Consider the following 118,893-nt stretch of genomic DNA (forward strand, 5'->3'; position numbering starts at 1 on the left):
ATAGTCAGTCGCGCATCACATAGTAGTCTGTCCCTGAATTCATGAACTGTCTGACAGTGCAGTGATAGAAAATACTCTTCAACTTCACAACATAGGGACATCTGACGGTGTGAGTTAGGCACGTTTCTTTTCTAGCCGTGGTAAGTTCCAAAGTATTACTACTTTCTAGAGATTAAGGGCACTGTGAATTTAATTGTTTTGTAGAAGAACGTACCAAGCAGAAGCTGGAAAGACCAAGTAGGTATCGCTCTAACGGGACAGCGTTGATGTCAAAGCCGACGAGCTCGGGTCTGAAATTCACCGGTAACGCGGTAGTCGTCGGGATCGGGCGATCCAACGGCACTGAGTCAGTGAGTGTGAGCCAACGTAGACCAAAAGCTTCGGTCTCTGTTATGTTGGTTGTTCAGCTGAACTCCGTTGGCTTCACTCACCAAATACAGAGACCGAAGTTCTAGCGCGATCTGTACAGGGGACTCAATGGCCATATGTTTATGTGTATTAAGTTCGGATAAAACAGGGCAGTGAAGTTGCGCGACAGCCGAGGTAAGCCACTGTTTTTGTTCCTTTTAACTTGATTTTCCCCGTTTTTTGGCAATTGATGCCAAGAGGGAATATTAATTTGCATTTCGGTTGCGTTAATTTTCAAAAGTTTGATTCATTAAAGACAAAAATTGAAGAGCCCCGACGGGGGGATTTTGCATTGTAAGTCCCCTAATGGTGGCTGCACGATAGCGAGCCGTCTGTGTATGAGGAGAAATTAAAAAAAAAAAAAAATGTTAAAAAACTCCTCGAAACAGACGGCTGCCAGCTGTCTAGAGCTGTGAGCACTCACACAACATGCGAGGTTAGTCTCGCACAACGCATGTCATTTCATAATGAATTTTGACGTTTTCATTCATCACACGAATGTGAGAATATGAAACACGCCTAAATCTTCACAATAATACTAAATTTACTATTTAGTAATCTTAATCTTATAATGTAGGCCCTAATCTAATTTTAAAAATCAGCATGAACTTATCTATAGTATAAAAAATGATTTTAAACGCTTACCTCCAAATCTCAGCCAGTTACTCCGTCCGATCCTTAATACTGCGGTGGAAATTACGCAAACAACAATCGAAATGCGAATTTTTCCTATCGAACAGTCTAGATTCAAGTCGCCGGCGCATTAATAGGAAATTGTACCAAAAATCAACAGGTTGCATGTCACGTATAATCGCTGATGGCGCTACATCATAAAATAACGCTGAACAGCGAAAAAAATGCGGAGCGCCTAGAACGCAGCCAGCAGTACAGCTGATCTGACGTAAACGACGTAAACAAGCAAGTTTATTAAATAATATCGTGCGCCCTCCCTGTGCGTATAGAGAGAACCAGCTAATCGGGGGCCATGCCTGCTTCGACATCAAGAAAACTCATCGATATAAAGTACCAAAAAGACAGAGAGGAATTGAAATTGGCTTCATATCGTTCGGTAAGTTTCATATCCAAAGCTTACTTCATGTAAAATGTAGATAAATTTCAAATTTTAAAATAAGAATAAAAAACTTATTCAAAGTTATTGCAAGTGCCGTGCCAGCGGTTATCCTGTGCACGGCGGCGGTAATGTACCCATAGGTGGAGTGTGAGTGACGGGGGGGCGTCACTCACACGTATTGCAAGGTTAGTATTAGTATACTAACCTCGCACCATGAACCGCGTTTGGCAGTGGATTTCTAACTAGTGGGTCGCGCGTGCTGGGATCCCACTTCTGAAGTTCTGGTGTCCACAACCCACGACTTCAATGGCTTGATTTTTCTGTGCGCGGCGGCATGTAATGAACCCTTGGGTGGGGGGGCGTCTGACATCTGCGAGCTGCGCCACTCATTCATTGACCGAGATTACATGACCTTGCTCTCTGTTGTAATGTTATACCCAGTTGTTGTGTGTCCGGACGATCAATTTTAGAAAGTCATTTGGAAAAAAATTGCAAGCGAAGTTTCATAAATTTTTAGTACCACTACCAGTACGAAATGTTAGGAAATATTATAGATCTAGAGAACAAAATAGAAGATCTATGATTACTTATTGAACTCATATTTTTAGTGTAATCCAAAGACAAAAAAGAAGGCTTCAAAAATATAATTATAAAGTGTCCGGACACCCGACCCCCCATCCTACTACATGTAACTCCCTGTGTGTGTGGGGAAATAAGCTTGGCAATGTTTGGCCTATTTTCTCTTGAGTTTTGTTCTTGGGGTCAAATGTCATCAAATGCTTGATTTTTTTATACTGTCAGTTTCCACAAAAAACTATTCATCATTATAATGATAAGACAGTTGGCAGCCATCTGTTTTAAGGAGTTTTTTAACATTAAAAAAAAAATTATTTCTCCTTGTAAACAGATGGCTCCGGCTTGCGATCGTGCACCCGCCATTAGGATTTAGGGGGTTAATGATACAAAAAACCCAGACGGGGCTCTTTGATTTTTGTCTTTATGCCATAAAAATACATAAAAAGAACTGGATCAAAATAAAGATTATTTCGTTGTGGCACCTTAATGCACCAAAATGGGAAAAAATAAACTTAAAAGGAAAAAAATAGTGACTTTCTTCGGCTTTCGCGCAACTTCCGCTTCCCTGGTTTATCCAAACTTATATTATGGCCTATGAGTCCCTGTATGGATCAAGTTAGAACTTCGGTCTCTGTAATTGATGAGTGGAGCCAACAGAGTTCAGCATAACAACCATTAAAACAGAGAGCAAAGATTTTTATGACTTTTTGGCTCTAAGTTAGACTTGTCTTTAAGAAAATTGAATTCTTTTAAAATTATCTTTTCTAAATTAGAAATAGACTCTAACTTTAGGCTCTTACGTTAGACCAGAGATTGGAAAATGATTTTTTTTTTACATTTTTCTTTCCACCAATAGAAGGCCTACCCAAAAATATGCCCCAAAATAGAAATTCAAGTTATTTAGTGCTCTGGTGAATGCAAATACATGTATGATCGTCAATTTACTGATGAGAAAAATAAATTGCAATTGTATGGAAATGTGTATTTTTGGTACAAAGTAGTATTTTAATGAATTTCTCAAATGTGTGTCTTATACTGCCTAGATCTACAGTACATGTATCTCATACAGTAGTCGAAAGCCCATATCTGTAAACAGCTTCATTTCCAATTTGTTGAAATATTGGAACCCCAGAAAAGAGAGATTTGACCCTAATGAAAGTTTTTCCTGTCCATGTTAAAATGCTGTTCAGCGACGTTAAATGTGTCTGGAATATTCTTCACGAGAACTCATCGAGAGGAAAATATGTAATAACTTTAAATGCCTACATCAAAGGTATTATACATGTAGATTACCCACAGGCAGTGTGGTTGCAGCGAATACGTGTGAGCTGCGCAGCTATAAATCGTAATCATGTTCTAAATTTGAACAATAGATTTATTAAACATGAGTTTGTTTTAAATTCCACCCAAGGTTTAGTTGTAAAATTTTGTTCCTCATATCCTCAAGAATAGGTGTGCCCTAAAACTTGTCAAATAATTGGAAATTATTTTGGCGCTAGCCTAGCTAGGCCTACCATGAAAATGTGCCTGTCATTCACATTGCCAAATACTATGCCAAAACATTGGGTTTCAAACTATTTAAAGTCAAATTTTTTTTGGAAAAGAAGAAAGAAACGGTTGTGTCTCTTGTCTTAGCATCCATGCATTCTAGAATTTAGGTCTACTGTAAATTGACACACATTTCTTGGATTTTGATGAGGGAGAATGCATTTTGAGGCTGTTAATGAAATGCACTAGGTCTACATGTACTGCATTTATTTATTCATGCATGTTCACAATATCACAACATGAATAAGTTTACATGAAAAGTACATGTATAAATGTGTAACAGGAAAAAAATTAATTATTTTTTTTCGGGGGCTCCATTTTCAATTTTTTGTAAAATTTCGGGGCTCCATTTCTACCTTTCGGAGGCTACTTTTTGCATTTCGGGGGCTCGTTTCAAATGCTACTTTTTTGTATTTTGAGGAATACAATGTACCTGTTCACTTATTGTTTAATATTGTATGATTTTTTAAGTTATTTTTTTCATGCTTAGAATCTTGGATGTGGGTGTGTGTGTGTGGGTGTGACTGTGAGTTGAACTTGGATATAAATGAATTCAATATCTAATTTCTACTCCATCTATTCCAGTACAATAACCTGTACTTGGCCATGTTATAAAAGGCCCACATACCCTAACTTTTCTTTAAGTTCTTTGAAAACGCAGATTTCCATGAAAATTGCATTTCTCTATGGGGGAGTCTAAATTTGGTGAGAATTAACTCATTAATAACTTAAATATACATGACAATGAAGAAATCATCAAACTTTATTGGCAGTTTTTAATAATATACCCGAAATGTAAACTCTGTCTGAAACAGAAAATCACCATCATTGAGGCCTTTACTGAGCGAATTGTCCCCCAGAGCTCTGGCAGAGAGACAGAGCTCAGACTGGCTAGCTAGTACAAGCGCCAATGATGTGTAGTTAACATACAAAGTCGGGACAACATACATGTAAGCCTGGAGTTTGATTGGTTGAACCACCTTTAGACTTACACTCCCCTCCAAAAGTTTGGGAACACCTGCATTCAGTGTGTGCTTTTATATACTTGGTAGACTTTATTGATATTGAGGCTCATAGCATAGTTGAATTTTTGTTTTAAAGTGAAGATTATACAGCAGTGTAAATTTTGTTATTGATTCAAACAAATTTATACTCTCTTAAATGTCTGGCTACCAGTCAAGATGGCATTCTTTCAAAATGCTAACTTCTTTTATTACATGCAGTTATTGCTTTTATTCAGAGCTTTTACACTAAAACATGTGCAACTTCATTCATTTTTCCTTTTCCTAGTCAGAAGTCAGACACAAAAATAAAATCAAACAATACTCAGTGTTTCACTGATATGGAAAATTCGATGGAAAACTCGATGGGATTGAGATCTGGGGACTAGGGTGGCCAATCCATGATTTCCAGGACTTGCTTCTCTTCCTTTTTCTTCAAGTAGTCTTTGCATAGTCTTGACATGTGTTTTGGGTCATTGTCCTGCTGGAAAACGAATCCTTCTCCGATCAGGCGTTTCCCTGAAGGGATGGCCTTCCGCTGTAGGATTGAATGATAGCCGTGCTGGTTGAGGATACCCTCTACTCTGTGCAAGCTGCCTACCTTTCCTGCACCAAAGCAACCCCAAACCATGACATTACCACCACCATGTTTCACAGTTGGCTTGATGCACTGGGGTATCATCTTTTCTCCCTTTCGCCGTCTCACATAGGTACGTTGCTTGCTGCCAAACACCTCGAACTTTGATTCGTCAGACCAAAGAACCTTCTGCCACTGCTCCAAAGACCAGTCTTTATGCTTCCTAACCCAAGCAAGCCTTTTCTTCCGGTTCTTTTCTTTGAGGAGTGGTTTCCTTGAAGCCACACAGCCCATCAGCCCTGCTCCACAGAGACGTCTTCTAACAGTTGAAGAACATACAGGCATCTCACGGGTGTTGTTGAGGCCAGCTGTAATTTGTGGGCAAGTCAGACAACGGTTGCGCAGACTGCTCACCCGAATGTATTTATCTTCAGCAGGAGATGTTGTTTTTGGCCTACCACTTCGTCTCCTGTTCCCATTAGACCCAGTGGCTTCTTTGCGTTTCAGGCTGTAGTGAACCGCATGGATACTGATCTTGAGTTTCCTGGCTATTTCTTGCATGGAGTAGCCTTCTTTCCTCAAAACTACAATTGACTGACGTGTTTCCAAAGAAAGCTGTCTTGTCATAGCCATTTTGATTTTGTGACTGACTTCTGACTAAGAAAACCGATTAGGCAAAATGAGTGAAGGTGCACTGGAATAAGTGTAAAGAAACTCTGAATAACTTTTGAATTCATGAATTTCAAATTGCACTGATGTCTACTCCACTTCCATGTATTTTCTTTAAACAAGGATTAGGCATTTGTCAAGTTCAGATGTTTTCCAGGATAAAGATGCAGATTTCCATAAATTAACTGTCTTATGAACAATACTGAGCAACAAATTCTGAGGACATCTGCTGTAACATTCACAAAATATTGGGAAGAATTTCAGAAAAGAACCCCAAACAGAACAATGTTAAAAGAAGTAGGCATTTTTTAGAGAATGCCATCTTGACTGGTAGCCTGCCCTCTTTGGCAGCTGCACGTCCATTAAGAGCTTTTAATTTGTTTGAATCAATGATAAAATGTACACTTGTGTATAGCCTTCACTTTAAAACAAAAATACAGCTGTACTATGAGGCTTAACTTCAGTAAAGTCTACCAAAGTTCGAAAAACACACACTGAAGGCAGGTGTTCCCAAACTTTTGGAGGGGAGTGTAATTAGTATCTTTTTAAAACAAACAAAAACAAAAGAAAACATACAATGAGAACAAAAGCCATCAAGATAGAACACAAAAAAAGAAAAAAAAAGAAATTAGGAAGAGAGGGAATAAATAGAAGAACAGGAAAGTGGAAGACTGCCTTGATATTGTACAGTTAAGTGTCAAGTTGTTATGAATATAAAATTATGGTTATAGTAAATTTAACAAAGTTCAATCTTTAATTCTTCAATTACAAAGAGGAGAAAAAGTATATAAGGTATTAACTCATGTCTTATGTGCATTTTTATTGATTCTGATATTAAAAAAAAAAAAAATGGTATTGACTAGAGCTACATATATTATTTGGTGCCAGCTAACTTGACACAAGTTGGCCCTGCCGAAAAATATGTTGGCGAGTCATCCAATAGGGTATGAATCGATATTGGAGTGATCACTATTTTGTTGTCAAATGTTTGTATAGAAAATAATTTCTAACTACATGATTTCAATTGATTTGTCGTAATATTATAGGGTTAGGGTGATCCGATCCTATATCGTTGCATGGTCGATTCACCCCATCAAACAAATTGGCCACAAATTTTTTGACGGGGTCCGAGTTGTCTAAACTGCATTCATGGATCCTTTCTAAATTACTTGTGTAGCTGTATGATGTAGGCAGTTGCATGATTCTCTTTAATCACGCAGATACATGGATCTACCTATGTATATTTGCAGACAAAGGCTCTGTGAAGAGTTTGGGCACCTCTCCCGCTTCTTTTGAGATTCCGGGGGGGGGGGGGGGGGAGAGGGGTGTTTCACAAAGATTTGAACATGGCTTAAGAGTCGTACTACATGTATGTACACATGCGTACACAATATGAAAAACACAATCTTATTGGTCAGTATGCAGTTTTGCGCGTCCTTTTGGTGAAGGTATGTTCTTTGTGAAACAACCCCATCCCCCCCCCCCCCCCCCCCCGGAGTCTCACCACAAATGTTGAAGAGGTTTCACATTATGTCCTGAAATGAAGGACTATTGGATGGTGGAGTGATGGTTATTAGAAATGAGATTTGAAAGGACTGAGAAAGAAGAGAGTGAGATGTTAATACTTGCTTACGTTGTAGTCCTTAAAGAAGTTAACCAGATGATAATGACATGGAGCAGAAAACAGTTGAGATAACCTGGAAGCACTGAAAATATAAAAGCTAAAATCGTGAAAAAGCACCTGATGTTTCATCAAAATTTAATAGCAAATGTTTCATCAATTATTAAATCTCTGATACCTTCATTGGTCCTAATTCACTCTAATTACATGTATGTAAAGTATAAAACCTGATTGTGGGGAATATACATACTTGTACATGTATGTAGAGCGTAAAGATGGGAAAGTAACAAAATGTCATGAAATGGTGGAAAAACATGTTTTATTGTTCAATGGCAAGGAGAGCATGCTCAATTGGAAACCTTTCATACAACCCATTTATAGGATTACAAAAACTATAGCAAGTGTGACTCAGTTGCTTATTATTATTTTGATGACAAGGATGATGCTGATTATGATGATAAGTGACAGTGATTTGATATTAATGATAATGATAGATCAAGTTGCAGGAGTTCAAAGCAGCAAATAATTTTTCACATAGAAATATTTTAAATTTGATGCTCAGTTTTTATATCGACCTTTTTTTTCAGAATAAAACCATTCTTTGATTCCAGCACTTACATGTAGTAATGTACATGTACCTAGCATTTCAGGTCTGAAAATACTTCTATTCAATAGATCTTCTTCAAAAGTAGAGTTCATGGCCGATTCTCAGCAGTTTTTCAAGCAAATATGTTGCAGAGACTCTGGGGCTAATTATAACCCTCAGTAATTTCTATTTCTGGCCGGCAAGCAGGCCAAGGCCTGTTATGAATATAAAGTGTGAGCAAAATCTGTGTGATGATGGTCTGGAGTTCGTTAGGCCTTCCATACTCAACTTTAATACAGTGTATGCTGCTTGTGTCAATGGCAATATGAAAGTAATTACAACAGGATCTTACTCGTCAATTCTCATTAGATTTGAGGTTCCCATTTTAGTGATTCAACGTTATCATTTTTCATTGAAGGGGTACTCCAGGTTGAAAGTGATATGATTTGAACTATTAAAGTAAAATTAGACAAACAAAACATTGAAAATTTCATCTCAATCGGACAAGGAATAAGAAAGTTATGACATTTCAAAGTTTTTCATTATTTCAGTGAAACATTTCTGTCATGAATATGCAATTAGCCAACAGATACATGTATGTCATATACCCATGTAGACTTATGTATTTTATTATGAAATTATAATTTATTCAATTTTTGTCGAGTTTGTGACTTTAATATACAAACAGGCCGCTGATGTGATACAGATTCAATAAATCACTGTTTTCTCAGAAAATTGAGAATTATTTTAATACCAGCCGTACCTTCATTATATCAACATCATTTCATTCACGCTCAGGGTTCTACATAAGCACTTGCCCAAGGCAAGTAAAAGTTAGAGTCGGGCAAGTGTTTTGAAATAAAGACCAAAACTACTTGCCCAAATTGGGAAAGCAAAATTCTCACAGTGGAATGACCAAAAAAAGGGGTCGGTATTTTTTATATGATATCGACCCTAATTTTGGTCATAGCGGGAAAGATAAAACACTTCGGAAAAAGCCACGCAATAACAAGGTACATCAGTTCATGTCAAAAGAGAGAAAAGAAGTTCAATGGTTTATAAAACCATAATACTTTCTTTTGAATAGGTAAAACTTTTTTTCAAGGATTTTTTCAGGCAAGTGAAATAGATTTTTGGGCAAGTATATTCCAACTATTCAAAAATTTACTTGCCTAACAGGGAAAGTGCGAAAAAAGTTATGTAGCACCCTGAAGCTTCTGTGAGACCAATATTCTTCATGAACCTTTAAAATTAATGGGGATTTATTGAATTTAAATATAACATATTATGAAGCGGCTTCTTCCAATGGACATCACAAATTCAAGTCTTCAAAAATTCTTTATATAATTTTTGTCAAACCTTTGCCAACATTTTTCTTTATTTTGTCTGCTTTATGTATTTTATCATATCACATTTATTGTCAGGGTTTTTATTTTTTGATTTTGGTACAACAAAGCTGTAGGAGAAGAGCATTTGATAGTGTGATATAAATTTCCCAAAATGCAATTTTCTAAAAAAAAAATTAAAGTGATTTTATTTCTGTGATGGATATTTAATAAGACACATGATTCATATCCAACTACAGTGTACATGTACATGTAATGTACATTTAAAAAAAATGATATTTGCAGGGCTCGACATTAGCAGTGGCCTGGGGCAACCTATAAAATTGTGAGTCGGGCAACCAAATTTTTTTGGAAACCCACACTTGGTAGCCCGGTCAGGCTACCAACAAAGTTTTGACAAATTGTAATGTTTTCTATTGTTTTGAGGCCAACAAATTTGCAATGCGGGCCACCAAAATTATGAAATTTATGATATTGGTGGACTGCTCAGGTCACCAAGAAAAAAAAAGTTAATGTGGAGCCTTGTATTTGTATTCATTATATTTTGATCCATTTTAAATTAAAAAAAATTAATTTATGGAATTAATATTAAACTATATGAGGAGGTTACTTGCATATTACATCACAAATTAAAAACTTTGCATTCATTGATGGATTTTTTTTATCAAAGCTTTTAAAAATGTTTTTATCTACAGGTAATTTTCTTGCTTTAATTATTAAAACCAACTTATTTTCAGGATGAACTCCGCCTTTCAGTGTGTGGCCCTAGAACATAACAATTTTACAGCCATTCCTTTTCATTTTATTTTGTTTAATTTATTTATTTATTCATTTTTTTATCCATGTGGGCTATTCTCTCTCTAAAAGAAACAAAAACAAAAGATCACTGTACATGTAGATGATCATTGTTTTGGCAGTATTAACATTAACATTGGTCTTATTTTATTGTTCAATGATTTTTCTTTTTTTTTTAATAGAATTTTCAGTGCATTGTTAAAATGAAGACACATTTTACTACATGCACAGTGTACAAGTTTGTGAAAGTTCAGACATCTTTGGCATACACTTTTATGTAGATTATTCATGTAATATTGCACTACATTATAAATGTAAAAAAAAGGCATATGGAACTGAACATATTTTTTATAACAAACTACAACAATACAATTATGGGTCTTCAATATTTCATTTAATTCACTTTATGTGTAAAAGAACTTTGTTATCGGAAGCCCATATTACATGTATATGTGTTGGTAACCTTTGTACATATATTTTTGCTGGTAACTATTTGCTCACATTATTTGATCAGCCAGGATTAGTGCATTTGAGAATAAAAAATCATGAACTGATGATACTCAGGATGAGTTTAAAGTCCAGATAACGGATTGCATTCTGATTGTAAGTTAAACAGGTGATAATAAATAAAATTACATGCGGCATTGTAGACCCATTTTCAACCTCTAATGTATGCAAAATTAATTCATTCTCTGTTTGTGCCCATCCCTCCCTTTCTTCTGCCAACATTTTTTTTTGTATACATGTTCAATCTCCTCTCTTTATCTTTCTTCCTAGCTCTCCCCTTCATTCATCCCAACTCCCTTTCATCCCAACTCCCTTTCATTCCATCTCTCCTTCATTCATCCCAACTCTCTTTCATTCCATCCCTCCTTCTTTCATCCCAACCCACTTCATCTCAACTGTCTTTCATTCCATCTCTCCTTCTTTCATCCCAACTCTCTTTCATTCCATCTCTCCTTTCATTCCATCTCTCCTTCTTTCATACCAACTATTTTCCATCCCATCGCTCTTTTTTTCCTTCCAACTCCCTTCAATCATCCCATCTCTCTTTCACACCATCTCTCATTCTGTCATCCCTTCTCCCCCACTTTCATTCCCTAATCATTCTTTCATCCCAACCCACTTCATTCATCCTAACTCTCTTTCATCCCATCTCTCCTTCTTTCATCCCAACTCTCTTTCATTCCATCTCTCCTTTCATCCAAACTCTCCTTCTTTCATCCCAACTCTCTTTCATCCCATCTCTCCTTCTTTCATCCCATCTCTCCTTCTTTCATCCCAACTCCACTCCATTCATCCCAACTCTCTTTCATCCCATCTCTCCTTCTTTCCATCTCTCCTTCTTTCCATCTCTCCTTCTTTCATACCAACTATTTTCCATCCCATCGCTCTTTTTTTCCTTCCAACTCCCTTCAATCATCCCATCTCTCTTTCACACCATCTCTCATTCTGTCATCCCTTCTCCCCCACTTTCATTCCCTAATCATTCTTTCATCCCAACCCACTTCATTCATCCTAACTCTCTTTCATCCCATCTCTCCTTCTTTCATCCCAACTCTCTTTCATTCCATCTCTCCTTTCATCCAAACTCTCCTTCTTTCATCCCAACTCTCTTTCATCCCATCTCTCCTTCTTTCATCCCATCTCTCCTTCTTTCATCCCAACTCCACTTCATTCATCCCAACTCTCTTTCATCCCATCTCTCCTTCTTTCATCCCAACTCTCTTTCATTCCATCTCTCCTTTCATCCAAACTCTCCTTCTTTCATCCCAACTCTCTTTCATCCCATCTCTCCTTCTTTCATCCCAACTCCACTTCATTCATCCCAACTCTCTTTCATCCCATCTCTCCTTCTTTCATCCCATCTCTCCTTCTTTCATCCCAACTCCACTTCATTCATCCCAACTCCCTTTCATCCCATCTCTCCTTCTTTCATCCCAACTCTCTTTCATTCCATCTCTCCTTCTTTCATCCAAACTCTCCTTCTTTCATCCCAACTCTCTTTCATCCCATCTCTCCTTCTTTCATCCCAACTCCACTTCATTCATCCCAACTCTCTTTCATCCCATCTCTCCTTCTTTCATCCCATCTCTCCTTCTTTCATCCCAACTCCACTTCATTCATCCCAACTCCCTTTCATTCCATCTCTCCTTCTTTCATCCCAACTCCACTTCATTCATCCCAACTTTCTTTCATCCCATCTCTCCTTCTGTCATCCCTTCTCCCCCTCTCTCTTTTATTCTCTTAATCCTTGTTTCACCCTCTCTCTTCTCTCATCCCCTCTTGCCCATTCACTCCCTTCCGTACATACTCTTTCATCCGCCTCTTCTCTCTTTCATCTCCTCTCCCTCCCTTGTCACTTCCCCTATTCCTTCCCTCCGCAATCTCACCCCACCCAACCACCTTCATCCCTCGCACCCCTCTTTCATCACCTTTCTCTTTTTTATTCCCCGTTTTCCCACTCTCTTTCATCCCTCTTTCCCCTCTCCCCTCTTCCTCGTGTCGTATCCCTCATCCCTTCTACCATGCTTCTACCATCTCCCCCATCCCTTCCCATAGTTCTCCCCTCCAGGCTCACCTCTCTCTACTACCTCTCCCTCTCCCTACCATTTTTTTTCACCCTCTTGCCTCTTTCATCCTCTTTCAATCTTTATTCATATGGAACTTTAAATATGGTAGGTCCCCCAAGTCCGCGCAGCGGCTTGTCTGTGCATCGCTGCGCAATTGTAGTAAAGGAAGATACGCGATGTCCACAGATTTTCAACATGCAATACATAGAAAAATATTCATTAAAAAATCTGACTCAAAATGGTGGAAAATAACAAACTTTGGGTATTTCATGTGACCGCCTCAAAATGCAGCCTTTCTCATCAAAATCCCTGAATCTTGTGTAAAAGTGAATGGGTGCGAAAACATGGGGCACCCTTTTATTGTTCAGTCTGAAAATGACTGGCCGAGGTATTTTCCAAGAAAATCATATATATACATGTACAGTGTATTTCTATAAAATTTAATGAGATATTTGGCACATTTTATACTCATAAGAAAATAAGGAACATTAACAACTGAAAATTTTTAATTAGTGAAAAAAAAAAATCATGATTAGCTACCACTGTTTGTAGATTGTTACTAGATGCATAGACATGGAGCCCCCTTAATTAAACACTCCCAGTAGCCAGAATCAGGCTTCTGCACAATTATGAAAAAAATGTGCCAAACATGAAAATTTGTAAATATACATTATTTTATACCATTAAAGTGGGGACAGATCAGAAAATCACTGTCTTACATATTAAAATATGCTGTCCTTTCCTACATGTACAGTGTACAAATATAATACCCCCCCTTCCCAGTGCTGAAAGAGAGGGAGAGATCGAGAGCAATCAGAGCATCCTTGGTTTGGGTGTGTTCTCGATTAAAAGTGAACTTTGCCTGCTAATCAATGCTTGTGCGCATCTTTATGAAAGGCCAAGGATATTGCCACAACGATTTGATTAGAATAAATTATGAAAAATGGAATAAGCATTTTGATTAAACATTTTGTCAAATATTTAATTTTTTGTGGTGTTGGCATGTATGTGCATTCAGATAAATGTCTATCACTTGTTTTTTTTTGTTGTGACAAAATGTCAGTACTGTATAAAATGTCTCAGTGAATACAAAACAATTTTTATCACTTATACCACATAGCCGTATACAATTTGACATTAAAAAAATATTCAAAGTATGATTTGTAATTTACTGTAGGCCCCTAAACTGAAAGTTCTGTGCAATGACTCAGAAGAAGTTAATAATAAGGAAATAATGTTTGTTCTTTGATAATGCTTTCATGTGTGTGTGGGTGGAACTATTGATGTAGACCTACATGTCCATGCTACAGGAACACTGCAGACATGGTAAAATGTTTGCTCCAGAGTATAAAATGACCTTTTCGATCTGTACGAGTATCTCATTCCCTTTCACTTCTTTTGACTTCAAAAAATCTGAAATTTCTGCGAATGTGAGTCTCCAGCAGACAAAGTCAAGAACTATATCACGCAGGGCCCGGGACGAACGGCTACTTTGTTTATACTGTGAATGTCATGGACGCTCGGGAGCGTAACTCACGATTAAGATGCAGGATGGCGCTGCCATTATATTGGATTTTCACGACTCGCGTGAAGTTGCCTAGATGCAGGGGACCTTTAATGTATTCAGAGAGGAGCGCTGTGGGTATCATTACACCGTGGCAAGCTGTCAAATTTGTAACATGATGTTAAAAGCACATACTGATGTGCAGTAGGGGCATGGACATGCATGCATTAATGCAATGTACAATGGAATATGCATATTATTTTACGTCTCCTATTAAACAGGAGCCAGTCTGGTAAACCACAACATAATGCATACGTGTATTCAGTCTGCGTTTCTGGACTTTTAGGGGGAGGTCTGTTTGTTTAATTAACTTCTGTCAGCTTGGAAATAAGAAATTTCCAATTTTTCTTTCATCATTTGAATTTCTGACATTTAACGATCATTTACAAAGGATAGAAATTAAAAAAATGTAGTCTTAAATGGTAGTAATGATAATCATGATGATGACATTGACATCCTTTACATGTAGGTGTAAAGTTAATTATGTACATGTATGTATGTGTATGGACACTTTATATAGTAAAGGAAAATTAATATTAGTAAAAGTATTGAGAGATTAAAAACCTTGCATCCATCATTAACCATTGCAATAATTATTTTATGATTAGGGTACATGTACATGTAATTCAATTCCAAGTAAAATATTTGCAACTGAAACATGATACTGTACGTGCTGTGAAACTGCTAAAAATTGTTCAGAAATTAGAATCCCCTGATGCGTACATACACTGTAGATCTGTACCTTCTGACTGTGAGTGTGAATCATATAAAATAACAGGATATGGTACTGATAAAAGTGAGCAATCTAATTTTAACAATGTCCATTTGGGAATGTCCAACCAAATTAAAACCGAGACAAAGCAAAGTATGGTTCGTGGTGTGTGAGAAGTGATTATTGTTGAAGAATTTCACTGTGAAATTTGCAATAACGGTATATTTTTCAATGAAAAACATTTTACATCTGGATTATTCTACAATAAAAGCCAAATCTTCATACACATGCAATACCATAATAGACCCACATGGTGTGTATATAGTATAAATTATTTCTAGAGTACATGTATTGCCTGGTAGTTTTTTTTTTTCTAAAATGCTGCATGTTTCATGAAAAATGCCTGTCAGTGTTAAAGTTCATTTTTTCCATGTCTTTAAAGAGACAGTGAAATTCCTTTTCAAAAAATGGTCTTTTCCGTTTCTGAAAATCTGTAATTCTGTTTCAACTTGATCTAAAATTGGAAAATCCGTTTGGTCACTGAAAATGTACACATCAAAAACCTGAATTCCGTTTTGCAAAGGTGAATTCCATGAATTTTTGCATGAAAAGTATAAGAACCAACCGGAATTTCCGTTTTATTTACAGGTAAAACGTAAAATCACTGTCCCTACAGTTTTTGGCCCCAAAACGGAATACATGTACGGGTTTGTTGTTTTTTCTAATGAGTCCATTTCATTTTATGTCCCTTTCCTATTTGTTTTTGTTTTTGGTAATTTCAAACACGTAAACTGTAGGAACTGTAGGGAGTGGGAACAAATTCAATGACATACATGTAGGTTTTCAGTTCCCCTAATAACCAATAGCTGCACTAGTGCTGCAGTGTTGTCAAGAAATAATTAATTTGAAAGTGTTAATCGACTTCAAAATTCCAATTTACAATACATAATAGACACACCTACTACACATGATCGCCTGATCGAGGGCAATCTAATGAAAGAGTTCCTGGGGTTTCAAAACAAGCGTGGTTTTGCATGTGATATACCGCTAGACATCCTTAGTCATGAAACTGAATTCACGCAGCATTTCCTTCATGCGGAGAAGTATCAGGAGAACGATCAGGATATTTATAGCTTGTGTTTTTCTCTATTCACCGGCCCCCATCCCTTTTCCTTCAAATGTCTTTGCCAAGATCGGAATAGAATCCTCCCGAAATAGCTTGTACGTCGTCAGGTTGTTGCTAATATTAGCCCGATCAGGATACGGTGTCTCTGAACTGAATGATGCATGTTTTTATTGTTCCCCAGCAACATTGAAATTCACAAATCCTTCTGACCTTGGATGTACTGTAGCCATTGCTTCTCTGCTAAAAAGGCCCCTATACATGTATCTTTATCGCAAATTAATTGTATACAGCTTAGTTTGTAGGCATTTTACATGAATTTGTGGTTTGATCGTTGATGGTTCATCACAAAACAAAAAAATTGTTATGTTCCATTTGCCCAGGGTAGCCACTTCAGTTCCGAAAACTAGCTGTTCTCCTAGTGGGCCCTGCTTTGATGTCATTGTTACTCCGGCTTTAGCTGGGCTGCCTACATGTACATGTAGGTGCTCAACCATACTTTTCAAGGAAATTCTTCCTATTGGGTACCCATTACTTCACCTGGGTGGAGAGTGGCAAATGTAGATAAATGCCTTGTCAAAGGATTCCAGTGCTATCGAGCTGTTGAGTCTCTTAAATCAGCGCTTCACAACCGATGGGAGCGGCCCACTGGTGGGCCACGAGAAGCTCCAGAGGGAGACAAGAAAATAAAGGTAAAAAACTACTGTATACATGTATGTTTCACAGACCTGTTCGAACATGTTATGTCCGATCGGTCTACGTGGGTCAAACAAAACTAAAGCACGCTAATGTTGCAAAGCATGCACACTGATGGTTCGATCTAACTTTGATGTGAACCTCATGTGTATGTACTGTAGTTTAGTTGGTGCCCATTTTTCATACCGGACCTTTGCGAATGCAGATTAGTCTCAAACTGTTTTTTTTTAGCTGTGTGTTAAATTCTCGCTACCCCAAATAGGAACAAAAATCTCATAATGCGCGATACGAGATAATTTTCACTTCGTCGGGTCGTCATCACCACTTCCGGTTCAGAGTTATGCTCGTGCGAGGTTCGCGATACTGAGTTTTCCACCACGCTGAAATCGATGCCAATCAGCGTAATATGTACAGATTATAATACTTTTTATCTAATTTGGTCAGTTTTGATTCCATTTGAATTATAAATAGAAATAAAAAATATATTTCACGTGAAAATGTGAAAGAGAGGGTTGTGATCACGAACTTTCCGAGCGAAAGCGACGTTGTGTTGTTGTGCATGATGGCACTGTTGATCTGAATGGCAAAACAGTGCATTGGACTTCCATTGTAGACCTACTTTTACTGTGCCCAGTGCGTCATTGAGTTCTTTCATACAGTGAAAATAACTGCATGTATTTTGAAACTTTGATAGTGATGCAAATGTTTCTGATGGAATTCATTTTGGATTGTTGACAGTCACACAAGATACAATATATTTTTGAATATTAAAGTATAGCAGGGGTGTGAGAGTTCAGATTTTTATCTGATTTCAGATTTTTTTGTTTTGATTTTCAGCTTAATTTCAGCTTATTTTTGGCCTTCCTCTGTACAAAAAAATGGGAGCTCTTTCTATTTCAGACTTTTTCAACACTCTTCAGCTTTTTTCAGATCTTTTTATTTGTGACCACTCACACCCCTGGTATAGAGATTACAGTTTTTCTGTGTATCCTTTGAAATGTGAATGTGGCATGGCAAGTACATGAACAAATAATTGCTCCTGGAAATCTTCATACTACATGTATATGTAGTCCACATTTGGACTACATGTAGTTAATAGAAAACCTTTGGTTTTCGAATAGTGCATGGAATGCAGAGTCTGAAATAGTGAGACTATAGAACCACTCCTTTCTACCACGGACTGAGTCTAGTCTTCAGTCTATACATGGTATAATTTGTTTAAATGTCAAATCTTAGTCTGTGCTTGCAGTCTAAATGTGGGTGATATAGGTCACCTGAGTTCATTATTCCAAGAACCAAGTACCCACAATGAAGATTATAATTCAAGAGTTCACTTCTCTAGGAAACACCCGATAGCCTGTTGAATTTAATTACCTTTGCCATACATGTACTTGCATGTAGGATGGGTTCAAGCCACAATTCCTGCTTTAGAAAACCATCCATTTTGATATGTGATTCAGTGGTCCAAGATGCCAAAAATCTCATGAATATAGGGAAGTTCCTCTCATGTTTACAATGCTGTGATGTACACAAGCTATTGTGGTATTCAACAAAAAATAAAGCTAAAACTTTAAATACATAAAGGTATGTACTGTCGATGACTACATGTACATGGAGAACTTTTTTGCAAATCTCTGGACTGTACATCACAAGGTTTGGTGTCCATATCCTGCACTGCCCAGCACCTTTGGTATGGCATTAACCTACATTTCCCACACTCTACCCAGGAGAGATTTGTATAAAATGTATACTTGAAAGGAATTTACTCCTTGAGTTGCTAATGACTTTACGAACGACTGGGGATCCTTTTTAAGGAACGTCCTTGACACCAATGCAAATCTGGTGTGTATCATCACAAGAATTTGTAAAAGTCACTTGTAACTTTATACGAACCGCTTTTTGAAACACCCACCAGGGTCGCGTACACAAAGGTTAGCAATTAATCGTACGCTTGATTTTTATTATTGATTGTACCTTGTAGTCAATTGAATCAATCATAGAAAAATGTGCTACGATCATTGCTATAAAGCTTTGTGTTACGGGCCACTGGAGTGTTTACGGATATGATTCCTATTTAAGAATTTGAATACTTGATTTTATTTAAGTATTACTATACAATTGATGAATCAAAAATTCAAGTTTGTGCTATTACACTAAATTTTACAAATCAAAACAGCCCAGTTCAATCAAATCTATCATTGAGATGCACTGGAGGTGTCTTTGAATTAAACTCTCGTCTGAAAAGTCTTGTGGATGCAAACCCATCACGATTTCTCCTCTATGCGGTTGCTGCGGTGGTGCAGTTTCCTTGAAGATGCTACACGAACCAAGGCTGGGTGACCTTTAAGAGAGCAAGAATATGTGACAGGCAGGTTGCTAACAAAAAAAAGAGAAAAGTATTTGAAGAAAAAGAGTGTGGTTTGCCAACTGCATGGTATGTTTGTTTTGTTGATTATAAATTGCTAATATTTAAGGCAATACTTTCAATGAAAACAAAGAAGGCTGGGGTTAATTTCATTTGATGTCATAATGTACACTATTACCCCTTTCATAAACCCATCCTCCAATTATCCGCCTAAGAGTAATGCGGATAATTCAATAAAAATTGCATTCACAAACTCCAAAATAATCCGCACTATTTTTTACGAGCGCCCGACCTGAAAAGGCGGATAATTGTCATGGCAACTGCACACACCCCCTCCGATGGGGTTGTGTTGGAAAAGGGTGACCTTGTGACCGCACCATGGCAATTATCCGCATTACTTTGGAAATGCGTTCATAAAGTCAAAATCTGGTCCCGATGCCGCTATTATGCGGATAATTGCAGCATCGAAATAATGCGGATAACTCTGGTCCCGCTCCGATTTTACGACCAAATTATGCGGATATTATCCGCATAATTGGGTTTATGAAAGGGGTATATACTATATAGCTTTTCATGGTTGTGCAGTGATCAAGAACAAAATACAATAAAAAATGACAATGATGTAGCGTTGACATCAGGGAATTGTTAGTGTAGATTCCTGGTGCTAAAATGCTTGTTGGATGCGTGTTTGTTCTGGAGCTCCCAGAGACAAGCAGAGGACATTTTCTGTACAAAATGAAAAGTTCTCTTTTTAAAAACCTATTATTCTGCATTATATTTAGAGTACTCATACATGTGCTGTATCCCCATATACTTGAAAGAAACTACATTATTCATTCATAAAAATCACTGTTACTTACAAAAATTCAGAGCTTCCCCTATTTCAAAAATGATTGTTTTTGTACATCATGGATGGGAAAGGACTTCAATCTTCTTTTTAATCTGCATGATTGACTCAATGACAGTGTGGAGAAGTTGACACTTTGCAAGGATGAATTACTTTGATTATTACACGGGAGGCTTTTGCAAGCCTTAAATTTAAATTCATATCAAAGCAATCTGATGCATGCACAGTGCAGGCCAATTAAAATACCAAGGCCGTCTGTTTGAATTTCATCAGGAAGCGTCGATGTCTGTTCTGCGGTATCAGATTTTCCTCTAATCTATTTGCAAATTATGAGCAGCTTAGAAAGGGAAACCTTTCACCAGGGAAAGAACAGTAATCCCAGTTGACAACACTCTCACCAACCTCGAACAGGATTTATGACTTCTTCTCCCGACTGCCTCTCTGTTTTTCCTTCCGTTCCTGCGGTAGATGCAACCAACCAGTCATCTCGTATTCCTCTCCATCCTCCACCCCCCCCCCCCTTCGGACATCCTTCCACAGTTCCCTACCACGCTAACGTCATGAGTAATTTGCGTTGAACAAACACACGGCCGCTTTTTTTCCCGGGGTCTGCAGTTGGCGATGGTGGTGTTGCCGGGCATTGGACGCATGCTGACAAATTGCTGAGCCACACCGTGCTATTAGATTGGAACGAGGAGGAATGTTAAATGGGAGGTCGGGGCAGATGCGTCTCAAACTAATGATTTGCTCGATCATCATCTTAGATTGATCCATCTCTGTGGTGCAGCTAGACAGTCTTATGTGTGTATAAAAAGGTGCAGTGAAATATTCTCATACATCTCCACTGTAGGATTACATTGTACCGGTAATAGGATTTATCATCGCGCTGATTAAAGGATATGCATGCACTTACTGTATGAGAGGTAAAAGGCTCATTTCAATTTACAAGTACAGAAGGCCCTATATTATTCTCAGAATAATTTCACTGTCTGTGTCGCTCATTATCAGAATCATACATAGATGTACAGACAGGTAGGCCTACGTGTATGTAGATGCTTTCCAGGTTCATCATATCAGATTGATTATTGATTCTCTTTCTTATTATTGTGATTGTGGCATAGCAGATGTTCTTGTTTTTGTCTCAACATGATTCTTCTCATTCTGAATGAAGATATTGTACATGTATGTATAAAATGTAGGCCTATGAACGTGTATCAGGGATGAGATGAGGTTGGACCCTGAGGTCACATGCATAGTACATGTAGCATCCTTGGCCTTGGCTTCGTGCCTGACTCTCATTTGGGAGAAATTTTTATCCAGTGATCTCCACTCCATTCCTGATCATTAGGCCTACATGTATATAGTAGCATGTAGTGGTTGTATTCAGACCGCCTCGATCACCAGATTACCTGCTAAATTACAAGAAGTTGTTCAGACTAAAAATATACTCGATAATTTCTGCATTTCATACCGACCTTAAGTACACCCTTTCAGGGCAAGATTTTGAAGTTACAGGCATGCGCAGTATGGTTGGATTCGCAGGCGAGGCCATGGCGGGCGTGCCTAAATGCTCGCTGCATTGAAGAAGTTCTCATTATTTTCTTTCACACTGCTAAAATACATTTTGATCTTAGAAAAAAATCCTTTTGAAATTTCGGCAAGCACCTACTGTAGCGGGTATTTCTTTTTTTTGGGGGGGGGGGGAGGGGATATTATGAGTATTTTGCTTTCATGTTGGCAAATATACCTGGTATTTTAAATTTCTTGATAAGAAAATACCTGGAACTCACAAACTATGTGGCAGTCTGAATATGCCTTTTGACTGATATGTGGAGCATAACTGCATGTGGGATATGTATCATATACTGCAGTGCAGTACTTGTGATTATTAAACTTTATATAAAGATGCCTTGAAATGCTAGGTTGATATGTTCAAATCTACCTCTGAAAGCAACTTAAAAATGTAGGCCTACATGTAGTCTTAAGTTTTATTATACCCAGGGGAAGCACAATTTAGGGGGGGGGGCATGATGTTGAAAACCCCCATTCACCTCCCCCTCTGTGATTTTTTCAGTTATACATGTAATAATAAAAAAAAAAGGAAATGAAAGAAAAAAGGATTATATTATTAAGGGTGTGTGTTTTCTCTATTGGTGTAATACCCTATCATTTTAAGAGAGAGAGAAAAAAATATCATTTAATAGGGTATGTAGGGGGTGGCAGGGGGGGGGGGGGAGTCTAGAAGAATTTTACATTAAAGCGACGGTTTCCCTATCCTCCAGCTTTTCAATATGTCAAGAGTCTATTTTGGTTCATCATCTCTGCTCATTTCCACCTGAAGCTGTCTATGTTGTCGGCTTACTTTTCCAGCATCCTGACCTAGTTTCATTCCAGGGATGCTGCTTGGAGGGGTTTTGAAGAGATGAAAATTAGGTTAACATACATGTATGAGATAATCTTGCAAAGAAGAAGGTGATAGTCACATATAGACTATGCATTCATGTGTACATGAACGTACTTTATCTCTAGTGTATAGCACAAAAAAATATGAGAATAAAGGAATTTCAGAATGCAGAAAGTGACTCGTGTACATTATCACATGTATATATTTCTGTTCACAAAATACAGACAGTATTACAAAGTCAGATATATCACAAAGCATGTCCATGATAAAACATGTAATTCATTACAAAATAAAAAAGATTGTAAACTTGAACTTTAAAAGATAAGTCCACTCCAACAAAAAGTTAATTTGAACAGAAAGAGAAAAATCTAACAAGCATACATGTAATACTGAAAATTCATCAACATTGGATGTAAAATAGGAAAGTTTAATGACATTTTAAAGTTTTTTTCATTTCACAAAACTGTTATTCGCACATCCTGGTCTGTATACAAATGAGGGGACTGATCTTTGATGAAGTCACTCACTATTTCCTTTGTATGTTATATGAAATATTTTTATTTCTCCTCATTGGTAGGTGAAATATTAAGTTTTCTTCCTCCATAGGCCATTAACATGGGGAATTACAAAATTTGTTTTTACATTTTATAGTTTATTTTATGTCAAGCTGGTCCTTGTCAAATCTGAATAATGAACAATGTATATTATTTCTTGTTTATGCCCAACTGTAGGCTTACTGTATTACACATGTACTTGTAGGCCTACATGTATTTAAAACATTAATGTTGGTGGATTATTTGGCTCATAAGCCTTGATATTACAATGACACATTAAAAACCACTCTTGCTATAAACCTTGTAGCTGAACAGCTAGTTATTCGTATCTATCTCTTTTTCAATCAGATACATGTAGTAGTGATAATTCTCACAGAATCTTATACATGAACTGGTATTGTAACAGCCTAGAAAAGTTCTGACCTCTATGCTTCTGACCTGGCATTGCAACATCATAGCTCTCTATTAAAAGGTTTTATCAGTGATGTGGGAAGGGGGGGGGATGGTGCATGGGTATTACTTGTAGCTCTAGAGCGTGGGTAGTTCTTTAAACTCTCTTCATGCTTGTTCATAATCACTCGTAGCTGAATAATGTTTAATAGATGAAAGCTCAAACACCAAGGCCCGTATTCTTAAGTCAGGTTTAACTTAGACCATGTCTGTGCTAAAATTATGGGGAGCAAAAAATTCAAAAATTCTGTTTATATTGTATATTAATATTAAAGCTTAATATTTTGTTCCTTTTGCTTTCATAATGAAGAAAAATACTTCGGTTATCATTCCCAGACAATTATGAACAATTTGAGTGTCAAATGAGTTATTAAATTGGATGTGTACTGTTAAAGGGATGGTCCGGGCTGGAAGTATTTATAGCTTAATAAATAGAGTAGAATTCACTGAGCAAAATGCCAAAAATTTCATCAAAATCAGATAACAAATAACAAAGTTATTGAATTTTAAAGTTTAGCAATATTTTGTGAAAACAGTGGTCATGAATATTCATTAGGTGGGCTGATGATGTCACATCTCCACTTGTTCTTTTGTATTTTATTATATGAAATTAGGTTTATTCAAATTTTTTCCTCCAAGAACTAGAAAAATTGGATTGACAACTGATTTAGTGCATTAGATATTTATTGCTGCAACTTATTTCATTATATACGGGAGACATATTATTCACACAAGTATGAAATAATGAAAATTTTTTGATTTTATGTAATAATATAAGAAAATGGAAGGTGGAGATGTGACATCATCAGCCCACCTAATGAATATTCATGACGACTGTTTTCACAAAATATTGCTAAACTTTAAACTTCAATAACTTTATTATTTGTTATCTGATTTTGATGAAATTTTCGGCATTTTGCTCAGTGAATTCTACTCTATGTATTAAGATATAAATATTTTCAGCCCGGACCATCCCTTTAAGGATTTGTGCCCCAATTGGCTCTCTATACTTAAACCACAACTTTAAACCAGGGTTTAATTTAAACCTGAGTTTAGAATACGGGCCCAAGCGTAGAGCTGCTTTACATGTACGCCAGGACGAAGAAACGTGGAATGAATATTCAGAGAATAGGAGCAGAGCTTGTACATGTATAGTTACATTGTCATAGCGCTATGTACATATACTGTATAAGCTGTTATTTTCGCGATTAACACATAAAATAGTTAGTGCCAAAATCCCCAATTGCAAAGTTTTGCTATCGAAAACATCCTATGAAATGAAAAATTTAAGTTATGCATCTATATATGTACAAAAAATAAGGTTTAGAAAGAACAGTTAGTGATTAAAAAAGTTAGCTAAAATTTCACTTTTTTTTTCTCAAACAAAATCAGAGCCTAAACTATTTTCTAACATAATTCTATCAATATTTATTCACTCACTGTAATATTACAATGTATTTTCCATGAAATAATTTGATTTTATTGTCATCTGATTGACTATATACACACGTTTAGCAGCTATTTGCATACTCATTAATATTCATAAGTCACATGAACAAGGCTTTTAATAGAGGTGTAAAATTCTGTTCACAAAATTCAACATTTTTGCACTGAAACCAACTTTTTACAAAGTGAATCTAACAAAACACAACTTCAAAAGATTACTCTTACAGATCAAACCGTGACATGATGAATTTTCAGATCTAAAGGTACAAAAAAGTGAAATTTAAGCCACTTTTTTCCACACTTTGTTACAGTTTGTAACTGTTTTTTACCGGGACATATTTATGTACTGGGCGTTGTGGCGTGCGCCTGTAATCCAAGCTGTGGGGAAGTTACAAATTGATGCAGAGGTTCGAGGTTCGAGCCCTGGTCAGGTCTTTTGGATGGTGACGTTAAAGGTCGGTCCCAGACGTAAATAATCATATCTGATTGATACACGTCTGACAAAACTCAAATACACACACACACACACACTTTGAAATGCTGTGGAAGTGTTCATACATCTGCTGATCGCGAATTTAACCCCGGCGATTCACGAAAAATTCTGTATGCGAAAATAACAGTTTGTACAGTAATGTACATGTTACATATATATCATTCTACATCATGGGTTGTTCTAAGTTTTTTTTCGTAATCACTCATTGCTGAATAATGTGATGGATGGTGGAGAGATGAGAGCTGAAATACCAACGAAGGCTTGAGCCACTTAAGACCAGGTTAAAGAAACATGGAATGAATTTTCAGAGAATTGGGGCGGGGGGGGGGGGGTAGCTTGAAGAGTTACATCATCATGGCTCTCTTTTATTGCATAAATCCATGATCGGCTGTACCGTATATTAATTATGTAGGATGCAATGCATATGTCCTTCTACAACATGGGTAGTTCTAAACATGCTCTTACATGTAATCGCTCATTGCTGAATAATGTTATGCAGGATGAGAGCTCAACTACCAAGGTTTGAGTTGCTTTACACCAGGTTGAAGAAACGTGGAATGAATATTCAGAGAATAGGAACATAGCCCCAAAAAAGAATTTGGGTACACAAAGGCCTACATGAAGGTTATAATAGGCATACACTGTATCCTGAATAGGTAAAATGAGACCCTGAAAACAAAGAGAAAATTCTTTATAAAATGAGATGATAAGAAGTATAATGATATTGATAATAGTGACATTCTAATGAATATGTAATGTTTCTGAGAGCTTTACATTGTAATAATTATTACCCGAGTCATTGGAGACATGCCCGCTGATTTATTATAATAATGGTGATGATACGGTAACAATAATAATAATAATACTAATAACAGAAATGATAATAATGATAATAATAATAATGATAGTAATAATAAAATGATAATAATAATGATAGTAATAATAAAATGATAATAATAATGATAGTAATAATAAAATGATAATAATAATAATGATAGTAATAATAAAATGATAATAATAATAATGATAGTAATAATAAAATGATAATAATAATAATGATAGTAATAATAAAATGATAATAATAATAATGATAGTAATAATAAAATGATAATAATAATAATGATAGTAATAATAATGATAGTAATAATAAAATGATAATAATAATAATGATAGTAATAATAATAATGATAATAATACTAATAACAGAAATGATAATAATAATAATGATAGTAATAATAAAATGATAATAATAATAATGATAGTAATAATAATATGATAATAATAATAATGATAGTAATAATAAAATGATAATAATAATAATGATAGTAATAATAATATGATAATAATAATAATGATAGTAATAATAATATGATAATAATAATAATGATAGTAATAATAATATGATAATAATAATAATGATAGTAATAATAATATGATAATAATAATAATGATAGTAATAATATGATAATAATAATAATGCAAGGTGACATAGCAAAATATTAACAAAAAATACAATATTATGTTATAATTATAAACTATGCACTTCCTCCAATCCCTGGGGTGCAATCCATCAAGAGGTCGTATACTCAAGAAGGGATCTAGTAGTAGTAGAGAGAGAGAGGGAAGGGGGAACTATTTATGCAATCATGAAGATATTGATGGTTGCCCCTAGTATCGATGGCTCGCTATATTGGTTGGATGGTATGGTGACTGGTTCATAGGGCATCAATGTTTCTTTAATACAAGATGTTTAACCTAAAGAGTGGGCGGAAGCAAAAGATTTTCGCCATGGGACAAGGACAAACGATATAGGTCGATATTGATCGTCCAGTAACTCTCTGAATTCAATCTGGACATGTGGTAGACGTTTATCGTTTTATAGGGAGGATGTTTATGTAAAAGTTCAATATGCACCTTGACAGTATTATGGAAAGAATATTAAATTCATTTTGAAGGGATGTTGCTCCTATTCACGTACATGTCTATGAAGTGCTACATACATGTACATGTAAAAGTGAAATATTAAAATTACAGTACCGGTACTTTTAGTTTATTTATATTATTTTTTTACAAAGCTTTTTTTTTGTAAAAATGATATAAAAAACATTGTCTTGTCGTGAATATCTCAACCGTTCTTAATTACGAGCAATGGATCCTCATTGATTGTGACCACTCCTTGCTCTTGGTTCAATATGTTTTTCTATATTTTTCTTTTTTTTATCGTACATCTTTGCAAGATGCTGCTTCTTTTCCTCTCCTGGGGCAATGCCACCTCTATCTTTCTGTTCTGGAATAACGAGCTGCATACATGTATACATTTTACCATGGAATTTTTATTATGTTAACTCTTCATTATTAAAGATAAATTCCAGTTTTGGTAACGATCTAAAAATGACTTTTTACAGAATCTAATATAATGACCACCTAAGTGTCTGTTTGTATAAATAAAAAATATGTGCCAAAGGATTCTGGAAGAAATTGTGTAATTGCTGAGAAATAAGCAAAATAAGCGCGGATTCGGTCACTTCCGTCGGGTCTTTATTTTAGCAATAATAATACACTGTCCCACGTGTGCCTATCTGTGTTGGTGATCTTCAGTGTGAACATTTTTCAGCGTAGATATCAAGATTTCACAAAGTTCAGTTTATGTAACTGTACCAGATCTAGATCCTCGATGATATACTGACAATTAAGCCTTGTTTTACAGACTTTCTCATGAAATCAGCGTTTACTGCAAATACTGGAATTTCTCTTTAAATGAAGATAACTTTAGCTAGCATTACATACAACGCAAACCTACTGCAATGACTCCCTTAATGAGGTTTCTTTGCTTCATAACCTCGCCTTATTTTCATTCTATAGAGGAAGGTTTTGTATGTGGGTGGCAAACTTCAAAAGCTGACTGAAGTGAACTACATTTTCAGGCCAGACAACCTTTTCATGCGGCTCAATTTAATTCTGGTTGACGATTCAGCCATTTTCTTGTGGGTGAATAATTTCCATGGAAATAGGGCATAATGGGCTGACAAAATGACAGTTGTTGTTCGCAGTTTTTCTGCTGGCAAAGTGTTTTAAAGGGCAGAATTGTAAATGAGATGTATATCGTTGTTCAAAAGGCTAATGTTTTGATTATTGATTTGTCCTAATGGGAATATGGCAGTACTAGCTTTAATATGTGCAGTGAACTGGGTTCAATTTGACATACTGCAGCAATTACGCATTTTCTTCCAGAGCCACTTGCACATATTTTTTATTCATACAATACATGTACATGTACAATCACTTGGGTGGTAATGTTATTGGATTCTGTTCAAACTCATTATGAGATCGTTACCACAAACTGGTATTTATCTTGAAAAGAGCCCTGGAAAAATAGAACCAAGAGTCCCAGAAAATCCCCTTTCACCGCAATGTTGCAGACGTAGGCAGTACTACATATTATGTAAGTTGTGAAAAGTAGCCCCCTAAAATAATAGTAATTAAAAAAATCTTGCCTGGTATTCATGTATTGTAATCCCCATTTGATTTTTTCTCTGCCAACTTGGATGACAGTAAACTACATGTACATGTAAAACACTGGTCTGATAATCCAGAGGTCGTGGGTTGGAATCCCACCTGGTCTGCCTATGATTTTTCCAGCGCCTTGGGCACATAATCAATGTGGATTTGGCGCTTTAGAAATACTCTGTATTATTATTATTATTATTAAAACTTGTTGTAGGACCTTATTTTTAGACTGCTGTGTACAGTCAACGCTTTTTGATTTACAATTTAGATCACCACTATCATTCCATTAGACCATGGATGTTAATTCAACTTCAATTTCTAGTATTTTTGTACAAGTTATCATGTTTTCAAAAAGTTATTCCTTTAAAAAATAAATAATGAATTTTTATAAACCAATTTTCCGTCAACATATGCTCAGGTCAAGTGTAGTACACAGAAAAAGTGGGCTGATTCAGTTTATTTACTCAGCTATGAAATTGTAGATTGTAATACGGTTTTACGTCATATTCCAGTGTCATTCATACTCTGGCAAGTATCCATACTTGTGGTTAAGGCTGGTTTTGTTGTTGCTGTAATATTGACAAGCTTTATTTTCAAATCCATAGGCAAAAACTTAGTCAAATTCTCAATAATTAATGTACATACAGTACTTGGGCATGTACAATTTGTTTCATATTGAATACCTTATAACTAGAATTATCCATTTGAGTTTAATAGCTTCTAAGTGTGAATCAGTGTTATGGTCTTATCTACAGTACATGACATACATGACAGTACTCAAGTTATCTATAAAATGTTTTAAACTTTTTATTTTCATACAGACATGGCCATTGTGATGAGGTAGCGCTTGCCTCCAAGTCTGCTCAGCCCACCTCTGTATTTAATACTCTCTTCATTTCCTGTACTGAAACATCCTCCTACAGCAGTCCTACCAACCCATAGGTACACCATTTCTCAGCCATACCACTTTCTATCTTTGTCCACTGCATGGCTGGAATCTGCAGGTGAAACCAATTGTCTTTTATATGAAGTTGGGATTTTGTGGAAACAGTGAACAAAAAGGGACGAGGAAACAGCGGAACGAGGGGGAAGACGAGCGGAGATATTGAGGAAGACAGCGAGGGCTCTTAAGAGAGTGACGAGTGTTTGAACCGTCTGCAAGGAACAAGGGGTTGCTATGGCAACACAGAACGGTCATACCAGTGTCCATGTCTCAGACACACAGACGTGGGAGAGGAACAAGAAATACACGGTAAGTTCAAAGAATATGAGACATTTTCGATGGAAGATGATATTGCGATAGTAATGATGTAAAAGTTCAGAAGCTGAAACAAAAATGCAGTGCCTACGGAATACTCTGTTCAGGGATTCTTATAATTTAGAACATCTCAAAAAGATTTATAATAAAATATTGTTTTTCTATGAATTAGAATATGTTTGAAGATCATATACAAGTTGCAAACAATATTTTGGGGGTATTATATATTTTTTAAAAGATATAGTATTTCCAAGATATTTTGGTTTTGGGGCCATGTATTATTATTTCTGTTTAATACAACTTATATTTTGTATTAAACCCAATGTCAATGCACAGGCACTACCTGAGTGGCAATAATAATAATAATAATAACGGTATATGGGTAGCCACTTCAGTTCCGAAAACTGTTCTCCCAGCGGGCCCTGCTATTAATATTACCCGGCTAAATTAGGCTACCTATTCAGGTGCACACAGCTTTTTGAGGAATTACTTCAATCACTATTTATCCCCAGGTTCAGGCAATGATCAAAGAGGAGAATAACTGGGAATGCCCCTCATATACATGTAGTCTGAATTGTTTCGGACTGCTTTCCCTCCCTCCCTCTTGATTATTAGGGGGCAAAGAGACAAAATTGAAAATTTGTGGAGTAGAAAGCAAACCGGGGTGTTATAGGGTCCAGCTGTTTTTATTGAATGTGCGCATACATACATGTGCAATATAAATGAGATTCTCAGTGGAACTTTTTGTTTTTCGCATAAATTATGGAGCTGTTGGATCCAATACAGTGTACACTAATAATTTGCATATTCACTTTGTGCTTGGACACAAGACAAGTACAATTATGAACGACCAGTCATAAAAAGAACAAGATCAGAAAAATTGCCTCTTCCCTTCAGGCAACGGTCTGAACAAAGTCATGAATAAACAGTGGACATGGATTGGACACTCCATCCTCCGAAGCTTCGTTTATATATGACATTGGTGTCCTGCAGTCGTATCCCCGCTGGGCGTCCATTAGGATGAGCCTGCATCTCCGTCAGTTCGCTTGTCATATCTGTGATGTGATGCGTGGACATCCCTCGGCGATAGAGGTCTTGGGTGACACATTACAGTCGTGACTGCTGCATTCATGCCCTTATCCCAGTTTGTGCCTTGTCCATCCATCTTCACCTCCCCCCCCCATACACACTGGGCCTCACATTATTACTTGTAGCTGATGTGGTGTGATGGCTTAATTATTCATCAAGATATTTAATACATTACAGAGCTCTTTGTACATGTTCATGTTCATGTTTATGATCTGGCCAGATGAATACATGTATATTGACTGTGTTATTAAGTTCCTCAGATATATGTACAGTATAAGTACAAATACATGTGTGCGTTTTAATGCATTCCTCGGAATGCAGATCATCAGCATCCCTTTGAAAATCTGACCTTGCCTGCTTTTTTGTACATGTACATGTACAATACTGTAGATTTTCTTTTAGAGAACAATATTTCTATTGAAGAAACAGTGTGAAAATTGTGAAATTATTTTATGAAATTAATAATACACCCTGTGTATGTACCCTGTGTATGTAAATGTACATTTATGTAGGCCAAAAATGTACATGTAGGCATACATGTACATTTACACAGTGCAATAAATTTCAATATTTTTACACGGCAAGGCCAGTTTGGCCTTGAAAATAAAATGCCTTTAAATAAATGTAGCTTGATTGGGTCTGATTGAATATCTGGTCAGCATTACGTGTAGGATCATATACATGTATACTTAGAGCAATGTACAAAAGTTGTGTTGTCTAGATGTGTATGGTCCTGTGCTTTGAAAAATAATTAGATTTGCCCTGATAAAAAGGAATCTAGAAATTCGCATCCACTATACAACTTTACAAGTGGATGCATATTATGGAACTGTACATTATGTGTATTCCCAGGCATTGATTATAAAGTTTTGTGTACGTACAGCTTCTACATGTATTGACCAATTATTTCTGCTTCAAGTGCTTTAAAATTGCGTGCAAATATGCTTTGGGATAAGCAATACATTTGTAAAAAATTCACCAGCATTGATTATTAAGATACAGCTTAGCTCTAAATAACAAGGTGCCCATTTGTGCAGTGCTACATGTACATACATGTAGGGTTTTCTTTTACTTAAATGTAAACAAAGGTGTTCAAAATGTTTAACCTTCTGTAGTAGAATTCACTTTTTCACTTCAAATGTATTCAGTTGAAAAGCATCAACCTCAGACTCTTTGATTTAATTTTGCGCGAGTTAACGCCATTAAATGTTCACTGCCCGTGCAAGAACATCCCTACGGCCTTGCCTCTGTATCTCTGTCAACATGCGTAGAGAGAGAGAGAGGGGCGAGGGGGAGAGATATGTACATGTAGAGAGAGGTTGAAAGAGAGATAATAAGTGGAGGAGGTGGTGAGCAAGAGGAATAAGGGGAATGCTATTGATTTTTCAATCCCTTATTCTGAAGAAAAAATTAGATATTTCCGATAGGCAGAACACCCTTTTATCAGCGGCAGGGGGTACTTCTCACATTGGATATTATAAAGTTTTATTAAGATTGCAGTCATTGTGGATTTCTGGCGCTCTTTTGAGCATTTCATGTTGAATTTGCCCCTAGCCCTTATTATGTTTTCCCTGCCCCATATTACTTGAATAATTTACACCATTAGGCCCTATGGTTTTGTAATATTTCTCTATCTCTCTTCTTACCTTCTTTGTCCGTCTTGTCTGTCTGTCTGCCTCTTGACTATCCCCCCCTCTCTCCCTGTCTTGAGTGCTCTGGGGCCCGTTGCAGAAAGAGTTGCAATCAATCGCAACTCTAAAAATCATGCGTAAATTGATTTTCAACCAATCAACAGCACGCATTTGTGACTTGCGATTGATTTTTTGACTTACTTTTCAACGCAACTCCTTCTGCAATGGACCCCTGTTCTCTCTCATCATCCCTCCTTGTCTTCTTCCATCATTTCCCTATTCCATGTCCCTCTTTCCAAAGTGCTTCCATCCTGATATGTCTTTTTTTAAACATCTCTTTAATTTCTTCAACTACTATGTATAATGTTGCACATCCAATCCTTAACATCTCATTTTTCTTTTCCTTGCATTATCAATCCACATCCCATTATCTTGTCTTTGATGAAATACTTGATATACAAGATATCAACTCCCTGGGGCAGTCATACCCTTCATATATATTTGAATGATATAATGACGTACATTTCGGTCCAGCCAGCGTGAAATCCATACCGTGACGACGCACTCGTAGGCCGAGCAATTGCTGCTGAAAGGCCAAATCAAAGACGGGAGAGTCTATAGACTATCGTTGGCTGTAAGCTATTTTTAAAGCGAGTGAATGCTCATTATTCAATCCAATTTTATATGAAAAAAAATCAAAAGCTATTAAGCATGAGCAAGAATTAGTGTTGAGTTTAAGTCTAAGCAGCTGCTTTTTTCAAAATTTTTGTTACTTTACATGTATGTTATACAAATGTAGGCAACGAATATGAAATATCCCAACCATGTAATGTACATGTACATGCATATACGACCGCATTAAAAGTGTCATATTTGATTTCCACAAAATAACCATTAATTACCATTGATACCTAAATTACACTGCCTTGTAGTTTATTGATGTTTTGTGATCTGTTAAAAAAAAAAAAGAAACCTTCACAAAATGAAATCAGTGGAATATGGGTACATATATGTAAAATAGCTTTTTATTGTTATTCACATCTTCTTAAGATGTGAAAATAGTGTGAGGCTTTGGCTATGAACTGCAGACTCTATAGAGTACCGAAGTGATGACATCACAAACAACTATTTTTGTATTTCAGCATATTTTTATACCATACAGTACCTCGGCAGGGCATGATGAAAAACATCCACTACCATAATTTGGTGGGAATCGGTCCATGGGGCCTTACATGTATGACCTCGTGAATACATAATTAGCCCCATTGAAGTCATGTTGGCCTGGTTCTTTAAACTTTAGAACCAGGCCAATAATACTTTTTAATCAGAGCTGCTACATGTAGATGAATGTCCAGTCAGAGCATAAGCTATTAACAGAAGGAGATCTGACTCTCTCAAACGCTTTGCCCAATGCGCGGCACCGCTAATCCCCTCTCAGCAGGGTCCCTCACGGCGCATTACACAGGCCGCTCGTAAATCAGATAAGGAAAGTTGATCGACGCGGTCGACAGCTCGGGTTTGTGCTTGCGCAGTAGCGTTTTCACCCATAATGCATTTCACATCGGCTTCACGAATTTTATGCAAACATGGCGGCTCACGATTTTGAAGACGAAAATCTGGTTTTGGAACCAGCTGAATGCAGGGTGACCAGATTTCACAAAAAGAAATACGGGACAATTGACAAAGTACGCTGCATGAGCGGATCGACCGAGCCAGGTCTTTAAAAAAAAGATCAACAAAGGAGGCTACACTGTGTTCGACTTGGGAAAAAATGTACAGAATTGGAAGAGAGGGGGTGAACGAAAGAATGAAGGAGGGAATGAAAAGGCGAAAGAAAAGAGTTGAATTGAGAACGGAAAGAAATAAAAAATGAAGGGGAAAATGAAGGAAAATATTTAAAAAAAGGAATGTTAGAATAAAATGATGAAAGATAGAATAAAAGAAAAAAAAAATTTCCGTCATTCTTTGAAATGAATTAAGAAGGAAAGAAAAAGAAAAGAAGGAAGGGAAGATACATGTGTGAAAGAAAACATAAGGGAGAGAAAAGAAAAAAAGAAGCAAGAAAAAAGGAGGAGGGAAGAAAGAACGAATAAAAGAAAAATGTTTCCTTCATTCTTTGAAAGAAATAAATAAAGAAAGAAGAAAAACAGGAAGGAAGGGAGGGAGGAAAAGAAAAAAAAAAGGACACAAAGTAGAAGGAAAAAATGAAATAAAGAATAAAAGAAAGGATGAAAGAGAGGGAGGAAAAAATAAAGGGAGGAGAGAATAAATATAGAGAAAATAATGGAAGGAGAGAAAGAACGAAAAGAAAAGGGAGAAGGAAGCAAAGAAAAGTTTAAGGAAAGAAAAAATGAAGGGAAAAAATGAAATTTTAAAAAGGAAGGAGAGTAAGACAAAGAAGGAAAGAAAGAAAAATGAACAGAGAGAGAAGATCAGGAAAGAAAGATAGGGAATAAAGATAGATGGAATAAAAAAGAGGCAAAGAGGAAGGATAGAATGATGAAGAAAAAAGGATATGAAAGAAAGAAAGAAAAAAAGTACAATCTTAAAACAAACAAAAAATCCCATAATCTAACAAAAATCATAATGATATTTTGTGTTTCTAAATATATTTAGAATAGAAATAGAATGTTTTAGAAATGAGGGGGGGGGGGGGGTCGGGTGTCCGGACACTTTATATTTTGGAAGCCTTTTTTTTTTCTTTAGATTAAACTAATATGAATTCAATAGTTGTAATCATCTTTTATTTTGTTCTCTATAATATTTTTTAAATCATAATTATTTTTGTACTAAAAATTGTATAACTTCGCTTGTAAATTTTTCCAAATGACTTTTGTAACTTAAAATGAATTGTCCTGACACAGAACTGGGTATACTTCTTTGTGGTCCCAAACATGTTATTTTTAAGTTCTTTATTATGTAGAATAACAATATTTTGTACTTTGTTCTCCTTTTTACTGGTTTGTAAATTAAATTTATTCGCTCCGCGGCCCCTGCTATTTTCCAAACACGATCCAGAGACAAGAGCTGAGCGAGCACTGAGCTCCCGTCATTCATTACACTCACTTTCAACTTACACAAATAGGAGTACGGTACGTGGGGCACCGGAGGGTACTCCACGATGCGACAATCGCCAGAGAAATGCCCCGCAGAATCGTCGTTATATTATCAAGACCACTGTAAACACGCAAATGATTTTTGCATGAAAATAAAGCTCAAAGTATGCTTTTTCACCTTATTATAATTTCTAAAACATGTACGAGTAGGGAAAGATTTAACTACGTAAGAAAGACAGACATACAGTACCTAAAATGACCAATCTCCAACTTCCTCCGTTTGTAATTTTGTTGAGTCAAATCAGATTGTGACGTATTTGGTATGTATGCAAAGGGGATCATCTCAGAAGTTCAACCATACATAAAAGACGTACATCAGGAATCCGTACGAAGAGATATGGATGTTAGAAGAACAGCAAGTCGTGTTTCAATTTAAAAAAAAAACTGAGCTCGGAGAGAAGTTATGTGGGAGAACGTTGTTTACGGCGGTGCCACGCAGGGTCCTTCAAAAAATCTCTGACCTCAGATTTTACGAGGGGGCTTATCGCGTTATGTAAGCGGGCTCTAACTTTCGCCTGGCGGCTCGCCGATTGAAGTTAGATATCGTTCCTTCGCCTGAAGGAAGCGATAACAAAGGATTAACAGAGGATTTGGAAGATGGTTCTCCTTCTCTTAATAGCTCCATGGTCAGAGTACGTAGGTCCATGATTCAACGGAATGATGATTCTATATTTTGGTATTAAAAAACACCCCCAAGTTTTACAGAATTTTAAAGCAAACCATCTTTATGGCCCATATTGTTCGGTTTAATTTTATAAACTCTGGTCTAAAGTTGTGGTTTGATTATGGATAGCCAATTGTGGCATAAACCTCTATTAACAGTACATGACTACATGTAGAGGTTCATAGCATCAGCTCATTTGTCTCTCACATCATTCTTAACTGTTTGAGATGGATAAATAAGATAATTGTCTTCACCATTTTTATAAAAGAATTAGGAAATAGCACAGTACATTGTATTGATAAGAAACATGTACCATGTGAACAAATTTTGACATATTTGTCTTTCCATAATTTTATCACAGAGTTAATAGACCACTGTTTATAAAGTTAAACCAGAGTTCAGATAACAAGCCTACTGTACATGTGTTCAATCACAAGATACTACATGTAGTAGCTCAATAATACTGCTGTTCCCCTGTCATTGTCAACTTGTAAAACCCACATAGCACCTTGGTGTACAAGTGCGGTTGTTGCGGATTTGTCTAGTGCTTTCTCTCTTCTTGACCCCAGTTTATAGCTGATGTGTGGAGTCGTGGAGAAATGTTCACATCTCCCCTGTCTGGAAAATTCCTGTAAATATCAAGAACTTGTTTCAGGCCTCAAAATACTGTATGATATGGTGAGGGCCTGTTTTGTGAGCCTGATACTACAGTATGTGCTTTCTCTCTTCTTGACCCCAGTTTATGTAGTCTTTCTGCAGGAAAGGCATTCAAATTTCTATGACAAAGGGCCAGCATTCTTCTTTACACCATATTCTTGTATGAGCATGCACTTTACATATTATGTAAATCTACACTTCGTGTACCTCCAGGTTCGTGTTATTGTGGGAATTAAATACTTTCTATTTTCTTTCTGGGATATTTCTCTACTTTGGCACTGGCAAAATGTATGGAACTCTGTGTGCTGTTGGCCTGCACAAAATTCCTGATCAGAAAATTCCCGCAGGTTTGAAAACACCTACTCTAGGTGGTTTCAGACCGCCTCGAAGTTCATCAGTTCCAGGTATTCTCTGATCGGGAAATTTACCCCGATCAGAAAATACCAGGTATTTTGGTAATGTGAAAGGAAACTACGCGTAATTTCCCCGAAAGAAAATACCCGCTAAATAGTAGGTACTTGGCGAAATTACGAGAACTTTCGCGGGGATTTTTCCAAGGTCGCAGGTATTTTGGCGATGTGAAAGCAAATTACGGGAACTTTTAGCCCAGCGTGTCGTTGGGTGCGGCGCCGCGGGTGGCTGCTGGGCTAGTGATTTTGAATATCGCGCCTTGCTTGCTAATCAGACCATACTGCGCATGCTCGTAACTTCAGGAACTACTTCAGGAACTTATCCTGAAGGGTATGTTTCAGGGCGGTCTGAATGCAGGAATAATTAATGGGTATTTTTCAGCCTAAAAAAAGTTCTCGTAATTTAACGGGGATTCTTATGATCGAGGCGGTTTGAAACCACCTTTTGAGAGATTGCTAGAACAAATCATATCCATGTGCACTGTAGACACAGCTGGATCCCTCAAGACAGCTCACCGCGCTCCAAGTACGTCATCTTTAGAGATGCTTAACTTCTAAATGTCCATCAAACGCAACCGCTCAGCTACAGTAGGTCAAACTGACCTCTTCTTCGTAGATGGTTATACAGTAATCTTGTTATCTATGTGTGTTACTTCAATAAAGGAAACCTTAAAGCGGATTAATGAATAATTGAGAAACTCAACCTTGTATAGCTACACATGTATTATTGTATGTTATCAAATGCATCTAGAAGTGAAGTCAAAGACCTCGACCGTTGAAAATGCAAATGAAGTCAAAACTTGTACTACAAATCACACAATTAGGTACGTATGTATAATCACTGAAACCCCTTTCACAAATTCATTCTCAATCTTACATGCAATTTGAATGCACATGTACTACATGTACTTCTACTATGAAGACTACTACTACTACTCCTACTTTTGGATATGATTTTCCTGTTTTTATATGATTTTGCTTTGTTTCTTGAAATCCTAGTATGGGAAATATGTTTTCCCTGTTTTGAGCAAATTACAGTTACAAGAGTTGGGACGTTTCCTTTTACTCCTTTCTTTTCTACTTCTACTACTGATTGCTGAATTAATCCATCCTGAATATACATACAAAGTGTGCTTTTGTTGCCCTTATAAAGAATACTATTATTTCTGGTTGCTAATAATGCTAGGAGGCCACTAGGCCACCACCAGATGGTGCCAGTTCCACCAGTGAAAAGCGGCTGTGCAGGTGCCTAGTGGATCAAACTGCCTCCCAACTGGAGCGTGGTGGCGCGTAATGGCGCAAATTTTTTTGGAAATTTTTGTCGCGGCAAATATAATTTTTGGCGACGGGTAAAATTTACCAGTTGGGACTTGGGAGGCAGTTTGATCTAGTGCACACCACTAGGCACCTTTTGGATAACTAGGTGCCACAGCCGCGTTGCATTGGCGAGAACTGGCGCAAACTGGTGATGGCCAACTGGACTCCTAGCATAAGAAAGCTGAAAATAAAAAAAAGTTAAAAGGTTACTACAGGTACGTAGTTGCATCCCTGGAATCCATCTCTTAGGGACCCTTGGAGGATGCGTGTTCTGTCATACACGTGACTAGCATACCAGTATGTCGATTCCTTTAATATTAGGAGGTGATCTACACCCTGATAGTCTGTAAAGCCTTTACATTTAATTGCAGATCCACATATTTAAAAGGGGATTTAGGAGAGAATTAGAGATGTCAGAATCGTGATAGCTTTTGAAATGAAGTATTGGATTTAAAAAAAGCACAATTTAAATGGATTTTTGTGGAGCTTTATTATGATGGAATAGAGTTTTATCAGAGAAATTACAGTATGTAAATGTAGCCATGGGATGGAAGCTCAACATAACATATTTGTTATTGTTTTGGCTTGGCCTATATTCAAAGACTAGGTCAATGCCCAATAATATTTTTCTTTTATTTTTGGAAAGAAAATATATCAAACAAGCAAAACTATTAAAAAAATAAATTTCTTTTTTAGAACGTTTTGCTTTATTTCACAAAACCATTTTTCAATGTATGCACAATATGTAGGTGAAATTAAAAATGAAGAGTAGATGGTATCATACACTCACGAATTGTGTTGGTTTAACTTAATTATATAAAAGAAATGTCAAATATCCAATATCATTCCTTAAATAATCTCTTGATTAATATGAAGACAAGTTACATTCATGGATCATGGATCACTTAAAGGTATTGTTTAACTTTGTGAGCAGCCGATTTAAAAAATTCTCAAACCAAGATGAAACATGTGTACAAGTGCATGTATTAGAACTAATAAACCCTGAAAACAACCATTATTGAGAATGAAAAGCTAAAACTACAAGGCAAACCCCAATTTTTTAAATAGGCGTCTTATAGACGCCTAAATAGTACACATAAGTGTATGGGATGAAATTAAGATGGTGTTTTCGGTCACTTTATATTTCAATTTTTGAAGCACTAAATAATTATTTTCGAACGCAATTTTTTCTGGGCTTCATTTTTGTAACATATCACAGACACAGGCGACAAGTGTGACCTTCTAGCTCAGATTTTTTTAAAGTCAAACCAATGTTAACCAATCACTTTAAGCCATGTTTTACATACATGTACATGTAGAAAGAGGGGGAAAATTGATTTTTAATTTTCAGGTTTTTTGTAGGCCTGTGCAAGTACATGTAGGCCTATGTGTCTGGCAATATATAAGTAATAAAAAATCTGCTTCTTTCCCTCCAATCGCAAAGTTTGTTTAAAGGTCAAGTCCACTCCAGAAAAATGTTGATTTGAATAAATAGAGCAAAATGCTGAAAATTTCATCAAAATCGGATGTAAAATAAGAAAGTTATGACATTTTAAAGTTTTGCTTATTTTTCACAAAACAGTGATATGCACAACTCAAATGAGACAGATGATGATGTCCCTCACTCACTATTTCTTTTGTTTTTTATTGTTTGAATTATACAATATTTCATTTTTTATAGATTTGACGATAAGGACCAACTTGACTGAATCATATAGCATTAAACAATGCTCATTCCACATGTTCAGGGAGGAATTAATCATTGTTTCACTTGACAATGAGGAGAAAAACAGAATATTCCATATTTCATATAATAAAATACAAAAGAAATAGTGAGTGGATGACGTCATCGGTCTCCTCTTTTGCATACCCACCAGGATATAACTGTTTTGTGAAATTAAGCAAAACTTTAAAATGTCATAACTTTCTTATTTTACATCCGATTTTGATGAAATTTTCAGTGTTATGCTTGTTGGATTTTTCTCTTTTTATTTAAATCAACTTTTTGTTGGGGTGGACTTGTCCTTTAACAATGCATCAGAGTTCGGAGGAAGGATGGCCTCTGTTTTGAATATTGCACTTTTAGGGGGCACACAAAATTGGAATTGAAACTAATACTGTAGGCCTACATGAATGTATGAACAGGTATGTACATGTAAACATTTAATTGAATTTGATGAGAGAAAACATCAATGCTTATTAAAAAAATTGATAGTATTTAGTTACCCCTGCTCAAGTTTGGTTAAGTTGTGTACTTGTACATTCTGCATAAATAAAGTCTACATTTTATGTCCAAACCCACCCTTCAAAACTTTGAGTAACCTTCATGACCAGAATCATATGTCACATTTTTTTTATAGATTCAAAAGTACATGTACATTATTAATGTTGGTCTGCATGTGTTTGCTGTCCAGAACATACATTATAGGCCTACATGTTGTGGAAAGTGTCTGTCAACTCAGAAGGCAAACATAATTGCAGAGGTGTCCTAAATTATGTTGAACTTCTTGTTTTTGCTCTTAAACTTAAGAACACAAGACAGTAACATTGTTCAGGAGAATACATGTATATACCAGTAGATAGCTTTATTCTAGGAATTCAATGAACAAGTAATAATTTTGATTATTAACCGTATCAGACACCTGAGCAGGGCAAATTTATTACATTGTTGCCTGCTTAAGACTGGGATCAAGTTGTCGGTCAATAAATTTTCATTTGTTTAACCACGGACAAATTTAGTGCCCGCTCAGGAAAGTCAATGAGAAAATGCGTGGAGATGTAGCGGGCAATAAGGCAGAGCTAACATCCGGGTATTCTACGCGCTTTTTTACGCGGCCTTGGACCGCGCAGTGCTATACGTCACAATGCTAACCAAGTTGAGACAACACTGGATCCTGCGTCCCTAGGCCAGGGACACGTCATGTCAATAACGTCACAGTGGTAAAGTTCAGAGGCCCAGTCTGCTCAACATGACAAAATAGATTCCCATTCTTAAACTCTAAAATATCTAAATTTTAACGATTTTTGCTCTAGATGTCTGATTTGGTTAATAATAGCAATATCGACTGGCCTTGGGGCGAAAGGACATATATCGCCCTCACTAAATTGATATCACCCTCGTCTACGACTCGGGCGATATAAATCTAGTTTGGGCGATATATGTCGTATCGCCCCGAGGCCAGTCAATATTGCTTTATTGACATAATTTTTCAAACATTATAGCAGTTATTTGCAGCCCTCAATTTAAATTCGAACCAGTGTTGTGTACACGTCCTCAATGTGTTGAAATATATACATACATTGTATATTAGAGATAAATACCAGTTGTTGTTACGATCTCTAAATGAGTACGAACAGAATACAATAAAATTACCACCCAAGTGTTTGTATAAATGTATGAATAAAAAATATGTGCCAAATGGCTCCGGAAGAAAATGTGTAATTGCTGAGAAATGAACAAAATAAGCACGGAATTCCATCAAATGTCGGGTATTTTTCCAAGCAATGTTAATGCACTGTCCCACATATCATTTGCAGCGTTTCTGTATTAATGATCAACAGAATTATCAGTTTTGAGCTACATAAAGATTTCATGATTTCACAAAGATAAATTCCATGTACCAGTTCTAGATACATGTATATGATATATGGTGACTATTATTAACCTTGATTTAAAAGACTCTCTCGAAATAATTATTTGCTGCAATTACTTTCTTTTATACCTTTAAACAATTTTATAGTGCTACCAGCTGTAATAGGGATCTATCCAAGTGCTACACATCCCACTTGACTTGAAGACCAATATAGGCGGTGCTGCACCATCCCGAGTTTGCTCAATCTCGAGATTTTAGCCCGATCAGCCCTCTTCGCGATTAATCTCGAGATTCAAGAAACCCCGTCTGCACCATCCCACGAAGAGCGATTCCTGCTCGAGCGAGGCAACAAGCCCGATATTACGAGCATGCGCATTTTCGGATCTTGGCGTTTCAACGGCCCGCGCTTTTGAATAACTTCCCGCGATATATATGCAAGCAATGTACTCCTTTCACTAGCACTTTCGCCGAATTCAACCGGTGTTATGCAACAATCCTCTCAGCTCAGCGAGTGAAGAAGTGATGTATTCTTCGTTAAATATGATGGCGGAGTAGGAGGCAACGACAGAGAGGGAGAGAGGGAGAGAAGGAGGAAAGAAATGCTATTTGCTCACATTTTGCGAAGGAATAAGACAACACTGCTGTCAGTGTTGTTATTGAATATGACCATCGTCGATGAGCGCCTCCCCCTTCGGTCTGGTCTCTCCCAAAATCCATTCACTGGTGGGACACCATCGTTGCTTATGAACGCTATTCGCATGTATAAAGTTGACTTTCGCACGTGTTTATGTTTTGACCAAGGCGGAAGTGGAACGCGAATTGCATTATGGACTGACGTCATGAATAAATTACCCCGAGTCCAATCTCGAGTGCGTCTGCACCGACGAATTAGCGGGATAATTCGTAAAATATCGCGCTATTTTGTAAATAAACCCGAGTTGACTTGGGATTGCAATCTCGAGATTAATCCTACGAACTAGCGCGATAATTGCGTCTGCACCGCCAACTATCTCGAGATTTTTCAGATCGGGATAATTTGCCGGATCAGAAATAGCGCGCTAATTTGAAAACTCGGGATGGTGCAGACGGCCCTTATGTTACTTTCATGGTATGCAAGCTCTTGCTATCATCCAGTTCCCCATAAATATTCAGAAGTACTCCCGACTGTCAAATGCTGTCAATACACCAGTTTATAAGACCATTTTTGCCTCCATGGTATTCAGGAAATGGAGAGATAGATGTAGATGTTGGACTGATTGAGAAATGTACATGTTCATATGTATCCGTCTGCTGAAAATAATAATATTGGATTTCACAACGCTTTGTAATAACAATATGATACTTGACACTTTAACTTCTATTGTAGGCCTATAATTCAATTGAAATTCATTTGCAAATAAGCATTAACTACAGACACTTTATTCTGTAAAAATGTAGAATAGAGAATTTTTATTGAAAAATTCAATGATGATGATGATGATGATGATGTAGGAAGAAATAAGAGAAAGAAAGGTGACGTGGCCGCTTGGAATTTAATGGAGTCCAGCTAAAAGGGGTGGATGGGTGTCATTATATTTTTGTTCTAGAGTACTCATATTGAAAACTATCCAGTTTGGATTTCAAATAGTAATTCTAATTCTGAATCTACATATATAATTCAATAGGCAGGGGGAATTCCTCTGCCCCTGAGATTCTAGTGTGAACAGAGAGTCAGAAAGAGATGGGGGCTGGTTGAGATTACGCTAGTGGAGAAGAATTCTGGAGGCAGGGAAATTCCCCTCCGATTGGATGATAGTGTGAACAGATAGTCAGAAAGAGAAGGAATCAGTTTCACTATTGGAGGAGAATTCAGGAGGTAGGAAAATTCCCCTCCTCGTGGATGATGGTGTGAACAGATTATTGGAAAGAGAGGGTGATCAGTTGAGATAACACTATCGGAGGAGAATTTTTGGAGGGAAGCAGTGAAATTCCCATCCTCTCTGATGATAGTGTGAACAGAGTGTCAGAAAGAGATGGGGCAGGACTAGTTGAGATTACACTATTGGAGGAGAATTTTTGGAGGCAGGGAAATTCCCCTCTCAGATTGTAGTGTGAACAGGGAGTAATACGTCGGTCTCATTTGTTCTGCGGCGGCTGTACAGCGAGTCAAAAACAGCTATTTTAACATTTTTTGTACGAGCTACATGTACATAGGCTGTTTGAATAAAAGTAAATAAAACGGCTGTTTTCGACTCGCCGTACGGCCGCCGTAGAGCAAATGTGACTGAGGTATCAGGAAGAGAAAGGGACTGGTTGACTTTAGGCCTACATGTGCACTGCCACTATCGGAGGAGAATTCTGGAGGCAGGGAAATTCCCACCCTCTCAGATGATAGTGTGAACAGATAGATAGAGAGAGGGACAGGTTTAAATACCCTATTTGAGGAGAACTCTGGAGGCAAGGAAATTCCCCTCTTGGATGATAGTGTGAACATATACTGTAGATGGGGAAGTGGACAAGTTGGGATTCTGGAGGCAGAGTAATTCCCCTCCTCTCGAATGATAGTGTGAACAGAGAAAGAGATACATGTAGGTGAGGTAGAGAGGATGATAAGCCAATATAATAAATGGCGAGATGTTATGTTCTGAGACAATCTGTCAAGATGAGAATCTGGGGATTTATGACTTCATGAGGGAATTTGAAAACAACTATTGTTTGTTTGGGGAAAGTGGATTGAGGAAGCAATTTGAGTTCATGTCTTGAACATGACATACACTGGGTGCGTTTATGTGCCACTTTTTTACCCTAGAATCATGATTTGAATCGTGATACAAAAGATGATTATGCAGAATCATGATTGCGTTTTATAGTCAAAAGTAAAAGTAATCATGTTTCAATCACAAACATGAAACACGGAAAAAGGGGTGTTTGGAAAGACGTTTCTGCAGAATCATGTAAAAAAAAGTTTGAATGTCAAACGTAACAGTGATTTGAATCATGATTTTATGACGTCATTGTGTCGGCCTACTTCCTCGTTCGTGCTACACTGCCCGCTGCCATTGGTATTCTTCGCTTTTGCTTCACACAGTAGCCGTGCACATGTATTTGAAATCGATGTTGTGTATCATTTTCGTTTTATAAACCCAATTTGAAGTTGACCAATAATTCCTGGTACTAACTGCGCACTAGCCATAGGCCTGCTCAAGTGAGGTAGAAATGGCGTTGGAGAGGGGGTCGGCTAAACCGTGATTCTGCAGTTACCGTGATTTATTTGTGTTTTGAATCATGATTCAAAATTTTTCAAATCATAATTCTGGCTTTATGTGAGGTTGCATAAATGCCGCCAGTGTATCATAAAATGTATATAGGGGCATACCAGTATATTATGAAATATAAGGAAATCAACTCGTTCGCAACATTGCATTTTGGGGGGAGGGTGTATTCATTTTCTTGAAGTAGTATTCGCCACAAACAAAGTTTAAAGCAATAACGCATCCTTTTCCAATACCCAGTTGCAAGTTTCTTATGTAAGATCACGAAAAATACAATACTCTGTGTATGTATATATGGGGTAACAAGTTAAAATACACTGAGGTAAATAATATCCCCCCCCCCTTTACGAAGTGCTAGGGGAATGCCCTTTTTCTCCATAGATGTACAGTACAGGTAACAGTAGTTATTTTTTTAATTGTACATATTAAATACCAAATAAAAAAAAAACGCTCATAAATATCAATGGAAGAAAATATCTGCTACTTTATATTTTGAATGTCTCATTTTCTTGTTGTTACAGGTGTACAAAGTGGTGGTGGTTGCTGCGGGGAAGACTTGGTTTATCTTCAGAAGATACAATGAATTCCACAAACTCTATGAAATAGTAAGTACCCGTCCCAGAAACGGTCTTCATTTTGAATTAATAAATTTTGATTGGGATGGTGAATATATGAGGACTAATTTGATCAGCTTTTATTCTTCAATCTGCATGTACACTCTAAAAAACATAGAAGTTTGAAAGGATGGAAAAGGGCCGGGGAGTGACGGTGTTTTCAACTTTATTAAAAACTCTTTCACTCCGCGGCCCTTTTGAAGGGTGATTTACCCCTATCCACCCTCCATTTTTTCTAGAGTGTAGCAACACAATTTTTTATTGGTCCTAAATAATGAACCATCTATCAATAAATTTCAAACATGAAATTCTTAAAGGGTGGATTTTGAAAGGTGATTTTACAGATCTAACCATAGCTATCAAAAATTGATTGAACACAAGATATCTCATTTGTGATTCTATAATATCCTTTTAAGTCTGCTTCAAGTTCGGACGGTGAACACTGGAACTTGACCTAGACTTCTTTGGTCAAATGCGCTGCATGATGCACAGTGGGTGGGATTGGAATGAAGAAGAAAGTAAACTGATGAAAAATCACTTGAATGCTTCTCTTGTTGTTACCATAGACACCGTTCTCATTACAATCCTAAAATGAGTTTAGTGGAAACCGGTTCAGGAAACCAGTTTGGAAGATCCCTTTGTTAGGGTTCCCATTTGATGACCCATATTAAGTGGTTTTCAAAACTCACTTCACGTAAAGCAGTCTTGTTGCTACTGGAACGCTATCGGTGGGGTGACGCGTTTCACGCAAAATTTGAAACCGCAGTGTAAGCATTCTACATACAGTGTGTGGAGTAGGCGAGTAGCGCGCTCAAAATGTGCGAAGATCGCTTCCCAAAGAACGGTTTTATCCTCACTTACACTCAAACCAGTTTAAGAAGGCAAAGCGATCTTGAAAATTGCATGTACATCGCGAGGTGGTTTTCTGAACCGGTTTTAAAGATCGCTCCCAAGACCGCTTCGACCGTTCTCATTACACGTTATATATAGTTTCCACTAAACTAGTTTCCAGCAAACAAGTTTTAGGATGGTAATGAGAACGGGATCTTAGACTGCGTATGAAAATCTGAGCATTTCCATGACATTCAAGAGATCATGATCTGACGTATACGAAGTCCTACTGTTTGGAAATATTGAAGTTTTGAAGTGCAAATATTTTGCAAAATCTGTTGATGCATTTGATTGTGAATCAACATTGCAGATACATGTAAGATGAATTATTCAAGGAGTCCGGATGATGTACAGTACTTGTACATTTTTACGTTCATGTATTATTTTCAAACATTATTCAACATGACAGTAGAATATGTACACAATGAAAGGAGCATGTATTACCTACATGTACATAGATTCAGGGGATGTGGGGCTTTTTGGGGTTCAAAAAATCTGTGAAGTACATGTATATCCGGGGGGGGGGGGGGGGACTTCCATTGACGAGTGGATACCATGCACGACCATGGGGTCTTGAAAAGCACCCTAAACACGTATTTTCCATATTCTGAAAAATCACCCCTTAACAAGTATTGGCGTGTGAAACCCCAACCTTAACAAGTATTGGAAACAGAACGATACTCTTGGCAAGTATTCCCTGAATTGAACCCCTAAACAAGTACAGCGATATTTCAATTGTTATGTCACGGACGACGTTGTTCGTCGGTTTTACCTTTACCTACATCATTGGGTTTAGTACAGCCCCACCTCCCCACACCTCGCGCAAATTGTACTCTAAACACATAATGTTGACTCTTGGGGCAAAAAGTACATCCTTTATAAAACATTTTAGTCTTAATTTTTTATACCCTCGCAAATTTGACCCTAAACACGTAGCTTTCGTAGCGAAAATAGATACCCTTTTTTCATTATTTTTGTGTTTTTGACACCCTTATTATGGTACGTACGTAACATGCCCTATCTTGAAAAAGAAAAGACATCCTTCTACGTATTTTTGGGTCACGCATGGTATCCACTCATCAATGTAAGTGCCCCCCCCCCCTCGGGGAAGTTTACGCTTTTCCAAGTGCAGTTCATGAAAGCAAATTTTGTCCCAAGAATGGTGCTCTTCAGATAATCTGCAGTTGTCTGAAAGGTTCGATCGTGTGCACACCCATCCCAACCTTTGGTCTAAGAAAACAAATGAAGAAACTGTACCCTAAATCTTTGACCTCAATAGGCATTATTTATAGCAAGCTTATTGTGTAACACACTTAGTGTAAACTTTGAAACTATATAGGTTTAAAAAAGAATTCTGGATTAAAAGTAAATACAACACTGCTGAACTGTATGCTGTTTTTCCTACCAGATTCAATGTAATCTCATCAATTATTAAAAAACAAACATGTACGACATTATTTCACTTTTGGAGCCGTTTAACACCGAAAGCATATTAGAATATGTCTAGAGAGAGAGGGAGAGAAATTGAGGGATACATTGTCCTGTAGGACTTGTAAATAGTTTATTATGCTTTGATTTCTTTAAAAAATACATTAAAGATCAAGAAAATTTAAGAAAATTTTACGAAACTCGGAGTGTTGAATTATAGGCAGATCTGAAACTCAAAATTTTATAGGCAGATCTGATAACTCAAAATTTTCGGGTAATTTCAGTGTTGGCCATGCATGATGACATTGATGATGAAATATTTTCTGACCCATCCATGTAAAAGCATATACCCATCAATCCAACAGCATTGGTCAGCGATCACCGATAAAAAGGATTTCAAAATGCAAAATGGACAAAATTCACTATTTTGTATACCGGTATGTTTTTTTAAAGGGCTACAAGCGGCCATGAAAACGGATTAAAATACTCGTACATGTAGGTACAAAACATCATGTTGCTCACTCAAACTTTCTTATGAAACACTTTGAGGCGCCTAGCTGATACCTCTTTCCATCATGGTCAGGATTCTTTGATTCTGGCAGTCCAAAAAAATCATTTAGGCATGCCAAAATTCAAGCCTTTTCCTCTGCCTGTATTTTGGCTGGCCAAAACCTCAACGCTGTCAAAAATTGAACTGTCTGTTTAAAACTATGTTTCCCAGCAAAGTTTTATAGAATATCCCTTGTGAGATATCAAACACCTCATTGCACAGCCCATACTTTGATGCCTGATCGAGGATCCTCCTTTTTTTTCTTCTTTTTTTGCTTTTATGAACCAGCCGATATTAAAGTTAAAAACTATTCATCAAAGAGTAGGTGTTCACCCGGTGTATTGCACCTGCCGGTCCTGGCAAAATTCAGGTCCAGTCAATCTTGACGTTCATACATTATGCCATAGTGTAATAATCAATATAATGATTGTGGGCATTAACGGAAAGACAAGACAAGACAAAAAAACTTTAAATATCTGTTGTCCTATTTATTATGTTTTAAAAATTCATACATTATAATGAAGAAAGGCAAAATTTGATTTTGAAAATTCCTTGGACTTCTTTTTTGAGCTCACCAACCAAAGTTTCCTATATTCCTATGGGAATTTTAGGGGCTCTTTTTCTGTTTTTCAGGGTCATTGTGGACATTTCAGGCACGAATTAACGGAGAGATAATCATGAAGTACTGTACATAATTGAGCAGGTTACAACTGTATCTGATTATGGAGTATCTTTAATGGATATTACCAATAACTACTGTATGTGAAGCAATAAAAGATTATTCAAAATTTGTTCCTTTTTTGTGTTCTTGCACAAGCATGGGTAGTCTGCAGGCACAGACCCTGACTGAAACTTTGATCAGCAAGTGTGTCTCCACGCAAAGACTAGCACATAAAAAACTTGCGATAGGGCCTTCAGTACACAAGGCATGAATAGGCTGCACATTCAGACCCATTAGGCTGCACATTCAGACTCGAGCGAAGGGTTTGCACAGCAGACTAGGTATAACTAGTAATTGGCCAGTTCGGATGACCGTTGCCCAATAATGGTACTTGGTGAAAAATATGAAATTTCCTGAAAAGAAAACCTCAAAACTTCTCCATGTCCACTGTTAATCTGTGAGCTATATTTAATGACGGTGTACTGGGAATTTCACAAGCCAATTTAAATCACTTCTCCTATCATATTGCTTTGTCCATCCAAAATTAGACATTTTTAGTAGCTTAACTGGGATTTATCAGAGGATGTGGCTATAGTATAATGTCACATATATGTGCAAAGACCTTTTCTTAGGATTTAGAATTATATTTAGCAATTTAGTACTTCCATGAAAAATGTATCCTGATATTATTGGAGGAAAGGTCAGGCAAAGTTTGAGCAAAATACTGAATCTTTTGATCGGCTTTTCTATCATTTCCCACATTTGGAATGGCAGACAGCTCTTACATGTATGCGTGGGTCTAGTATTATAAATGTCACATGAACATAAAAGTTTACATATACATGTAGGGAACATCTTATACTTCATACATTTGATCAAAAACTTTACGATACATGATTATCCTACAATCTGTTGTCCTTTTTTTTCATATTAAAATAAATGTCATTGGACTTTCCTTTAGACCTAGATACAGCCAGTTTCAAGATAATATACCCTTCTTGCAAGTGATAATCCAACTTCAACAATTCAGAATTTCAGAAAAATTGTTTTGTGTCTGCCTTTTGTTACACTATGCACGTGTGCCACCACATGTGTGCTAAATAAAGTTTTGTAGTTCATGCTGGTACAATGAGAAAAAAAAAACATGAAAGGATATATTCCAAACTTTACTTAAACTTCTCAGGAACTAATAAATCAAGCGTTTCATAAGAACTGACAGTGGTCTATTGAGTATTTCCATACATTTGTAAGAAAAGAATCGGTTCCGCTGCCATTTCTATGGGTCTCCGCTGATTCAGCACGTTTTTATTCTAATCGGAGTGATCAAGCATTTATGGTCTATCCATAACATACTTCTTTTTCTTTTCCAAATAGAGGTTTACCTGTCTGTATTTGCATGTTAACATGAATAACCACAATTGTTTACAAATCAAAGTTTTGTTTGTTGTTTGAGGCAAGTTAGAGTTGCCAAGTCTCATTTTTGCCATAAAGACTCCTTCAGATTTAATGATTTTATTTTGGAAGTTTTTTTATACTTCTGTGTCTTCCTGAATTTTATCTTTTTCTTGTTTGAAGTCAAGTGGATTCTGTGTACAAAAAACAATTTACTTTGCATCAATTTTTGTGCGTGAATTGCTAAATCTAGTGATTTGATGCACTAGAATAGAATGCAATCTTTAGTCCATCCAAGGTGTCTTTATCTAAAAAAAAGCCAACCAACTACATTTACAACATTTTAAAGCTTCATACATAATGGAACAAAGTGTCTTACTTTAAATTATGGGAAAGACAGAAACAGAGACTACATAAAAGCCACCAAGGATAGTATATGAAATATAGAACTGCATTATTCAATTAAATATCTTCTCTTTCTTTTTGTTCTTTCCTCTTTCCCTCTCACCCCTCCCTTCCCTCCTCTGAATTTTTTCTCATCCCATTACCGGTATTCATCCAATTATACAGTTAAAGAAGAAATTCCCTGGTGCAGACCTCAAGCTGCCGGGTAAGAAACTCTTCGGGAACAACTTTGACCCAGAATTCATCCGGCAGAGAAGAGAAGGCCTCCATGACTTCATCCAGAAGATCATTAACAATCAACAGATTTTACAACAGTGAGTAAACTTTACTTTTCTGTCAACCTGAATTTCAACCTCCACTGTCTCCTTCCGTTTTTCTTCTCTCTCATTTTGCTCTCCTGGGTCCCGTAACACAAAGTTTATCAATTGATCGTGCGCTTGATTTTCATGATTAATTATACAATGTACATTGTAATCAATGCAATTAACTGTAAACGTTCCACGATGATTGCTAAAGCTTTGTGTTACAGGCCCCTGGTTTCCCCATCTCATGCATGTCTCTGAGTATTCCATCTACCTGTATACCTCTCCCTCTGTCTCCTCCTCTCCCTCTCTGTCTCCTCTTCCTCTCTGTTTCCTCTTCCTCTCTGTCTCCTCTCCCTCTCTCTCTCTCCATGCTTCCAGTGTTCCCTTTCATACAAACCTTCCCTGGCTCTTATTTAATCTCCTCCACCTCCATTTTCTCTCCCTTTTCACTCCCATCTCATCTCCCCCTCCCCCCCCCTCTTCCACTTCTGGCTCTTTCCCATCCCCGCCAACTCTTGCACCCCTCATCCCCACCTCTCCCCCTTCTCCCCCTGTTTACCCTTCACCGTCCCCTTCCCTCCCCTCAGTCTCATCTCTACGACTCTCCCCCTCTTCTTCTTCCCCTCCTTTATAAACCCTTTCCCTCTTATCACCTCTCCCTCCCCTCTCTTCTCCATCACCCTCCTCTTACCATTCTTCTTCTTTAATATTTCGTTCCTCCTCACCCTCCTTGTCCCTCATCTATCACCTGTCCTTCGCTTCCCCTCCATCTTCACATCCCTTTAGTCTCCATCTTCACATCCCTTTAGTCTCCATCTCCAATCCTTCTTCTCATTTTCCAACCTTCCATTTTTCTTACTTTTCTTTTCTGCCATTCTTCCTTCTATTCTCATCTAACTGTATACTGAAGATCTCACTCAAAAACTGAAATGGGTATTAATCCTCTTCCTCCCTTTTTCCCACTCCCTTTATCTGCGTCTCTTTCTACACCTTTCCTCCTCCTCTTCCTCATCATCCTCTTTGACACCACCTCCTTTCATCTCACATAATGTCATTATTTACATATCCAACAAACATGATCTCAGTCATTAGTATGCAGACTGGTGTTCAAAATTTTCCTGCTTCTGCCACCCCCTCTAGCTCTGTTCCCCCTCACCCCTCACACCTACACAACACACCCATTCTCAAACTCCCACACAATTGCAATTGAGAGTACGGCCGGCCCAGTGATGTGGTTTGTAAATATAGACATTGTGAAATTTGTATTTGATTTAAAGGAAGGTTTGGGGCAAGGTGACATTTGCTGAGCTTCAAGCCGCCTGCTTTCACCCCCCCCCCTCCCCCATAACTTGTAGGTAACCTTTCATTTTCTAATCTCCATCTAACTTTATTAGGACTGTACATGTATGTTGTTTAAAGGACAAGTCCACCCCAACAAAAAGTTTATTTGAATAAAAAGAGAAAAATCCAACAAGCATAACACTGAAAATTTTATCAAAATCGGATGTAAAATAAGAAAGCTATGACATTTTAAAGTTCTGCTTAATTTCTCAAAAATTAACAGTTATATCCACATCCCAGTCGGTATGCAAATGAGGGAACTGATGACATCACTCACTCACTATTTCTTTTGTATTTTATTATATGAAATATGAAATATTCTAATTTTCTCCTCATTGTCCAGTGAAACAAAGTTTTATTTCTCCCTGAACATGTTGAATTACCGTTGCTTAACATTTTATGGTTCAGTCAAGTTGGTCCTCATTGTCAAATCTGCAAAAAATTATATAATGTATAATTCGAACAATAAAAAACAAAAGAAATAGTGAGTGAGGGACATCATCGATTCTCTCATTTGCATGTAACTATATTGTGCATATAACTATTTTGTGAAAATAAGCGAAACTTTAAAATGTCATAACTTTCTTATTTTACATCCGATTTTGATGAAATTTTCAACATAATGCTTGTCTGATTTTTCTCTATTGATTCAAATCAACATTTTTCTGAGGTGGACTTGACCTTTAATTAGCTACAATTCTAATTACATACTTATTTCTAACTTTAATCAAAGATACTGTCCATTTAACCAGAACCAGACCATCATTTTTGGCCAGTCTTTCAAAAATTTGCAACAGTTTCTACAAAATCTGTATAAAAAAAAAATTCATACAGATTAATTTTGATAATCCTTGGGCAATTCATGAAAATCAAAGAAAAAAAAGAAAAAACCTTTTAAACGAATTCTCATTATGGACCTTAGGGTCCATATTTTCTAGGTCAACCCTAAGTGGCTTTTACAATGTGTCAACTTTCCATGCCATTGTTACCCCCTTTCATTTAATTAGATTACATATTCACAGGCATATTGCCAAATAATCATTAAAAAGGGATGCACGAGGCCTTTCACGTTATCGCTCTCCTCTGAGACTCAACCATGTTGAGATATGAAAAAAATCATATACTACACATAGAATGGTAGTTTTTTTATTTTTATTTGTATGCTGGGTCAAAACTATAGATCACATATTGAAACTAGGATCAAGGCAACATTTCATGATGTAACTCGATAATGAATCGCATTTGTACATGTGTGTGTGTCCGAAATATTATTGTGAGCACACTGAATGTGCTAAACTGGGTACATACGATGCGTACATGTAGCATGAGCTCACTCATTTTGAATGAGGGCCGATGGCGACCGTAACATTTGGGACAACTCAGTAATCTATACATTAGTGTCTTCCGCAGCCTGTAGTATAGGATGCTTGTACATGTATAGCATTATCATCCGCCTCTATGCTCTTGTCAGGTCGCGGAAAAGGAGGAAAGGGCCTTGGAAAGGGTGGTGCGCCAAGCATCTTCGCAAGGTTCTAGGAGACAACATCTAGGGTATCACATTTTTGCATAGCATTAGCATCTAACGTCTCTAAATGTGCTTACAAAGGAACCTTGGATATTCTTTTTTTTTTTTTACAGCACAAGCATTTCAAGGAATAAATTCCTACCAGGGCAGGTACCCAAATGCCTCACCTGGGTTGGCCGCAGCACAGTTTGGATCAATTTCTTGCTGAGGGAAATTACGCCATGGCTAGGATTTGAACACACAAGTGTTCTGTGGAAATTTAAAAAGGATGTTTCATCATTTTGGTCTTTGAACACGCTTGATTTGTTTCATGAAGCTTGTAGCAAAAACAATGATGTCTCTTCTCAAGGGCCCAATCGTTTTATAAATGAATTTTGAGTTGGCATAAAACGGCTTTTGAAAAGTGTATATTATTATCATGGACAGCAACAGGTACTTCCTTCTCTATACAGAGTGCCACATATACCTATTTCACTCTGAACATCTTGATGATTTGAGGGTGATTCAGAGGTTATCCTTTTTACATTTCACAGTGCATTTTCACCTTGCAGGCTTAGCACTTTCCCATCTACATGTAGATTCCAAATTGTGACCAGTAAAACCAGACCACGGTCCCGTAACACAAAGGTTAGCAATTGATCGTACGCTTGATTTTCATGATCGATTGTACATTGTAGTCAATGGAATCAATCGTAGAAAAACGTTCTACGATCATTGCTAAGTTTTGTGTTACAGGCCCCTGATGTATGCATTTCGTGTCATAATTGTTGCTCATTAATTCTAGGCTTTGGGCTTTAATCTTGATTTACTTATTTAATGCAGTTTACATTTTAATAGGACTGATAATATGATATGTTTTGAAACTAAGAAGTTTAAGTGCAATTTCTCAGATGTGGCAATAAAATGTCCTTTAATGTGACTGTGCACACTAGAAATCTGTATGTAGTTCTTTGTGTAAACTTAGCTGTACATTATTGTGAGATAACTACATGTACTAAGTACATGTAGATCTCTGTAGTGGGAGGAACACTGAGAAGATAAATCCTTTCTTTTCCAAAACTTAATTAGACCTTTATTGAAGAAAAATTGAAATAAATCTCTTGCTCTAATTTAATGGCTTGCTTCGGTAATATTGTGTAGGCTTGAATGCCACATTAACATAATGTTGCGAATCTTGGGAAAGGTCACAAGGGTTCTTAATAATAGAACGCATGATCTTTTTCAATCTCCTCTCTCGGTTTATACTTAAGATGTGGGCAGATTCTAAAGCATAGGTAACACCGCCCCCATAGTCAACGAATAATGTTAACCCGAAACATGAGGTGACATTGAACTAAAAAGGGGAGGTTTACCCCGACAAAAAGTTTATTGCAAAACCATAGTAAAAAATAATTGAAAAAAAATTTGGTGAAGGTTTGAGGAAAATCAATCAAAATTGTATAAAAAGTTTAATATTAGAATCTATTTTTTATTTGTGAAGCCATTTGCGAATAGCTTCCCCATTTTAGATTTATCGTGAAGTAAAAAAAAAAAATCAATGAAATGTCATTTAATGAGCCTAATATTTTTTGAAGGGGCCAAACATCACGTATTGGGCCAAACTTCTTAAAAGCTGTGAGTTGGCAAAGCAAGCAAGCAAAAATTCTGACCTCTTTATTGCAAAAGTCTAATTTTTATGCTAGATTTTGCCATAATATTCAAAAGGTGATACAAAATTATTTTACCCATTTTCATACTCATCTTCTTTTTCTCCCTTTTTTTTTTGGGAGTCCATAGCCCACAAGCTCCCCCATCTGTTCACGAGGGATTCAAGAGCAGTAATAAATTTGATTAAATGCACCCCAGACTGACTGCCTTCTAAAATTGCATTGTTGTGTTGGTGCAAGAATGCCCTTAACACCACACCTTCACATTTTACTATAAAGGGCACTCTTGCACCGACACAACAAAATTCAACTTGCAATACATAAAGTTATTTTTTAGTAACTCAACTTTGTTTTACTTGATCTGCCTTAAAGCCACACAAATCAATATTCTTCATGAAAGTACAATATACTCCTTGTCCTTTTTTCAATGATGACCATTTTATTTTGGACAATACACTGTGTGAGTGGAATATGCTTCTGTCTCAAATATCCTGGTAGTTACTTGCAGAAAATAGATTTTATTTGTGTACGTAAATATGTGTGCTCACATGTTAATGCACAAATTTGATTTTCGCTTTATATAACAAGCATCATGCAAACTTTCATTCATAATATTAAGATGTTGATAAAGAAGAATGCTTCTTTATTTTCCCTATTTTCTGTCATAACAATTGTGTAAGATTAACTTTAGAACAAGTTTCGTTGGATTCCCATTTGATAGCACTTTTTATACTAGTAGTTCACAATTTTTTTTAAAGTCTTGGCTGGGGTCGGACCCATGAACCACTGAGCCATGTCTGGTTTGTTTTTATGATTTTGATTCTTATCTTTTTTCTCTCTTTTAAAGGTCAAGTCCACCCCCAAAAAATGTTGATTTGAACAAATAGAGAAAAACTAAACTAGCTGAAAATTTCATCAAAATCGGATGTAAAATAAGAGTTATGATCTTTTAAAGTTTCGCTTATTTTCCACAAAGCAGTGATATGCACAATTCAGTGACATGCAAATGAGACAGTCCATGATGTCCTTCACTCACTATTTCTTTTGTTTTTGTTTGACTTATACATGCTAATTCCACAGGTTCAGGGAGGAATTAATTGTTGTTTCACTTGACAATGAGGAGAAAATTAGAATATTTCATATAATAAAATACAAAAGAAATAGTGAGTGGATAACATCATCAGTCTCCTCATTTGCATACTGACCAGGATGTGCATATGAATGTTTTGTGAAATTAAGCAAAACTTTAAAATGTCATAATTTTCTTATTTTCCAACCGATTTTGATGAAATTTTCAGTGTTATGCTTGTTGGATTTTTCTCTTTGTATTTGAATAAACTTGTTGTTGGGGTGGACTTGTCCTTCAACCACATGAAACATCAGGAATAGTGCTTATCTTAGGAAAGGTTTTGAACTGCCCTTTGTCAAAAAAATGTCTTAATTTCATGATCACCATGGAACTCCTTGAGCTAGTCTTGTCTCAGAACCCATCTTCTTGATTGAAGTGACAATAATGGTCGGTGCTTTACAGACTGCACACCCAGCAACTTTCGTTTAAAATTGAGTTTAATAGCTTTACTTAGAAGTCATTACCACATCTAATTTGACATTTCTGTGGTTTCCTTGGTAACCTAGCAATAAATAAGAAAAAAAAACACTACCCTAAGCTCAAGAAATCAGATTTTACTGTATTTGTTAAGCCAATTTAACCAATTTGATAAATAACACTGCTTAGTGTTTTTCTGACTCCATACATTGCACCAAGAAAAGGGATTTCCCTTTCTGTAGAGATACATGTATAGGCTTACAAGTTAAAACCTCAAAATCCATTAAAATGTCTCTTGAAATCTGCTTAATCATTTGTTTTTACCAATTTTCTTATTGTATTTTGTCTCCTGCCACATGGAGAGTATGTTTTTTTTCTTTTATTAATAAATGTATTTATCAATAGTGACTGTTTGATTATCTTGAAGATTTAGTCAGACAGAAATCTTGTTGTTTGATGATACAAAATGAAGAATACCTTTGATTGTAATACAAGTACCGGTACCTAAGCCGGCTCAAACAGCTTGGAATTATTCTGCTGAAGATTTGCCCCCTCATCCATTTCTTTATTTCTGGTGAAAGGTTTAGAACTAAATTGTCTCTCAACAAACCTAGCAATTTTTCTTTTAAGTTGAAACTTACAGTTCAAGTTCAAAATATTGTGGCCCGTATTCTGAAGTCAGTTTTAATTTAAACTTAAACACTCCATTAAAGTTGTGGTTTAACTATGGATAGTCAATAGTGGCATAAATCTCTTAACAGTATAATTTCAATGTATCAGTTCATTTTTCTCTCAATTCATTCGTAACTGTTTGCGAAGGATGAATAAGATAGCTTTCTGCAACAATCATGAGGTAGGAAAGAGCTCTGGAAACATAAAGAAACATACAATGCAAGGAAATGTTGACAATTTTGGCTTTCCATAATTTTAACACAGAGTTAAACCATGGTAACCTGACTTCAGAATATAGGCTTACACTGTATGTGTCCACCTTTCAACAGATGTGACATTGCAACAATAGGTGGTTTCGGACCACCTCAAAGTTCATCAGTTCCAGGTATTTTCTGATCGAGAAATTTACCCCGATCAGAAAATACTAGGTAATTTTGGCAGTGTGAAAGCAAATTATGTGTAATCTCCCCGAAAGAAAATACCCACTAAATAGTATGAGAACTTTCCCGGTGATTTTTCCAAGGTCGCAGGTATTTTGGCAATGTGAAAGCAATTTACAGGAACTTTTAGCCTAGCATGTAGTTGGGCGCGGGCGCGGGCGCCGTGGGTGGCTGCTTACATGTAGCTAGCGATTTTGAATCTTGCGCCTATCTGGCTTTATATCAGACCATACTGCGCATACGCGTAACTTCAGGAACTTATCCCGAAGGGTATGTTTCGGGGTGGAGTGAATGTGGGAATAATTAACAGGTATTTTTTAGCCTGAAAAAGTTCTCGTAATTTTACGGGGATTCTTGTGATTGTGGCGGTTTGAAACCACCTAATGATGTAGTTGAGACTGGAATATACATGCGAGCCACAAGGCCGCTGGAGGAACACTTCTCCCATAGAATCAGAGTCGGTCCAAGGCCAAGGCTAAGGCTGCGAAAATGTGGCCTTGAAGCTGGCCTCGATTGAACCCCTGCATTAACTTGTTGAGGTACCAGGGCCCTGTCGAACAAAAGGCGGTTTCAAACCGCCTCGATCACAAGAATCCCTGTTAAATTACGAGAACATTTTTAGGCTAAAAAATACCCATTAATTATTCCTGCATTCACACCGCCCCGAAACATACCCTTCGGGATAAATTTCTGAAGTTAGGAGCATGCGCAGTATGGTCTAATAAGCAGGCAAGGCGCGAGATTCAAAACCACTATCCCAGCAGCCACCCACGGCGCCCGCGCCCAATGACACGCTGGGCTAAAAGTTCCCGTAAATTGCTTTCACATTACCAAAATACCTGGTATTTTCTGATCGGGGTAAATTTCCCGATCAGAGAATACCTGGAACTGACGAACTTCGAGGCGGTCTGAAACTACCTAAAGAGTTACGATCGATCCAATCAAGCTAGACTGTATGGAAATCCATCTATTCCATAATTTTTTCTACAAGAAATTTCCACAATCTCCATAGTAAACAAAAAGAAGCACCCTGAATTTTCAAGAAAACAATGAATGTATGATACATCACATCTTGAAAATATTTTGAACAAACATGCATTTTAGATGTTGATGTTTATGGCTTTCCATATTTGTGGTTGATCGGGTCAATCATAACTCTTTGTAAGACGCAGGGCCCAGATATACACATGTAGTCTACCAAGGTTGTTCAAATTGCAGGCCTGCACGAAGCAGCCGTAATACAGATGGGAATAACACAAACTTGTGAATTTGTTTACTTGTTGTTTTAATAAATCTGCAGCTATAAATCTGGTTGGGTCCCAGTAAACTGATTCTTGAATTCCCCTCAGGCTCGCAGCAATCACTTTTGCCCCCTCCTTCCACATTGCGTGACTCAGTGCATCCTTCATCCTCAACACTTGACTTTGGTTATTCCCTCCATCTTGGAACATCCACCTACTCAAGAGACCTTCTTAAAACGCTCATCATCTCTCCTTAGCAGTGCTTGAGGCAAAGCATTTTTCTTCGCCAATTGGTCTACTGCTTTTCCTAACCAAAGTCTTCATCAAGTCCGCAGTCTTTTCCTTTGATCCATCAACTTGACTCTCGTCTTTCAATCTTAAAAGGGACTTGGGTTCGATTCCAAGCCATGGCTTTATTTTCCTTCAGCAAAATATTTACCCAATATGTGCTGCACTCAACCCAGGTGAGGTGAATGGGTACCGGGTAGGAAGAAATTCCTTGAATGCCCAAGCGCTTGATCAAGGTAGCCATGCAAAAGTCTGGGTAGTAATAACATTATCATGTTAAGCAGGGCCCGTTGGGAGAATAGTTTTTTGAAACCCTGGGTAAAAAAATGGCGTTATTATTATTATTAACTTCAATTTCATTAACAAATTTGCTCTTCCCATCCCTTTTTTCAGTGGCGAGGTCCAGAACTTCTTGTCGCTCGATGACCCAAGGAACAATTCTGACAACAGCGTGACAGACGAGAACAACACAGACTTCTTCAGCGATCCCAATGATCCTAACACTATCTTTCTGGGACCATCGGCCAATCCTTCGTAAGTATTAAAACTTGGTCATCGCCTTTACAGAGCTGCCAACCACCATGTTTTGCAACCAAATTACGGTCTTTTTTTTTTCCTTCATGACTTACAATTTTCAAATAAAAACAGGAAAAAAGTTTGTATTTTATTGAAAATATATTGCATACCCCCAACCCCCCATAGGACTGGATTTTCCTGTAATACAATTTTCAAATAAAAACACAGGAAAAAAGTTTGTATTTTATTGAAAATATATTGTATACCCCCAACCCCCATAGGACTGGATTTTCCTGTAAATTAGTGATATAAAATTCTTTGGTTAGTATGTGTACTCGGTTTTTAGGGGATAAAACAATATGCTGTTTCAGTCATTTGAATGAAGATGCTTTTAAATTTGCCATTTTGTTGTTGTTACAACAATTCTGTCATATCCATTATATTAATATTTATTCACATATGTTTGCGAGCATTGAAAAGGTACATGTAACTTTGCCATTACATTATGATACAAATTTCCTTCATACAATGTTTCTTTCACATTCAACAAGATATTTTATCTTTGCCTTTGTTACTACAGGGGATCCTAAGGTCTGTCTTGGCAGTCATTTAAAATGCCAAGAGGCTGCTAAGCCATACATATTACACATGACATGTCATTGACAGCAATAAGCCAGTCTCCATTAGGGTTTCACGTTAACAAGTATTTGTTTATGATAAGCTCGAGTTTTATCTCTATTTAGATTCAATTATTCAATCCCTGGATAAGGTGTGTTTTTTCTGAAGAGCAAGCTATATGGTATTTAAAAAGCAAGTCATTAAATTTTATAACATATGGTGAGAAATAAAAGTCTGCGAGCACCTGATACAGGGCTATTAAACTCAGCTTGAATGACAAAGTCTGGCCAATTTCCCATTATAAAAGCATGTCGTAACCAGCTTAATTTAGCAAGGAGCTTCCGTGGAGTTTAATTGTACTTTAAAACACATGCAGATTACCTTGCCTTTTGCAGGTTGCATTTATGCAACTGATTTTACAGACCGACCTACAGATTATACTTCATGTGTGTCAAGTTTGAATCCAAATCAATTGTCAATGTTAGACTGATGTTTTATTTGAATGCGATTATCATTCAAGTATGTAATTATTCAAATCATGATTCAACAAATATAAGTAAGAGGATCAATCTTAAAATATTAAAGTAAATGTACTTATATTGTATTTATAATAATGAATGAAGTACATACATATATTTATGGGACCCATTCTTAAACTCGCACATTCTCCAATTCTTTATTGCTGGTATAATGATCATTATACTTTATAGTCTGGTCTGTTAGCGAAATTATGTGGACACGGTGGACAAAAGCATGATTTTTTCTCCAGACCTTTGTTTATGTATAAGAATTAGAAATGGGGTATGCTCCAAAAAATCTGGCTGCAGGAACAGTGAAAAAATGGGTGAAAATGTCAGAATTTATGAGTTTAGATTGGTCTGATATATAGACTAGCGCCAGTGCAAAACTCAATAGCAGTGCATTATTTTGCATTGGTTTAGTTCTTGAATTCAGACCCTTTTTGAACAGATGTTCTGTTTGTCCTCACATCTAAATGCATCAAATATCTGAATGCAGATGCTAAACAAGCCGAAGGGTGGCGGTGGAGGGGGTTGAATGTTGGTGTGTATGTACATATTTTGGTCTTGGGGTAAAGATGTGCAAAACACATTTTTTGCATGTGTTGGAAATTGTGTTGCCATGGTAACAGTGTATTATGGCAAAAATAAGGAAAAAATCTTGCAGTTAGAACTACTTCTTCTGTTTTTAACCGATTCTCATGAAATTTGGCACACACATTGGTCTTGAGGTGAAGATGTCTAAGACACATTTTTGTGTGTCTTTCAGAAATCTCGTTGCCATGGTAACAACATATTATATGGTGAAAATTGGGAAAAAACTTACAATTCAAACTGCTTCATCAGTTTTCAATCAATTCACATGAAATTCGGCACACACATTGGTATGGAAGTAAAGATGTACAAGTCACTTTTTGTGTGTGTTTCAGAAATTGTGTTGCCATGGTAACAACATATTATATGGCAAGATTTAGGTAAAAACCTTGCAATTTGAACTACTTCATCAGTTTTGAACCAATTTTCATGAAATTTGGCTCACACATTTTCCTTGGGGTAAAGATGTGCAAAAACCATTTTTTGTGCATTTGTCAGAGAGTGCATTGCCATGGTAACCACATATGATAGCCAGAAATGCAGGAAAACTCATTGTGGATCAAACTACTTCCCCTGATTTTAGTCAGTGCTCATAAAAGTTGGAAGAAATATTCATCTTGGGGTAAAGATTCATATTAAATTCTAAATGTCTTCTCTGCATTAAAATGTTCAAGCCAGAGTGTGGGGTATTAATCACCTTCAGTAATATTTCTAGGTTTTGGAGGGAGGGGCGGGATTGGTCCTTAAAATCTGACATCAAAATAAAGAAGGTTAAAGGCGGTGGCCATTAGGAACATAAAAATGATAAACACTCTTAAAATAAGCATCCCCTCAAGGGCATAGGCTGGGGGTACACTGGGTGAATGTGAAACCTTCCGCTGAAGCAGAGGAGCTCCGACACTGGCAAGCAATACGAAATGTGTACCCCACCTCCCCAAGATGTGCACCCCTCCCCATGCCACTTTTAGTTCTACCTCCCCATGCTCAAACCAGTCTACGCCTTTGCCCCTCAGGGGTCTTTGCATTTTTAAAGCGAGACATTACTCCTTTTTTTTTTTGGGGGGGGGGGGTCTTTAGAAAATGACCTCATAAAAGTAAAAGTTAAAGGAATATGACTAGGAACTTAACCCCCCCCCCCCGAAAAAATCGGGGGCCGATATATTTTTTGAGCAGAAAAATGCCCCCCCCCCCTTAAAAGGTCAGAAGAGTCCTTTGCAATTCAGACCATTCATTTGAAGTTTAAGGCATTCTGATTTGATAAAAAATTGTTTACGTACATGTACCCAATTAATCATTGTTTATTTATATCCTCCTACTCAGTCTTTTATTCATATTCCGTTCCTACTCTTTCTTTTTAACTTTATCACATCACTCTTGATTTTGAGCTTCACCATACCATCTCCTTCTGTTTCCTCTCTCCTTTTTTTACTCTCTCTCCAAGTATATTTTTTCTGGCATATTTTAAAGTGTACCTTTAATCATGCAACTAATTAAAGAAATATAAATATATACAAACATCTCTGCACTTGTTTTAGAAATTCACTTGCAAATCCATGACTCAATAACATACCATATCAAAAATATACATATGTACGCAATAGATTTTAGCCTTCTATTTTCTTTCATTTAATTTCTTCAGTATATTTCTGTGACAGCCGCTGCTTTATACATCCTACATCTCCCATTGTCAAATATGAATATTACCTTTCAGTAGCAAAATTGTCGGATGCAAACTCTGACTGTCATGAAAAAAAAATGCAAATAATTTTCCATTGGAGTAAAGACAAACTTATTCACTGTTCATTGAGCAAAAATGTAATGATGACTTTTATTTCTCTATATATAATCATATACTAGTCATATCCCTTTCAGATGGTGGTAACTGCAGGAATGGGAAAACTCAGTGATAAAACTAAAATTTTCACAGAGGATTTTCGGAAAATAACTAAATCTATTTTTTAAGCAACAGTTATTCCATTCTGAATGCTGCAACCTTGTTAATATGAATTTGATGCACCTTTACCAAAATATAATATCATGACAGTCATTTCTTCAATTCTTTAAACTAAACATTAAATATTGCTAATAGTATTATTTAGAACAGAGTGTAGCCAAAATGGAGTTTAAAAGATTATGAAAAAAATGAATGTCATGGTATTGTATTTCGGTGTAGGTGTAAGCATTCAAAATGGAATAATTGTTGCTAGATAATAATGGATTAATATAGCAAAGAAAAATTTACTTAGAGTGGAAGACAAAGAGGGGGAGAGAGGAAACAAAACAAGAAAAAATGGTAAAGATCAAAAGTGCAAAAAGTGATGTAGGAAAGTCAGAGTAGGAACTGAAATGAACAAAAACTGAGTAGAAGCAAAATAAAACATTGATTAATAATTGGGCACCGGAAACGATCTTTTATCAAAGCAGAATGTTTTAGGCTTTAAATTAATATGCTGAAGTGTAAAGGATTTTTCTCCCCCCCCTTTTTTTTTTGGGGGGGGGGGTTAAGTTCCTAGTCGTAATAATTTCCTTTTACTCTTTATGTGGCAATTTTCTAAAGCCCCCCCCCCCCCAAAAAAAAAAAAAAATGGAAGGGGTGCTTTTTTTAAGAGTGTTTAAGTTCCTAATGGTCATGGCATTTAACCTTCTATATTTTTATGTTGTCAGTTTTAATTACCTCCTCCGCCCCCCAAAAAAGAACCTATAAATATTATTGAAAGTGATTAATACCCTGCGCTATTATATGATGTTAAAGGGGAATCCAACCCAAATAAATACTTGCTTTTAGAGGAAAAATCAGACAAGTTTATAGGTCAAAGTTTGAACAATATCGGACAAACCATAAGAAAGTTGTGAATATATAAAAGTTGTAAACATTGGTAATCACTGTACCCATGAAGACTTCAAATTGGCCGCATATGTGATGTCATAGTGATGTAAGGCAAGGACCAATCTTCCATGTACTGGAATAATTAATTGGCTAAAATGTCTTTTTCAAAAGTTTTACAAAATTGTATCTTTCTTTCATGAGGACATAAACAATATACTACCAGGTTCATATTACGGCCCCAATGGAATAGGGATTAAGGAGAAAACCAAAAATCCTGATAATTAAGTACAAGGCCTATGGGAAAGTTGTCCTTGCAGCCTCGCCCCTTGTCATAATTTACTTACCCAGTTGCCAATTTGAAATCTACATACTAGTAGTCTTAGGGATCTTAATTTTAAAGTAACCACAAATTTTGCTTGTCCGATTTCTTTCAAACTTTCACCATTCTTATTTTTCTCCTTTTCCACACAACATTTTATGACCAAGGCTGGATTCCCCTTTGACACTGAATATGAATCTTTACCCAAAATGAATATTTGTGTAAAATTTAATGAGCACAGGCTGAAAACTGAGAAGTAGATTGATCCACAATGAGTTTTCCTGCATTTCTAGCTATCATATGTGGTTACCCTGGCAATGCACTCTCTGACAAATGCAAAAAAAAGGTTCTTGCACATCTTTACCTCAAGGCCAATGTGTGAGCCGTATTACATGAAAATTGGTTCAAAACTGATGAAGTAGTTCAAATTGCAAGGTTTTTACCTAAATCTTGCCATATAATATGTTGTTACCATGGCAACACAATTTCTGAACCACACACAAAAAATGACTTGTACATCTTTACTCCAATACCAATGTGTGTGCCGAATTTCATGTGAATTGATTGAAAACTGATGAAGCAGTTTGAATTGTAAGTTTTTTCCCGATTTTCACCATATAATATGTTGTTACCATGGCAACAAGAATTCTGAAAGACACACAAAAATGTGTCTTAGACATCTTCACCTCAAGACCAATGTGTGTGCCAAATTTCATGAGAATCAGATGAAAACAGAGGAAGTAGTTCTAACTGCAAGATTTTTTCCTTATTTTTGCCATAATACACTGTTACCATGGCAACACCAATTCCAACACATGCAAAAATGTGTTTTGCACATCTTTACCCCAAGACCAAAATATGTACATACACACCAACATTCCACCCCCTCCACCGCCACCCTTCGGCTTGTTTAGCATCTGCATTCAGATATTTGATGCATTGAGATGTGAGGATAAACAGAACATCTGTTCAAAAAGGGTCTGAATTCAAGAACTAAACCAATGCAAAATAATGCACTGCTATTGAGTTTTGCACTAGCGCTAGTCTATATATCAGACCAATCTAAACTCATAAATTCTGACATTTTCACCCATTTTTTCACTGTTCCTGCAGCCAGATTTTTTGGAGCATACCCCATTTCTAATTCTTATACATAAACAAAGGTCTGGAGAAAAAATCATGCTTTTGTCCACCGTGTCCACAAGTAGGGTATTTTTTACGCTAACAGACCGGACTATTAATATAATGATCATTGTTTTATTTTGCATCATACTTGCCTATGTTTGGTTGCATTCTGTTTAATCTTGAAATTTTGAATTCATAGTTAAGTGAAATGGAAGTGTATACCATAAAGCTCATATTGTTGTTAAATAAAAAAAGGAATGCTTTAATATGAAAATGAATAAAGTTATTGGAATTTACAATAAAAATACCAAACTAAAAAAAAAAAGACTGCGGAATCGTCGGTAACTGATTGATATTTTGACACATTTTTAATGTTCCAGACTATAGGCCTAAAGTTATTAAAATCGATGGACTTTTCTTTCTTGAGAACCTATCAAGACATTCCTAATTAAATTGCACTACATGTAAGTTCTCAGAATCCAGTTTGTAAACATTGTTGCTATGTCTGGCACGATTTTCTGGTTTTCAAGAACACCCTATTTTGAGAGTATGTACTTTTAGAGCTGACTGTAGATGCCATTACCATTGATTAATTCATTTTTGTTTTATTTTGCAGGGCAAGACCAAGTGACTTTGATTTCCTGAAGGTGATAGGTAAGGGGAGCTTTGGCAAGGTGCTGTTGGCCAAACACAAGATAGATGGGAAGGTGTATGCAGTCAAAGTGCTACAGAAGGCGGCCATTGTCAAAAGGAACGAGGTAGGATGGGAAAAATCGATTGGGTGTTTGATTGAGATGAAAGTCAAAGTAGGGTTCAACCTTGGTTTATCTGGCCATCATGTACCAGGTGACTGTTTAATAAAGCTGTTTGTATCAATGCATGACTTTATGAACGATTGGTGATCCTGACTTGTTGTAAATGGTACATGTATGCCCAGTTGATCACCAGTTGCATACAAGCAGCTTTATGAAACATCCACCTGGGGCCCGTAACACAAAGCTTAGCAATGATCGTAGAACATTTTTCTACGAATGATTACATTGACTACAATGTACAATCAATCGTAAAAATCAAGCATACGATTAATCGCAAACCTTTGTGTTACACGACCCTGGGGAGCGTTTCATGAAAGGACTTGTTGGATGTTTTATCCGACAAGTCCTGTTTTATCCGACAGTTACCATGGTAACACTGCCTCTCAGCCAATCAGAATCAAGGAAAGTTGTCAGACAACTTGTCGCATAAAATGTTGATGAAACGCTACCCTGGGCTTGTAATGCAAAGGTTAACGATTGATCGTATGATTAATTTTATGATTGATTGTACATTGTGGTCAATGCTATCAATCATTAAATTTGGTCTACAACAAATTGCTTAGGTTTGAGGTACGAGGCCCTGGCCTTTTCTATCAACCTGCAGTTCTCCCAGAGAGAGAGAGAGAAAGAGATAGAAAAGAATGAAATAAAGAAAGACGGAGAGAGAGGAAAGGAGGGAAAACTATAAAGAGAGAAAGAAAGAGGTAGAAAAAAAATAAAGGAAAAAAACTAAAGGAGCATTTATAGAGAAGAGGAAATTGTAAACAGAGAAGAGGGAAAAAAAGGGAATCAGATCAAGAGGGAGAGAGAGAAAAAAAAAGAGAAAAACAAAAGGAGCAAGAAAGATAGAGATGGTAGAAAAACATAGAGAAAGAATGAGAGAGGAGAAAAAATGAGAAAGATAGGGAAATACAACAATAGATATTCTTTCTTATATTTCATTCAATCGAATAACAAGGAAAAGATACACGTTTAGATAGATTTACTCTTCATAAATATCCATAATGCTTATTTTCTCTCTATTCCATCCACCATTTCTTCCCTCCAGGCCAAGCACATCATGGCAGAAAGAAGCGTGCTACTCAAGAACCTGAAGCATCCATTCCTTGTCAGTCTGCACTACTCCTTCCAGACGGCAGACAAACTCTACTTCGTCCTGGACTACGTCAACGGCGGGGAGCTCTTCTTTCATCTGCAGAGGGAGAAATCCTTTCCGGAAGTGCGCGCCAAGTTCTACGCTGCGGAGATCGCCAGTGCCATCGGATACCTACATTCCCTGGATATCATATACAGGTGGGTGTGTAGTGCAAGGAAAAAAATACACGGGGGCTCTGGATGATTTTGCCCTCGAAAAGCTCAAAGGAGCCAAGGAAAATTAAAAGAAAGAGCCCCTGAAAATGTCAGTATACTTCAATGTTGAAGCTTACCAAATGATGCAGATTTTAGTTGTAGGCTTTGAAAAGTTCATGTAGCCTTGAGAATTAACAAAAAAATTGTTGCCTGATATAATGGTATTCAGGCTCCTTATAATCCTATCAATGTGGAGGAGGAGCATGAAAATGATTCTAATAGATATTTTCTCATTTAAAGTTGATCAAATCGAAATTCAGGAACACTTTCAGCATTAAAAACTAATAAAACATAAGAATAATAAATTGTTTTTGTAAAGTACCATGTACAATGTTTGAAATGCTTTCCTCCAGTTTTTCACAAAAGATATGGCATCTTTATTTAAATAATTGCAGTGGTAGAATACCTGTATCATCCTATTTGCATAGTTTAATATAATGTATTTTAAACAATTTTTTGGTGAATAATAAAAAAAAAAAAAACACTAAATACATGTAGCAACATCCTAGATAGGTGTCATTACATCTGTACAAAATTTGTTGTCCATCGAACCTTTTGCAGATGAAATCTGAAGAGTTAACCAATAAAATTTAGCCCAGTTAACCCTAACTAGGCTGGGCTTTTTTGGCTGTTCTGTGGCCGGGGGTGGGGGGTTGATTCAACCCCCCCCCTGAGATCTCGGCCGTCGATCGCGCGAGCGCCGCAAAAATTTGCATGCTGGTAGTGTGCGATGTAATCTACAAGGCTGTATGGTAATATTTTCCAACATAATGAGATTTTATTTTATATGAATTGATTATGCTAATTTATGCATAAATCATACTTTTTGCTGTAATTCACTAAATAAAGCTCCTAGAATGCTAATTTTTTGTAAAAATATTCTTTGTAGTATTCTTAACAATGGCAATTGAAAAAAACTTCGGTTTGGAAATCAATTTCTTATGTATTTTATTGTTTTATGAATTTCTTATGTATTTCTTTGTTTTTCAACCTTTGGTTTTCTTTGTTTTTTCACCAGATTTATTGCACAACCTTTTTGAAGCATAATTATGCTAAAATCAATCGCTTTCAGCTGTTTAAAGTAAAAAATAATCATATCTTTATGAATAAAATGAGAAAACTCTATTTGCATTGACTTTGTACACAAAATCACGTTTTGGAACAATTTTTGGTCTGACATGCACTTACAAAATGTTGCGTAATTTCGGAACCGCATACCCGGGCGTCGTAAATTTGGTCTCAAAAGATGCGCGAGACTTAAAAGTATAAACTGTGCAAGTGGCGCGGTCAGAAAATTTCGCGCGGCGGAATGATCGCAAAAAATGTTGGGGGGGGTTGATTCAACCCCCCCCCCCCGGCCATTTTAGGGTTAAAGGGGAAGTTCACCTTGACAAAAAGTTTTTTTATAAAACTAGCAGAAAAAATTAGAAAAAATATTGGTGAAGGTTTGAGGAAAATCCATCAAAGAATAAAAAAGTTATTAGAATTCTGACTCTTTGAATTGTGACGTCATATGCGGGCAGCTTTCCTACATATCGTAAAAAATAAGTGAAATGTCATTTTCTCAGAGAATTGATAATGTTTTAATTGTACCTTCAGTATATCAATACCCTAATGATTTCACACGCATCTCTAAAAATAAAATTAAAAAATGAAATGGGTCATTATGAACCATCAAAAATTAAAATTTATTCATAATATATTACAGAAAATATTGTGGCAGCTGCTTGTTTATGACGTCACAAATCAAAAACTTGACATTCTATTCTAATAACCTTCTTAGTCTTTGATGGATTTTCCTCAAACCTTCACCAATATTTTTTATTATTTTATCTGCTAAATTTACAACACAGTTTTCATCAGGGTGAACTTCCTCTTTAAAAAAAGCGTTAAAATGAAACTCCAAGTTGTCTACATCTATTTACCCAGGATATTTATATAAATAACTGTGATAATATTTCACTGACCTTTCAGAGATTTGAAGCCTGAGAACATCCTTCTTGATCACTACGGTCATGTGAGACTAACAGACTTTGGTTTATGCAAGGAAGGAATCGCAGCCAAGAAAACTACTTCAACATTCTGTGGCACACCAGAGGTAATTCAATCATTTATATCAAAGTTTTAACATGACGTAATGAATATATGTTCATATGTTCACTATTTAAACCAATGGGGCGTTGCAAGAAACTTAGGTTCAATTTCAAATCCAGCTTAAGTCCCAAAACCAAGTTGAGTTGTAATTCATGCAAATCAACTACAAATTTGTGTTTAATAAATATTAATAATAATGATGATGATGATGATGATAATGATAATAATAATAATATGATAATAATGATATTTATTATTATTATTTAAATAAAAAGACATGTGCTTGGTTTTCGGACGTGCACTTGATTTGGAATTGAATGTAAGTTTTTGCAACGTTCCATAACAAAGCTCAAGTCAAACTCTTTCCTCGTAGTCAAGCTCATATTTGTATTTAATCACCCATCTTTAATACCCCAATTCACAATGTTCTATTAGTCTGGACCCTTTTGAATTAATAGCATATTATAGAATTACTATAATAGAATATACATGTAGTTATACTCTAATTTTGGGGTGTATTCTTGTTTTCTTTTCTCAGTATCTGGCACCAGAAGTATTAAGAAAGCAGGAGTATGACAGGAGTGTGGATTGGTGGTGTCTCGGTGCTGTCCTCTTTGAGATGATGTCAGGATTGGTAGGTATCTAATTGAGATCTATAGTGGGGAGGGAGGATGCGGAGAGGGAAGGGGGGAGTAGGAATATGACAGGAGTGTGGATTGGTGGTGTCTTGGTGCTGTCCTCTTTGAGATGATGTCAGGATTGGTAGGTATCTAATTGAGTTCTATAGTGGGGAGGGAGAATGCGGAGAGGGGGGGGGGGGCAGGAGAATGATAGGAGTGTGGATTGGTGGTGTCTTGGTGCTGTCCTCTTTGAGATGATGTCAGGATTGGTAGGTATCTAATTGAGATCTATAGTGGGGGAGGGAGGATGCGGAGAGGGAAGGGGGGAGCAGGAGTATGATAGGAGTGTGGATTGGTGGGGGTCTTGGTGCTGTCCTCTTTGAGATGATGTCAGGATTGGTAGGTATCTAATTGAGATCTCTAGCAGAGTGTGGGAATGGGGGGGGGGGGGTAAGGGGAAAGGGGGAGAGAAAGGGATTGAGAAAGAAATTGAAAGAGCAGAAAACCAGTGCAAAGAGAATCAGAAGACAAAGAAGGATAGGAAGAAGATGAAGGAAGAGATGCTGGAGGGGGAGAATGAGATAGAGAAGAAGGAAAAAAGAATGAGGATGATGAGAGTTGCTTATCTTTAGCACCTTAAAGCAGCAGATTACACTGGAAAAAGTAGGAGAAAAGAAATAGCAGAAGAGGAGAAGAAACATTAAGAGGATAAAGTGATGGGGAGGGGGGAGGACAAAGTGAGGGTTAGGGAGAGGAATAAGAGAGAGCAGGAGGGGGAGAAATTGAACAAAGAGGCAGAGGAGGAGGAGGCTTTAATTAAAAGTAAGAGGAGAAAGATGAAGACTGAGAGGTAGAGATGGGTAACCGTAAAGAAAAGGTGGAGGAAGAAAACCAAGACTAGTTATCCTTTTTCTTTCTCTACAGTCCCATTTTACACTCTTAATAAACCACTTAGACTGGTTCTCATGTTTCTCTCTCTACAGCCCCCATTTTACAGCAGAGACACAGCTGAGATGTATGATAACATTCTGAACAAGCCACTCCGAATGAAGAGCTCCGTTTTCTCACCAAGTGCCAAGAGTCTCCTCGAAGGGGTAAGTAAAGATGCATTCATGTCTGCAGATTACTATCTTTAGATTATAATGTCTTGTCATACGATGAAAAAACTTAATCTTCATTTGTTGAATGCTGTCAGATTTCTTTCTATTTTACTGTTAACCATTTAATGGAATTCATCTCCAAATTTAGATACATTGTATCCCTTTACCGTTTGACAGGCTACATGTACATGTATGTACAACTCCATTATTAGTTATTTCTGTAAATTAAGAAACAAGAACTGGTAAAACAACAAGCTCATTTTAACAAGAGTTTGCTAAAACCAACCATAAATTATGAACGATTGCGCTTGTGTAATCACCTGATCACAATTTGATTTCTAAACTGCTCATTCTATGCTTCATTTCGGTCCATTCACTTCACAGCTATTACACAAGGAAAGAGCCAAGCGACTTGGGGCTGGAGAGAAGGGTTTCAAGACGGTCAAACACCATGAGTTCTTCTCCTCTATCAGTTGGTCAGACCTGGACGCTAAGAAGATAACCCCTCCTTACAACCCAAGAGTGGTAAGTACTTTGGTTTGTTTGGTCTACCAACAGAAGGTCTCATTGGTCCATATTCTGAAGTCGGGTTTAACTTAGAGACCATGGTCTAACTCTGTGCTAAAATTATGGGAAGCCAAAAGTGTCAACATTTTTATGAAGTTGTGTGTTTCTTATGTTTACTGTGCTCTTTCCTGATTCATCGATGGTGGAGACAATTATCTTATTCATACTTTCTACACAATTATGAATGACTTGAGAGCCAAATGAGCTGAAATATTATATCTCTACTGTTAGTGATTATGTAACAATTGGCTGTCCATACTTAAACCACAACTTTAAACCTAAGTTTAACTTAAAGGGGAATCCAACCAGATAAAAACTTGTTTTTATATGAAAAAGAAAAATCAGACAAGTTGATAGGTGAAAGTTTGAACAATATTGGACAAACAAAAAGAAAGTTATGAATTTTTAAAAGTTGTAAATATTGGTTATCACTATACCCATGGAGACTTCAAATTGGCTGCATATGGGATGTCATAGTGATGTAAGGCAAGGACTACTCTTCCATGTACTCCAATACATATTATGGCTAAAATGTCATTTTTCCAAAGGTTTTATTTCAAGTTATATTTTTCTTTCATGAGGACATAAAACAATATACTACCTGGATTATATTTAGATTACTGCCCCAGGGGAATGGGTACTTAGGAGAAAACCACAAATCCCTGATAATAAAGTACATGGCCTATGGGAAAGTTGTCCTTGCCCCTTGTCAAAATTTACTTACCCAGTTGCCAATTTGAAATCTACATAGTATTAGTGATCTCAATTTTAAAGCAGCTATAACTTTCTTATTGCTTGTCCGATTTCTTTCAAACTTTCACCATTCTGTTTAAATTATTTTTCTCCTTCCCAACCCAACATTTTATGGCCAAGGCTGGATTCCCCTTTAAACCCGACTTCAGAATACGGGCCTATATCTCAAAATTTTTAATTGAGCTTGAAATGCACATCCTAAGCTTTAAAATGATAAATTTGCCTAAAATTGATCAACAATAACCCTCACAAGTACTTGTTTGAATGCAGAATAAAAAATCAGTGAGAGCTTCAAAGATAAGGAGAAAAAAGTTTGAAGTTGGGACTCATTGTTGACAATATCAATAGTAGGATATCAAAAAAGTCCTTTTGAGAATATTTGAACAAGTACTTAGCAATTAATAGTTTTAAGCTCTAATGATAGGGAAGATTATATCATTGAATAGGTGCTTCAGTTATGCTTTATTATAAAGGACATACATGTACTCTCTGGAGTGGATTTGGATGTCCACTGTTGTGCTGGAGCTAAAACACTTCATTTATCACAAGAAGTACACAAGTTCTGATGTCTAGTGGGCCAATCCAGGGTTTACACCATTTAAGAAGAATAACCGATTACTATGGAAACTTTATGATAAAAGCAGAATTTTATATACCATAAATAATTTGTGAAATCCTTTTAAAATTTGATTGAAAATGTGTAAGATGCTAGAAGCCCGCTGAGGGTTTCTTACATTGGACAATTTTAGCATGGTACTTTATTCTTCTGAAATAAATGTAAGATGCAAGGAACCGTATAACCCATGATGGTATGTTTTTCATTTCCCCCTAAACTATCTCCTTTACTGTTTTACTTTTACAGAGTGATAACATGGATGTGAAGAACATCGATCCAGAATTCGTCAGGGAACCCGTTCCAAATTCTGTCGGCAAGTCAGTTGACCCCAACACAGTGAGTGCAAGCGTGCAGGATGCCGACAATGTCTTTGAAGGCTTCACGTACGTCCCTCCCACCGTCGGATTAGATGATCCTTAGGCATGGTGCGAGAAGAACAAACATTGATTCCCCATTCATTGAATTACCTCCTATTATTAATTTGTTTTAATGTGAAATGTTTTTTAAAGACTGAAACCAATTTGACTCTGAAGTTTGCGCTTTGTGCCGATTCCAACGATGTAGCGTTGTTGTTTTGGTGATTATAATCAGCGGCTGGTTTTGTTGTCAGGGGGTGATTCACTCAGCTAAAATCAATTGAGTCTATGATAGTTGTTGGCCAACCAAATTGTTTGAAATTGATTTTATCTCACATGAAATTGATTTTAGCTTTCAGTGAATCACCCCTTGAAATTGATTGGTTAACGCTTTTTAACCCTCAGTTGGGCGAACAGTGATCATGCTGATTTGGAGATAAAGGTGTTTTATGAAAAATGATTCTACAGTATTTGAAGAGCTTTTAACCTCACTTTAATATGTAAATTGAGCAGAAAGAGAAGAAACTGTCAAATTCCTGCATGTAATTCTGGCAGGTCGTGAGAAGATTATTTGTAGTTTTGAGTTCAACTCATGCTATTATTGCCAAGTCGATTATTTTCTTGCCTTGTATAGCATCTTATTTTGAAAACTCAGATACTATATTTATATCTATACAGACCAAAAATCTATAGACAGTTTGAAGTGATGGCCATGACCTATCATGCATGGGATTGATTGAAAAATAGGTAGACTTCCTAGAATGTTTCAATTCGGATTTATCTGTTACTAGATCTGTACCGGATTTAGTAGCTGAATATTTTGTTGATCATGAATATAAGAATCTATTTTCGCAAGATGTCAGTGTTGTATATCCTTCGTTCATTCTTGTTCTCTTTCATCTGTTCTTTCCTTTCTTTACACTATCTTTTATCCTTCTTCCTCTCTTACATGATGTCATATTTGACATGCCGGACATGTTGAATTAGTGAAGCAAAACGTGCTCTATTAGAAATCTGTGTGTTTCACAAACTATAAATAAAATTATTCTTCAGAAAGTATGAATGAATCATTTCCTCTTAATCTTTTTCACATTCATTCCCCAACATCCTTTTTCTCTACACAGTATTGAAACAATGACACTGTTACTGTCTCAGACCTGCCAACCAGTACGTTTTAGCCGTATTTCGTACGTTTTTGCAACCAAAATACGGCAGTACGTTTTTTCGATTTTTTTTATTTTATTTTTTTTTACAAAATCGTAATTTATTGAGAAAAATCATGTCTATATGTCTGTATTTCATAAAACGTACACAAATATGGTTATTAGATCAATGTAATTTCAGGTAACTTGTTTTTTTTTTCGATCGTTTTGTTAATACCAGGGTGAAGATATACACATTTTTTTTTTTTTTTTTTTTTTCACCTGCAAGAGCAGTGCGCATTTTAGCTTGCATGCAGCTTGAGCGCCGCGATGAGCGAGTGCACCAAGCATTTTATTATGAAATACACTTTTTTTGGAAAAATACAGTTTTTTTTATCACAGAATACAGTTTTTCATTCCCAGAGGTTGGCAGGTCTGCTGTCTTTTGATGCTGAAAATTTTTCTTGTTGGAAACTTTGAATTTGATTTCTGTCTTAATATCTTTCCACCCCCACAAATGAATTCAAAACTTTATTAATAAATATATGTACTTTTGATTGCTATATTAACGATTTGGTTAAATTAAATCTTATGCCATTCAATTTAATAATGGTTTAATGACAAGCTTTTGTCAACAAAATTGTGATGGAGCATGTTGCACTTCATACCAACATTTTAGAGAGAAAAATTATTATACTCCAGCGTTCTTCATTCATATGTACAGTGTAGCATTCTGTGCCTTCATGCATGAAAATTCTTTCTTTTTATTGCTCATTTTAATTCTGGAAAGATTTTTGTTTTTAATTTTGGCTTCATTAGACTGGAATGGGGGATGGAAAGTGCTTTAATAGGAAGACAGTATGGCTCCTCTTTCTAATCTTGTTCTGTATATTGCATATCATACTTATAATTCTCTTTTCCTTAATTTATACCGTACAAATTTACAAGTTGAATAATATTTTGTTAGTGGCCCATTCAAAGGACACAGTAAGAGAAATAGTTAGAAAAGGAACAAATACATTACGAAGATTGAGAGATTTTTGTTGTCGGAATGTGATGTAAATGAAGAGATAGATTTTCAAAGTAAGAGATTCAGGGCATTGTAAAAAAAAATGTAAATATGTACATGATTCAATTAGATGAAAGATATAAGAGAAGAAATACAATGCAGTTGTGATATCAATGTCTTGTAAATGTATTCAAATTCTTATTTTGGTGCCTATACATATGCATTCTCGTTGTCTGTTGCTTACTAAAGAACATTTTACTGTTGACTTTCTGATGAATCTATATCGTTATTGCAGCTTTTGACATGTGAGTTATTATTGGATTTGTCCTGAAAGCAAAAAACAAGTAATCTACGGACTTTATGCATTCCCATCATGCTTTGCCCAGTGACCTCGGATTCTATTGATTATGAAAAGCTATTGAAGGTTCTATGCATTAATTTCTCTTATTTTGTTGTCATGTTTGATATATTATGTTATGACAGGGAATTTGTACAATCAAATTTGGAGGAAAAAAATGCAGGGACATTTGAATTTCAAGATTTGCAGTTTTTGATGCTTTTCAACATGTAAAATACATTCATTATCATTCAATGTTGACCAGAATGTTTATGTTTTAATTAGTTAGTTTCCGTAACAAGGAAAGAAAAAAATCATTTTACGAACAAATTATATTGAACTGCTGCTTTTAATTTCCCATCCCACCTTTAATGCTATGTATATTTCATGAATGATCAAGAATATGTCACTGAAATTTTCTTTCACTGTAAATGCCATGCGTACTGCCAACTTCATTTGTGTTTTAGTGCTTCCCTCCCGCGACCATGATTTGCTTTCATTTCAATGTTTCAGATTTATTCAGGTTTGATTGCTTTCTGTTCTCTTCAGGAATTTTATTGTTAACTGCCTGTTTAATATATGCATCATTGATAATAACTTCAGATGGGTTGCTTTTTGAAACAGTAACAAATGCATTGTTTTTCATTTGGAGTTTTCTTACATAGATTTCAACCTTTTAACACTCAATGCTGTTTTGTTGCAATACTGATGTTTCTTATTACACCAAAAAAAAAGTTTTGGTTTATAGGACAAATATAGACAGTAATATTATTTTGACATTTTTTCTTTTAATTCCTATTCTTCTTTTTACAATCCATTACCCTGGCATAGTACAGCGTACTTAGTTTAGTTTATTTACAATTTCTTTTTGTCTTTGAGACAAACTCTCTCATTTCATTGAAATTATGTGTGTATGCTATGCTTTTTTACCAGATTGATGGTTTGTTTTATGCCATATTTATGGACAGAGTAGTTTTCAAAGTGAATATGCATATACATTCTAATTTGGCTGCATTCATTGAAATGGATCGAAAGTTAAAAGAATACAAAGTCATACAAGTTTAAGCAAACGTTGCATATTCATTTCTATTGTTATTCATACTGTTTCGGACTTGGGTTCATAATTCACATATAATTTTAGCAGTTATAGAGGAGTGGCAAAATACGTTTGCGATCAATTGCAAATTTTCTGATGTGAACTAACAATTGATAAATATCAATTGATACCAGATCGAATTGATTTTTACCGCTCTATATAGATGATAATGTACCATATCATTTGAATTTCTTATGATTAGTAGATTATTTTTTGTTTTAAGTTTTGCAATAACCAGGTGCTGCATATAAAGTAAAATGCATGTATGGAGGCATGACATTAATTTAATTTTAATTTGTTTTTTAATCTTTAATGATTTGATTTCATTCTTTTTAATTACTTTTTAATTATTTATGCTTGCATCAAGTTGAATCATGTAGTATCTAGAATAGACAAGTTATTGGTTGATTTTAAAAATCATGATTTGATAAATGTAGTAGATGTTCCTGTATATGCAATGTAGTATGACATTGTCTACATACTTATTGAACCTAAAATGATATAATACTTCATGACAAATCATGTCAACAAGAAATGTGGCCAAATATGAAAAAAAAATGCAAATCTACTTCATTTGACATTAAATCATTATGACCAGTCATTAATACATTGCCAATGCCTTGTTGTTATTAGTATTAAAGTTCCAAGGAATGAATTGTAACATTTACAAAAGACCAATTTAGTTTGAAGGATACCTTAGTATCTGGCATGTTTCATTAGAAAACAACTCATTTTGTCGACCATGCTCTTTATAATAGGCCTAATATGCTTTTCTTGAGTAGTGCATGTCATGTATTGAGGCAATCTCTCTATGTTTGGATCCGTTTGGATGATAGAAACAAGATTGCATTTGCAGATATATTGTTTTTTTAATGATCTCCATAAATATCATAAGCATCAGCCAATAAAAAGCTAGCTACTTTTATGATGATGGTATTTTAGATGACTTGCCATTAACCTTCAAAATGAAATACCGGTATTGTAACTTTCTCTGTTGGAACTGCTTGCATGGATTGTCTTTGAGTTCAAAGTTGTCATTAAAGATACTTTATAGTGGGAATTGTAAGAATGATTGCAATTATTAATTCAAATTTGCGATGATGAATCCATTTTAACGACTGCAAATCAGTTATAGCGTTTCATCAATATTTTCATCCGACAAGTTGTCAGATCTGTCATCTTTCCATGATTTTGATTGGCAGAGAGGCACTGTTCCTATGGTAACTGTCGGATAAAATGGGACTTGTCGGATAAAACTTCCGACAAGTCCTTTCATGAAACGCCCACCATCATGTCCTTATTTTAAGTAATTTCATAATGATTGAATAAGAGAGCTAAAATTGAATTGCAATTGATTGCTAGTGTTATTGAATGCATACTCAAACTTGCTGTACAGTAAGCCAATCAGCAGAGGTGTAATTACTGTGGTTAATCCTGATTGGCTAATCATGATTGCAAATTGTTTTGCATTCAGGTTGATGCAATGAGTATCTCATCGATTTGAAATCATGTTTTGTATGTCTTTTTTGGCATTCATGCACCTTTTTGAAGGTGGGCAAATATCTTTGGGAGAAAATCCAAATGTTACATGTAGTGTCTTGATTGTACAAAAATTATTATTGTATTCAAATGTCTTTGAAACAAATTTTTGTACATATCTCTCATTTTATCTAATTTTATCTAATTTTGTAATTACAATTTGCAATTTAAACAGTATGCTTCTTATTACAATTGTGTCATATGTGACAAAAGGAAGTCAGTAACATTCAATGATCAATTAATTTCTGAATCTTTGTTGTTTTGTGTAAAAAAAAATGCCTCAATCTCTTAAAGCTTTCTGTTTAAACATCTCATATTCCTGTACAGTATATCATGATAATTCTATTGATAAATCTTGTATATAAAATATATATTATGCAGTGATGATATCTCAGATTTGTCATCTTTTCTGTATTCTGTATCTGTCAAGAATTTGAAGGACGTTATAATGAAGTTATAAAGTACCCCAACTCTTTCTTACCATGGTCAATTTTTTGGGTATAATTACCTTCAATATCAAATGTTCATGGGCATTTTTAGAAATCAATGCATTTGACAGTAACACTATTTCAATAATTTATTGTAATGATGTCTTTTCATTTTAATTTTATTATAATATTCCTGTCATTTTGGGAGGTTCAGAATATTTCTGGAGATATATTTAACAAGTTGTGTTTATGAATATTGGTTGAGTTGGATACTCATTTAATCCAGATATTACTTTAATGAGAGAATCAGCGGACAATATGTTGTTTGTTAAATTTTACATAATTAATGTATTCGAGGAATAAACACATGCTGAAGGAATCTTTGTTCCCACAAATTATCATTCATCCTAAGAATACATTTTTGCAAATGGATTTATAAAGTACCATGCTAAAAATAGTAGGATCGATCAGGAGCGTTTGGCCAATTCTCTTTGTCACAACAAGGCATGGAATCTCTTGTATTGTGATTATCCAACTGGGACTGGTTCGGCCAAACTTTTCCTGATCAATGACTCTCCGTCAACCAAAATGACAAAGATAGCATGTGACAAATTTGCTGGAGTATCAGAATGGATGTCCTTCACAGTGTTGTCAATCAAATGGTCAGTGAGTACCACAATGCGCCCAAATGAATCTCTTAGTAGTAGCTGTACTCTCTTCAATACAGACTACCAACCTGGCCCGCCTGACCTGTTATAAATTAGACACTTTCTCCCAACCCAAGTTTTCTAGATTTTAAGAAAATGTCTCACTCGTTCTTTGTTCTCAAATCCAATAACTGAAAAAACACAGCTATTATTTTCCGAAAGAAATAAGTAAACCTAGCCGACCACAGTAGATGGTCGGTGCGATGAATAAAAGAATTAATGTGCACATATTACAATCCTGAGTATTAATTTAAAAAAGAAATTCCCCACAAGAAGATAAAATGGTAAAATATGAAAACTTGGTTGTTTGCTAGTGGTTAATTATACATGTAGTAGTCTGCAGGCACAGACCCTGACACTACAACCAACAAATGGATTTTGAGACAAGTCCAGAATCAGTTAGAATTTACTTGTACCACACAATACACACTTCAATTAAGCCTCCAGTGGGCTTAAAAGTCAGACCTTATTAGTGTGTTTCGAGACGGACCGAGGGATCCGCAAGCCCGGCGGCAAGCTGTGATTGTAGGGCCGTTGATTGTATTATCAAGGAATGGTTTCAGGACAGAACAGAGCAATGTAATAAATATTTTTGTATAATCCATTTAGATCGTTATAAGCTTTCTTATTTTGGAGTATTGGATTGAGTGTTTTTTTAGTGATTCATGATGAATGATCATGACAATTAATGATTGAATGGAGGATAAGCTTATTGATAAATGATTGAGAATCAATTTACAAAAATACCTGACCAGTATTTGATGATATTCATAACGGATGATGATGGTGGTGGTTGTGAGTGCCGCTATTGCTGTTGGTTAAGGCATTGGTGGTATATTGACGTTCATGATAATCATGATGGTGATGGTCGTTAGGATAAGGATCATGATGATATTGTAATGCACTGGTGGATCCAAAGGGGAGGGAGGCATATCCGGCCCGTGCCCCCCCCCCCCCACCTTTGAGAGGCATAATCAAAATTTGTAATGTAAATATGTTGTTCTTACACAAGTGTGCTCCTCCCCCCACCCCCTTTTGAAAGTCACAGCATGGTATTTTTTTTGCTTGTCAAATTTTCAGGAAAATGTGCCCCCCTGCCCCCTTTTGTAAAATCCTGGATTTACCCCTGGTGTGATGCATGCTGCTGTTGATGACGATGACGATGATGGTCTGTCGCTGATGTGGTTTACGGTACACCATGTGAAGTGTTATAGAAACAGTGGATAGAAGAAGAGAAGAAATGGATAGGCGAGAAAGTGGAGATTTGAGAGTAGAGTATTCTCTCTTGAAAGTAGTCCTGAAAAGGACTGTAAACCAAGGAAAGATTGATGAGTTGAGAACAGCTTGAGTAGTAGAGCTAATGAGGAGATGCTGGCTTGAGTCGGCGGCGAGTAGAGATGATGAGTAGTAGAGAGACTCGACGTTTCGGGCAGGTTGACTGTCCGTCTTCAGGAGACTGGTGATCATCATTATGATTTTGATGAGGATGATTGATGATGGTGATGATGATGGGATGATGATGCTCGATGATGAGGATGCATGGTGATGGAGAAAAAAGAAAAGAAAGGGAAGTGTAGGATGTGATTATTTTTTATGTCAAACTATATATCACAAAATTATACGTTCTTTAAAAAGGTCAAAATTTCTGCTCGCTAAAGCTCGGGTCGGGACTTCAATAAGAAATTTTCGCACATGCAGACACAATGTTAAGGCCACCGGCCACCGCACACCTTACGACTGTTCGCGATCTGATTTTGGAACAAATCGCATTTTGCTCATTTTCTGAAAATGTGAATGGAACATATCATTTTATTTGAGGTTAAAATTAATTGAAAGAATACTAATATGACATTTTGAAAGATTGCAAGCTTTTATTTTGGAGTAAAGGCCAAATTAGTTTCAGATCGTAGCCAAACGCATACGACTGCTATGACGTCATTACGAATAGATATTACATTCGCTTTTATTCTAAGAAGGATGATAGCATAGTCACAGGTTTGAACATAGGTATTCGTACAATGATTTAGAACATTACACATCAAGATATTCCAAGTCTCAATATTAGCATCAAATTCTACTACATTTTCTTCTAAAATCGGGTCGCAGACCAATCATAAGGTGTGCATGCGGTCGCCTTTATATGTTTGTGCCCCTCAATTTTTTTTTTGGGGGGGTCCTTGACTCCCTCTACCAGAAATGAAGGTTAAAACCTCCTCGCGCCAGGCTTAACATACTTTGTTTCTTATCTCTTTTAATCTTCGAAAATTTGCATGTGGTATATATATGTTTGAGAATATTTTTTCTTTGAGCCTTGGAAACGCTTTGGCCACCATAACAGCGCGCATTTTTTTTTTCCACTTTATTTATTTTTCTGCACACGCGCTGCTTTAATACTACCGTACGCTGCCCAATTCTCGCTCACCCTCACAAGCGCGATGCGCACGCTGCTTATTATGATTATCATTTTAAATTCGTCCTAAATTCCTTATTGTTTAGTATACTCGCATAATTAAGCACCCAAGGGGAGACCATTACATGAAAAAACAAAGTGTGGAAAAATAAAATCAATCCCTTAATAAATCATCGTGAAATACTGCTTTGAATGTAAAGTAACCCGATAACTGTTTGAACTTCGATCAACTGTATACCGCAACTGCACCAAATTACGTTTTTTTTTTCAATCACTTTAAAAACTCCTAAAAACAGTGAAAAATGTTATATTCTTATATGATGAATGAAAATGTGAGAGTCGTAGGTGCGGGAGGTCCTGATATGTCGTCATGACAATTTTTTCTAGAATGAATATTTGTTGTGTGAATGAATTAGCGAGGGCATACCTTGAGATAGCAGCCTGCCCTAACTCCGCTCACCCTGATTGTGTATGATAATCATTGTAAGAGTATAGGGCCTAAACGGAATTGTCATAATTTTTCAAGTAGACTTTTCTTTAGAATCTGATTTTTTGTGTCATTTCCTCTATTTTGATGGTGCTGAACATGTATCCGCTTGTTGCCAGTTTCATAAATGCCTCCTTCCGCCGTTGCCATGGCAACTGATTAATATGTTTTTAAAAAAAGTTGATCCTATATATATGGCACATTACCCTGTCAATTTAAATGGTCCAATCTATCATTCTTAAGCCTTCCAAATTCAATTTCTAGATATAGGCCTATCAAGTCATCAAAGTATTTGCAAAAGATCCATTGCCATGGTAACGGCTTATCTTTCCCGCAGAAAAATACAATTGTCTTGATTGCCTGCAGAGACATGCAGGGCGCCGCTTTTTCCGACGGCGCCGCGCGGGCGGCGTCGTAAACATTGAAATCTTAAAACAGGATAAGTTTGTGAAATGTAATCATAAGTTTGAAATAGGCCTACAGGTTTTTATAGCTATCATGAAACTTCGAAATAAGGGAGTCAGTGAAAATCATATAGTGAGTTTCAGGTCATGCCACGGTCAAAGGTAATTTAAGGTCAATGACGGAACTTTGGCCAATGACGTTGGGGGCATTTATTGAATTGCCATCATAAATCAACATTATGGTGGGAAAAGATGAATGGTGGAAAATGACAATGAAAATGCCAAAATCTATATAGGTTTGACCAATTCGTTTGAATTAAATATCGAAAACAACAGTGTTCTGCATGGATATAAGTTCATTTGAATGCATGATAATGGTATGTTGCCATGGTAACGCCTGATTACTCTACTAATTCAACTCGTGAATTTAATATGAGATGAAAATTAAGTGTAAACAATGTAGGAATGTCTGAATTTATTTCAGGTCATAATTCATAATTTTTTGCTTGTCAAATTTTCCAGCCCCTTGCCCCCCCCCCCCCCTACTTTTTGGGAGATATTTCCGCCCCTGATTCAGAGAAAAAACGAGACATTTTAAGCACTTTTGTAATGATGTTTTATGTTACAAACCGAGAATGACTTGAAAACAAGACATGAATAATGAAACAAACGGGCAATGCGGGTGCGAAGCGCAGGCTGAATAGTTATTTTGTTCTAAATGAAGGGTATGGTATTTGTCGGTCACTCGGTCCCCCAACTCTCATTTTCGTCTTGTCTTCTTCCTTTTATTTTCCTTCCTCTTAATCTTTTTTTTTCATTTCATTATTTTCATATTCCGGCCTTGATTGATACCTCTTCCGTTGTCTTTTTTGCGACGCGGCCATTTTTTCTTCTTTATACTCTTTTTTCATTTTCCTCTCTCACTTCTCCTATGATTTCTTCTCTATATCTCCCCCCTCTCTCTCCCTTTAGCTGAGGGTGACGGCAAATAAAAGCCCCTCGGTCATCAACGATTTATCATGGAGCAGGCAGATAAGCTGACGTTTACAGAAATGTTGAAAGATGATCAAAAGAGTTTGTCACTGTTCACCAGAAATATGTAATCATTGTCCCGGCCCAAAGTGTTTGGGAAAAAGTTTTACAAAAATTATCTTGCTCTATAACGAATCGTAGGGTCATCAATGCTAAAAAATGAGACTTCGATGTTTATCACTAAATACCGACGTACAAACAACTTAGAGATATAGGGATAGTTTTTTGTTTTTGTTCTGGGGTGAAGCCCCTCCCCCGGTTCCGCGGCCCCTGGCAGGCTGGCATGTCTTCTAGGCTATTATCGATCGTAATACTGGTTTTTTATGTGGCGTATTCATATTTTGATGATTACCAATATTATTTACTCAGAGTATAACATTTAGGGATAATTTAATTGGAATGATGGAAATAAATGTGTAATTATAGGCCTATATGTGATAACTTATGAGCCTAATGATACATATATTTTATGGTAGGCCCATATGCATTATCTGCATGCCTATCTGATTCATATCTATAAATCTAGATAAAATAAAGAATTTAAATGAATAAATAAGAAAAAATCTCCCACTAATGGGCCTATATATATATAGGCCTTTTGAACTCGGTCAGTAGTTTCCTGATTGATTTGAATAAATGAAACTTTGTCATGTTTCTGGAGATTTCCTATTTTTAATTGTGTTTTGTTTGAAAACGGAACAAGATTTAAATTGACCAATTTATTTTGAACAAATAGAATTTTCTTGAGTGCCTTTTTCCCTCTCCTATTATTGACGGAAGTTCGAATATGAACTTAAACCAGCGAGGTGATTAAATATTTATTGTTGTTTTTCAAGATGAGCTTTTTTTTAATGAAAGTCAATATAAGGGAATCCCCAAAAATATTATCGGAGTTCAGGGTTCAAGGTTTATGCACATCAACATTTCACATTTTCAAAAAATCAACAATTCAATACAAACAATAATATTATACAATAGGCCTACAAGTTTTCATAGATAAGCATAAATAAACATCGTAAAAATATGAAATGTGTACATAATATAACAATAGTAAAAAGTACTAGAATGTATTCTTGTAATTCGTCCCTGTTTTCACGAAGTGACGGATACGAGAAAAATCGCATTTTTTTCAATTTTGAGTTTTTTGCATTTTTGGAGATCTTTAATTCATATCTCGAACTTCAACAAGTTTCAGATCACAAAAATGTCTAATTACGTTGCTATGACAACAGTGCACACACGAAAATACCCAGATTAAGGATTTCTTGTTTTTACGAAGTGACGGATAAGCAGCCGTCAATTCGTGAAAATAAACGAATACGCTTCATCACTCAAGAGTTTTTTCACGAAGTGACGGAAGGCAATTTTTTACAGTCTGGAACAGCCGAAGACCATGAAATGGTGAGTTTTTTTGTAAATGTAGGAAAGGAAATAAATTTAATGCAGCTCTTTAAGTCATTTCGAGTAATTTCAACCCTTTTAAACGTCTCTGATCGCAAAAATCCTTAAATTAGCGTCCAATCTTTCCATACATTGCCCCACATATTCATTTTCGTGTCAGTGAAAATTGAATGGAGTATTGCGTGTCATTTTTTTGTCCTCAATTCAACTTGAATGTTAAGTTTAGTCAAACTAAAAGGGTAAGAATATTTTTCCAACATTAATCAAGACTAAATAGATTTAATGAAGGCTGAGGATTTGGTTAAAAAATCTACAGGGGCATTAGTTTAGGCCTAGATCTAGATTAATTTACACGAATTGCATTGCCATTGGACTCCAAAAGAGTCCAATGTTAACTCGTTATGTTCTAACTTGTCTTCACAAGTGCCTAGTTATTTGCAATAAATTTCCACAAAAAAAATCTGAAATAAATACATAGATTATATTGTCTTCCTTACTGTAGTGTTAGTTAACTCATCATCTAAATTCAGTAGTACTTTCAAACATATGTAATGGAAAGATACCCCCCTCCCCAGGGGATGGGGGGGGGGGGGGATTTCTATAAATGACAGTTAGAATGCTGAGATCATGAATTAATTCAGTTAAGTTAGTGGCCAACCCATTTGTGCAAATAAGTTGAGTCCTTAGTTAAAATGAGGATTACTGGAGATTTCTGTTTTAAATAAATCATCTCGAGTCAAGAGTCAGTCTACATCTAATGTAGATAGAGCTTTATAATTTGTTGTTTGGTGGCCACTCCCTCGCCCTTTAATATCTCTATGACATTTTACAGAAAATGAAAGAATCTACATAAATAAACTGCACCTCGGTTCTGATCATAATCATGATGAAGATATTTTCATTTCTTTTCAGATGCAGTATATACAGTAAGCAATGTTTCAGAGAACAAATGAGAGAAGTCCTGGAACCAGTACACTCGCTATTTAACAATACAATTCCAGGTGAGAATTTTCATAGTGTTATAATCCAACATGACATCCTGTCAGTATCAGCCATCCATTCATTTGCACTCATTACCAAAATTAATTTCAATTGCGAATCTAGTAAATAATGAAGTTATACAAATATATTGACTCAAAGTTATAATAACCAGAAAATATTAATTTGGGAATATGTTAGCATTTAGCAGATACAAGTGTATTTCTAAGTTGTAAAAGAACATTATTTCCATTTTGACAAGTGCATTGTGTACTGCCCTAGAGCATTGAAATTTGACATGTAATCATATTTTCAGCTGAAACTTTCTTATAAATTGGAAACATTTAATTGGAATATTTGCTGTTAATATCAGTGGTAAATAGAGTATATAAAATATATTCTTAATAATCTTGTAGTACCATACTGACTGGGCAGGTTTTGTTTGGAAAGGGCAATTTAAAATATTGAGTCTGCTATCAATTCTACAAATTCGATATTGGATTGACAAAAAACTTTGAAAACAAACAGTTGATTTGTATATTATTTCATTCTACATACTTAGGTTGGATCCAGGAGCCAACATGCTTGTCAGGTGGGTCATTGATAATTCCCTGAGCACCGCAGATGTGATCTGATTTGGTGACATGACAGTTAAATTGGTAGTGACTGGATTTTAACAGTGTGCCCTGGTTTGGAATTGTTGAAGTAACCAAACTAGAAACATCTTCTGAGAACTCTGACTGCGATTCTGATGATGAAACTCTGTCTACACTTGTGAAAAGTATGAAGGAATTGGCTCTGCCTCGTGGCCTTTTAAGGCTCTCACTTAACTTTTTCTTTAGTTTCCAGCTGGGTAACTGATGCCAGTTTTAACTTTCTTGTGATTTTGACTTCAACATAAGTTTAGTTTTAGAGCAGTGTATTATATAAAGAAACCATGTTGCTTGAACTAGTCTGTGCTCTTACAGTGATATAATTATGAACTCCTTCAAATATGTTTTATATATACAGTCAAATATAAAGTTCAGAATAGTCATTTATCTGCTATCCTTACCACATGTTTAAATTGCTTATAAATACACATCGTCCGTATATGGATGCAGAAGAATTACCCTTCTTTATTCATTTTGTTTGGCATGTTTTCATTTTGGTTGGTGCCATTTAAAAAAAAAAATCCTGCATATGTCTACATTTTTGTAAAACAGAATGTTACTAGCTTTATTGTGCTTAAATGTATTGTATTAATACTTCATACTTTCTTATAATAACATAACCATACAATTTAGACTGACATGCATTGTGAAACTCGATTGTTACAGGATATATTACTAGTGAAAGGGTGAAAATCATATTAAGTTTTCATGAATTCATTTTCAAAAGCCAGATGTGTTAATACAGACCTCCCCCCCCCCCCTTCCATGAGGTAATTTTTTTTGGTCTATCAGGGGTGTGAGAATTCTTAAGCTGATTTCTGCTATTTTTGTTTTTTATTTTCAGCTTGATATCCCTTTTTGTGTACAATAGTTTGAGAGCTCATTCAATTTCATCCCCTAAAACTCTTCAGCATTTTCAGCTCTTTATCTTTTATTCACACCTGGTTTATGCAGTTTTACAGTTGATGTGTCATCATTTTATTCTAGAATTTTCTAATGAATGATATTCAGGAAAGAAATAATACATGATTATTTTTAGCAGACATTTTACATTAGCTTGAGGTTTAAGAAAGATTGCAGCACATGTTTTTCTGTATATTTGTAGTAAGAATTTAACTCATTTCTACATGATCCCACTAATTCAAAGATGTTACTTGCTAAAATCGTGACAATTTATTGTAAAGTTTTCAGAGTTGGAACTAAGGTGTATTTTGCTGTATCTTTCTGTTTTTGGACTCGGGCCATAATTTGCTATTAAAAAAACAAGTGTTTGATTGGAAAAAGTATTGGTGAGTGTATTTAGCCAATAACTTGAGAATGATGGAAAAAATACAAATCTACTTAGTCATTCGTATTTTTATTACTGCATTTTTTTGTTGCTTTTGACGCTGTCGTTCGGGATTTTGATTATAAATTTGTTAATAAATGATCCTGTTTGATATGAAGTTAAATAATTGATTTAAAATTATATTTCCATGTTTGAGTTTCATTAGTTGATACATGTAATTGTTTATTCAAAGGTTTACATGTTTCCTTTGGTAAAGATTATCTTTTAGCACAAGTAGACTTTTTAGTACTTGACAGTGTGTAAAAAGATGAAATAACTCTCAAGGCAACTGTGTCGACTGATTCAATTATGACATTCTTAAAAAAAAAGTGCAGTGAATGTAATAAGTAATAGTGATTATGTTACTTCTATTTTGATGGAAAAGAAATATACCATTTTACTTGAATATGTGTATGTCAATACAAATAGACATAGAGAATACAACTTTCCTGCACCACTAGCATTGATTATATTCCAGTATTCTTGTGATGGAAAATTTATTCATTTGACATTGGAATGTTTTGAATGTAGAGTAACTTATTGAATTTGGTACTAGTTAGCAATTCTGTATTTCAAAATGTGGCATTCACAGACTAGGATTGCTGATTGTGTTAAGCATATAAAATGACAAAATTCTGTCAATGTGTACCTGATAATTCACTTCTTATGCATTTCACAGTGCAATATTAGATTCATTATAATAATTATGAATGTCGTTGTGTTTGTCACTAGCGATTATGGTCTGATATATTATTGAATTAAAAATATATTTCCATTGTTAACATTGTATGGAATTGATATTTTAATGAATTTATTAAGCATAACCATTATCAAAATGATTGACATGAAAAAAAGTTATATTTTACTTGTCTATTTGTCACTTGCTGCTATGGTTTCATATGTTATAAAATTAAAAGAGTTCTTCTAAATTTATTTACATTGCTAACTTTGTGGAATTTATTTTATATAGTTAGTATTTTCAATGATTTATGACAAGTCATAACTCTTATTTTGCATGATAAAGGTATTTTAATATGATGTTCAGGAGAGAATACATGACTATTTTGATAAGGGAAAACTTGAGTAGAGAGAGAAAGAAAGGGAGCAAGAGTGGTTGTACTCGAAATTTGCTCGCTTTATTTTGACAAATTCTTATTCTTCTCATTTTTTGTTGTTGGGGGGGGGGGGGGTGACAATCAGTCATAATTTACCAATTCTTGTTGCCGTTTTGACAAGTTAGTTCCACATTTAGTTTTGTACCATTTTCGAGGTAATTAAGTCTCAAAGAATAATTTTGAATAGCTAACTCGGCCTTAACAGAGAATACATTTAACATTATAAACAACATTTAAGAAAAACTTAATTGGGATTTCATATTTTCAGGGGGTAGGGAGGTTAGTAAACTGACAAATATTTGTAATGTCGCATTATCTACTCCAACGGAGTCAGTGCTTAATAGTCCTTTCTCAAACATAGAATTACAAAGACGAAATGTGTTGTATCTCTTGTAGTCATTTTATTCATATCCTGTTAGGGATTTTCCTTATATCAGAGTTCATCTCTCAAAAATGAAGATAATATTGAAATGAAATAGGCATAAGTATAACACGTGTGTTAATTGGTCTTCCTGTTATTACTTGAAAAATGAAATCAAAGTATTTAAAGTGATTTTTTTTATTAAAAGAAGTAAACGTAGGCCTAATTGATCTGACATTTGGAATTGATTTTTCTTACAATAGCAAATAAAGAAATTATGTATATCTAGACCCTATTTATCGAATTGCATCGACAAGGCTATACGTGGGACTAAGGCGAAGCTTCTTCCCGTCACTTCGTAAAAACAAAATTGAAGCGCGTCCTTGAATTTCGGATTTTCACGAAGTGACGGTTATGCGCGCGGAGCACTATCCGTCACTTCGTGAAAATAAATCTAAGCGCGTACCGTAATATATTTTTTTCACGAAAATATGGTTCTGCTTACAGCTCATTATCTTCTTAAATATTTAAGTAAAATGCAAATGATTGGACTTGAATATTGTCCAGAATATGCCCAATACGAGGATATGACATTTATCCACCCTGCATACGTGGAAGACGTTGAGATTGAGGTCTAAACCTTTGAACGCGATTTACTCAAAACTAACTTTTTAAAAGTTGCGCGCTCATCCGTCACTTCGTGAAATAAGGGACGAATTGGTTCTAAAATTATGACAAAGAAAGAAAATGAGAGATGTGGATATGAGGGAGCTAAAAGTAAAAGCAAAGCTTGTTGGTTGAAGGCTCCAAAGAATTATGCAGTGAGAGTCCCATAAAATATCAATACGACAAGAAAAAGTAAAGAGTAAACAAAAAAGTGGGATACACGAATACATACTTGATAAATAATGAGTCAAGACAGTGTAAAAGCAACACATTTGAATTAGAATCTGAAGGAGGATGCAAATAATTATTTCTAATTAAAAAAAATAATAATGGAAATCAATGGCCAATGGCATCTGGGGGCGATGAGCGGAAGGGACGACAAGGGGGGGGGGCACTCAAGTTGGATGAGTGGCGAAAATGATTACTTTGAATGGCGAATGTGCTAAAAGAGTTTTATAGCGTTTTATTTATAAGAATGTAAATTCATCAATATTGATATTTTAAGTTAATTAAGTTAACTTAACTATATCAAGCATGTTATTCTATTATATATATTGTTCTTTAAACATTTTTGTTCATGCTGACTCTTTTATCCGCTTCCGATTTTTTGTAAGCACCCTTATTATAGCACTGGTTAGGGTCATGGTCTTTATTGACAACAGTAATTTATTTGACCCAGTGGGTGCTCAATCTATATATTCTGTTAATGTTGTATAACATTAATTGTTCCAATTTCATATACTTTTCATTTCCGAAATAAATAAATAAATAATAATATACTCATAAAATTCATGAATGGATTAGAATCATATTCATATTATTAGACAATTGAAATCAGTTAAAAGTTTGTCGGGAAAGATTTTTTGAAAATATGTATTTTATAAAAAATACGGAATAAAGTTTGGAGGATAAAAAAACCGATATATAGGCGTAGATCAGTAACAAAAAGTTACTTTGAGGCCCTAAAAATAATTGCACTTGGCGAAAGAAACATTTTATACAGTGTATAGTACTATAAAACTTGTAAACAATACATTTAATCACAACAAAATTACACACTTTCTCACTCAGAAGTGCAAGAAAAAAGGGTAGAAAAAAGAGTTAGACAGTATCAGGCCTTATAGTAGACCGGCCAAAACGATTTTTTATACTTTGGACGGCAAAATTTGTTAATGCTTGCTAATGCTTGGCATCCCAGCTAATAGTCTTGCTAAAATACCCAGGAATAGCGTACGGCCGGATGCCAAGCGCAATTTTGCGTGAAAGTGTCATTTTTAGCGTAAAATCTGAAAGAATGTCGAAAATCACGCATTTTGATATTTTGACGAATTATTTTAATATTTTTGATTATCTTTCATATGCAATTATTTTTATTAAGAGTTTCAAATTATAAGTCTCATAAATATGGATTTCAAATTTGAATATTCCACACACACATATGGCACAGGGAAACATAAAACCGCGATTTCCTCAAAATAAAAGTTTGTGAAAACTATAAATAGTTTAAAGTTTTTTACGCAACTTAAATTCTTCGATTTAAATGCATTTCTCAATCGAATGTATAGTAAATGTCCTAATGCCACAAATATTAAAATAATTTTCAAGTAAGATGGAATATATCTCATTTTATGTTATCCGAAAGGAGACAATGTGCATTTTACCAGGTGCGCATTTTGAAAGAAAAATAGAAAATACCGTACATTATGTACATAATTACATGTATAAGTACACACTAAAGCGAGTTTTTAATTGAATAGCACAATTTGTCAATTCTTTGCATCCCAGCTCAAATTCTTGCGGAAATACTGAGGAATAACGTACGGGCGGATGCCAAGTGCACTTTTGCGTGAAAGTATCATTTTTAGCGTGAAATCTGAAAGACTGTCGAAAATCACGCATTTTGATATGTTGACGGATTATCATCATATTTGTGATTATCTTTGATATGGAATTATTTTTATTCAGAGTTTCAAATTATAAGTCTACTAAATATGCATTTCAATTTGGAATATTACACACACATTATATGGCAATATGACATAAAAAATCGTGATTTACTCAAAATAGAAGTTTGTTAACATTATCAATAGTTCTAATTTTTTTACAACTTAAATTCTTCGATTTAAATTGGTTCATCTATTGAATATCGATCGTTTCTAATGTCACAAACATTAAAAGAATTTTCAAGTAAGATGGAAGAAATATTTTCCGAAAGGGGGCATGCAAAATTTAGCGGGGAGGGGGGGGGGCATTTTGAATGTAAAATTGAAGATACCGTAAATTATTAACATAATTACATGAATAAGTACATACTTAAAACGAGTAACACAATTTCTGGCCGCAACTGCCTCTCCCCTCCCCCCCCCCCCCTCCCCCCGCTGCCTAAGGTCATGTGTAATGTCCGAAAGGATTACATGAAGCTGAAAGTATCCCGTTTTCAAGATAATAATACACTAGCGTAAAGGGGAGGCAGACTGCCCCCCCCCCCCGACGAGTCACAACTCATGCAGGGGACGTACCCCTGCCCCCCCCCCCCCCCCTGACGATTTTTTTTCTGGTACAAAATCCTTTGTTTGTGGTTGAAAACCTTTTTTTTTTGCTTGTAATTTTTTTTCGCGGACAAAATATCCTCCAAAAAAAAATGCCCCCCCCTTGGAAAATCCTGGGTACGCCGCTGTAATATACCCAAAGTATTCTGCTCGCGATTCGAGTGTATATTTTATTGTGGTTTAGCGAGATAGGCACCCTACACGGGATTACAAAAAGATGGCAAATAAATTTTCGACTCGAGCTTCGCGCTGGCATTAATATATGAGATAAACAACTTGCTATCTGTTTAAGGTGCCACGAGCCTAATTACATCAGGAGGGCTAAAGATATTCGTTGGACCCAACCCATTCGATTTTTTTTAATTTGATATTGCTGATTGGCCAAAGTGTATGAATATGATTCAAAATCTAACACTGATTCTAGAAATGGTAACTACTGAACTTCCTTTGCCCAAATTGGGAAGATATATCGATGATTTGGAACTATTTTTTGACTGGCGGAAGAATTGGGGCTATTTTACTGTTTCAGTTCAACTTGATGAATCTGATCCCATCATAGTTATCTTCATAAATGGCGATTTATTTTTAAAATGAGCTGGCTACAATACCCTTCTCTGGTCAGATATGGAATGTCAGATATATATCCTATCCAAAGGTAGTAAACATTTGACCCTCTAATTTCACATTTATTTTTTATGAATTTTTCTTTAGTGCCATTTTAACACACAAGTCTATGGGGAATGTTTTACGCGCGTGACACCTTAAAAAAAAACCTTGCTTGAAGTGTCAACTTCTCAGAATCCAGTCGCATCCAATCCATTATTAAATAAATGTGAATACTGTATGTCCAATCTTTAGCTCTTAGTCTCTCTCAATTTTAGCTCGCGCTTTTGCGCTAACGTTTTTGTTAAGTAAGATATTCATCTTTTTCTACATTAAAAACATGTTTGAAATCCTTCGTTTAATTCGACATTTTCAGTTCACGCTTCGCGCTCGCATCAAATGCTATAATTAAATACTGATCATTGTTCATGATTTGACGATTTTTGTTTTACCTCATTTGCTAAGAAAGCGTGAATGCTTCTAAGCAAGCAACCAGATGACCGATGGCTTAAGGTACTCTCCGAGGTACCTATAGGATTAAAATGCCTTACTACCATTTAAATGCCTTACTTGGCACTAGCGCGCCAAGTGGGAATCGAACCCAGGCCACCGGAATCCGAAACCCCCTCACTACCGCTTGAGCTATCGCGCCTTAGAATGTTTCGTTTCTAATTAAAAAAAAAAGCCAGCTCGGCTTGTGCTGGATTTTTTTAAAAACAGATACATAACATTCTTTATTTCAAAACGTCATCAAAATGTCCAGTTTACGGATTGGAATATAAAAATCAGATTGCGTTTCGCGCTTGCATCAATAGCCTATATATCATTTTTTTTTAATATGTATTAAATGCTCCTTTTTCACGTCAGAATATTACAAATTTCTGAAATTTTTAACATTACAATAATGTTCATGATTACTCTTACGAATTGTGTAACTTTCTAACTTTCAGCTCTAAATTTCATGGCATATTATAACAATGCTTGCGCTTCGCGCTCGCATTATTCAAATGGGCCTTGTCAGATACTTAATCGTGCTTGTGAGAATAAAGCTAATATGTACTTAATAATAAATACTTGATGAATCAATCTATTTTGGTACCCCCTGCAAAATACCAAGCCCCGCCCCCGTGCTCCTCTGCTGACAAAATCCTAGCTACGCTGCTGGTGAGTGAGCTGACTGACCAAGTCTTTTAAGCAAAAGCCTTGATTTAGGGAAGAATTTGTGTTTATTAATAAAAAAAAATGTTTAAAATTACAATATTTACATTCAATTGAGGTTATAATAAATAAATAAATATGTATAAATATATAAATGAAATAATAAAATAATAAATAAATAACCATACGACCCCCTCCTCAACAAGCTTTCTATTATTTTGCTTCTGTTGTTTCATGCCTTTTCTTGATTTTTTTTTTTTTTTTTTGGGGGGGGGGCAAGTTTCCCCTCCCCCTCACTTCCATGCATCTTCTATCAAAAGGCTTCTGTCAGTGTCCGTAGCTCATTTTTCCAATTTTAGAATGTAGAAGGCGTTGTTTCATGCAACTGCGGTCTCTTTGATCAGTTAATTAAACAGTTCATTAGACCAGAAATTAAAATAGATCGGTCAATAACCATTTGCATGAGCTAAGAGTTTTCATCTGTGGAGAATGATGTTTGAAATACTAAAAGAGTAGGTTCTTTAAGTTCACATTTTAATTCTTAAAGCTCATTTCATCACATGTATTGCCATGTTGGGAAATGCATGCAGTCGCACGACCATTATGACAAACAAATATAAAGGCTAATGACCAGCGTCCAGCGCAGATATTGTAATATATAGATTGCATTTCCCAAATTGGCATTGGCAATACATACATGTATGTCCAGGGCTGCCCAGGGTCGGGCTGTCCGGCCCCCGTCTTAGACAACGACATATAACAGCATGGACCTATGATAGTAGCAAACGCGAAAACTGTAATGAAGCAAAATGAATTTAATGAAAATTATAACTTGCAATGCAAAAGACCAAATAACATTTATTATTCATATTTTCACATAATAATTATAGCAGCAGAACATTGGAAACAACTGAAACTAATAATTATTCACAAAAGCGCCATTCATGTGATAATAAAATAATAAGCTCATCGAACCTAAATGACGTATAACCTTGATCATGTGAACTGAAATTTGTGCAAAATGATCCATGATACTTTAATACCCTTATATTCAAGTTTAATCATGAACTGGATCAATAAAATTCAAAATTTATGATGACATTAAGAAAAAATACCCCCATATGGCCAAAGTTCAGTGACTCTAAATGACCTTTGACCTTAATCATGTGATCTAAAACTTGTGCAAGACGATCAGTAATACCTGAATACTGTTATAAGTGTCATTAATTTTTTTCTATACGTTCAAAGTTATAACGAAATTTCGAAAACGTAACCTTGGTTAAGATTTCAAGGTTGATATGACGCCAGTGGCGTAACTACGGGGGGGGGGGCATGGGGGGCACGTGCCCCCCCCCCAATCGGCTGGCAAAAAAAAAAAAAAAAAAAAAAAAAAAAACGGGAGAAAAGGGAGAAAAAGAGGGAGAAGAAAGAAACGTAGTGGGAAAGAAGAATTTATTGTACATTATAATGTTATATTATATTATATGTTGTGTTATATTACATAAGAATTATTTTTTTTCATAACTTTATGAAACATAATGTGCTCAGGTCCTATTTGTTCATTATTCCTGGTACTAGCATTGTCTGTTTAACGAGATATACATGTACAATCATGTTGTACCAAAACGTCCTGTTTTCAAGTCAATATGCACCAAATATATATCATCGCACTTCGAGTTATTATTGTTTTATGTAGTGACATATGCTTCTTTTCATGACTACTTAAAGTGATAGCCCCATTTTAAGGTCTGTATATAAAAAAAATCCTTGTTCGTGTTCGTGCTTACGTTCGAATTAGTGGATTGATGAGATTTGTCTGCTCTTCATGAATTCCTGAAATCGGTCCTTAAAATGTTTCTTTTTCTAATGTAAATATCAAAAATTTTCAGCTCGCGCTTCGCGCTCGCATCATTTGTTTAGTGAAATACGTATGGTCATAGTAGATTCCTACAAACAAGCATTAGAATGCCCCTCTTCAGATCTGAATTTCCTATATTTTCAGCTCGCACTTTGCGCTACTGAGATGCGTATGATAATCATGATTACTATGACTACAAAAAGCTCTTCATGTGTTTGAATGTGATTCTAACAAAATCAGCAATCGCTTGGCACTCGCATTGGATGACTATGGTGAGATATGTATACTCTTAATGGATTCAAAAAAAGAAATAGTCCTTAAAATGTCCCTGTTTGGGGTCAATATATACAAAATTTTCAGCTCGCGCTTCGCGCTCGCATCATTTTGTACGTGAAGTACGTATGGACTTCGTAAATTCCTACAAACAAGCCTTAGAATGCTTCTCTTCAGGTCTGAATTTCCTAAATTTTTAGCTCGCGCTTCGCGCTCGCAATATCTGATTAGTGAGATGCGTATTTTAATCATGATTACAATGACTACAAAAGGTGTTTCATGTTTTCTAACAAAATCAGCAAGCGCTTGGCACTCAAATTAGATGAGTATGGTGAGATATGTATTCTCGATCTTATTTGATTTCTAAAAAATAGTCCTTAAACTGTCTCTGTTTGGGGTCAATAAAAACAAAAATTTCAGCTCGCGCTTCGCGCTCGCATTGTTTGTTTAGCGAGACAGATACGTATTTTTTTTTTTTTTTTAATAGCTTATTTGTACCCTTTTTAGATATGAATTTCAAAAAATTTCAGCTCGCGCTTCGCGCTCGCATCATTTGATCAGTGAGATACATTACATATCCGTTTAATGGCACAGTCCTTAAAATGTCTCTATATAAGGTCAATAGGCCTATACCTGGTAATTGAGCGCGCTTTGCGCGCTCACTGAGCGACTCAAAATTTTTGCTGGTGCCCCCCCAATGACGTGACCCACGGTACGCCACTGTATGACGCTGTTATATCAAAACTACCTTCGCCTCCGCCGGAAAAGTGGCTCCTTTAGTCCTGCTCTGCTATGCATGCAGGCGAGACAAAAAATAAGTATTGCCGTGGCAACGGCTATATTTTTTTAGACTTTGATAATCCAATAATTGAAGTAAAATGTAGATTGACTGAGTAGTTTAAAAATGCTAATTCGATCGTTTTATTCATACATGTATATTTTCTATGCACTAGCGTACCTACGGGGGGGGGGGCAGTCTGCCCCCCCCCCCGACGAGCTTGAAGCTCTTTTTTCTTTTGCTTGTCAATTTTTTTTGGCCGACGGTTTTGCCCCCCCCCCCTGTGGAAAATCCTAGGTACGCTACTGTTTCTGTGATTTTGGATATAGATATTCCTACAAAATTAATGTTACCATGGTAACGGCAAATTAAATATCAGACCTATTTATGAATATCGCCACAGATAGATTTACGTTCAGCACCAATTAATTCGCGGAAATAGCACGAAGATCGAACTCTACAAAAGTAAACATAATCCTATATAATATCATGACGAGTATCGCACTGATTAATATTAGTATGTGCAATATAGATGTAATATTGTGCGCTGTTTGTATTTTATGTACATTGTTATCTTTCGCATATATAACATAAAATGATATATCTTGCATCTTATTTCAACATTTGTTTTCACTATATGTGCCATGACAACAATTATTATGTATTTATTCGGTTAGCGCTAAAATTGACGAAATTGAGATGCGGAACACAAACAGTATACTATTGATAGTTTTCACAAACTATTATTTCATATTGCCATATATGTGTGTTTAATATTCCAAATTGAAATGCATATTTACTAGACTTATAATTTAAAACTCTGAATAAAAATAATTCCATATCAAAGATAACCAAAAATATGATGATAATCCGTCAAAATATCAAAATGCGTAATTTTCAACAGTCTTTCAAATTTTACGCAAAAAAAGATACTTTCACGCAAAAGTGCACCTGGCATCCGCCCGTACGTTATTCCTCAGGATTTCCGCAAGACTTTTAGATGGGATGCAAAGAATTGACAAATTGTGCTATCCAATTAAAAACTCGCTTTAGAATGCACTTATACATGTAATTAAAAACTCGCTTTAGTGTGTACTTATACATGTAATTATGTACATAATGTACGGTACTTTCAATTTTTCTTTCAAAATGCGCACCTGGTAAAATGCACATTGTCTCCTTTCGGATAACATAACGTGAGATATCCTCCATCTTACTTGAAAACTCTTTAAATATTTGTGACATTAGGTCATTTACTATACATCTGATGGATAAACGCCGTTAAATCGAAGAATTTAAGCTGCGTGAAAAAACTTCAAACTATTGATAGTTTTCACAAACTTTTATTTTGAGGAAATCGCGGTTTTATGTTTCCCTGTGCCATATGTGTGTGTGTAATATTCAAATTTGAAATCCATATTTATGAGACTTATAATTTGAAACTCTGAATAAAAATAATTTTATATCAAAGATAATCAAAAAAATGATGATAATTCGTCAAAATATCAAAATGCGTGATTTTCGACATTCTTTCAGTTTTTACGCTAAAAATGACACTTTCACGCAAAATTGCGCTTGGCATCCGGCCGTACGCTATTCCTGGGTATTTTTGCAAGACTTTTAGCTGGAATGCCAAGCATTAACAAATTTTGCCGTCGAATCCTTATCTAGAGCACTTTTTTACTTTTGGCCGGTCTACTATTATAAACACCATGTATGAATGCGCGCGCTAAGCGAGCGGAGTTAGGGCAATGGTGAGCGGCGATTGGGCAGGCGCAAGGGGTGCCAAAAACGGCGAATTACGCAGCGGGGCTTCTAAGACATATAATTATTATCCTATGAAACGATTTTCCAGTATTTTCGCTTTCAGATGACATATGGAAGTAAGCATATCGTAGCTCATTGAATGAAACATAAAGGAAAATACGTAAACTGAGCGACGATTGGGCAGCGTACGGTACTATACGGTATACTGTTCATAAATTAAATAATTCAAACGCAATTAACGCAACGGCCGGGCTGCGAAATTATTTTTCCCACCGAGTTCTGGACCGACATATGAATATTCATGACTTGCGTCTTCGGATTGAGAGTACGCATGCGCGTGGTCTCCACCAGTGCCGATCGTAAGCATTCACGTTGCTCAGAATGAATTAGCATCGTCAAATTACCGGTAGGGGGCCTACCCTTACATAGTTACATAGGCCTCATAGGCTTAGATCTATACCCTGATAGCAGAAACTGGTAAAAATGACGTCATAATTACGTCAGTTTAACGACGAGTGTCACGTCATTTTGACGTCGTAACATGACGTCTTATTGACGGGATCTTGCACCCGCGAATAACGTCATTATGACGTCGTATATTGACGTCATTATGACGTCTCCAAGAGTGACTACGACGTCTTAATGACGTCTTGGCAACGTTTTTACAACGTTTTCCTGACCAGTATCAAGGGTCAGATTGACGTCGTGTATTGACGTGATTATGACGTCTTCGAGAGTCAACAACGACGTCTTAATGACATCCGTGCAACGTGTTCCTGACCGGTTTTAGACGTCATATTGATGTAATTATGACGTCTTTAAAAGTCATCTACGACGTCTTAATGACAACTTTGCGGCATATTCCTGACCAGTTTCAGACGTCATATTGATGTAATTATGACGTCTTTATAAGTCAACTACGACGTCTGAATGACGACTTTGCAACATATTGCTGACTAGTAATAGACGTCATATTGACGTCGCATATTGAAATGAATATGACGTCTTTTGGAGTCAACTATGATATCTTAACGTATTCTGACGTGATAATGACCTAAACATTAAATTCTACATGCAATGTACATACACACATCACTTCAAAGACCTTGTCATTGAGGATTATCTATATTTGGTGAATACTGAGGTGGTCTGACAATGTCCAGCATTCCCAGTAACAATATAATGATCCTCCATGCCAGGGCCTTGCATAACTTGTCTCGGTCTCAAGAACATGACCCCCCCCCCCCCCCCCCGAAAAAGAATATATACAAAAATGGAAAACGAAATCAAATACATGTACGCATTTCAATTACGAAATCGTGGCAAATATTCTATTAATAAATAAAACTTGCATAACATATTACCAGCAAAAAAAAAAAGGAATACAAAATGTTGAAAACTCTAAATAGATTGAAAAAAAAAAAACTTTTCTATGAAAATGCAGTATTAGGGTCAAAGGAATGAAATTACAATGTTTGTTATACCAATACATACAATTGTACATGTATAAATACACATTAATACATAACAGAGGCATAATGATCTCCAAGAATAAAGCTTTTTCGTTGAAATTGTAATTAAATATACCTTCAACTTTAGACAACTATGTAATGTAGGTAAAAATATACTGTATGTAAAAAAAAAATACCCGAGTTGGAATAGTTTCAGGATTTATGGAAGCTCGCACTTGGGTGAAAGAATCATACATGTACATTAATTCTTATGAAATGTTTGGGTTGTATTACACTATCACTTAGGGCCAGGGGTAAAAGACAGTAGTTGCAGCAAACAATTATTTCTTCGGAAAGTCTTTTAAATTAAGGTTAATTGTCAAAATATTGTAAATAATCTAGATCTGGGACCCGTTGCAGAAAGAGTTGCAATCAATCGCAACTCTAAAAATCATGCGCAACTTGATTTTCAACCAATCAACAGCGCGCATTTGGGACTTGCGATTGATTTTTTGACTTGCGTTTAAGCGCAACTCTTTCTGCAACGGACCCCTGGGCCCTGTCTTACAAAGAGTTACGATTGATCCGATCAATCATAACTCTATGGAAATCCATCAGTGTCATAATTTTTTTCTACGAAAAATTTGCACAATGTCCTTTGTATGCAAAGAGAAACGCAGCGAATTTTTGAGAAAACAATGAATGCATGAACATACATCATAGCTAGAAAATATTTTGAACAAACATGCTTAATAGATGTTAACGTTGCTGACCGTCCATAGTTGCGATTGATCGGATCAATCATAACTCTTTGTAAGACGGGGCCCTGGTAAATTAATGTAAACTTGTATCTTTGTAAAATCATGAATTTTTATCTTAAAATCAATAATTCTGATGATCACTAACAAAGAAAAGCATATGTGGGACAGGACAGTGTAATATGATTGATTTGAAAAATACCCGACATTTGATAGAATTACATGCTTATTTTGCTCATTTCTCAGCAATTACACATTTTCTTCCCGAGCTTTTTGGCACACATCTTTTATATATACATACACTTTGCTGGTAATTCTGTTGGATTCTGTTCGAACTCATTTTAAGATAGTTACTACTAGAGGTGCGCTATTAACTTAAGGCAACTATGTAATGTAGGAAAAAATATACTGTATGTAAAAAAAAAAATACCTGAGTTGCAAAGTTTTCAGGATTTATGGAAGCTTGCATTTGGGTGAAAGAATCATGCATCAATAAGTCTGATGAAAATAGTTTGTGGAACTGTTGTATTACACTATCACTTAGAAGGAAAAGACAGTAGTTGCAGCAAACAATTATTTCTTGAGAAAATCTATAAAATCAAAGTTAATTGTCAATATATTGTACATAATCTACATCTGGTACATTAATGTAAACTTGTATCTTTGTAAAATCATGAATTTTTTAACTTAAAATCGATAATTCTGATGATCGCTGTAAACACAGAAAAGCATATGTGGGACAGTGTATTATAATCGATTCGAAAAATACCTGACATTTGATAGAATTACATGCTTATTTTGCTCATTTCTCAGCAATTACGCATTTTCTTCCCTACATGTAGCTACGTAGGCTTTTTATGTGAGCTGAGAGATTTCATACCAGATTTCCTTTGCTTGATAAAGTTCTTATGATAGTCTGTGTATCAGCATAGCATGTGTTCAGTGTTTTGAACCCACTGGAGATTGTGCATCATATCTTTATGTATGGAAGTCATTTTGCGTCTGCGGTCTCCATGGTTTTTTCAGGATCTATGTGTTGACTAGACCAGTCCCATATTGATATTTTCGTGCTGTGTCACTTTGGAAGGCCGTCTCCAATTGGTTGACTGGTGAGTTGGCAGATGCACAGCCCATCCCACTTTTCAATTATATCATTACGTAATCTCTAACATGTCTAAGATATCCACCAGATCAAGAGGCCGCTTGCACTCGGCTAACGCATGTACACAATCCTCTGCTTCATCATTAACTGGATCTAAACAAAGCCCAGCATACCTAGATCATATTGATACAGTCGTTCAAAGAGCGGTGGCCGTGGCAATGGAACGCGAGAGACAAAAACTCAATGATGACATGGATAAGCGCGAAAATAAATTGCGTGAAATTCTTGATGAAAAGCTCACTAATCTACACGTTCTTGAAATATCTATCGATACTAAATTGAAGCAACTCCGTGATTTTGAAAAATCGGTTTCTGATAACATGACTAACACCATAATGCTTTGTCAAATAGGCTTGACCACATCGAGCAGTACTCCTGTCGCAATAATATCCGTATCCGTATGAGATTGTTCGAAATGTAGCAAAGCAGATTGGTATCGATCTTACTCCATGTGACATTGATCGATCCCATCACCTTTGCCGACCAACTAGCAGTCATGATGTTCAACCCAAAGGATCATACCCCGGCGTGGCCCTGTAATGCCAACTTAGCAGCTCCACCAATCAATGTGAAATTCACTTCATACAGGCCGAAACAAACGATGATGAAAAATAGAGGAAAATGAAAATGCTCAGGAACAGATGACTGGGTGCAGGCAGGCAAGGCAGTTCAGGTGGGATGAAAATTTATTGGCAGGACACCTTCCGTTTCAAATTACAGCATCTGCAAAAATAACAGAAGAGGAGAAACATAAAAACTTTTTCTACATAAACTATTTATTAATCTTCATTAAAAACTAGATGGTTTCAATATTAATTTCCAATTTATTTTAAATGATTAAAAAACGATGTGGGGTTTGTTACATATTTTATACTTCAAATATTAACATGTTAAGTCAAGTCGGGGGGGGGGGGGCATGATGCCCTCAAGACCTTTAACCATCTCTGTATAAGGAAGGAAATTTTAGAATCAATTTATTTGACACATAAAACATATTATTTTTTTATAATTACAATTTTAATTCATGCCTTTTTTATGTGTTTTAAATGGTTATGGGGTAACCAGGACTGTCAGGACCGAGAATTCGAACTTCGAGGCTGAAATACAGCCATTCCCTATGCCTGATTTGGCTTAAATTCAGGTCAAGGATCAATTAAATATATATTTTGCAAAAAAAATCTTTACAAATTTTGAGGTGGAATTAGTTTTCTGGCATCGCGAGATCGACCAATGCAAAATGCAAAATTTATTAGCGCCAATTTACCATCTAAACTTGTCATTGAAATTAGAACGTCCAAACCGATCTAGTACCAGTACTAGCACAATGAATCAATCAGCTATGCATGTGCACCAATTCTGTATTTCTTGCATACGTACGTCACTCGAGTTAAAGTTCATGTCATTGCGTTATATAGCGTGGGAATTGTAAGAAAGTGATCCTTCAAAATGTTTACCTTCCAACAATTAACATTTTTAAAGCCTTTGTATGCATTTAGAGTACAAAAGCTTACAAATTGGACAAATTAAATGTTTGCCCCAAAATTATTGTGGGAAGGGTGGATTTTCTAGGGAAATCCATCTTAGTGTACAAAGTTCTACAGGCAACAGAGACTTGTCTAGGCTCCGTGAATGAAAATACAATGAAAAAATATCACAGAGTCCTCGAAGTACAGTCAGGACCATTAACAGATTATAAGGTGCCCCGAGTTTGTGCACACCCAAATCTGCGTGATTCTGATAATAGAGATTCCCAATGATCCCCCCCCCCCCGAAAAAAAGGCTTTACATCTGAAATAGCCTTCTAACTTACCTACTGCCCGATGCCTCCTATCATGTAGGGCAGCAACGAAGGATCTCCACTCCTGGCATCCAGCGATTCTGGGCCTTCTTCTGGAAACTCCCCCAGGCCAGGTCATATTCACTGACTTCATCTCCTCCTCAACTCCTCATGTGTGACACCGAGACAGGTGGTTTTGTGTCTCCCTCTCTTTCTCCTGAAATGTCAAACAGATCTATTCATTAAAAATCTTACTCAAAATGGTGCTTTTGGTAGAAAAATAATGAATATAGGGCATTTCATGTGACGGCCTTAACCCTTATTAAACTGGGGGGGGGGGGTGACCCCCCCCCCAACAAATTTCATCACTACGCTGTCGCGCAAAAAATTTTGATCGCGCCGCTCACTGACTTTTTACTTTCAAGTCTCGCGCAAATTTTGAGACCAAATTTGTGACGCCCGGGTACGCGGTTACGACATTACGCAACATTATGTAAGTGCATGTCAGACCCAAAATTGCTCATAAACATGATTTTATGTACAAATCCAATGCAAATTGTGTATTTAGCCAAAATTCATAAATTTATCATTATTTCTACTTTTACTGATTAAACTTAATTAATTTTGCCTTGTTTATGATTAGAATTAAGTCTAGAACGATTTCCATCGAAAATACAATAAAAAACAAAATGTAAAAAAACAAAGAAATAGGCCCTACATGATTTAAAATAAAAAAAAATACATAAGAAATCGGTCTTGGTACCAGATTTTTTTTCATTCACAATTGTTAGGAATGCTATAAAGAATATTTTCACCCAAAAAATAGCATTCTAGGAGCTTTATTTAGTGAATCAGAGCAAAAAGTATGATCTCATGAATAAATTAGCATAATTAATTCATATATAAAATAAAAAATATGAATTCAGTGAAATATACCAATGCAACTACGTAGATTACGTCATTCTCTACCATCATGCAAATTTTCGTTGTGATCGTGCAATCCACCGCCGAGATCTTATAAGGGGGGGGGGGCAATAATACCCCCCCCCCCCAGGAATAACAAGAATCAAAATACCCCGGTAGATTTAGGATTAAAAAAATTGTCAGTACGGTATATCATCGAGGATCTACATACTAATAGTACATGTAGATCTGGTACAGTTACATAAACTGAACTTTGTGAAATCTTGAAATCTACACTGAAAAATGTTCAAACTGAAGATCACCAACACAGATAAGAGCACGTGGGACAGTTATTATTGCTCTGATTAAAGGAGAATGAAACTCTTGGAGCAAGTTAGCTTTTGTGAAAGCAGAAAAATCAAAGAATAAGATCAACAAAACTTTGAGTAAAATAGGACTAGCAATAAAAGAGTTATGAGCATTTGAATGTCGAGATCACTAATGCTATGGAGATCCTCCCACTGGCAATGCGACCAAGATCTGTGATGTCACACACGTACAACTCTCCCATTTGGACACTGAAAATATACCCCAAAACATCTCTTTTTGCTCATTCTAATCATATGACAAACGATTCATCAATGATATAATGTTGTGAAACCTCTGTACTTGTCATCTCATACAGAGAACACCTCACCTTGTGATAGACTCTATAAAAGTGAGAATATAAGTGAAATAAGTACTAAAGTAATGAGGGAGTTGTACGTGTGTGATATCACGGATCTTGGTCGCATTGCCGATGGGAGGATCTACATGGCACTAGTGATCTCAATATTCAAATGCTCATAACTTTCTTATTATTCATTTAATCTTCCTCAAACTTTCAACAATATGTTTCTTTGATTTTTCTCTTTGAGTTTGATATGGATTCAGCTGGTTTCAAGGGTTTCATTCTCCTTTAATGTCGGCCCGACGCTTGCCTTGGCTCGAGTTGACCCGAATCCTGTGGCTGTGCTTTTTTTGCTTATTTCGCAGCAATTAGTAATTACACAATTTCTTCCAGAATCCTTTGGCACATACGGTATATTATTTATAAATATAGACAGACACTTTGGTGGTCATTTCATTGGATTCTGTACGAACTCATTTTGATATCGTTACCACAACTGGCATTTACCTTAAAAGTGTGCACTGTGTCTGTGCAGACTTGGGCCCTGAGCCCACCAGCGCAGCCTGTCCTATTCAGCATGCCGGCGCTCGGGGCAGCCACCCCGGCCGGTCAGTGTCAGTGCACGAAATCTAAAGCCAAAGGCAAGCCGCGCTCCGAAAAGAAAATCTTAGAAGATGGTTATCTAACTTACTGTTTGGTCTCCTGCGAATGCCTTCGAAGTCGTTATCCAAATCTGAATCGTGTTCTTAAAGTAGTAGAACTATTATTAACGGCCATCTTCGTCGCACTTAATTCTCGATCCAAAATTAGGCTGCAACATTTAACGGCGAAAAACGGGAGCATTCCTTTTTCAAATTAAATGGTTGCGACTGCGCCAGTTGCATGCAGTGCAGCGCGCATGCGCAGGCTCGGATCATGCATTTTTTATAGGGGGTGAGCCCGGGGGGCGTGCATGGGGGGGGGGGGGGTGAGCTAACTAGATAGGGGGTTTGCATGACACCGGGGCATGACACCACTTGCGAAAAAAAGTTTTAAAATAGATACAAACTTCTTTGACATATAAAGCTTCCTCTTGTTTGGTTTGGTTGGCAACCAGCTAAGAAATGATTATTTTTGCCACTGCTTTTGAAACTTTTTTCTTTGAAGAATTATATACTTTACCCAAAATAAAAAAATCTGTACTATTTTTTTTTAGTTTTACTTTTCCTTTTATAAGTAGAAATAGCCTTGCTAACATGGCAAGGTTGAAAAAATGGCAAAATAGTATGTGGCTTTGAAATTAAACTTGTAAATATCCTCGTCGTTGATTGGTAAAATTTGATGTCATAATCACGTCGTAATGTGGTCATATGAAAACGCAAATTTCTTTGTCGTTGTTTGGTAAATAAATGATGTCATAATCACGTCATAATGTGGTCATATAAAAATGCAAATTCATTTGTTGCAGATTGGTCGATAAATGACGTCGTAATCACGTAATAATCTGGTCATATAAGAAAGCAAATTTACTTGTCGTAAATTGGTCAGTAAATGGCGTCGTAATCACGTCATAATCTGGTCATATAAGCGAGCAAATTTACTTGTCGTAAATTGGTCAGTAAATGACGTCGAAATCACGTCATAATCTGGTCAAATAAAAATGCAAATGAAAGTTGCCATTCTAAGTCGTCAAAATGACGTCGTAAGAACGTCATAAATACGACGACATGACGAGTATTACCACTTTACGATCAGTTAATGACGTCATTACGACCGTGTCTGCTATCAGGGTATATACATCCAATTCTTAAACACTCTCAAACTAGCTGCCATTAATGGCAAGACATGTGCTAGGGTAGGGCTAGCTTAGGCTAGCGCATTAACTTTACCTCAAATCTGGACCTGTCTAATGCCTAATACTAATAGGAATAGCCGACTAATGCCATGGTTAACTTCGAACTTGTTAATTCCGAACTTAGGTTTGGACCAATATTAGCTTATTTACTGGTTTAATATGTCTAGTCCGTATACAGAACCAGTCCTAGATCTAAAAAAAAATATCTTAGTTCTAGTCTAGTCTCTAGATCTAGACTCTGATCTACGCGCTATCAGCATGGAACCACTAACTAGTGTACCAAAGGGGGGGGGCAGACTGCCCCCCTGACGAGTCACAACTGATCCAGGGGACGTGCCCCCCTTGAGAAGCCAAATTAATAATTTGTAATGTCAAAATGCAACGAAAAAAGACGCATATGTCCCCTCTTTTGAACGTGAAGATCTTTTTTTTTTTTCTTGTCAAATTTTTTTCAGCTACGAAATCCTTAATTTTGGGTGAAGACGGGGATCAAGATCACTGACGTTAATTTGTGCCTGACGTTAGAATACGTTCCATGCACGCACTGGTGTACCTAGGATTTTCCAAAAGGGGGGCAAATTTTTTAGAGGATATTTCGTCCGCGAAAAAATGTGACAAGCCCCCCCCCCCCCCAAAAAAAAAGGGTCTTCACCCCAAATTATGGATTTCTTATATAGCTGGAAAAAAAATTGACAAGCAAAAAAAAAAATAAAAGATCTTCACGTTAAAAAAAGGGGACATACGTCTTTTTCATTGCATTTTTACATTACAAATTATTAATTTGGCTTCTCAAAAGGGGCACGTCCCCTGAATCAGTTGTGACTCGTCAGAGGGACAGTCTCCCCCCCCCCCCCCTTGGTACACTAGTGGTTCCATGCTGATACAGCGTAGATCAGAGTCTAGATATAGAGACTAGACTAGAACTAAGATAATTTTTTTTTAGATCTAGGACTAGTTTTGTATACGGACTAGACATATTAAACCATGGCAAATAAGCTAATATTTGTCTAAACCTAATTAAACGTGAAGTTCGGAATCAACCAGTTCGAAGTTAACCATGGCATTAGTCGGCTATTCAGTGTTGTAGTCAAGGCTCAAACCTCCAAGGCCAAGGCCAAGGCTTTAATACCAAAGGCCTAGGCATGGAAACCCAAGACCAAGGCCTGAAAACCTCAAGGCCAAGGCATTTCAAACTTACGATATACAGAACAATGAACTAAAAATACTTAGGCGGCAGACATCACACATGGTAAAATGTATGTGAGCGAGGGGACTGAGCGAGAAAAAAAAATTAACCTTTGTACATTTAAAACAAAAATAATTTCATGATAGAGACAATAAAAAATAATGATATAGTTACCTGTGTACACATAATCCATAATTTTTCTATAGGCGATTTACATTGCAATAATTATTATTATCACGGTCATCTGATCCTGGCATTCTCAACGTATGTTTTCTCCACTCCCTGGGACAGGGGCAGCAGAAAATTATTATGGGGGGGGGGGGTCAACGCCAAAAAGACACCCATTTTTCAAAATGAGTTTTTTTTTGTGCAAACAGATACATGTATTTTCAAAATGAGATTATGAACTGCGTGAAGTAATTGTGTGTTTTATAGAAATTAAGTTGAGCAAAGGCTTTCTAAAGTGATTTTTAATTATAAGATAGCGAGCAAGCGGTTTTGAAAAAAAAAAATTCTGAAGTTGTAAAACTTGATTTATGGTCAATTATGGGGCTAATCATTGTTGAAATTTCCTTGCGCGATGTTGCCAGCGCGAATCACCAGCTCAAACTTCTTGACATGTCGTGTAATAAGACATGGAAATTATTTTATTCTGAGCTGGTTTTGTAATCATGAAAAAGATGTGTATCTAACTAAAAAATAACTTTGCGCTCGCTAATTCTTTTATATACTGACCAGTAAAGGAAGCAGTTAATTAAGCAGTTAATTACTGCATTTTAAATAAGATACATAACTCACCAATAAAAAAATAATGCGAGCGCAAAGCGCGAGCTCAAAAATTTGTGATATTCCAACCTGAAAACTGGACATTCTAAGCATTTTTTTTGTGAACGGGAAGAGAACGAGTACAATAATTGATGCGAGTGCAGGAAGCGAGCCAAATATTTGTGATATTTCAACCATAAAGCAACATTCTATACATTTTTGTAACCATTAGCAGTACTGTACTAAACAATAATTGATTCAAGCACGATTCAAAATCTGTGATTTTCGAACCTAAAATCTATTATGTTTTATTATTAAAGAAGGTATTTCTTTTTTAAAAAGGGCATATTTCATTTGGAATTTTTTTTTTTGGGGGGGGGGGGCAAGAGAGCACAAAGCGCAAGCTAATATTTTCAAATGCTTAAACTGAAAATTAGTCATTTTTAGGACTCTTGTCAGTTTTCATATTTTTTCTGCTTACAACCACTTTTATTTAACAGTTAATTAATCATTAATTATTAATACTTATTGATAATATTAATAATTATTAATTATTAAATTATTTTTTTTAAATTATTATTTCTTGAAACCATATTGACACAAAAACAAATACGTTGTTTATTTCCTTGAAACTGTAGAGAAATGAGATTCAATGTTGAACGATATATGATTAAAAAGAAGTGAACATTTTTTCCCCTTTGTTTTGTCTATCTGACCCAAAACAAATATAAAATTTAGAAGAGAGATGGAGAGAGAAGGAGAAGTCCCACCACCAAGAATAAACTTAGACAAGGGGAAAGGGAAAGGAAAAGATGGAGTAAATGTGATATTATTTTTTAAACAATCTATTGCAAAATTAGCTTTTCTTATAGAAAGAGGGGGACAGGTTTTGTTCACTCGCTCGCTTCAATCGCTTTCTTCTTTTTTTTGACATAAATTTTGCTCTATATATGCCATGCTTGGCCTCTCAAAGTTTCTGGCTCATCATGCCATTGACATAACCCATTTGGATATGACAAAATTGGAGACTGCATGTGTTCAAGTTTACCAAATCTTTTCAGAATATCATTAACACTTAAAACATTCTTGTTGGCCAAAGAAAATAATACAAGGAAAATCCTAATGGAATAGAAATCAACCTTGTTATCGTTCTTTAGAGTTACCTATGTTTAAAGTATGAAAATTGTTGTCAAAATTGCAGTCAGATGTAAAAATTATTCTTGTCATCAAAGCACTATTATCTTGATCATGACCATTATTATTTGCTGTCATTATCATCATATGATTACAACACATTACCAATACATAACGCTATTTTTCATAACTAATGTATTCTTTGTTTGAATTTCTTGATAATGGTGACAATTACAATTGATGACACTGCTAGTACACTTACTACTGCTGCTGCTATATACTGTTACTGGTGATTGGTAGTATTGACCATTAGTGTTATTAAATATATATATAAAAAAAACAATTGAAACATTTATAATTACTTATTTAAAACAAATGAAAGTACAAAATACAAAATGCCTTGAAAAAGCCTTAAAATGTCAAGGCTCTAAATCCTCAAGGCCAAGGCTTTGAAAAAGTAGCTAGGCATTAAGGCGCCTTATTAAGGCCAAGGCCGAGCATCAATGCACTACAACACTGATTAGTACTAGGCATTAATTAGACAGGTCCAGATTTGAGGTAAAGTTAATGCAGCTAGTTTATTAAGTGTTTAAGAATTGGATATATATATATATATATATAGATCTAAGCCTATAAGACCTATGTAACTATGTAAGGGTACCGGTAATTTGACGATGCTAATTCATTCTGAGCAACGTGAATGCTTACGATCGGCACTTGTCGAGGCGAAGTCCACGCGCATGCGTACTCTCAATCCGAAGACGCAAGTCATGAATATTCATATGTTGGTCCAGAACTCGGTGGGAAAAATAATTTCGCGGCCCGCGTACGTGCAGTCGCCGCTGGCTAACGTCAGCTTAATGGACGACGCCATATTGCCAGATTCAGGCAGATTTGGCCCGCGCCCTCTCCGGCTAAAGCTCGAACGCCATTCACCCATACACTAATTCCCCTTGATTACCGTTGTTAAAAACCTCTGTCATATCTTTTCCAGCATTTTTATGAATTAGCGATTGATGTTTTTCCGTTTATCAGATATCCTTCATTATACACATATTTTTTTCATATTTATAACATTTTTATTTTAATCACAATTTTAGTCCAAACGCGGGTCAGTTTTTGTTAACCCACGTTGTTTGTGCATGCCCACGTATAGCCTTACGCGTATTGAAAGGAATGATGTTGGGTCGAAAAACAGAATTGTTATTGTTTGTTCCTTGTTTGTTGGGGATGAAACTATGATGGCGACCAGTCACGTTTGACTGTACCGCCAAATAGTTAAGATTAATTAATTAAGGTCAAGGTGAGATAAGAGAAATGAGCAAGGGGCATTGTGGTGGGGGAGGGGGAGAGGGAGAGGGGGGGGGGGGGTTACGAGGGCCGAGTGGGGATACAGTTTCATCATGCAGTACAGGGCGTCGATGAACACTTTTATTTTTTTCTCCAAAATATGGAAAGTGACAGAATAATCAGAAAAAGGTTGATTGGTTCTGATTTTGAAAAAAAAACAGAATTTATCAAGATTGCTGTTATTCTTCATGGTTGTAGAATTTAATTTAGTTTCTCTGATAAGTAAAATTCTTTCAAACAACTCAAATTTTGATTAATCGTATTTCATTTATTTCACTCTTTTCTTTCGCCTCGTTTTTTTTTCTTCCAAAAAACCAGGGAGCTGAAAAATATGAGAGCTAGAACCTAAAGATATGGGGTAGCTATGACGTTGGAGGGGGCGCAGCCTCATGCACTTGCAGATCCAAATAAATTTTCACAGGGGACACTTAGAGTAGCCCCTATTTCTTTAATATTATTTTTACAAGCAAAAAGAAGTCAATGAAGACATCAGGCCACCGACAGCTGCCTCGTCAAAGGGGGGGGGGGCGGTCGATTATTTTGAGTATTTTTTTTTTCATTTTGTCCTCAATAAGGGGGGGGGGTTCAATTAATTCTATATACACTTCTATTGTCTTTATATATGGGGGGGGTCTGCTACTGAGCATGTTTTTAAAAGGGCTTAATAAGGGGCTTAATATACAACAGAAATTGTACGATTTAATACAATAAAATGTATCATCGAGGTTAATACTAAATTAATACATAATTAATAATTGTTTTAATTGAAAATGAAAATAATAAAGGCACCCATAGATCTTAACATCTCATAAATACAGGCCTAAACCTGTATTGGAAGTTGAACAGGCATAAAGTATAAATGTTTAGCTATATAGCTGATGCTTTGATCCCGCAACCAAATAATGTTATCATAAACTAGTAGATGTTATATCAGTCATGTCAGTGGCGTAACAAGTGAAAATAATTGAGGGTACTACGATATGGCGTATCAGGCAAAATTTATAAAATATATAGTTGCAAGCAAGCGACATAAGCATAATTTTGACTTTTGGTTACAAAAATCAAATTGAACAATTTCGCAAGATTCTCTTACCTTTTCCTTTTTTTTCTTGTTCGTGAATTGGGGACCCACCCCCCCCCCCCCCATACAGCACCACTCTTTGTTGTCACTGTCTAAAATTTGATTTAAACTTTGAGAATTTGAATTTCTTATCTAAGTAATCCAAAGGGATAAGACAAAAATATTTGCAGATTACTTATTTCAAAGTATTTTTATACCTATAACTCCCCAACTCTGCTCTAGCTGCACTGCACGTTGCCTAACGGCCTTCCACCAAAGGGCCAGGCCGACTCGCCCCGTGAGCAAGTGACCGCGTTCGCGTAAGTTCACCCGAAGCCATGACTAAATTCTGACCATAAACATCACCTAACTAATCACTCTCTGACAATATTTCAAAGTATCTTTTATTACAGTCGATCCTTTGGGCCATTAAACGATAATATTTCCAATGTTATCATGACAAACAATTTTAATGAGATAGTGGCATTGTAGAAAAAACAAATTTATAAGCACGAAATGGCACCAGATAAATCATCAAACATACAGCGCAGCGTTCGGGACTGGTGAGTGGTACGGCTCTCTTAGAGTTTTCGCCCCGACGAATTCGGCGAAAACGCTACCATTGCGCCGTGCGAATGTTCAATCTGCGGCTCTCAATCAGAGACTTGAATGTCTCTTTTTGCATTATCGAAAATGTATCATAGACTTTGTTTGATTTGTTTACAAGTAAGTTGCATATCCGTCGTGATAATTAGGAAAATCCATGATGTCTTCTTCTAATTCTGTAAAAATTACCTCTTCAAAGTGCCTGTGTCAGAAAATTGCCGGAAATCGTAAAAACTTGCCTAAAATGTCTCTTTTTGAAAGTTCATCCATGGTCTGGAAAAAAATGTTATAATTTATGTAGACGTATACCGTAAACAAATACATCCTCGATCACTGAAATGAAGTGTTTGCTAAGCTTTTATATCTCAGACCGCGTTACCATGGCAACTTGGGAAAACCTTTATTTTTTACTAATAAAATTCTGGTTTTAAGGGTCATTTTAGAGACATAAAACTAACCATATTTTGAAGTATTGGGTTTAAATTTCACATAAAACTGAATTATCTATGTTTATACTTTCGTATATGAATATTCATATTTCTTGTAGAATCCTAGTTTTTGATTGGTCAATGTTTCAGTCATGGATAATGACTGAGCGTTAAAAAATCTGAAAATGCGCATTTTATCGGCAACCAACAAGCAAGATGGCGGAACACATTAAGTTGGCGCTATGCACGTACGTGGGCCACGTACGTGCATAGCGCCAACTTAATGTGTTCCGCCATCTTGATTGTTGGTTGCCGATAAAATGCGCATTTTCAGATTTTTTAACGCTCAGTTATTATCCATGACTGAAACATTGACCAATCAAAAACTAAGATTCTATAAGAAATATGAATATTCATATACGAAAGTATAAACATAGATAATTCAGTTTTATGTGAAATTTAAACCCAATACTTCAAAATATGGTTAGTTTTATGTCTCTAAAATGACCCTTAAAACCAGAATTTTATTACTAAAAAATAAAGGTTTTCCCAAGTTGCCATGGTAACGCGGTCTGAGATATAAAAGCTTAGCAAACACTTCATTTCAGTGATCGAGGATGTATTTGTTTACGGTATACGTCTACATAAATTATAACATTTTTTTCCAGACCATGGATGAACTTTCAAAAAGAGACATTTAAGGCAATTTTTTACGATTTCCGGCAATTTTCTGACACAGGCACTTTGAAGAGGTAATTTTTACAGAATTAGAAGAAGACATCGTGGATTTTCCTAATTATCACGACGGATATGCAACTTACTTGTAAACAAATCAAACAAAGTCTATGATACATTTTCGATAATGCAAAAAGAGACATTCAAGTCTCTGATTGAGAGCCGCAGATTGAACATTCGCACGGCGCAATGGCAGCGTTTTCGCCGAATTCGTCGGGGCGAAAACTCCAAGCGAGCCGTACCACTCACCAGTCCCGAACGCTGCGCTGTATGTTTGATGATTTATCTGGTGCCATTTCGTGCTTATAAATTTGTTTTTTTCTACAATGCCACTATCTCATTTAAATTGTTTGTCATGATAACATTGGAAATATTATCGTTTAATGGCCCAAAGGATCGACTGTAATAAAAGATACTTTGAAATATTGTCAGAGAGTGATTAGTTAGGTGATGTTTATGGTCAGAATTTAGTCATGGCTTCGGGTGAACTTACGCGAACGCGGTCACTTGCTCACGGGGCGAGTCGGCCTGGCCCTTTGGTGGAAGGCCGTTAGGCAACGTGCAGTGCAGCTAGAGCAGAGTTGGGGAGTTATAGGTATAAAAATACTTTGAAATAAGTAATCTGCAAATATTTTTGTCTTATCCCTTTGGATTACTTAGATGAGAAATTCAAATTCTCAAAGTTTGAATCAAATTTTAGACAGTGACAACAAAGAGTGGTGCTGTATGGGGGGGGGGGGGGGTCTTGCATGCCCCCAATTCACGAACAAGAAAAAAAAAAGGAAAAGGTAAGAGAATCTTGCGAAATTGTTCAATTGGATTTTTGTAACCAAAAGTCAAAATTATGCTTATGTCGCTTGCTTGCAACTATATATTTTATAAATTTTGCCTGATACGCCATATCGTAGTACCCTCAATTATTTTCACTTGTTACGCCGCTGACATGACTGATATAACATCTACTAGTTTATGATAACATTATTTGGTTGCGGGATCAAAGCATCAGCTATAGCTAAACATTTATACTTTATGCCTGTTCAACTTCCAATACAGGTTTAGGCCTGTATTTATGAGATGTTAAGATCTATGAGTGCCTTTATTATTTTCATTTTCAATTAAAACAATTATTAATTATGTATTAATTTAGTATTAACCTCGATGATACATTTTATTGTGTTAAATCGTACAATTTCTGTTGTATTAAGCCCCTTATTAAGCCCTTTTAAAAACATGCTTATAGTAGCAGACCCCCCCCCCCCCCATATATAAAGACAATAGAAGTGTAGGCCTATATAGAATTAATTGAACCCCCCCTATTGAGGACAAAATGAAAAAAAATACTCA

The 118,893-nt window shown here is 36.1% G+C and overlaps 2 protein-coding genes and 2 long non-coding RNA genes across 4 annotated transcripts; 3 read left to right on the forward strand and 1 right to left on the reverse strand.

The window, feature by feature from the left end:
* Positions 1 to 30,110: 30,110 nt before the first annotated feature.
* On the forward strand, positions 30,111 to 68,884 carry LOC135157239 (serine/threonine-protein kinase Sgk3-like). Its single transcript, XM_064112202.1, has 6 exons — positions 30,111 to 30,185; positions 46,441 to 46,524; positions 52,026 to 52,174; positions 61,258 to 61,398; positions 67,998 to 68,139; positions 68,801 to 68,884. The coding sequence occupies exons 1-6, from the start codon at positions 30,111 to 30,113 to the stop codon at positions 68,882 to 68,884; spliced, it is 675 nt and encodes a 224-aa protein (XP_063968272.1).
* Positions 46,442 to 82,514, forward strand: LOC129280339 (serine/threonine-protein kinase Sgk1-like). The gene is made up of 11 exons (XM_054916371.2): positions 46,442 to 46,524; positions 52,026 to 52,174; positions 61,258 to 61,398; positions 67,998 to 68,139; positions 69,245 to 69,489; positions 71,521 to 71,644; positions 72,179 to 72,274; positions 73,244 to 73,354; positions 73,745 to 73,885; positions 75,543 to 80,372; positions 80,504 to 82,514. The coding sequence occupies exons 5-10, from the start codon at positions 69,257 to 69,259 to the stop codon at positions 75,714 to 75,716; spliced, it is 879 nt and encodes a 292-aa protein (XP_054772346.2). The 5' UTR covers positions 46,442 to 46,524; positions 52,026 to 52,174; positions 61,258 to 61,398; positions 67,998 to 68,139; positions 69,245 to 69,256; the 3' UTR covers positions 75,717 to 80,372; positions 80,504 to 82,514.
* A 5,020-nt stretch (positions 82,515 to 87,534) lies between these two features.
* On the forward strand, positions 87,535 to 91,534 carry LOC135157191 (uncharacterized). Its single transcript, XR_010296240.1, has 3 exons — positions 87,535 to 87,644; positions 88,557 to 88,645; positions 89,185 to 91,534. It is a non-coding gene; the product is annotated as an uncharacterized LOC135157191 (long non-coding RNA).
* Positions 91,535 to 104,354: 12,820 nt separating this feature from the next.
* Positions 104,355 to 109,324, reverse strand: LOC135157264 (uncharacterized). Its single transcript, XR_010296277.1, has 3 exons — positions 109,143 to 109,324; positions 106,912 to 107,095; positions 104,355 to 105,824 (listed from the first exon to the last, which is right to left on the reverse strand). It is a non-coding gene; the product is annotated as an uncharacterized LOC135157264 (long non-coding RNA).
* Between the last annotated feature and the right edge of the window lie 9,569 nt (positions 109,325 to 118,893).

This window comes from Lytechinus pictus, chromosome 17, assembly GCF_037042905.1.
Source record: "Lytechinus pictus isolate F3 Inbred chromosome 17, Lp3.0, whole genome shotgun sequence".
In the NCBI taxonomy this organism is placed as follows: Eukaryota; Metazoa; Echinodermata; class Echinoidea; order Temnopleuroida; family Toxopneustidae; genus Lytechinus; species Lytechinus pictus.

Coding starts and splice junctions, on each gene's coding strand:
- LOC129280339 (XM_054916371.2), top strand. CDS start 69,257: ATGGCAGAAAGAAGCGTGCTACTCAAGAACCTGAAGCATCCATTCCTT. Junction 71,645..72,178: donor CATTCTGTGGCACACCAGAG/GTAATTCAATCA, acceptor TTCTTTTCTCAG/TATCTGGCACCAGAAGTATT. Junction 72,275..73,243: donor TTGAGATGATGTCAGGATTG/GTAGGTATCTAA, acceptor CTCTCTCTACAG/CCCCCATTTTACAGCAGAGA.
- LOC135157239 (XM_064112202.1), top strand. CDS start 30,111: ATGGCAACACAGAACGGTCATACCAGTGTCCATGTCTCAGACACACAG. Junction 30,186..46,440: donor AGAGGAACAAGAAATACACG/GTAAGTTCAAAG, acceptor TTGTTGTTACAG/GTGTACAAAGTGGTGGTGGT. Junction 68,140..68,800: donor CCATTGTCAAAAGGAACGAG/GTAGGATGGGAA, acceptor ATCAACCTGCAG/TTCTCCCAGAGAGAGAGAGA.